The following is a 122222-nucleotide window of genomic DNA, read 5'->3' as shown; positions in this document are numbered from 1 at the left end:
AAAAAAAAGGAATTGAGGCAACATTTTCAGGTTTGGATGAGGGCATTTTCAATGGCATGTTCACAACAATATTTGTTTCTTTCAATTACCTTCTTTCATCTTTTATCAATGACAACAAGAATCTACACATTCTTTCATCTATTACCCCCAATTATTTCTCATTTCTTTATTACTCTAGTTTCTTTACCCCTCTTTCTCTTTCATTAAAATCGCAACATTATAGTGTGTAATTTTTTCCTCGTTGAAGCAACATATAAGGATCAAGATTAAGGTCCATCTCATTTCTCTCTTTCATCCGTTATGATTGGTTTGCTTCTGTCAAATAGATGGTTAAGCATTGGATGAAATTGCTTCTGTCAAATGGTGGTTAAGCGTCAGTATTGTTTCACGTTCATATTTCAAGACTGGGAGACGAAGATTCGCTCACCAGCAAGAGGAGGTATTAGAGTATATCATCGTATTCAACACAATTATTTCAAGTTTGGAATGTTTGATACATTCCAGCTTGCGGGGGAATGTTAAAATAGTTGAGCCTTTGTTAGTCGGTTAGTTAATTTGGTTTGGTTAGGGTAGTTAGTGTTTTTCTTCCCTTTATATAGATGATTCAATATAACTTTGGAATTTAATTCAATTCAATAATATTTTCTCATTCCTTCTTGTTCATCAAGAATCTCTCTTATCCATGCCTACTACCATTTTAACAACGTTGAGTATCTATAGAGAGAAAAATGGTGAAATATTGGCTAGGGCATATAATATTACATTCAATATAGGATTATTCTCATACCTTTATATTTGACAAATAAACAATTAGTAAAAAAAATATGAGAGTAATATATATAAACTTATATTGTAAATATTTATACCCAATTAATGTATCATCTACCATTAATTTATTTTATTTTTGTTTGAAAATTAATAATGATTAAAAATGAACGGTAATGATACAGTGAGTATAAAAAACCTTTATACATTTTGTGTATACATATTTTGTCTCAAAATGTATACGGTATGATTTTTCTGTATACAAGCATGAAGGATAGACTGTCCTAAGATCTCATGTTTTTGTCTGTTTCAAAGTCAAGCAAAATTGCGTTCACGGGTTATACTGCTATCATTATAAGAAATTATACGTTCATTAAGATCTTCAATCCAGAGAAACTATGATATACTGGATTAAAACGTAGTGACTATCATGTTCTATAGTCTACCATTTAGATGCCGAAACCATGTACTTCTCTGTCTATTTTTAACTAAATATATTTTTTAAACAATTGAGTGTTTGTCCGAATGGATAATCAATTGCTATTTAAATTCATTCCCATTAAATAATACTCCATTACCAAAGGTTTTTTATTCTGCTCTCGAATGTAAAGCGTGAATCTAAAAAGGGAGATTACCTCTCACACTTTTAGTGACCTACTTGTATCCAATTCAATCAAAAAATATCATTTAATTAAAAAGAAAATCATAAAAATAAAAATATTTTTTTATATAAAATATGATTGACTTTGGAATATAGTAACAATAGTTTTTTAAGATATATGATAGTTTAGTTGTTCGTGAATCATGCAGATTTTTTTAGGTGCTAAAGTGCTAAACAGAGGTCTCTTAGTTGGAATCATTGTGTCCGTTTCCTTCCATTGACAAGTTTTTTTAAGCAAACAAAATGATAGACTGGACTGAGAACCTGAGACAGATCCGTTTAGCCCAATTTTTTTCAGTGAACAGCCCATTAAGCATGTGTTTAATAATGTCTTCTCAAACAAATAGATAGTTTTTTTTATATATTTTCTATCTATGTCATAACTCCCTTTGTGCACCATTAACTATCTATGTCATATTTCAAAATATTGAGAAAATGATGTATACAACTGTGGTATCCAATATTTATTTTCAATATCATTACTCAGTATGCTATCAGTTGCCACTTTTGGAATGTAAATATTACGTTTGAGATTGAGGAAGTAAGAAAGCTTACGCGGTAGGGAGGCTGAAGGAGAAGATGAGATAGAAGAGGCGGCATAAGGATAGGAATACTTAAGGTCTTTGGATAGGAATAAAGATCGTATTTATTAATGAAGAGACAAATACATGTTTTTATACTTGTTTTTAGTGACAAAAGTGTAATTTCATTATATTCAAAAGGATAAAAGTGTCATTGAAAATTGTACTTCCCTTTGTTTTTTGAAGCATTTGCATCTTCATTAATTGAAAGGATCCTAATGGATAGAGCGTATAATTGGAAGAAGCATACAGTATCGTATACGATCAGTGTTGGTTGGATAATACAAAAATGGGTCCAAAGCAATTGGACTTCAAGTTCTAAGTTTTTTGGAGTCACTTGGGCCTGACCCACGCGTTTCGGAAAGCCTATGGAAAAGTTTGAACCCTCATGGTTGTGTGTTGTGACTTTAGCATAGATACCAAAGGCAAAATGGATGAATAATGGATGCTGGGTAGAAAATTTCATTATATTTTTTAAAAAACCAACGCTATCCTCTTATCCAGGCAGGCCCTTCACAAGTGCACAACACAAACACTATAATTAATTGGAGGTCTCAATATTTTGTTACCTACACAGATAATTTTATCTTCACCAAATATACATTTGCTTGCTTTTATTTTAAAAGTTTATTGTTTTAAAATTATTATTACTACTTTGCTGATTGTAGTGTATCAAACAAATTAAGCCAACATGAAGTTAAACAAGTTAACTTATTGGTCAAGCAATCTTCACCAAACACAGAACAACAAATTCAGCAAACTGTGGTAAGTTTTAATGTCAAAATCTCAACCATTTCTAACTCAACTTATGTTTGTTACAGCCTTAATCACAACAAAACAGAGGAGCATGAATGGAGCAAGCAATTGCATCTAGGCGCACAACAATGCACCAGAAGCTTGGATCAGAACAGAGTGAACAAAGTCGATAATCATGATAGGCAAGACAGCTTGGATCAGAACAGAATTGGTGATCATAATTGGCAAGACTACAATTCTCATTGCAGCTGTGTCCACATCCAGTGCACCTTGCTTGGACGAGCCTACCTCATGCCTTTGGGCACTTCCAGCCTATGGAACACTAATTGTCTAAGTCATAAGTCCAAAGGGCCTAAGATCATTATGTGTAATACTCATGGTTCAAAGGCTAGCTATCCTTTCTTATTGTTCAAGCATATTAAGCATGTGTTAAATATGCTTGTCAACTTAGTTGGTTAAGTTTGTTAGATAAGTTGTTATAGTTTTTCAGCCTTTGGCTTTAGGTAGTTTAGCTTTTCTGATTGTTATAAATAGTTCTGCCCTTTACATTGTAAAATCAAGTTTTTCACTTGCTCAGTAATAAAGCATTAAGGTGTATTCTTTTAATCTCTTCCATTTCTTCTTAGGGTTTTCATACCCTTCTTATTCCTTGTTAATCATCAAGGGAAGTTCTTATTTCTTTGATAGTGCTCATTTTTATATTATCATATAGTTTGTATAAAATTAAAATAAGGGTTTGATATGTAGTGCACAAAGTATAAGACCATTAAAGGTTTATTAAAAAACTGGACCAAAAAATATATTGTATTCAAGTCTCAGATAATGAACCATCATTGAACCAAAAATAAATACATTTTACTTTCTAATGATTTGTATTTGACTTTTTGCAAGAAAATATCGTATAAATATTACATAATTAACTAATGTACGGTGGTTTGTGGATTGATTTTATGGAGAATACATCCTCATAAGTTAGTGAGAAACAGTATAAATTTAAATAGTTTTAATTGTTTGAAGTAATCGATTATTAAGAAACTATGTTAATTAATTTTTTTATTCATTATGAATTAATCCTATGCAGCTGATATATAAAAAACATCTTTTTCTAATGCTTTATATAAAAGGCATTTAGTTAAATGGTAAAAAATAATTAGTATATAGGTCACTTGTGCCACATTGAATGTGTTAGAAAGTTAGTTATTCGAAATATTGAAATGAGTACAGGTCAAAATCTCATAGTTAAACGATGAAATATATGAGATATCAAGCAAAAGAGTGTGAAACAATCTATTGTCTAAATTTAGAAAAAAGGCAAGCAAACAATTGTAAGAAACATTGTATTTTGATTTGTGCTTCAGATTGATCTTTAATTCTTTATAGTTTAATCATGTATTATATGATAGTATAATGTATTATTATTATTTATTAAAACATGTCCATGATAATGCATGTTGGAGGTGAGAGTCCCACGGGAAAACTTGCGGCGTCATGCTAACGAAGCCCTATCCACTCCCACAGACTTGAATCCCGCCTCAATTACTCAAATGGGGTGCGCACATGATTTCTAATTTGGCGCTACACAATACACAGTACTCATTTTAAGTTAGAGGTCAAAAAGGGTTGAGAGACACCCACGAAAAATAAAAGCGGGATTGACATAAAATCCAAAAAGGAGAAAGTGGATCTAGACATGAACAGTGGTGAATTTATGACTTTAATTCTTTAAAGAATCAATATTGGATTATGAGTTTAATATTTATAAATTTTTATCGATTTATTTACAGTTAATATTTTATTTATCATTTATTTATATTTTTTAGAAGAATTAATAATAATTAAACATGAATGATATATGATATAATAACAATATTTAAAACAAAGTCATATATTGTAAGTGGTCTATATATATTCTCATGTGTTATTTTAAAAATAGTGATATTAAAAATAATTTAATAACTATATATTTTTAATGTAAATATTTAAATACAACTAATACATTATTTAATATTTATTTGTATTAATTATTTTTAAAGAGTAAATAATAACCAAGTATAATTGATAAATGATATTTTCATAATATATAAAAGTCATATATTTAGTGTATACAATTTTTTCCTCCATTTTATTTTTACTACAGTATTAATAGAGAAATTGGGTCAGCGAGCACTGCAGGCGATGGTCACGCCATGTGACAATGCTCCATGAACCACACCTCTTTTCTCTTTGCCTACTGGCGTGGTCTCTAATAAATATAAAATATATCGATTTATTAATAAAATAAGCATACCAAGACATTACCTTACAATATTTGATATAAACATGTTGTGTGCTTTGGGGTCTCTTGCACACTCAGCAACGCACACACTCGAAGCCGATAGAATCTGGAGAGAGCATTTTATGACGGTTTAGTCTAAAAGGCTTTGAGCAAAAAAAAGCCACAGTTTCTAATCTTCAATCATATTCTTATTCATAACAAGAAACGTTGTTTTCGGATACTCCTCCTAAAACCAGTTACCTATTCCGGTCCTAAACAGAGGCTTCCCCTTTTTGAAAAACCAAATAACCATGGATTGGCCTGCTTGTACGGATGAATATGAAAAGCTCATAATTCGGATGAGCACCCCCAGGTTTGTAATTTTCCACCTTCATTATTTTTCTTATTATGATTCTTTTCTTCACTTTTCTTGATTGTATAGGTTGTATGCTTCTGTGTGATGTTAAAATCTTGCTGTCTTTTTTTCCTTTTCAAATCCAACCCAATTTCATTATTTATTGTCCTTTTGAAATGTTTTAAGAACTTCTTCTTCACCCGATTCTTTGCCAAATTTTCCTAATTCTACAATCAAATGGACCCAGCCATGGCGTTTTAATTCAAAAAACATTTGCTATTTTTATTTTATGTATTATGTTTTTATTTACTCTTGCTCCACCTAGAGTTGATGCAGAAACACAAATGTGTTTGGTTTCTACTCCCTACTCCGACTTCTTCCTGATCCTGTCATAATTCAGTTTTCTAATAATTTCGAAATAGTGTTAAAACGTGAGCATCTTTCAAAATAAGAACAATTTTTTTTTTGAATTCCAACGACTTTTTCATTCGATTTGTTCACTACAATATTTATATAATTTTCTGACTTTTCTTTCCTTCTTATCCTGTGTATCCAACTCCCTTTTGCTTACGGTTCCTTGCACACAACATTTCTTTGTATTTTAATATTTGCCATTTGGGTCTTAAATCAAACACTGAAAAAGAAATCCCAAACAATGTTATCTGACTTTGACCTTTCTCCATGAAACAGGGTCGTCATTGACAATATCGTTTGCCCCACTGCGACTCTGGTCAAGGTAACTTATCACGAAAATGTTTCCCACACGGGATCAGTTCCTTCAAGAACAAGAATGTTTTGTTTTCATAATATTATGTAATTTTAAAATTAAAGATAACAACAATAACAATTTGGTGTGATGAAATTCACAGGTTGATAGTGCTAGAAGGCATAGTATTCTGTTGGATGCTGTACAAGTGCTTACTGACCTCAACCTCTTAATTAAGAAAGCCTATATTTCCTCTGATGGTAGATGGTTCATGGATGGTAAGCTCTAATCATATTCTTTACCCTTGATTCCGGGTACATATGCACATATAAGAATTTTTATACTGTCAACTCATCGTCTATCATTTATCTGCATTATTTAAGTGTCAATTATAGTTAACATGAACGATGGATGATTAAACTCTATTATATTTTCTATGAACTAATGAATTGTTACACATATTATACGTCTATTGAAAGACAGCAACACATATTATATCTCTAAAAATGCAACACAACTGTTACTACCTCAATCACTAACCTTTGGCTATTCAATGGACAGTTTTCCATGTTATTGATCAAAATGGAAACAAGCTAAAAGATGATAGCGTTTTGAAGTATATTGAACAGGTATTTAATTGTGGTTTTACCAAAGTATGTTAACTGTTTGAAATTTATTTATTGCCCATAAGGTGCATTTATTATTGTTAATCTGAGTTTTAATTGTTGCTTGTATGTTACTACAGTCACTTGGGAGCATTCACAATGGTAGAATCGATGGTTCCAATGGTCTGACTGCGCTAGAGTTAACCGGAACTGACAGAGTCGGTCTTTTATCGGAGGTGTTTGCTGTACTGGCAGATCTTCAATGCGATGTGGTCGAGGCTAAGGTTTGGACTCACAATGGACGCATTGCCTCTCTAATCTACGTGAGGGGCTGTAATTCTGGGTCGACTATTGAGGACTGTCAGAAAATTAATGGAATTGAAGTGCGTTTAAGAAATGTTTTGAAGGGAGACAATGACATCAGAAGTGCTAAAACTTCTGTCTCCATGGAAGTCATGCACACTGAAAGAAGGCTGCATCAAATGATGTTCACTGACCGTGATTTCGAAAGGACTCCTATTCTCAAGTTTAATTCTGATGCCCCAATAGTAACTATTCAGAATTGGGCTGAAAAGGGTTATTCGGTTGTCAATATTCAATGCAAGGATCGAATCAAACTATTATTTGATGTGGTTTGCAATTTGACAGACATGGAATATATTGTGTTTCATGCAACTATTAACACTAGGAGTGATCAAGCATACCTGGTAATTATTCAACTTCCTTCATTCAATGTATTATTATCATTTCTATTTGGTCGTTTGCTTGGTTTATGTGTTAATTAACATTGTTCAAATTGTAATATCAGGAATTTTACATAAGACATAAGGATGGTAATCCAATTAGTTCAGAACCAGAGCGTCAACGAGTAATACAATGCTTAAAGGCTGCAGTGGAGCGAAGGGCATCTGAGGTACAAGCTTCCTCTTTCATACACATATTTTCCAAATCTATTATTTGTGAAACCGTTATAATGTTTAGATATAATGTGCTTAAGATTAATTAGTTGTTGGTTGTTTGATTATTTGTTAAATGGATATGACCTTGTGATATGAAGTGGCTGTGACTAATAAAGTGTTAAAAAAAATTATCACAGGGCGTGCGACTTGAGTTATGCACGGAAGATAGGCGGGGGCTTCTAGCAGAAGTGACAAGAACTTTCCGAGAGAATGGGTTGAATGTGACAAGGGCTGAGGTATCCACCATGGGAAACATGGTTGCCAATGTGTTCTATGTAACAGACGCGATTGGAAACCCAGCTGATCCAAAAATCATTGAATCTGTAAGGCACAAAATTGGGTTAAGCAATTTAGAAGTGAAGGAGTTGCCATTGATATGTCATCGACAGAAGGCAGAGGGAGATGATCAAGCATTTGGAGTTGGTGGGGCAGTGTTGATTTCTATTTGTAACCTCTTGAGAAGGAATCTATACAACATGGGACTAATCAAATCCTGTTCTTAATCAGTACTGCTTTGTGCACACCTCTCGGATCCACATCATCATATATGTTGCGCATGTGGGAGGAAAACCGAGTTATGTCCATAATGATGTGTGAATAGTATTATTCCTTAAAGTAGTGGGGACAGTAGGAGACAGAGAATTTAGCAGTATGGATGTTGTGTGCAACTTTTATAGCATGATATTCCTTGCTTCAGGTTTGGGTTTTTGTGTACATAAAAAGTTATTGAATAGTAGTTGTTCTAGTTAGTTGGTTTGGGTTTGGTTGGTGGAAACGAATACCTATATATACAGCTGGAGGGGATCTGGTCCCTCCCACCATTTTAAATGCTTTGTGTGACGGAAGGAGGGATTTGAAGTAGGAGAGATTGGTGATTGCTGAATATAGAATTTGATTCTTGGTGGCATAGAAACAGGTTTAGGTAGAGAGTAGAGACAGAACAAGTTGGGTTCATTGTTAATAGTTAATAGTTAATTACAGGATGTTGTAATAATATCATAATAGTTGTATTATGACCTATATATTGTTGTGGGGATATAGTGGGTGCTTACTGCTTGTAATTGTAAAGCAGAAGAAACTCAAGACAGGGCCTTCGGTTGTTAAATTAATTTTCAAGTAAAAGGGTCGTTTAATAATCACGTGGAATGGACATGATTTATTTGTTGATATGGACGCTATGGGCTGGGTTATCACGTGGAATAGACATTGTAATCCATGCCAAGTTACCATCTAATTTCCCATAATTAACTAATTTAATCTCTAGAAACATATGGTAGGAAATTAATTATTAGAAATATATGAAAATTTAATAAGAGTGTTTTATTCAATTTTTATATTATCTATTAATTTCTTCGATTGTATGTATAACCTTAAAAATGTTTAATTCTTAGTGTATAATACATAACGACAAAAGGATCTCAGCTGATGGAGTACTATCCAATTCTCACGAAACTCATGACGGTAATTTTTCTTATAGCTAGATATTCATTCATATGGAAGACTTGTAAACATGAATTTACTTTGGAGGACCCAAACCTTATCTCACAAACACTGTTGAACTGCAAGTGCAAGGGTCACATCTGTACCAAAAGAGTATATCAATTCATCTGATTAGTTGGAAAATATATATTTAAGTTTAAAATTTAATAATAAAATATTTTTCTAACCAATTAGATAAAGTAACACATGAAATGACACACTTCTTAGGACAGAAGTTCCAAGTGCAAGTGGAGCTTACCAACTTGTGCAGAGTTCCCAAAAAACAGAACCACAACAGGCACAGAGACATCGGATAGAACTAGAGAAAAACCGAAAGTATAAGTTCAAAGAAACTCTGTTCAAGAGCCAGAAATACCACAAGCATTACTATAATGTCTCCAGCAAACACTCCCATGCAGAAGGACATGAATAACCAACAGGGTAGAAGAACTAAACAATTTTTGTGATATGGTGTAAATGATAGAAAACATTACAAGTATAATGGTAGTGGTTCATGTTTATGATCACATTAGTACACCAGAAAAAGAAGAAAAATAATGAGAAACCCCCACATAATTTTATTAAAATAAATGAACATGAATACATACAGGCTATATAAATCTGTCACCTGTTAGAACCCACCACAACATCCTCCTAATGCCTTTTAAAAATATGCATGAAGACATGAATTAAACAAGCATAAACATGCAGGCCTAAGCTGCTGCTGCTGCTTGCAGATGCAAACTTGCATTGCATTGACACAGGTATATCAGCTCAACAATCAAAACAAGCTTGTAACTCACCTCAACAAATGATAGTGCCGATTATGGTAAGGAATATACTGCTCTCGACAAAGGTCGGAGTTTGCTGCACTGGTTGTTTTCAGTAAGCCCTCCACAAAATTGGCAATCAAATCCAATTAATCATCCACTGAAGTATAGATCATCCTGCAGTAGAATAGACATTTTAGAACGAAATCTTCACGAAACCATAAAATTGACAGACAGTAAGGTCTTTTTAGAATCACTTACCAAAATACAGAGAAGAAAAGGGTAAAAATAAGATAGAAGAGTTTGACAAGCCGTTGCTTCTTTTCCCATGAGAGCAAGTTGAATATCTCAGTAACATCAATTAAATGCTTTCCTTGTCTATATCTGATTAAAAGAATAAAATAAGCAATTAGCAGGACTATATTATCCACATTCCATTACATTAAGATATCAAGCACTATTATGGCAAAAAAAATACAATTCATCTCCTTTGATCCTTTAACTATTAGGCAACAATCTACCAACCAAAGAAAAAATGGTGACAGACTAGAATGACCATTTATTAGCAGCTGCCAGAGATATAAACAATAGATTTTTGACTATGTTCAAGGAAACTAATCCTGAACTTTCCGAGTGGATCTTCTTGTTTCAAATAAGCACAATTATGTTGTTGTGTGTGTATATGAGTGCCCACATTTATATTGTTGATTTGACATGAAGCTCCAAACAGTTAGCCAAACCAGTTTTTTTTGTTTAATAAATTTAGAAAAGCAAACCCAGTCAAACAAAACGATTCAGCAGAGAAACTAAACAAAAGAATGCAAAGACCAGAGCTCAAATTCAAACTTGCTCCCCTCACCCAAAACTACCATGCCAAATATTTTTTCCTTAAAAGAGATTTTATAGAAACAGAATATTTATTAACTTGCATGAGAAATGTAGCTTGATTAGCAACTCCATGAATGCAAAAATCAAACATATGTTAGTAGCTTAGTGCCATCAAATTGACCAGACTGATGCATCATCAATGAGTTACTCATTTAATCATTTACTAGGTAGTCAATTATTACAATGCTTCACATGCAAAGACTGAAAACATTATAGAAACAACCTATCCAACCCAATTTCAAGGTAGTGTGAAACATATATTATTTCAACTTAAAGATTTCCTAAAATACGAAACAAATTGGCCAGTGTATTAGTTTCATAGAAAACTTACAATCGCACATTGAAGTAGAGGTAAGGAGCAGCGAACAGGCACATAATCCAATGCCCTGTAACAAGGTAGAAACAGCATAGGACACCATGTGTAATAAACTCAGGCAAAACCACCTTGTTTATTCGGGATGAAGACTCATAGGGATTTATATAATCGAATTCGAGGTCAGCCAAGCACATCAGCTAGAACAAATGGTGAACCAAATTAGCATATGTTAGACGATACTAATATAATGTAACCAAAGCAACCAAGTTCATCCTAAAAGTCCTTGAAAAGAAACCAAGGACAATGATTTAGAAGTGTTGCAAAGCACAAAGAATTAACATAATATAATCATAGGATAAACGAAACCCCGGAATTAGAAAATATGGGACACAACAATACGAAAACATAGGAATGTATAGCCAGAAGAAAACTGGGTAATCTCCATCAGTATTCACCATTTTTATTATATCTCATCACATCAGTATTTCCTTACCTTTCCACATTCCAGTAGATAGAACTCTTCCCAAAATCATGATAAATACCACTTCTTTAGGAAAAGTGATTATGATTTTGGCAAAAAACATTAATGTGAGAAGCTGAAATTCAACTTTTTTATTTTCTTTTCAGAAAAAAAAATAAACATTTTTAAGAAAGCTAAACTACACAAGCATATAAATGGCAAAAATAGTTTTTTTTTCTTTTAAAGAAAAGGTATTTAGAACTTTCAAGTTTTACAGCAAAATCGAAATGTACATCATGGATTGAGCAAGAGTTGCAATGATTATATTTTTGTTAGAGAGTGACATAGACATGTTCCACCCTGTAATTAATCATATGAACTTTTGCGTTTCTTATATGAATCAAATCCAAAATGAAACCATTGACTATTGTTTTAAATAAAGCATTAGAATTGGAATAGTTTTGAAATAGAAATAAATATAATATAAGAAATGGAATGGAAAAAAAGGAGAATAAATAACCTGATAAGTGACGAGGACGAGTAAGGCAATAAGGAGGAAGAAGGAGATGAGCCATGCAAAAATATCACCCATCTTCTTCTTCTTCCTTTTCTTTCTCTCTTCAATCTACTTCTTTCTCTTTTCAACTTTCTTCAACTTCAATATTTTTATTATCACCCTATTCCCACCACAACATGCACACCTTTGCACCTGTGCTAAGCACGTGGGGACGCATTCCTCTAGATATCTACGCCACACCCTACATCTACATCCATTCTAATACGTACATGTATAAATCTCTATATATATACACCATCAATTCACTCATCTCCCTCAAAATAATTACAAACAATAATAGCAAACTCAGATTAACTACATTCACATTATCCTCAGATTAACTCTTTTATCAACAAAAGTTTTCCTTTTTCATTTTGTACAACTCAAACCAAATAAGGTTTTTCAGAGGAGCATATCTTGCACCCATTAAATGGTGTTGTATTCCATATTAAACTTATTCCTTAAATATTTATTTTTCTAATCAATCATAATAAATAAGGTATAAAATGATACATATTTTAGAATAGAAGATATTTCAGTGGACCTTATAAAATCCAAGTCCTAATTAATGGGGGTTTCTTTCAATATATGTATAATCATAGGCACGTATGGCGAAACCTGGTGTATCTAATGTATTGTATTTAATTACGTTGTTGTTGTTATTTTTTAAAGTCATTATTTATTAAAGAAATATTTTACTTAATTCTTTACTTGATAAATGTATTATCAGATTTTGAGTATAAAAAGTTAGTCCAAAGGTGAGTGATAATGAATAAAGAGAAATGAGCGTAATTACTCTAGCAAACTAAAAGATAGATCAAATAGGTGGTATGATGAAGAAATTTTACATTCAAAATAAATAGATGAATTAAATAGATGAATGAACTTGTCACTTTTGTTTGTGAGTTGAGTTTTAAAAAGAATAAAAGAAAAAATGAAAGACTTATAAATCATGAAATACATTTTATTCCATTTCCCTTTCAAAACTCAATTTGCAAACAAAGTCTTATATGTTTTTTCATTTTTTGTTTCCTTTATTTAATTCATGAAAGAAAATGTTCCATTTTTAAGTCATACTCTCCAGTATATGTTGGAATACATTATATTGTAAATTTCACATTTTATAAATCTCTTATTAGGTGCAAGAGCCATAATCTCAATTGCAAGTGTAGTATTTCCTATGGTATTGAACAAAAGAGGGAGCACTAAATAATTTCTCATCATGCATATTTATCCAATTAACCCAGACCGGATATATTTATATATTAGCACGAAACATCCGAATGCAAAACATGTTCTTGAAATAATAATATAATGTTTGAGACTATAGGGATTACTTATTGTTTCCCATTTTAAATAATTAGATTGAAATGTTACTTTGTTTGGGTTATATATATGAAACATAGAATTATGTTTTGATTTTAAATAAATATATATCTAAAGTTAATAAGCTTGACACATTCCATTAGAAGGAATAAGATTTCGAAGTTGACTTCAATTAGTTTCAAATTTAAAGTTCAATAAAGTAGTGCACACTCTCCTAAATTATTGAATCAAGAGTTGACAACATCAACTTATATTTTAAGCAACAAATATAAAATCTGACTTTTTTACAATTTTAATGGCATAGGCTACAAAGCAATAAATAATATATACATGCATAGATACATCACACAGTTGAAATCTTGAAATGAAAGGGTTGAAACATATCTTGAAAAGCAATATGTGAGAAACAGATTTTTATTTTATTTTTTCATGTATTTATATTCCTGATATAAAACAACATATTCCTCATATAGCTTAGGGGTTTTTGTCTACCTGTGCATCATCTCACTGCGAACAAATAACAATGTTCCAAAGCCTTTGAGCTCTTCTTACAATTTTGTTAATCTTTCGGGCAATGAAAGAAGAAGGTAACAATGGAGGAGCTGCAATGCATGGACCACTTTCTGAATGAAATGAATTCAAAGAAGATAATGACCCATTCTTTCGCAGATAAAAACTTCTGCTACCGACATCTCCAATGACATCTGATTTGTCCAAACCTAGCATGCGTCAAAAAATTAAAGCATGCATAAGCTGATTAAATAATCCTGAACAAGACTTTCACAGATCCGCAAAAATAACAAATTAAGGACTAGCTCTTTGGAAAAATTAACTAATGTTTAGGAAAGTGTAGAATTTGATTTAGAAATGTGAGATATTAAGTTTTGACTTACTTTGGAGACTGAAATGGGAGTCATGCAATTGAAAGAAAGATGAGGGATTAGGATCGAGTTTAGGGCTCCTCCCTTCTTCTCTATATCTATCTATCACACGCTTTATTGTGTCCTCTACACTGGACCCCAATTTAACCATGGTTCTTATTGGCCCTGGACTTCCTTCAACGGTCACATTAACCACCACCTTCGCTTCCTTATTGTACCCCTGTGTCTAATAGACATGATCACCAACACACAACTTTAGAGGGCCGAAGCGTGATTCCGGACTCATTAGGTAAAAAACTAGTCCAAATACACAAGGCTCTTATATTATTTATCTGATTTGAATAATGATTTCTCTAAGGTTACAACACATATAATCTTATTGATAGATGTGATGTTCACCATCTTCCTAATTCATTAGGTGATATAGATATGTAATAATCAATCAGCTATCACTTATGTGGTTGATCAATAAGTTTATTAGTAATTGCAGTATTTATTAATTATTTATCAGGCATGCATGCTACGTCATTAAGCCTAATTAATATTGAGATCAATCTCACTCGTTTATGCTGTGTAATTTGGATGATAAAGCTTACATACCAAATTACCAATCCTACAATAATATCACGATTCTTAAAAATAAATTAAAAATCTGGAGTGAAGATTACTTTATATTTGTTTGATCTCACAGAATTGTTAGACAATTAAAAGTAAGGAGAATGTTTAATGTATCTAAACGAGGCATCAAATTAAATGATTTTTAAATTTAATTTTTTGAAATACATGCAAAAAAAAAATAAGGATAAGGGCATACAATATTAAATACAATCATATAGATAAGTAAATGACCAGTAAAGTACAATAAACAATTTTGCACACAATGGTTACCCCTGTTTCAATTCTTCACCTCATTAGTACAAAGCTTTTTAGAATCCTTTCTAGGGATCATGAAATAAGCTAGTTCAACTACGTATAATGGTGTGTTTGTTGGTTTACCACAAAAGAAAGAAACATACCATTGATAGAAGCAAGATAAGAAATCATAGTTACATGGGTTCTCAGTAGTTAATCCAGTCCTATCCCATTTTATAAGGTTTGTAGTTTACATTATTATTATTATTAGTAGAGAAAAATGTATATCAGGACTCTAAAAATATGACATGTCCTATTTTGTTTATTTGTTAAAATATTTTTATAGAAAATGATGCACATGTCACAATTTCATTGGCAGAATGAGATAACTTAATAACTTTTCTCATTATACGAGTAGATACTTTATTCCTTTATTACTATTATAAGATGAGAAAAAAAATGTAATTATACACAAGTTTATTATTCATCATTTATTTTTAATTAACATTTGAAAAGTAGTACAAATAAATGATAGATAATATATAGTGTGTATAAATCTTTATAACATAAATTCATAACATTTCTAACTAAACTAATACATATTTGAGTATAATATTTATACATTATCATATTATTTTTTAAAATTCAATTATAATTAATCATGAATAGTGGCAAATGATATAATTAGAATAAATAAAAGTAATAATGTGTGATACTTAGTATGATAAATCTGGTACGCAATACTTATGGTAAATAATAAAAAGTAATAAATAGTGTGGGGGTTGGTCGGCAAATAAAACAAAAATAGAAAATGAATGTTTAGTAAAGTTGACTCTGACTAACCTTAATCTGATTATTACTGTGACTGTATGGAGATGAAGGAAAGAGAGAAGGGGAAGATAGAAAGGCATCAAGGGATATTCGATGGTGGAAAATTGTTTCTCTACTTCTCCCAAAATGGTCATCAAAATCATCATCATAATCTCTAGCTCTGGAAAAGAGCAGAGGCGCCGATGAGCATCGCTTCAAAATCTTAGGCCTCGGACGAGGTGGTCTCCGGCCTCCGATTAGAAGCGATCGCCGCCGTGGATTCCTTTGAGACATGAATATAGTATTGGTTGGAGAGTGCATAATAGAGGAATGAGAAAGAGAGAAAAAGGAATTGAATAGAATGGTAGCTGAAGTGGTGTGGTTTGCGTGTGGGGAGAGTAGAAGCACCTGTCAACTTCACTGCTCATATTTATTTGCCCCTTAACTGCACCAACGGATTTGGGAGGGCCGTTGCTGGCTACGTGCCCCACAATGTTTTTTTTTAATAGTCTCATAAATAAATTACTTTACATTAAAAACTCTAAGCAATTTACTTTATTTATATATTTTTCTAAAGCTTAAAAAAACATTACCCATGAGCCAATTGGTTGTTCTGACATAATGAAATTACTATAGGTTTTTTATATATTTTATATTTTGTATGGGTAAATAATAATTACTTTATTGGTAATTGATTAACAAGTTTTTGAAAAAAAAAAGTTAAAAAATTATACTATAAATTTATGAATATGCTCTCACACCTTAACATCTTTATGTGCATTATCTGGCCCTTTTAAGTGGTCAGTGTGCAAGAGGTATATTATATAAGGGTATTAAAATAGAGATAAAAATATATATTTAATAATGTATGAGTTTTATATATTATCATTTTATTATTTATAATTTATGTTTAATTATTATTAACTTTTTAAAAAAGATACAAATAAAGCATGACTGATGTATTAATTATGTATAATTATTTACATTAATAGTATATAAATATTACACTCTAAAATAAATTAATAAGAGATATTACATATTTTTGTACATTATTTATCACTAGAAAATTACCAATATGAATGGAAAAAGCACATCTTCTATCCTAAAAATATCATGTGCCATTTTTTAATTAGTCAAGAATTTACTTTATTATTAAAATTTAAATATATGAGTAGACACTCTTTTGGGGTATAGGACATATTAACCCCTCAACCAAGCTGTGCTTCATACTTAACATAAGACACATTAAAAAACTCACTTTTTTTTTTACGAGTGTAATATTGATATACTGATAGTTCAAAGAATTATGCACAATCAGTATAGCATTCACTATTTATTTGGATTATTTTTGTAAAAATTCAAACATAATTAAAAATAAATGATAGATAATAGAGTGACAATGTAAAAAATTCATATTTTTCTTTTTGTTTATATATATTTTTTAACTTTACCTACTAGACTGAGTGTCACCAACAAAAGTCAATACGCATATGTGGCAATAAATAAACCAAAACCCAACTCTGTATTTCTACGTGTCCAGATCCGTGTCACAGTGTTTCCATATAATTTGAATCTTGAACCCGAATGACATTTGCCATTCTGTAATCCTGGATCAATCATATACGTTACTATAATATAAAATTAAAATTGTATATAGTTAAATCATATGTTAAGAAGCAAAGATTATAACTAAGGTGTTGCTGACGATTTTAAAAATTCACGAAAGGGTACAATGTTACCCCTCCATTTTAAAATTTTGCTCCTTAAAAACAAAATATATAAATTATTTATATATTTAACATACTTTATATATAGAAGCAAAACATTAAAAAATATGAAGATAATAATAAGACATGATATGTAATGTGAGTGATACAATATGGAAAATATTCCCGGTCGTAAATGAGATCAACTGTCTCAATTTTTATGTTTTATTGTATTTAAATTCAATTGAAAGTTGTCATCTACTTAATAATAAAAATAAAACAATTTAGTTACCAACAACATGTTAGTTAGTTTAATCGTGTAAGACCTTACTAGATCACTAGAATGACCAAAAAGTCAAGTGATCGATTACTGAGGGTGACACTTGTTGAGAGGAATAGTCACATACTCTGAGCAGTACCAAAAAATAAATTTATTTACCAATAAAATGGTGGCAGAGTTTTGATGTTTAACTATTTCTGTATTTTAATCCAAAGTAATAAGAATATATGGGTAGTGATCTACTTACGTACTCTTCATCCTAGTTATCAATTATATAGACATTTAATAGTTTAGATTTACTTATTAATTTAAACTATTGGATTTCCCTAGAGTTGATGGCTAGTAAGTGGATCTCTCCCCATTTTAAAATATATGGTTAAGTTCTAATGGTTTTTGAATTTTTAGAATTGTGAAGTGAACCAATCTTATAAACTTAGGAAGATAGGATGACTGAAATCATAAGGTGGTGATTATGAAGTGTGCACTGAACAATATTTCACAAGCCCGTCTAGCTCAGTTGGTAGAGCGCAAGGCTCTTAACCTTGTGGTCGTGGGTTCGAGCCCCACGGTGGGCGTGTTTTTATTTTTCTTGGTTCTTTTTTGAAAATTTCAAGGACCAATCGTTGTGGGCTACGTAACATTAGCCTAGAAAACAACTAAGGGCCACTAAGTATACAGTTTTGGTCATCTGAACTCTTCTACAACTAGACCAAACCGTTTAGCACATTAACACGTTTATACAAATATATGATTACAAATTTACAAGTACCAGAAGCTCATCATCTAGTTCCCAAGCAAATAACATCATATCTGGATATCATCTAATGTAAGTTCATGTGTCGTTAACATCTTCAATTTCTGCAAAAAGATAATATCCTACAAGAATAGACATGACAAATTGCAGTTCCTAGTTAAGGTACAAATTTGGCATTGAAAAGGGTAAAAACTGCAATAGTGCAATAAGTTGTGCAGGACTTGATTAGCCCAGAATAATTCTCCTATTCAGCTTACCAGTAAGCTTGTGAGAAACTCTAAGCTGAGGATTTAAACAACATATCAGATTAGAAAATCTGAAAAAAAATTGAGAGTAGTTACAATCTCATTTTATCAAGAGAATTATTCATACCTCTGATCTGGTCACTGATGAATACAAAAATTTGTTCCCCATCTTTTTGAAATCATTGGATGCATGCCTCAGGCACCAAATCACTATCTCATAAGCTTATCTTCATGCAAAGTCCAAAACTAACAAGGAATGGAGAAGAAAATTGTTCAACAGTAGCTTTGCCTATGCTATCCTCTAGATGAGATTTTCATAAGTAAATGCATGTTTTATGAGGGAAAATCATATTAACGTAATTTGTACCTCTAGTATGGGATAAAAACGTGCTAGCTACCATGTCTCTTGTTCACCAAATGGTCTTCCCTTGCTGCAAGCTTCTTCTAACAACTTAACAGAATAGTTTTCAGACATGATAGGATCATGGTCCTCCAAAAGAACCTCTTTTTTCTAATATGGACCACAGTCTTGCCAGGAACCTTTAAAATACAGTAGATTCATTTTATATATGAGAGTGGACACAAATTCATAGAAATCAATTACTAACAAAATAGAGCTAAGAAATCTGATCAATAGATCTCTCTAGAATGAGCAACTGGCAGGTCGTCTGGTGAAAATTGGGTATATAATTTTTATATTTCATAAGACAGTCCCAGACTACAGTAGCGAGCTTTGAGGAATAAGATCGCGGAAAGTAGTTACTGTGGTTGTATCACTTGTATGTAGGGCCCTGGCAGCACGAAAGCGAACAGAAGGAAATTCCTATTAAAAGAAATACATGCTTCAGAAGACTTCTCAATCACATGTTTGAACAATTATAGAACATTGGTAACAACTCGATTTCTTGTCACAACTCACAAGAAATGGTGACTACATAGTCTTAATGAAGCAAATACTGTAGCAATCCGCTTGGCCATCACATTCAAAGATTTTGATCGTCATGGATTCATGGTTATGTCTTAATGAGAAATGTCTCTTACAAATACATCTACATAAAATCATAACTATTTTGAGGTAAATTTTAAAAATTATGATTTCAGATGCAAATTTCATATTTTCTGATTCCATAAGCAGTGCCCTCATTATTGGCAGGACCCATAAATTAAAGTGCAAGTGAACAACCAATACCTGGCTGTCTATGGCAAAATACTCCAAATTCTACTGCATAGTGTTATCCAAATGAGTGGAAAATATCAATAAGCAATAGAAACTTTTTGGCCACAAATATGAATTTATGCACATTGTAGTTTCTAAAAGAAAAAGAAAATCACCCCTCTCAGTGCTCCTAATCGAGGCAACACCCTTGTATCTTTCTTAATGTCCATAACCAATTCTCTGGAAATAGTTGAACTGAATAAAACACATATCCTACAAGAACACATAAGACAATAGGCTTGAAAACAAATAAGTTGAAGCCAGGATAAATTGCACACAAGAGATATTATAAATTTAATTGCGTATTTTCCTGACATGTTTGACAAAAACATTACTGCACTGCCAACAGGGATGAAAAGAAAATCATTAATATCGACCGATCCTTAAAACTTGACAATTTTGGTTAAGTCAATTCTAAATCAAAGCTAAATGAAAATGTCTTACAGCCAAGATAACTCAGGTATATTTTTCATCCAACAATTTACATTATAAATGATTAATTGGCACTATAAGTAATAGTCTTCTTTCAAGACCAGCTCCTATACATGTTCCTCCTGGACCTTGCTTATTGCTCATAACATTATAGAAGAGACAGGATTCTAGATTGTAAACCAGTTGACATCCCATGGATCCTAACGTGAAGCTTCTACTGAATCAGGGGGAGCCCTATCCTGATCCGGGTAGATACCGGAGATTAGTGGAAAAACTAAATTATCTAACCAGGGCTAGACCTGCTATATCCTTCCCTATCAGTTTTGTTTGACAATTTATGAACTCCCCTTGTGATAGTCACTAGCATGCAGTTGTTCGGATCCTTAGTACATAAAAGGATAACCGGAAAGGGAATTAGTTATGCAGATCGAGGTCATGCTATTATTGTTGGGTACTCAGATAAGATTCAGCTAGAGATCTAGGTGATAGATAATCCACTACAAGTTATTGTGCTTTTAGGTGGAAATCTGATCTCTTGGAAGTTGTAGGAGTAAAAAAATAATGTTGTTGCCAGGTTAAGCATAGAAACTGAATATCAGGCTATGGCTTACACTATACATAAGCTCATGTGGCTGAAACATTTACTTCAGGAGTTACAATTGTGCAGAGTTGATTCCATGAGGCTAATGTCTGATAACTAGTCTGCTTTAAATCTCTATGAGAGAACAAGACATATTGAGAAAAAATATCATATCTGGTATCATGTAGAAGTCTCATGCTTGCTCTTGCGATCAACTGGCCGACATTTTCACCAAATCTTTGCAAGGTCCTAGGATAACATATATATCTGACAAGTGGGCTGCATATTATTGTGGTGTATCTTTATCTTTACTAGTTTCCCTAGATAGCTGATCCTAATACCTTAAGTTTATGGATTGATTAGTCTTAGCATGTATATAAAGATTGTACCCAATATTCATCAAATATCAAGTTATTCACTCACATTCAGATTAAATAGGAATTAGCAATTTACATAACGCATACAGAAGAAGGGTGAGTGCCTCTGCATACAGAAGAAGGGTGAGTGCCTCTGCATCCAGACTCCAAAGTTAAGTTAATGAATCGATGCAGAATTCATCAAGGCAACATTGTCGCATATCTTCCAAGTTGATTTAGAATCCCACGATTTGGTGAACTGAGCATCTCATTTAATAATCCTGCAAACAATTTCAGTACACGTAATTTAAATGAGTCCTGAACAGAAAAATAAGCAATTTAGTATGAAAAACTTAAAATGTTAACAGGAAAAGAAAACCATAGGAAGATAGGATGACTGAAATCATATGGTGATGATTATGACGTATGCACTGAACAATATTTCACAAGCCCGTCTAGCTCAGTTGGTAGAGCGCAAGGCTCTTAACCTTGTGGTCGTGGGTTCGAGCCCCACGGTGGGCGTTATTTATTTTTCTTGGTTCTTCTTGGAAAATTTCAAGGACCAACCGTTGTGGGCTAAGCTACGTAACCTCAGCCTAGAAATCAACAAAGGGCCACTAATTATACAGTTTTGGTCATCTGAACTCTCCTATTCCTATACCAAATGGTTTATCACATTGACTTTACACATTGTAACGTAAGGTACAAATATATGATCACAAATTTACAAGTACCAGAAGCTCATCTTCTAGTTCCCAAGCAAATAACATCATATCTGGATATCATCTAATGTAAGTTCATGTGTTGTTAGCATCTTCAATTTCTGCAAAAAGATAATATCCTACAAGAATAAACATGACAAATTGCAGTTCCTAGTTAAGGTACAAATTTGGCATTGAAAAGGGTAAAAACTACAATAGTGCAATAAGTTGTGCAGGACTTGATGAGCCCAGAATAATTCTCCTATTCAGCTTACCAGTAATAAGCTTGTGAGAAACTCTAAGCTGAGGATTTAAACAACATATCAGATTAGAAAATCTGAAAAAAATGAGAGTGAGTATTTATAATCTCATTTTTTCAAGAGAATTATTCATACCTCTGGTCTGGTCACTCCACCGACGATGAATACAAAAATTTGTTCCTCATATTTTTGAAATCATTGGATGCATGCCTCATGCAGCAAATCACTATATGCTAGCAGGAAAGATAAAAATTACATGCAAGAAAGTTGCAGCATAGTTGGTGATTCAAAAGAAACATGATAGTTCCCTAACTCTTATATAATAATCACAACCTTATGCATGTCTACACAGATAAAAAGTGAGAGGGAATAATAAGCAAGTGCCATCTGGGAACAACAAGGTCAATGGAGAAAGGAAGAAATATAAACTAATCTCATTAAGCAATCATCAGAGTAATGATGCCATAAGAAAATAAAACCTTGAATATCCATCATCAGAGCCTCATGGTTGAGCCCAAGTTGGTGTGCGCCTTCATCTTATTGAATGAGCAGGAGGATTTTGGTTTACATACCCAAAGAGAAAGGGGTACTGTGCAAACTTGGACTTCTGTCATTCAAACATGGATAGATTTTGGCAATTCAGTTTTTGCTAGTTGTTCAATGAGTTCCTGAATAATTATCTACTCATCACATGAGGCTATAAACATTGAAGCTAGATATGCAACCAACTGGATCGTCATAAATATAGTTGTAACATAATTTAAAATTGATAAACATAAGGGAAATCAGAGTTATTTTATTTATATCACAATGATATTTAGATAGAAGTAAATGGTGTGTGCATATTTATCATATCTAAAGCATAAAAATTTAGTTGTAATAGTCAAACATACAACTATATCATAAGCTCATCTTCATGCAAAGTCCAGAACTAACAAGGAATATTCAAGAAAATTGTTGAACAAAAACTTTGCCTATGCTATCCTCTGGATGAGATTTTCATAAGTAAATGCATGTTTTATTAGGGAAAATCATATTAACGTAATTTGTACCTCAACTATGGGATAAAACCGTGCTAGCTGTCATGTCTCTTCTTCACCAGAACATCCTTTCCTTGCTGCAAGCTTCTTCTGACAACTTAACAGAATAGTTTTCAGACATGATAGGATCCTAATGCTCCAAAAGAACCTCTTTTTCCTATGGACCACCAGTCTTGCCGTGAACCTTAAAAATACAGTAGTTTCATTTTATATGAGAGTGGATACAAATTAAAAGAGGGGGAGAGAGATTGTATGTTACTTCATTAACATATTTATTTCCCTCCATTTTCAACAAATCGTTACAAATGGCATCATATATCCGTTCATGTATCACTAGAGCAATCTACAAATCCAGAAAAATATCCTCCTTGTAAACAACATGACAGTATGTTAAAAGACTATTGTAAGTCAATGACCAACAAATAGAGCTAAGAAACCCGATCAATATATCTGTTAAAAATGAGCAAGTGGCAGGACTCTGTATGGGGAAAGTAGGGTATATTTTTATATATTTCATAAGACAATCTCAGACTACAGCAGCGAACTTTGTAGGAATAAGATCGTGGAAAGTAGTTGGTAGTTACCGTGGTTGTATGTAGGGACCTGACAGCAGGAAAACGGACAGAAAGAAATTCCTATTAAAAGAAATACATGCTGCAGAACATTCATAACAGTTTTTTCGTTTTCATGTTACTACTCACAATGAGTGCTGACTACATACTCTTAATGAAGCAAACACTGAAGCAATCCGCTTGGCCATCAAAGGATAATCGGAAAGGGAATTATTTATGCATATCGAGGTCATGCTCTTATTGTTGGGTATTCAGATAAGATTCAGCTGGAGATCTAGGTGATAGGTAATCCACTGCAAGTTACTGCACTTTCAGGTGGAAATCTGATCTCTTGGAAGTTGGAGGAGTAAAAAACGTAATATTGTTGCCAGGTCAAGAATAGAAACTGAATATCAGGCTATGGCTTACACTGTACATGAGTTCATGTGGCTGAAACATTCCATGAGGCTAATGTGTGATAACTAGTCTGCTTTGTATCTCTATGAGAGAACAACACATATTGAGGTTGATTATCATTCCAATGGAGAAAAAAAGATCATATCTGGCATCATGTAGAAGTCTCATGCTTGCTCTTGCGATCAACAAGCCGAAATTTTCACAAAATCTTTGCAAGGTCTTAGGATAACATATATATCTGACAAGTGGGCTGCATATTATTGTGGTGAATCTTTATCTTTACTAGTTTCCCTAGATAGCTGATCCTAATACCTTAAGTTTATGGATTGATTAGTCTTAGCATGTATATAAAGATTGTACCCAATATTCATCAAATATCAAGTTATTCACTCACATTCAGATTAAATAGGAACAAGATATTTACATAAAGCATACAGAAGAAGGGTGAGTGCCTCTGCATCCAGACTCCAGAGTTAAGTTAAATGAACCGATGCAGAATTCATCAAGGCAACATTGTCATATATCTTCCAAGTTGATTTAGAATCCCACGATTTGGGGACCTGAGCATATCATTTAATAATCCTGGAAACAATTTCAGCACACATAATTTAAATGAGTCCTGAACAGAAAAATAAGCAATTTAGTATGCAGTGCTAGTGAAATAGCATCTTTCCAAAAAAAACACTTTAATTATTCAAGTCTTATTTGAATCAGCCTATTCTGTCCATTAATGAGAAGGATAAAACAGTGATGCATTCAATGTAATCTTCCGTATTCTTTTTGGTCCCCTTATCTTGGACAAAAGAAGAAGAAATGGTACAACCTATTAGAGTGGAATATAAAATCAGAAGATATGTAACCCACTGAAAGGGGAAAAATGAAACACAATGTTAAGCATGCCACTCACACAGTACACACAACAGTCTAAGAAAACAAGAGACACAAAAACTAAGAAAGTTGCTGGTGTCTAAATGTTTGCTAGAAAGATTGCACCAAATTAGCTTTGATAAATGTGGTAGGCAGGACAAAACAGAAGACATGTTTATGTTGTATGTTTGACTTGTTTCATAAATAGAAAAGAAAGTGGGACATTTTGATTCACTTAAGATAACACAAAATGATAATCTGAAAATAGAAAGAAAGAAAGAAAATATTTTGAGAAAAAAGAAAGTCAAGAAATGGTGTAATATGGAAATAATGAGCAAACGGAACATTGATTATATAACTAAGCATGAATTGAAGAAATAAGATATAGAGGGGAATTACTTTCGCGGGTAAGTGGATGAGGGATCCGAATCCGACATGGACATGCAGTTGCTCTCTCACTTTGATTTATCACTCCTTCTTCAGTTAGAAATTATAGATGAGAAAGCACTGCCTGATCATCAATTAATTGTTCACCAGCACTTTGATGAGCCCAGAATAATTCCCCTCTTCAACTTACCAGTAGGCTTGTGAGAAACTCTAAGCTGATGATTAAAACACCATATCAGATTAGAAAAACTGAAAAAAATGACTGTATTTACAATCTCACTATATTAAAAGAATTAATCATACCTCTGATCTGGTCACTCCACCGATGGTGAATACAAAAATTTGTTCCCCATCTTCTTGAAATCATTGGATGCATGCCTCAGACACCGAATCACTATATGCAAGCAGGAAAGATATACAAGAAAGTTGCAGCATAGTTGTGGTGATTCCAAAAGAAACATGATAGTTCCCTGACTCTTATATAATACGCACAACCTTATGCAAGTCAGCAAGTCTACACAGATAAAAAGTGAGGGGGAATAATAAGCAAGTGCCATCAGGGAACAACAAGGTCAATGGAGAAATGAAGAAATATAAACTAATCTCATTAAGCAATCATCAGAGTAATGATGTCATAAGAAAATAAAACCTTGAATATCCATCATCAGAGCCTCATGGTTGAGCCCAAGTTGGTGTGCGCCTTCATCTTATTGAATGAGCAGGAGGATTTTAGTTTACATACCCAAAGCAAACTTGGACTTGGATCATTCAAACATGGACAGATTTTGGCAATTCTCATCATATGAGGCTATAAATATTGAAGCTAGATATACTAGATATACAACCAATTGGATCGTCATAAATATAGTTGTCACATAATTTAAAAATTGATAAATATAGGAAAATCAGATTTATTTTATTTTATTTATATCACAATGATATTTAGAGATAGAAGTAAATGTTGTGTGCCTATTTATCATATCTAAAGCATAAAAATTTAGTTGTAATAGTCAAACATACAACTACAACATAAGCTCATCTTCATGCAAAGTCCAAAACTAACAAGGAATAGACAAGAAAATTGTTCAACAGCAGCTTTTCCTACGCTATCCTCTGAATGAGATTTTCATTAGTAAATGCATGTTTTATGAGGGAAAATCGTATTAACATAATTTGTACCTCTACTATGGGATAAAACCGTGCTAGCTGCCATGTATCTTCTTCACCAGAACGAGCTTTAGTTGTTGCAAGCTTCTTCTGACAACTTCACAGAATAGTTTTCAGACATGATACGATCATGATCCTCCAAAAGAACCCCTTTTTCCTAGGATGGACCACCAGTCTTGCCGTGAACCTTTAAAATACAGTAGTTTCATTTTATATGAGAGTGGACACAAATTAAGAAAGGAGGGAGAGGGAATGTATGTTACTTCATGGACATATTACAAATGGCATCATATGTTCGTTCAAGTATCACTCCAGCAATCTACAAATCCAGAAAAATATTCTTCTTGTAAACAACATGACAGTCTGTTAAAAGACTATTGTGAGTCAATGACCAACAAATAGAGCTAAGAAACCCGATCAATATATCTGTTAAGAATGAGCAAGTGGCAGGTCTCTGTCTGGGGAAAGTAGGGTATATTTTTATATATTTCATAAGACAGTCCCAGACTACAATAGCGAGCTTTGTAGGAATAAGATCATGGAAAGTAGTTAGTCATTACCGTGGTTGTATGTAAGGACCTGGCAGCAGGAACGCGAACAGAAGGAAATTCCTATTAAAAGAAATACCTGCTTCAGAAGACTTCTCAATCACATCTTTGAACAATTATAGAACATTCATAATAGTTTTTTGTTTTCATGTCACAACTAACAAGGAATGCTGACTACATACTCTTAATGAAGCAAAAACTGAAGCAATCCGCTTGGCCATCAAAGGATAACCCGAAAAGGGAATTATTTATGCAGATTGAGGTAGGTCATGCTAGTATTGTTGGGTATTCATATACATATTCAGCAGGAGATCTAGGTGATAGATAATCCACTGCAAGTTACTGTGCATTTAGGTGGAAATCTGATCTTTTGGAAGTTGGTAGGGTAAAAAACCCAATGTTGTTGCCAGGTCATGCATAGAAACTGAATATCAGGCTATCGCTTACACTATAGATGAGCTCATGTGGCTGAAACATTTATCTCAGGAGTTACAATTGTGCAGAGTTGATTCCATCAGGCTAATGTGTGATAACTAGTCTGCTTTGTACCTCTATGACAGAACAAAACATATTAAGGTTGATTTTTATGCCAATAGAGAAAAAGATCATATATGGCATCATCAAGAAGTTTCTTGCTTGCTCCCATGATCAAATTATCAATATTTTCACCAAACCTTTGCAAGGTCCTAGGATAACATATATATCTGACAAGGGAGACACATGTTATTATGGTGTATCATTATCTTTACTAGTTTCCTTAGATAGCTGATCCTAACCCCTTAAGTTTATGGATTGATTAGTCTTAGCTTGTATGTAAATATTGTACCCAATATTCATCAAATACAAAGTTATTCTCTCACATTCAGATTAAACAGGAACTACCAATTTACATAAAACATACAGAAGAAGGGTGAGTTATTCTATATCCAGATTCCAGAGTTAAGTTAAATGAATTGATGCAGAATCCATAAAAGCACCATTGTCATTTACCTTCCAAGTTGATTCTAAACCCTGTGAATTTGGTGACCTGAGCATTTCATTTAAAAATCCTGGAGGCAATTTTATTACACATGATTTAAATGAGTTTATCTGAACAGAAAAATAAGCAATTTAGTATGAAAATTTTAATATGTTAAAAGAAAACCCTAAATGATGCAGTGCTAGTGAAATAGCATTTTTCCAACAAAAAAAGGCACTTCAACTATTCAAGACTTGTTTAAGGATAAAACCGTGATGCATTCAATGTAATCTTGCGTATTCTTTCTGTTCCCTTTACATGGAGAAAAGAAGAAATGGTACTGCCTATCGGAGAATAAAAGATGTGGAGTATAAAAATCAGAAGATATATAACCGACAAAAAGGGAGGAAAACGAAACACAATATAAAACATGTCACTCACACAGAACACACTACACACAAAAGTCCTAGAAAACAAGAGACACATAAACTAGGAAATTCGCTGGTGTCTACGTGTTTGGTAGAAAGATTGCACCAAATTAGCTTTGATAAATGTTGTAGAGCAGGACGAAACAGAAGACATGTTTATGTTGTATGTTTGGCTTGTTTCATAAATAGAAAAGAAAGTGGGACATTTTGATTCACCTATGATAACACAAAATGATAATCTAAAAATAGAAAGAAAGAAAATATATTGAGATAAAAGAAAGTCAAGAAACGGTGTAATATGGAAATAATGATCAATCAGAACGGTGATTATATAACTACGCGTGAATTGAAGGAATAGGATATAGAGGGAAATTACGTTCGCGGGTAAGAGGGCGAGGGATCCGAATCCGACATAGACATGCAATTGCTCTCTCACTTAGATTGATCACTTCTTCAGTTAGAAATTATAGATGAAGAATTATAGATTGATCACTTTGCGGAAAAGGTGTTTGTGCAGGAGGAAGAACAGCAACCCCAGAAAGTAGGAAAGAAAGAAAATGACTTAACTCGTTAACATTGAACGATTTGTCAATTTAAAGTGATTAATAGTTCAAGATTGGTTTTGGATGTAAAAAGATTGAACAGAAATATATCCAACTTGACGTGTTGAAATGCCTAACGATTTAAATACCTCCAAATGGGTAGCTGTGGGTCAGGCCAACCTGATGAACCACTCAATAAATTATTTGATCAGAAAAATAATTAATTATTGTCTATCACAATCAATAATATAGAGAATGATACATAATTACATATTATGGGCTGCAGATGTGCTTCCCACCACTAACGATAATCCTTTTGCTTTTTCATGTCTCTGGCTGGTAGGCTTCAAAAGACAAGAGTAAAGAACAAAAATAAATAGTAATTTTTTGGTTAAAAGATATTAAATAATCGTAGTTATTCATATAATTGATGGTTGGGTGATGAATAACGGTTAGAAAATATATTTAATTTACTAAAATAATAAATTTAATTTTTTATATTGGACACGTGTACAAATATTTTTATTATGTACTTAGTTTGTTTATTTATGTCTTTATAATAAACAGTTAAAGAATTATATATGCTACTTTTTTAAATAATATATTTGTTTAGACTTAAATGTTTTTAGTTAGGTGAAACATTAGGCTTTATTTTCATACTTATCTATATCTATATCTATACTATTAATAAAGGGACAATACAAAATAATCACTCATCATGGTGTAATTTGTGTTTTCCTATTTTGCCCTTAATATCTTTCTATTTCTACCAAAAAAACCATATAATATTATTTTCTTATTTTATCCTTATTATCTTCTTATTTTAAAAGTGTATTTAAAAAATTGAATATTAGACCAATTGAATAAATTCAACCGTAAATTTAGCGCAAAAAATTATATTTGAATTTACAAAATACAAACTATATATTATAAACGATAGGAACGCTAGTTATATATAAAACTAAAATTTGAAATAACTCTCCTCATGGTGTAATTTTCATTTCCTATTTTGCCCTTCACATTATTTAATTTTTACAAAAAAACTTTATAAACCTAAGCAACTACCATCAATACATTAATTAACCACATATCTCACATCAAAAAATATAATATAAAGTACATCAAACACAACAAACAAATTCTAATTCAAAAAATGAAATATATAAAAATTGAATATTCGCTGACAGGCACGAAGTGTCTGTACATGCTAGTAAATATAATAGACATATCATTTAAACATATTTATTATATTTCACTACTTTTGGTTGAGGTTTTAAAAATGGAAGGAAGGAAAGGGAAAAAATGAGGGAAATAAAATCATTGGTTGTAAGGAAAATAAAATATGGAAAGATATAAAAAATGGTAGGTCCTCATCTATTTGCTTTACGTGCTGACAGTGGAGTTGTGTTATAATTTTTATATTTTCTCTTCATTTTCTTTCACTTCTCCATCATATAAAACAACCAAGAATCTTTTTAAGTTCTTGCCAAGTAGAGCCTTTAGCTTCGGAAAATATATGTTATTAGCATTTACATGTTTTTTCGATCAAATTGGAACACCTATATGATATCTGAAACAAAAAATGCGTACAAGAGATAATATTAACTAACAAAAGAGACTCAAATTAAAATAAATGACTATATGAACTTTAACTAACATTTTTTGAGTGATAAGGTGATTAGTTGGCTGAGATTTCCTCCCATAAATAAACTAAAAATGTTAAAGTTCAATATAATTATTGATAAAAATACAAATTTAATCATTTATTGTATTGTTTGATTGAATGTATTATTTATGTGTCAGTCTAATAGTGTAAGACTCTCCTAAATTTAAAGAAATATCAAAAGATCAAAAATTTGATTATTATAAATGATATTTATTTAGAGAGATGGTCACACATATCGAAATAGATTAATTTTTGGCACATAGAATAAAGAAATAATCCTATTAATACAAAAAAAATGTAAAAATATATGTAGTCAATACATTTGTCATGTTGGTAAATAATATTACATTTGTTTAACACTCTTGTTTTTAAACACTTGTAATGTTCACACTTTTCATCAAGTTTGTTGCAATAATTATTTTGGTATATAATTTTTACTCAGCAATCAATGACTATTGTTAATAGATCAATGAATGATTTAATAATAATATAAAAATATAGACACAATTTTCTATTTTTTCCTTCATAAATTGGAATTTTTGGGGTTAATAGTATATTTTTTGAAAAATAATATACTCTCTTATAAAATCATCTTATCTATTACCTACAAAACAATTGAGTGACAGTCTTTAAATTTAGATATTACAAAAGATTTATAAAATCAGCCTAAAACCATGATAGCCTTTAGCTTGAGTATATTGTTAGAAATAGTGTTGTTAAAACAGTTTTATACGTGTTGGTTCAATTGATAAATCAGTTTCAATACTGATATAATATAATAATTATATTGATTATGCAATCATACCGGTCAAAATTGGTCATACCACTCACTTTTTAATTGAACCGTACCAGTAATACTGACTGATTTTTATTTAAAATTAACTTTTTAATGAAAATAAAAATATTGATTTTTTATTGATTTTTCAATATAAATGTTAATATATTATATATGTATATCTAATTTGATTACCATGTAATTTAATTAATGAACTAACAATTTAATCACTATACCAATACCTAACCAATTTAATGACTGATACGATATTAATAACATCATAAATAATTGAAACTTACTAATAGAGCGGAAAGAGTTCAACATCATTCATTATTTCAATTTAGATGGTCCAACATATTTCTTGCATCGGGAATAGCTGATGAGCTTTCACCGTGCACCACTCCCCACCACACTCATTATCCTTTTCTAAAATGTTTTTTTAAGAATGCTTTTCCGACTTAGAGAAGAGTTTGTATATTGTTCTCAACCCTTTTAAAAACTCAGGGCCCAAGAAAGTTTTGGCATGAGAATTTAAAAATGAATGACAAATTAAAAAAAGAAACACAATGCTAAGAAAACGACGACGTCAAACCTCGGGTTTGAATTAATTAACAGCGAAAACTGAAAAGACAACGCATACCATACCAGAGTTATTATCATCACTATAATCAACAGAGGAGGGAGATTATTCATTTATCGCAGAAAAGAAGAGAGAACGTCCAAACTCGATAACCCAAGAAAACAAAAATGGGAAAGGATCTGAGCGATGACCAAATTTCTTCAATGAAGGAAGCTTTCACTCTCTTCGACACCGACGGTGACGGTAAGATCGCTCCATCGGAGCTCGGAATCCTCATGCGCTCTCTCGGAGGCAACCCGACTCAGGCACAACTCAAAGCCATCGCAGCCGAAGAGAATCTCACCGCACCCTTCGATTTCCCGCGATTTCTAGATCTGATGGCGAAGCATATGAAACCTGAGCCCTTCGATCGACAGCTCCGTGATGCATTCAAGGTTCTTGATAAGGATTCTACAGGCTTCGTCTCCGTTACGGAGCTCCGGCACATCCTCACCAGCATCGGGGAGAAGCTCGAGCCTGCTGAGTTCGATGAGTGGATCAGGGAAGTCGATGTTGGCTCCGATGGCAAGATCCGTTACGAAGATTTCATCGCCCGAATGGTCGCTAAGTAAAATCAGATCCCTGCATCTGAATCGGTTTAAATGTGTTCATTCTGGTATTGCTTCTGTTTATTTCTGTAGTGTTTGTTTTTCTTCGGTAGTGGATCAATCAATTAACCGCTTTATGCTCAATTTTATTTATAACTGAACGTGTTTTGTCCTGTGTTGTTAACTGTGTATGGTTTTAGTCGACTGTGGCTATTCAATTTGCCCTATTTGTTTTCTTTTTGCATGTTCGGAGAAATAAATCTGGTCATGATTTGGAGAATATGTTTATAAATCACATGTACCTTTTTTTATTTTTGTTGAGCTTGTGTTTTAATTTGGATGGAATTGGAATGAATGAGTAAGTAAAGGAGGGTGGTGCAATCTTACTAGATAATAGACCTATACACCATGAAAATGTCCTCTTGCATGTGATGTGAGTGTGTGATTCCTCTCGCTGCGTTACTATGTGAACGATGCTCTAATTTCAAAACATCAAGAATCCTTTGTCAAGCATTTCCCCTTTTGCCACATGATGTTATGCATCTAACTTTTTTGTTGTTGAAGGATGAGAGGGATGCATATGATTCAATATAGAAATGTTACTTTGGTCCGGAAATGAATATGGTAAAGAATTTATTTAGGAAATATTGTCACTCTGAAATTGGTACTCGCGACAGTTGCATTTATTATTGATAGTTCAATAGAAGTTAAACCCTGATTGTAAAAGCTGTATAATATAGGGATGCAGGGGATTGAAATCCACCCCTCTTGCATTCGAAGTGAGCACTCTACGCTACACCTCTACCATCTAAGCTGCTTTTCAATATGAGGATTGGAAAGATAAATTTTGCTACAAGATGCATTTGATCTTCGTCATCTGTCTTTGCACTTATATAGTATCATGCATGTTCTTGTCGTGAAATTTTGGCATCGATTCCTTATATGATTCATGATCTCTGTCAATGTATTGTTTTTCCTGTCTATTTGGCTTCATGGAGAAGTATTTATATCCGGTTCAGGCGAGGATGCATAAGTCATTTTCTTGTAACAAGCTTTGCGGGAGATGATCTATGAATGGTTTAGTCTAATGTCAGGAAATTCACATATTTGTAGTGTTTATTGCAATTTTCAACCTTGCCTCTAAGTGGCATACACAATTTTCTGTCATTTAAAGACTAAGAGAAGAGTGCTATCAGCTAGACGTGGATCCAAAGAATAAAGATTATAATTCGTGTAGTGAGCAGTTGATAAGAAAAATGTGGCATGCCATAATATTATTGAGGGTTGATATATTCCATCAGGCAGTTTGGTCAGACTAAAATGCAATCTTTGTTATTGCACCCTTTGCATGTGGATTGTGTTACTGTATCATCTCTATTCTTTTGGTATGTTTGTCGAAATTAATATCACATTTTTAAGTGATGGAAATTAAATTCTGTGTTATAGTCTGTTTTTTTATAAATGCATCTAAAACATCAATCTTTAAGATCATAATATTGAACTGTTATCCATGTCAAGATAAACGTCAATATGATAGCTTTTGACTTGTAATGCCCGAATGTAAAATATTGAATGTCAAAATTAGATACATAAACCTAGCCTAGACACTTAAAGATTGATGTTTTAGATGACTCATTAGGTGTTATATAGAGTCTTGGCACTACATTGCTGGTGTTGCTGTGTCATGTTTTCAGTGTGTCTGCAGACACTGCTATTTGTAACTGTTTGTTTTGTTTAATCAGTTCAATCTTTACTCTAGCAAAGAGGGCCACTTCATTGTTATGCTGATTTGAATGACCCTATTATTTTACTTATGCTTGTTGCTTCGCACCCGCTGGATTACAAATTTGCGGTTTCATTTTCACTTTATTGTGGAGGGTGAGGTGGTGTCTCGGTTTGTTAAGGCCTATGTATATATGATTCAGTTTATGGTTTTCATTTGAAGTAATGTGTTGAAATTTTATTTTAGATTATCTTATCTTAACAAAATGATATTTAAGTAAACAGTCCTTGAACAAGTGTTCTAATGTTTCTAGAATAGAGAAAAATGTTTGAACCAACAATATATGACTTTGATATATTGCCTTTGTATAATCTGTCATTCATATTTAATCGTTAATAACAATAGAAAAATAGATTTTGTTCGTCTCTATATTAAGGAATTTGTAGCTCAATGTCGTTCTGTTTGGAATAAAGGTGAGATCGGTTATAAGAGACAATATTAATACTGCTAAGACTATGGCCAGGGAATGTGGGATTTTGACAGATGGTGACATATCCATTAAAGGTCCAGTGTGCATATATGAATCCTGCGTCAATGTGTCAGACCATAATTTGCGAGACATGTTCTGAAACCGGACGGGGTCGGGATGAAAGTATTGTTTTCAGATGCTAATCGCATTTCCAATTAATTGCCAGATAAAATGTGCACAATCTTTGAAATAAAAAAGAGAGGGTCCATCCACAACCCAGTTCAGAAATATCTACTTGGTCTTTCAGTACTCAATTGAAAAAACTGTACAATGGCTAAACCTAAAAAGGCATGCAATGAAAGCCTGAATTATGTCAAAGGGCAAACAAAAGCATATGTGAGAGCCAAATAGAGAGAACAGACAATGATTTTGCAGCAAAGAAAAGCTATTCAGTGCAAAACCAAATCATCAAACACTCTTCTTCTTAGAGGCAGAGTAAAAGTTCAGGTACCACTTCACAAATTTGCTGAGTCCACTCTTCAAATCAGTTGCAGGCATGTAACCAAGCTCCCTTTGCCATCTGCTAATATTGGCATGTGTAAACCTAACATCTCCGTTTCTCGGCATTGGCACTACCTTCCTCTTTGCCTTCACCTTCAGAAGCTTCTCCAATATCGTCACAAGCTCAGTCACTGGCACAGGTGAAGTATTCCCCAAATTATAAATCCTGAACTGTGCATTGCCCTTCTTCTTGCCACCACTACCAGTACTTTTCTTAGCAGTATCCAAAGCACTTAAACACCCTTTCACTATATCATCAATGTAGGTAAAATCCCTCGCCACGGTTCCATGATTAGCCGATTCAAAGATAGTAATCTGCTTCCCCTTGAGAATATTCTTAGTGAAAAAGAAATAAGCCATATCAGGTCTACCCCATGGGCCATACACTGTGAAAAAGCGCAAACCGGATATGGAAATTCCGTAGATATGATTATAAGTATGTGCAATTTCTTCACCGGCTTTTTTCGTAGCGGCATAAAGACTTGCTGGTTGATCAGTTCTATCCTTCTCAGAAAACGGTACCTTAGAATTGAGTCCATAAACAGAACTCGATGAAGCCCATACAACCGCGGGTTGAGGATTCGCCAATTTACACGCTTCTAGAAGGTTCACGAACCCGTTTACATTGCTATGAATGTAAGAGCTAGGGTTCTGCATCGCGTAGCGAACACCGGCTTGTGCAGCGAGGTGCATCACGTGCGTGAACGGGACAAGATCGAAGAGCTTGCGGAGGAGCTGAGAATCGTTGATGTCGCCTTCGACGACGAAAATCCCGGCGCGTGTTAGAAGCTTACGGCGAGCGCGTTTGAGGTTGGGGTCATAGTAACGGTTGAAGTTATCGAGACCGAGAACGCCGTCTCCGCGGTGTTTTAATGCGAGGGAGACGTGACAACCGACGAAGCCGGCGGCGCCTGTGACGAGGACGGTGAAGGAGGAAGCGGTGGTATTACGCGCTGATTTGGTGACGCGCTTTTCCCAATCGGTGTGTGTAGGGGAGGGAGAAGGGGAGAAAATGAAGAAGAAGAGAATGAAAATGAGGAAAATGGAAGACCATAGTGTGCGTTTGAAGAATCTGAAGCGATGGTGGTGAATGAAAGGAGGGTAGTACTTTTCTGGTTTCAACTTTTCTATGTTTGACACTGATACTGTTTTCATTACTGACATTTTTTTTTTCTTTCTAATTTCACAGAAACAAATAAAGAAATGGCAGGTTGTGTTTTTGGTAAAACCCTAATTAAATATCCCACCCTGCATATATGTTATGTGATTGTTATCCATTGGGTTGGGAGAATCAGGAAGGAATATTTCTTTTTTATTATGCTGGAATTGTGGAGCGGAACCAGCTCCAATATGAGAAGAGAATGAATACTTTTAATTTGTAATTCTTACTAAAAGATGTAAAATTATGATTGCTAAAACTTTTTTTTTTGCCACATGTTCCAATTTCTTATCAGACCTTCCCAGAGGGTTTGATTCTGATTATCTAACACACAAATTTTGCGGCGCTTAGAGGGTGATGGTGGATGGACATTCTCAGAATTTGCTGAGTGGTTTGATTTTTTTTTACTGCATTGACTCTTTCTCCATTGCATTATGCATGTGCTCCTTGCTTGTTCTTATTATGGGAATTACTTTGTGCCAATTCCTTATTATTTTTATTCTTTAATTTGTCAAGAAAATAAAATTATGTAATCAATAGTCAATACTCTTTGATGAACAATTGCAAGAATCTTCAAAAAGACAACTATTTTTTAATGAAAAGGAAGAATCTTCCAAAAGCTAATGCATCCAAATCTAAAGAATGGAGATCTATCCATTATTCGAGTGAAGTACTATAATAGGAAAAATAGTATGAGACAATACTTTTATGTTTTCATACATAATAAAATAATATTTTTATTATTAAAAATAAAAATAAAAATAAGAACAGCGAGCAAGAATCCTTACTCTTGCACCGATATGTTGATTATTGACACACATAAAAGAAAAGGAAATACTATTATTTTCAAATAATACCGTGCAAGTGTGCAACATAAACCACGAAATGAAAAGAATACCATTATTTTCAAAGTAAACATCTATATACAAAATACCAACATAAACCCACTAGCACCTTAGCATTTACCATTTGTTTTGTCCCTACCATACACAATATCACGGTATTTATAAGAATACAAATAATGTGGCATTTTGAGGATTTCTTAGCTATCACTTTCGCGTGAGGAGCATAATAAGTGAAAAGGTTTACCGTCCACCACTCCACCTACCAAGTATATTCTATGACATGCTAGACAAAATTCAACACCAAGAACCTTTATTTTAGTCCATGGTATTTTGTCACATTTGCAAACTTCGTACCTTACTCTGTTTCTTAATGACAACTCACTCCACTACATGTTCAGAAAAGTCTTGGCTAGGAACTTCATTCCACAGACACATACACTTAAATGACATATATAAAGGGTTTTTTTTATTTATAGATATGCCAATTTTGACATGAGTGCTTATGGTACGAAGTTCCTATCCAAAAATCACTTACTAATGTCCATTTTCCTCCACTCCCATAGTTTGATGCAGTGCATTTGACTCAATTTCGTTGAAGCAATTAATACCAAAATCATGAATACCGAAATCCTGACAGTCCAATAACCAAGCATAATTATCCTCCCAAGGTGGCAGGCCCTTGTCAGTGTTATTATAAACATTATCTGCTTTAGGTGCTATGTCCCATAATGCATCATCGAGTAGAGTTTCATCAAGCCATAAGCTATTGATTAATGATTCATCTCTGCAAATACTATCCAACAAAAGGGACTCTCCACAAGAAGTGTTTTCAGCTTGGGATGTGCTTGAATTTGAATTATCCTCTGAGTTGAGAACCACATCATTGCCAGCTTTTTCTTCAGGGGATGAAACGTGTTTATTAAGAGGTTCATGAGTAACGGGATCAATACCCATCTTAAGGAGCTTTTTCTTGATATGGGTGTTCCAGTGGTTTTTAATCTCGTTATCTGTCCTTCCTGGTAACCGTGCAGCAATCTTGGACCACCTGAGAGAGAGCAAGATATACACCAATCAATCATATATTAAAGAGAAATGTTTATTGTAAGGTCATGTCCCTTTGTATTTTTATGTATATTTGAAGAGTGTATAATAAGATGATAAAGAATAGAAGAGAATTGGATAAACAGATCATAAAGGTATATGATATCAAATAAGAAATTCAAAATTTAATGTCCTTCTATATAAAAACCCAAAACTGTAAGTTAAGTTGCAGAATTGTGGATAAGCTGTATGTGTGGTCATTTATTGGTCGCAAAGATAAGTACTGATATCAAAATCAATCCTATATGTAATTATTCTTCACCCAACGATCACCTCCAATATAATATAACATTTTGGCATTGTGAAAAGAGAACTGCAATTATGCAGGACCATAAAGTATCTTTAAAGTAATAATAGCACAATATATTTAATATGAATCAAATGAACATATTCTTATATGTATGGAAACTGTTTCTTAGTTTTATGCCTTTGTTTTGCTTTTGAAATAATCTCATATCCCACTTAATAAAACTCAAATAAACAACATATTCTTATACTCATGCCTAGTTATTGTTTTTTCTTATATACATGCCTATTTTTTCTATCTACTTTATAACTATTGATCAAAAGGACTTTTGTCTTTAAAACGAGGATCAGTAGATGAATGATGTCAACTACCATTTGGATGCACCATGCCTGACATCTGTATCATATATAAGTAAAAAATTAAGCTTCAAATTGCCTTGTTTAAAACATGATTTCAATTTCAAACACAGTACCTTCATCAACATGAAAATGGTATAAACAAAAGGCAATGCATGCATGCATGCATGATGGTGATGAGGTAGTGAAAATAATGAAAAACCTATTGCCAAGACGAGCATGAAGATCAATAACAAGTTGCTCTTCTGCTTCAGTGAGAAGGCCTCTCTTCAAGTCAGGCCTAAGATAATTAGTCCAACGAAGACGACAACTTTTGCCACAACGTTTCAACCCAGCAAGCTTAGGCACTGCTCTCCAACAACACTGTCCATTGCTTAGAATAAAGTTGATGAGTTTCTTGTCTTCCTCACCAGTCCATGGACCTTTCTTTACTCCAAGTTTATCACAGCATGGTTGTCTTCCCATAACCACTAATTAACACAACACCACACACTACCTAATGCAAAATACTCACCAATATTAGCTTTTAATAATGACCCAAAAGCCCAACACCACACCCACCTTTATATAATAATAAGGTCCTCTCCTTTTAGAGCATATTATTATATGAAATTATTATTTTGCATTTTAAACATACATCAACATCATTGTAATAAGGGGTAAAGAGAAACTGAAGAGGGAGGGTTATGGGTCCATGTACTAATGGATTGTGAAAGGTACATGGGAACTAACATAGGATTTCTGGTGTTTCTAGCTCCATAGAATGGTGCTACATGTAAGCATCCAAAAAGAAAACAAATTAAAATATATCGTGCGTAAATTTTTTGAATCTTTTTAAAATTTCCTTTACAAATCCTCTACCCTGATTGCACTCTTACTCAATCATTTCGTCATCACTACGTTTACGTGTCCATAGTAGCTGTAGATTATGATTGTTCCCTAGTCTTTGGCACTGAAAAAAAATACAAATCTTCTATATAACAATTTTTTATTAGTTGCAAAGATAATGACAGAAATGTAGAAGATTTTTATTCCTGCGGATGAGATAAATGATAAGTTCACATTGTTTTGGACCAGAAAAAAATAAAATAACAAATCAGTAAATAAAAAATAACATACAATGATTGTTATTTAAAAGAAATTATATTTAATTTGTGAATCTACCAAGGAAGATACTAATAGTCAGAATTGCAAAAATCAGTTCGTATCCAATACTTAAAACTGGTCATACTAACCAGTTCTCAATTGAACTGTACCTATTTTTATTTAAAATTATTCTTTTAATGAAAATAAAAAAAGTTATTGGTTTTTTACTAATAAAAATGCCTATATTTGTCGACGGCCAAAAAAATCTTCCAAAGTCATTATTAACGGGTTAGGATCCTCTTCCAAAGTTATTGGTTTTTTACTAATAGAAATACCTAAAAGCAATATAAAAAATTAAATAATAAAATATTTTTATCCTTAAAATATAAGAATATCACACTTTTACCTCTAAGTATAAATGAAAAACCAATAACTTATTTTTTCAATTAGTGGAGAGGATTCTTTTCCATTATTAACTATCGGTTACATTTACTAGTATTCGTCTATCTAAAATAAAGATGCGTGCATGTCTTAGTAAAATTAAACCACAAAATTTGTTTAATATCTTTAACACGGACTAGCACATGATATTAACACGAACCATACACGTGTATGTATAAAGCAGCGTAATATATTTTATACTTATATATATTAAAGCAGTCTATATATGCCGAACTATTTCTAGCCTGTTCCATTCTTCCTAGATCATCTAGCTTATTGGTTGAACTAAGCATTAAAATATGTTTTGTTTCAGTATAGAAAAAAGGTCTAGAGTGCTCTCTAACCATTTCCTTAACCATGAAAGAAAACGAATGACGTACAATATAAAAGAAAAAGTTGGCAAAGGTTATTGTAACGCTAATAATAACACCTAGTCACATATTATGTACCCCATGGAGACAGGGCCAAATACCTTCATTTCGTGGGAAGCAAGTCATATCCAAGTCAAATCTTTTATGAAACACTTTGACCTCTTGAGTACATAACCCTCTTATTATGAATATAATACAATGTGACTCTTACAGTTTATAACTTTATGTTGGGGTAGTTGCCGACCCTAATTTTTTGTCTTTGACTTCTATACCTTGTTGTTTTTAGGAATGGTTTCGTTTCTTAGTCCCGCTATCCAAGCTTAACATTCTATTACTTATTACATGTTATTAAACATACGTGTGGGAGATGGAGATTGATTTTAAAATGATTTTTTGTGGTGTTTTATTAGTCCTTTTGAAACATATATAGAGATTATCAAAGTTGGTTTTCTTTGTGCTAACTACTAAGTGTAAACGTGAGCTAAAATTAGCCCTTGATTATATATTAGTTAATAATTAGGGTATAGTATCCTTGTTAGCAGATTAACCATTAAAAACAAGTTACATCTTATTATCCAAAGTGCCACTTGTCGAAAATCGTATTCAAATGCTATTTTGACTTGAAAGGCACTATTGGTAAGATAGGTAGAAAGACGTAGAGTACTTGTAATATACTACAGAAATGAACTAATGATGTAGTGCAAGCTAATTAAGGGTTGTATTGCTTGCAAGTTGGACCTATCTGTCTCCATTACTGTAGCAGATGTGAGTTCCTTATTGGATTCACCGCCACAATTTTTTTTGCAAACATTCCGGTACACGCTTGAGCAGGGTTTTTATTTTTTGTTTTTTTCAGCACGCTGGAAAAAGCATATTCGATGATTATTAGGACAAAGAAGTTCGAATTTTCAACAGCTTAATATTTGTTGTGATGACGAGGGCAATTTCAAGAGATAACGTTGATGATAAATGGAATTTTGAAGCATATAAATGAGTTTAACATTATGATGAACTAAAACCTTTAAGTATTAGATTTATATGTTCTTCATCTACTTTTATATAATGTGTGACTTCTTCATTTATAATTGTAATATCCAACAATGAATTATCGACCCTAAAAATAGCTCGGATTAATTAAATTGTCAACATGGGACTTTATGTGGAAATGAATGCAGCATTCCATTTATTATTTTTTAGTACAATGTCGAAACCTAAGTTAAATAGAATGAATAATAATGGTTCCGACAGTCGTACGTCATAAAATGTAGTCATTTGCATAATTGCATTTCATTTTCTTTGGACAGGATGGACCGTGACTTTGCTGGTTAGAGTCATACACACAAATCGCATATTCATCCACCACTGAGTTTAGGAACTGATGTAAAAGGATTTGTCAAAAATAACATTATATTATTGACATGACATACCATAACTTTCAAATAAATAGTGGCACCAAAAGCAATCAACTGAAATTTCACAAAAACATGACTGGTCTCACTAATCCAAATGAAACAGATGTTTCAAAATTTGGAAAGAAAAGAAAACGAAAATACATTCAATTAAATAAAAGACAATCCAATGCGTTGAAATACATAAAGGAAAAGACATGATTAACTCCGATATAGGTTGGGCCGTGGGCTTCCAAATGTTACAAAATGCACCCATCCCAATTAAATAGTATAGCGGTCCAAAATAACAGTGCGAAGGAGAGCACAGTAATTTTAACTCTGCCTGCTCCTCCCTCATCAGCTCCACGAGTAGCTACAACAGATAAAAAATGCAGTTTAATAATGTACAGTATTCTAACATTTTTAATTCCTCGTGCGCTTTTTTTTGCAGTTTAGTTATCATACAATCATCTAATTTTGTTATATAAAACCTAACCATAGTTTTTTTTTATCATTGATGCATACATTTTTTATATATTATTAGCTATTTAAGTTTAAGGGCTAAATTCAATTTGATGGATATAATTGGAGAGTCTCGTAATTAAATGAGGACAAATTTTCTTTTAACTTTTTATTGACACTAACTTCAAAATATGATGATTGAGTTTTTTTGTCACATGTCACAATCCCTATCTAGTATTGTACTTGAAAAAATAACAAAGAATCCTTATATGATTCTTTTTTTGTTTCCTCATATTAATTCACACAAAAAGTTTAACTTTAATGATAACGGAAATATGATGCATCATGCAAGCTAAGCTATTGCAGATGAATGTTGTTAATGAAGGAAGAAATAAAATATGAGAAGCTTCTTCTTACCTTGCGGCTTAACTGAAGATGATGGGGTTGGAGCTGAAAGAGCAGCTGAAATTTTGTGGAAAGAAGGGTAAAATAATAATAATTAGTAACTGACATGACAATATATATATAGAGGATTTTGTTAAATCATGTCATTTGTGTAACTTTCAAAAGAACAAGGATCCCAAGATCCACACCATATTAGTAAAAGTTCATGACATATGATATTTATCAATTTATGTATGTATGTACCTTTGCATATGGTGTTACTAATTTCCACACCACATGAGTGGCCAAGTTTGAAAGCCTGAGTCTCAGTAACACCAAGACTTTCAAGAATACCAGGAGTGAACACAAATTGGCACAAACATGTTTTCTGGGTTGCATATATATTCTTAAGTGGATTGCAGCAAGTGTTGGATGGGGTAATAGTGGTGTTTATGTAGTCCAAACATTGTGATATCTGTTCTGCACAAGGGGGTAAAGCTTGCCCCTCTGCCAAGTTAACTACACTTATGCTCACCATTATGACCCAAGCCATCACCAATGATATACTCATGCTACAACGATCCATTTTGTTATTCCAGTGCTCTTATTGAATTGCTTTGGTTTTGTGGTTATGTTACTGCTTTATTTATAGCTAGCTCTCTGTCTCCCTCAAGAGGGTCATTTCAGATTTCATGTTGACTAATAAATATTTGAGATAAGCACGTCCTTATATAATACTGTTAGTAGTTGCCACTTGCTATTCTGCCTTTAGCTAAAAAGGGAAAGTCAATTAGGTTGGGTGCTGATCCTGATAAAGTTATTGGCTAGCAAAATAATCTTCAACAGCAATTATGACCTCAATATCATGGTTTTAATAGTCTTTCCAATGATACTGTAATTGCAATTGCAACTATGTTTTCTCACGAACACAGTTACAATTTAAAATCATGATAGAGATCTTCTAACTATTGTTATTCCCAATGTAACATTTTATTAATGATTATAAAATGTGTTAGAACATCAATTATAAATTAACCAAATTATAAAATGATTAAAGAATAGATCGAGTGGAGATTCACTTACTCTAAGAGTCTCCTCGTCCTAACCATCAGTTCTATATACATTTAATGGTTTAGATATACTTATTAATTCAAACTATTGAATTTTCATAAAATTAATGACTAAAATTTGTAGTAAATTTAAAAAATTTGCTATTAGAGTAAGGGGATCCATCCCTAAAGAATAAGATTTGTAGCTGCTCTGAGGTTGAAAAATGAAATGTTGATGATCTTCCAGACAAGGAATGAGATTGAAATGGTCAAGTAGTAGAGTCTTTATTCCCCGAACCTATACAATGTATTTGTTAGTTTCTAAAGTGATGGATTTTGTTTTTTTTAACCACATCACATGTATTATTTATGCATTCAATGGAGTCAATCATATTTAAGTGCGATATGATCACTACATATGGCAAAGGCATTCTTATGTAGATTTGAATTCGAGACAACTCAAAAACTAAAATAACCTACACCAATCAATCTGTGTTTGGTGATAAAATTTGAGAACTTAATTGGCTAATATGATTGTAGTAACCACCATTCAATTCTAATGGTTGGTCATGATCCCACATTGTAAAATGATCAGTGAAAAATCTAGATAGTTTTAGTTGGACGCTTATAGTATACCTGAAACAATTATAGTATAATTATGATATATTTTGCTTTCTGATATGCTGAGATATGCAATCTAATAATATATTTAAACTTGAGTATGCTGAGTTAGACTTGAATAATTTGTATATTGTTTATAAAACAATAATACCGATATTTACCTATTCTAAAAAGTTTTATTAGAGTATAGAAACATATAAAGATAATTTTGTCAGGTAAGAGTTAGACTGCAAATTAATTTATTAACGTTGTGTACACAAGTTACTAGATAAATATGTGAAAAAAACTTTTAATTATACATTATAATTAATAATACTTCAAGATAGACACATAATCATATAATTTTTATAAATATAATAGCTACTAACAAATCAGGAATAATAAAAACATCAATTATATGCAAATTTTAATTCAATAATATTAAAACACCCACATAGTAAAGATTCAGTAATCAGTAGAGACTCATGAGGCTTCAACACATCATCATCACATTATTATTCAACTTTTGACTTTTTATATCTTCTAACACAAATGGTTTCATAAGACTAACACATTTGCATCAATTTTTATTGCAATAGTATTAATAATATACTACATCTACTTTTTTGTAGATATTATTATATTTTCATGTGATTAATATTTGTCAAGCAAGTTAATTATATTCAAACATTAAAAAACAATTTAGATTGATTTCATTAAGCTAAGAGTGTTAATCTCCATCAGATTTTTAAGAATAACAAAGTCTCAAAAAGATTATTATCATTATTATGTCGAGACTCTCATAAAACTCTATTAGCGTTCACAGGGACATAATATTTTTTAAAATAATTGAGTTGTAATGAATAGATGTTTTTTAAATCGATATATTCGGGCACCAACAAGACACTGGTCTAGTGATATAAAGTCTTATTAGATCTTTAGGTTGATGGTTCGATTCCTAGGATAGACATTTGTTGGGAGGAGTAACACGAACCCGAAAAAGATTAGTTTCTTACTCAAAAAAGATAAAATAATACCTTGATAGTATAAAAAAAATCAATATATTGAGTAGAACGCAGACAGCTATAAGATCAAGCTGAAATATTCCCTCATTTGATTCCCAGTGATCCATTATCAATCCCAATTGTTGCTTAGTGAGTCTATAAATAAAATAGAGGTTGACCTTTAATCATCTCACAGAGGTGTCAAAACAAGGCTGGCAACATCGAAGCGATTATACAATGACCAGTTTTGACGTGGCCACCAAACAAGAAAATACTAGTTGTGTTTACTTTTATAATTTATAAAACAAACCAATCTATACTTGTTTGTCAGCCTCTATCATCTCTTATTAATTGTATAATAATGGAAATGAAGAAATTATAAATTTCAGGATGTAGTCTCTATGTCCAGTGCAAATCTAATTGAAAATGATATATATCATTTTACCAACAAAAAAAGAAGATATATGTCGGTTTTAAATGAATTGCACAACTGTCTTCTGGCATGCATGCATGTTCAATCTGTTATTAAGGCTGGCTTAATAATCATCCGATAGGAATATTTCATCATCAAGTATAATGAAGAAGGAAGAGTGAAAGAAGTTAAAGATTGGTTGAAACTTGAAAGGGAACTTGGGTGGAGGGTATCATTGTCACCAAGACTTAGCTATCACTTTCATACTGATACCATTTTTTACACGGTGTTCCACTATTTACGAGAGGGTATCAGTAGCATTTTGCGGTGGTTATACGCAGCTGAAATGCCAAAATAAATTCTTCAATCTAATATTTACATATTTATTCAAACACACTTACAAGTTTTTGGTAAATTTGGGCAAATTTCTACCGGGTCTTGGCTTGAAATTTTAAATTTTATTTATTTATTTTTTATTCAAAAATAATATAAAATCATAATCATTATGAGAGAAAAAATTGACACGTGTCATAATTCTACTTAGCACTGGACTCTCCAGACTTGAGAGGATCCCCTTCCATGTAGAGACCACTAGACCAGGTAGACCAGGCATCATTGCAATGAGCTTTTGAGACCAAACTCTCGTAAACTTTGAATTAAAAAACAAGACACCCAAGTCTAAAATTGGGAACGTCTTCCCCAAAATTAAATGGAGTTGTGCCAACCAGACACTTGCATTTCATGTCCCATGATTCTACTAATTGACAACAATTCAACTCCATGGAATTGTGACTTCTAACTATCAACCATATCCAAGAGCAAAATAAAATCAGCAACGCCACTAGGGAAAAATATTTATGAAATTTGATTCTGAGTTTTGCTATATCCTTCTAAAATATATTATTTGAAAAGTTCTACTTATTCTAAATAAAGTATCATGAAAACAAATTGTATTATCATTTTGAAAATATAAAATAGGGTAAAAATATTCAATTTCTAAGAAGAATTGAGGGAAATTAAAATTATTCTTCTCAAAATATTTTTGCGATGTTATCATGCTGTTTCTAGTTACTGGTTAATAGTTCATGCATTTGCAACTATGTGTACGTTATTTTTTATTTTTGGTCAGATCATTCACTGCGTACTGCATACTGATCATTCACTGCATACTTTCCCTGGGTTTCAATAGAAGGACTTTAGATCCAAGTTTTCTCTTTCCATTCATCTCAAAGAATAATCCGGTATATTATGACGAAACAGTAAAGTTAACAAAAAATAAAATGATAGCGCCAAATTCACATTTTTTTATTTGAAATCAAATTAAAACCTATAAGATAGAATATCAAAAAGCATTTTAACCTCAACGAGAATAGCTAAAAAAATCCAATATTCATGAGAATGCTGCAACATGAAAATGAGTTTTGATTCCTCTACCATGTCATAATAAAATGAGAAATAAAGAAAAACAGATTATTGATATGAAATAAATGAACCTTGTAATCAATCACAAATGGCATTCCCTATAACAAAATGTGTCCAAAGACAAATCAAAACATCCAATTTTCAATCCACGACTAAAATGCATCTAAATCAAAAAAGTTACTCAACTGCTAATGAATATTATTCCGTTTCCCATATTCATTCACGTAGCCTAATAATTGTCTATACCACCACTTCGTTCACGTCGTTTACATCTCATTATCACGTCACAAACCATTGAGTTCAAGCCAGTAAAGGATCTTAAAAACTAAATCACTAGAGACCAAAGTTTTCATTCTGAACACACAACCATAATAATACCCGATTTGTTAAGGTTTTAGAAATTTACTAAAACTAAATCACAACCAAAATTTTGACCACATTGGTCACAATTGCCCATAATTATCCGAAACAAGAAAAAAAATTGCTTTCAAAACAAAACCAAAATTGTGACCACATTGGTCACAGTCATCCATAATTATCCAAAAGAGAACAAATTGGTTTCCAAAAGACAACTACAACCACTGCTTAAAAGCTTACCAAGGAGCAATGAAGGACGAAAAATAGCCAGCGTTTGATTCTTCAAATCATTTATATAAACAAAAACGAAGGGAAAGTAAAAATAACTCAAAAATACCCAACTATTTCCTTTTCAATCCAATCTACTTTGAATATTAGAGTCACACCGGCAAATACAATAATCCAACCGTTCCTTTTGCATGAACAATCCCCTTGCATCAAATCAACTTATTTCATCTGGACAATTCCAGCACTGATAAGCTTTTGGATCTTATTCATCACCATTGGATTCTTCATATGATCCTGTGCAGACTTGGGATTTTCCTGGAAATCAACCAATACCTGCATACACACAAAACAAACATTATCACATCCACTCCTTATTACACCCGCAAAATACACATCAACATTCAATCAAGATGGGAACAAACCTGTCTCATAACAGGGTCTTGGAGAATGTTCTGTATCTCCGGGTCCTGCATTCCCTTGGCCTGCAAGAATACAAGATTTAGAAACTTATAGAACAAACATACAAAATAAATAAATACCTAACTGAAATGATGAGGGCAATGAAGACAAATCAAACAGTACGCCATTACCTGTCTCTCCTTCAATTCATCAGGAGTTAAATCCCCCCTGCTGGCCTTGTTAATTTGTTGTACACATCTGAAACGGGTATAAGGCGATTAGATACACACATTATAGCAGTGGGTAAGGAAAGTTGAAATATTAATCACAAATTACAGTAACATAGAACATTGGCATACCTTGAAATGCCATCAAGCATCTCTTGGTTGTTAGGGTCATGTTTCAACCCCTCTCGATATGTTTCCAGAGCCTTCTCATATTCTTTCATGAAAAACTGTACAGCACCTTTCCTGGTATAACCCTTCACGAAGGCAGGATCAAGCTCAATGCACTTCTCTGCATCCTTTAAACCTTCAGGCATTGCCCCCAGTTTAGTGTAGCATGCAGCTCTGTTGCTGTATGTCTGAAAGAAATGGAGTAGTCCGAGGGATTAGGACCCACATATGTCATCAAACACAATGATAATCACAGTAGTTTCAAAATAATATTATTACCCTAGGCTCATCTGGGTTTCTTCTTAAGGACTCTGTGTAATGCTTGATAGCCTCAGGATACTTCTGCTGCTTGAAGAATTCATTCCCTGGGCGTCAATGTTGTTAATTATATGAAGTTACTTTCACAGATCATAACACAGGATACATAGCTAACGTGGTTCTTTCATAATAGACTAATGCTTGCAACAAATGAACTGAGAAGAGCAGACAAAAAGAAATAATACCTTTTTCTCTTTCCTCGTCAGCCAACTTTGGATCAAAATACTCCTGCTGTTCTAGTTCTTTCTTGGCCTTTTCAGCTTCATTCAGTTTCTTCAGGGTGTCTGGGTTGCGGTGCTCTGTAAGTGCTTTTTGGTAAGTCTCAATGGCACGATCATAATCCTTTGAGGATTTTGCCAGTTTGACTAAGGCATTTCCTTTCCTTGTCAAAGCTCTTGCTATCATCTTGTAGTCTGATCTTAGTTCTCTTCCTCTTTCAGCGGCCTTGTCACAGTCTTTAATGCATTCCTCATACTGGAAAAACATTTAACCCAAAAAAGTTGTAAAAATGCAAAATACACGAAAAATAATCCCCTACCTAAGCAGAATGTTAATCCTTACTGTTGTTTCATACAATTTCATGGTCTGATATATCAAACAAATCCTATACAAATGAAACCTAATCCTGTGTGGAACTTCACAAACGTAAAAAAATTGACAAATTTGACCAAGTTCATTAACCATCAGACAACCTTCAGCAACAAACTACTGTGGTATTGATGGCATGTCCATAGCAAATATTGACATCAACTGTTATCCTTAATTATCCTAGAAATTCCTTCGACCAAACATAACCTAATGATGTGATGAGCTAAGTAGCATGGATACAAGTGCTTTTGCAATGAGTACTGACAGTACAAGTAGTGGTACTAGAAATGACAAATTTCAAACTAGGACGCAAGTAGAACATAATTCCATAACGATAAAAGAAACAAATCATGAGATAAACAAAATTTTCATAATGGTTTAACAACGAATTTTGTTAAAAAATCTATCAAGTATTTCAGGTAGTCCAAAATACATATTAAAGGAATAGGGATTGTGGTTAAAATAGAGTGAAATAAAAGTTTGTCTCAACTTATATGAAACCGAATAACTTCGCAACAAGACATAATATTTTGCATGAATTGATTACTTTTATTTAAGTGATATGGCGTGCCAAGTTATCATGTGTGTATTTTGATTAGAAACACATCTATAAGCACAGTTAGAAGCAAGCACTTAAGAGTTCATAGAATCCATACAGCAGCATAAGTTATGACCATTAATCCATTGATTTGCTTAATCTATAAGTAAAACAAGGTATACCTTTCCCATCTCCAGGTAAACAGCAGCACGGTTAGTGAGATATGAAATGTCCTCATCATCCAACTCCAAAGCCTTTGAGTAATGCTGAATCGCGGTATCAAAATCCTTCTTCTTATAGGCAGCATTACCTGCTTCCTTTTCCTTCTGAGCCTGAGCCTTCTTCTCTTTTGCCTCCTTCTCCTCATCCGGTATTTCCATAGGCTCCGGCTGAGGTTCCGGCTCAGGAACAGGCTCAGGTTCAGCAGCTCTCTTCCTCTCCGATTGCGAGGGAGAAGGCGAAGAAGCCTCGGCCTCCGCATCAGGAATATCAAAGTCCTCGTTAGCGGTTTGAATCTTGATATTGAGCAAAACACCAATAGCTCGCATGACTCTCTGATCCTTCAAGTACAAGTTCAAATTACTTGGATCTTTCTGAATATCCTGCATCATCTTCACAAAATCAGGTTGTTGAAGATAAACCCTAGTGGTCGCATCAGCGGTGAGCTTGGACCACATCTCAGGCCCGGTGAAAGCATCGCCGAAGGGGTTTGCTGATGGAGGGGGTGCCGAGCGCGACCTCGTAGCGGCGGCGGTGGCGGCCTGGGCATCTGCTAATCCAGATTTCAGGGCGTCGTTGTTAGGGTCGATTTCGAGTCCCTTCTTGTAAGCCGAAACGGCGTCGCTGTGTTGGCCAAGGCCGATATGAGCGGCGCCGAGGCGGCTGTAGCCCTTGGACCAATCGGCCTTGAGCTCGACGGTTTTCTTAGCGTCAGTCAAAGCTTCGGTGTAGTTTTGGATGGAAGCGTATGCGGCGGATCGGTTTGAATAGAGGACGTGGTTGGTGGGGGATAAAGCGATGGCGTCGGAGAAGTGACGGATTGCGGCGGCGTAATCGCCGGAAGAGAAAGCGGCGTTGCCTTTGGCTTTAGCTTCGTCTGCCATTGAGGGGATTGGAATTGGGGATCTTTTAGAAGAAGAAACGGAAAAATAAGAAAGAAGGATTTTATGTTAACGAAGGAGTGAAAGGGGGAAGTGCTTATAGGAAGTGTTGTAGAGTCTAGAGACTTCTAGGGCTTGGGTTTCTGGAATCTTCTGCCCGCATCTCCACTTGTGTTTGCAAAAAATAATATAATAAAAAGGAAAATATATCTTCTCTTTTAAAGGAAAATATACCCAATATTTTACATTATATAAAATGTGAAATGAAATATGTTTATAAAGTACAAGGATTTGTGCTACTAAGCGCATGTTCCATAATGAACTAAATTTAGTTTGGATTTAATATGTATAAACTGATAATATAAATGATTTTTATATTATCAATAAATTATCAATCACTAATTTGTTAATTATTGTTGACTTTCAAACAAAAGTAATACAAACCAATGGTAGATAATGTGTTGATAATGTAAATATCAATGCATACATTTTAAACTCATTTAATTTATCTTATCTTTTATTTTTTGTGTATATATTTCCTCACTTTTGTATACATCCCAACAAGTGTCTCTTTCAAGAATTAAATCATTAATTTTTTATATAAAATTTAAAATAATAATAAAACAATACAAAAATCTAAATATATGCAAAAAATAATAATAGGAGCTAAAAGCTAGAGAAACTTCACTTGAATACATTATTATAATATAATGTACAAAAACATGTTAGAGTACATAATGATTAAAAAGTTAAGGATTTAATTTCTAAGAATTATATTTGTTGGGATAAATATTTACGCATTTTGAAATATATTAATTTATTATCCAAATGATGATGAATATTCTTAGTAATATCAAAAATAATAATATAAAGAATATATAAAATGTAATACAAAAAATATAATGTAATAACCAAAAATGTTTTTTTAATTTGTGATAAGCTAGTTTATGTAATCTATCTAGTATAGGTATATATTGTTGTTATATTTATCGATTATTTTTAATATATCTAATTTTGTAATATTTGATGTTGAGTTTTAATGTTGTTTATCTGGTTGAGATATGAATTCTTATTTTTCCTTAACATGTAAAATAAATTATTTCAAGAGTAATTTAAAAAAACATTCTAAAATTGTAAAAACAAGTTTGGTTTATAGTAAATTGTAATTATAGATGACAAAAATATTCGATACATATCCATAAAAATATATGCAATATGTACTAATAAAAGTTGCTCGTAAATAAAGATGAATATCATGATATTAGCCTCATATATTATTTGCATTTTTTGTTAATTAAATATTATATATTTTTTATTGTTTTAAAATTGTGCATTATCCATTTTATTGTTATTACATAATAAATTTTAGTGATGAATTATGATGATACATTTAATATGTAATAGGTTATTATTTTTGTAATAATTATTTTATATATTGGTTGTTAGAAAAAATACAAACATATGCCAAAACTTAAAAATTTATTGGACATCCTACATCCATTCATTATCATTCCTAATTACAATATAACACAATTTTTTCACAACCAACAAGATGTTACCCAAACAACACTTTCTATCTTGACTAGAAGTTTTCCATGTAACCAATTAAGACCCAAGTCCTTGATTGATTAGAAATCTAGGAGATATGTCTGACTTAAAGAATAACTGTTAAGTGTCAAATTGTTAAGGAAATTTATATGCTTTTGGGGTACTTAGCACATATTTATACTGTCATTATGTACAATTCCCAATAATTTAGTTAATCTTGTATTGTTTAGGAAATTACCCATGTTTTATTGTTTTTAGGTTTAGGAATGATGAACAAAAGAGAAGAAAAAAAATAGAAGAATGAGTTTCTGAACAGCACAAGTCTCGCCCAAGTGAGGGAATAGCCGCTCAAGCCATAATTCAGAAGAAAATCACTAGAAAATACTGACACCCCTCACCCAAGCGAGGGACTGTCTCCCAAGCGCCAATTGAAGGTCAAAAACCTGATAGCTTCGGTTTCTCTCTCGCCCAAGCGAGGGAGCCTCACCCAAGCGAGGTGTTCAAGCGAGAAAGGGATTTTTTCTCTCGCTCAAGCGAGAATCCTTAGCTTGAGCGAGAGAGTGGCAGTTGGAACTTGATATAGGCAGTTATGGACAACAATGGGGTTATCGAAACACTTCTGAAGCATATTTGGCACGAAAATAGAGAGAAACACATGGAGATTATGATAGAAATCATGGAAACGATTCTAATTCACATTATTCCTTGTATAATTTCATGATTCGAGCGTTGTAATAACGAGAAGGAGTGATTAGATCTTGCTGTGGGATTCGAAATGTAATCTTATAACCTTTGTATTCCTGGATTCGATTCCATTGTAATTGTTATTTGATTTTGGGAAATCCATCTCGTTCTTAATGCATGAATTTACTCTGCTACTAATTTCTTGTTCTTGTGTTCAAGTTTAATTGGGAAGTTAAACTTGACACCGAACCTGGATCATCTTCCTTCATACAACATTGCTCTAGGAATGGATAATGATGCATTAATTGCTTTTACATGAAACTTAATGTTAGTTAATCGATCAAATATCCAATGAATTGCTTTTACACTCAATGAATTGATGTGAATGATTTGAATGATATGTGCATCTGAATAAGTAAATTCACAATTCACTTGGAATTGAATCCATGAATGTCATTGAGAAATAACGATGCATTTCGATCCAAGTTTATTTTACCTGTTTTTCTTCAATTTATGATTTTTCACAACCAAATACAAAATTTTATAAAAACATCATCATAAATATATACTCAATTCATTCTTGTAGGAATTATTGTAAATCTAGTTTACTCCCTGAGGACGATATCCCAATATTTTACCAGATTTTATTATTTGGACGATACGAGGCACTTCCCGTACTATAAAAATCTAACAATAACTTAGGGATATAATAAAAGATATTAGTTAATCCAAATTTTAAATATCTCAAACACAATCTTAAGTACGTTTATAAGTTGTTATAAAAGGGTAAACCAAAGATTTGGGGTAATAAAATATAATTGTAAGAAACTTTACTTTATATCCAAAGACAAACTCATAAAACCTTAGTATTTAGAATTAAGGGTTTGTCAGATAAAATCTCATGATATAAGAGTTGAAAATATAAGATCCAATAATATAAAATGAATTAAAACATTTTTCACAACAAGACTTTCCCAAAAATCAATATTTTTAATTATTATTTTTACCATTTTAAATTTATTCTTATGTTTATTACTTGTCATTTTGTTTTTTTTTGGATTGATTCCAAATGAATATCATCGAATAGGTAGATTTAATTTACTCTGAATTCGTATAAGCGTGGAGTGTTAATAATTTTCTTACTCTACTTCATCATTTCCATCAGCTCGTGAAACCAGCTTCACAACTGACCATCCTTGCTCTCCGTACAGACAAAGCATTGAGGTATTCTTTTTCGTCCCTAATTTTCGTCTTAATTCTAAATTTTGGAGTTTCAATTTAAAAAAAAACGGCAATTGAAGTTAATTTTGTTATTCCCCTCTAGTTGTTTATACCGAAACCATTCAATCCATAAAAAGTGCATTTTTTTGATATGAAACTAGGACCTGGTTTGGTTGCTGATACATTTTATTCTTCATTTTCCAATCTAGATCTGTATGTGCTGCTCATAAGCTGTTTGATAAAATATTCAAATCAATAAATCATATGTGCTTTTACATTCTATACTGAGTGTTATGTGTTTGATGAAAATGGCCACTTGAGTCGTTTTGTCTTTAAGTTCATAAGGTGGACAACTAGTAGTGTATTTTGCTCGCTCAAACAACAACAATCGAGCCTTGATGTTAGTAGGTGGGGTTGGGCGCTACATGATTAAACGACACCATAATACTTTATGATAAATCTTATTCACCAATAAAACATTGATGTGTAAATTTTACTTAGTCATTTCGCCTTTTTTTCTTGGCCTCTCTTATCTTTAGAAATTAGACTAACATCAAATTGATTTATTCTCCTTATTGAAATTTTGTAATGGCCTCATCCACACATGCCCAAAACATGTAAGGCGTGGTTTCTACAATAGGAGCTACCTCAATTTTCTCCTTAGTGCATTCATTCATAATCCTATCTTATCTAGTGTGTTTACTCATCCAACACAATAGTTTCATATTTGCTAGATTTAGTTTATTCTCTTATTGACATTTTGCTCACTGAACCCTGGAAAAAAAACTCCAGCTTCTCCTACCTTCTTATTTTGTGACAATATTCTTTCCACGAAACTTCTAAGATCATCTTTGTGAAAAAAGTAGTAATAATAATAATAAAAATGAACATGAAAAGGGAAAACAGGGGCAAGACAGGTTGGTTTATTGTCCACAATAGGTAATAAATATGCAGAATGTAAGTTGAATTGGAAGATCTGATGGAACCATAACTTCGATTTTGACCAGTTAAGCAAAATGGTCATGTGGTATCATAACTAACTTACATCAGAAATGCTACTTTAGATTGCCTGGAAAACAATAAAACTAGATTATGTAATGTTAAGAGCAAAGCACCATCTTAAGTTCTCTTAAATCATTTCTCCATACCAACATCTCTTCCTATAACTATTCAGCAAATGAATTTGGCCATCAATTCCATTAACACAGCCTTTTGTAATTCCATTTGAGAAGACTATCTAACCCATTTTCCACTGTAGAGTCATCTGTGCTTTTGAATTATGATTCTTTTAACGTGCATTGGAAAATTGCCGCATATTCATTTAGTTGCTATTCCACAACTATTTGCATGACTTGAGAAAGCCTAAAGAAGTGACATATAATAATAGTTTATCTCTTAGGCCACACATCTTTAGTTGTTGGAAAAGAAAGGCTACATAGAACCGCCCTAATATTGACTTTCACTGAATCCAGGATAATTACCATTCTCATCAAATTTAGAATGTCATCTCAGCCTACACAAATACTCTGAAGAGGAGAACAAAGAAGTTTAGAAATTTCAGCTTTCATTGACATACATGATTCATATACAAGCTACAGTGTGGTGGCACAGACATAAAAAAGCGTTACACTTTTCAACCTCAGATAAGCTTTTGTTTGCTGGGGTGACATCTTCCAACTTTCCAAGTACTCGGAATCAGTTAAAAAAATAGAATTCCAAACAAAACCTGACCTATTTCTTATACATCAATATCGCAAAATTTTCCATCCATTGTTTTAAACTGCTTTCACAGCAGCATCTCTAGAGGCAGTGAGAGACCTGCTTGCAGTGTTTACTACTTTACTGCTTTGTTCACCTGGTCATCCATGTCTTCATAGCATTCTCTAATTTTTTCCTAGCAGCCTGCAATCTTAACTCATCAAGAGTGCTCCTTTGCAGCATATTGTGTAGACTATGGACTGAAATTGCTATTATTGTTGAGGATGCAAATTTGATTATGTGTTGTTTTGGTGCTTACCATTGAATTAATAGTTCACCACCTTGACAAACACATTTTGACTGTGAACTGATAAACAAGCTTCAATGTTATTACTTGTTTTCAAAGCAGAAGTGTTAGTTTTACTGTAAGGAAAGTATGGTGATTGAGTAATCTGGTTTCTTTTTTAGGGTGGGGGGGTCTTTGTGGTTGAGACGTTGAGTATCATATTGATAATCCTAATAGGCGTGATTGTAATTGGCCACAAAAAACCAATGAAGCCTTTATACAATCCTAATGCATATTTATTGTTTATTCACACTCCAACCTTAAAACATTGACAATTGGAAAGATGGTTTAAAACTTTCAGCATCTTCATTCTGAAACCGTTTAAGTGGATCAATTGCAGAGTTACACAAATACTAATTAGCTGACACAAAATGTTTCTAGCAATAAAACAATGTGACAATTTCATTTGAAAAAGTCTTATTTGTTCTCATGTGCTTTGCCAATGTATGCTTCAAACCTTCCTATGTTAACATACTGCAATCTCTATGCAATGTTGCCAGAGCATTTGCCATAAGATGAGAATGCTCTTATAGACTTGTAGTTAATCACTGCAGTGATGACTTGTATATAATATTAACTATTTGCTTGAATGCTAGTAGTAAAAAAGGAACAGTAATTGTACCACATTCCCCTACTTCTCATAACGATTGTCACTGACCCTGATCAGAAATTGTTTGACATGTAGAAAAATGTACTTATTACATGTCATTGTTTGTCAGTATTCTCATCTGGATGATAAATTACGTAGGCATCACTGCATTGCCACATATTGTCCTTTTCCACTTTATCATATTATTTAGCTCGATCCAAATTAGTGACATAAGGTTTGGTGGTTGTTTTTGTCGCACATCTTTTGTTAATGGGTTTTTGTGAACAGGCTGGTTGCCCAGCGGCCAGTGCCTTATACATGTATAACAAATTGTCAAAACAAGGAAATATAACTTTTCAGTAAAAAAGGTGAAGATATGGGTTATGATTAGGCTTTTGATGTAGCCTGTAGAGAGGATTTCAGGTTAACTTTACAGATGATCATTCAGAAATTGTTTTGCTCATTAGCTTCACTTCAGGATATGCGTTCTTCATGTATCTGCAGAATTAGATTATCAGATACAGTTTTAAAGGGACAAAAACCGTTCCTCATGTAACGTTTAAGATGTATGGAGATATGCATGTGTTTTTATATAATAATTGTGCATCTATATACATATGCTTTCTTTGTTGTAACTTCTGTTTTAGCTTGTATAGTATTATGATTAGTGTAACTTTTCATCTCTAGGCACCCAAGTGAGGATTCAATGAATGGTGCTTCTTCATCAAGTAGCTTAAAGGCAGCTTTCTCTTATTGTGCTCAACAAGTGCGAAGATATGATTATCATCATTATCTTTGCCTTCTTGAACTGCCTCCATCTATGCGGAAGGCTGCATTTGCACTCCGTGCCTTGAATGTTGAAACAGCTAGAGCTATGGACGTTGCTTCAGATCCCAGGATTGGTCTTATGCGCCTTGTATGGTGGCAAGAAGCCATAGACAAAATATTCGCCAATACATTGATTGAACACCCAACAGCACAGGCCCTCTCATCTGTTATAGGCGAGAACAAAATTAGTAAGACATGGTTGAAACGATCAGTTGAAGCTCGGATCAATGATGCTAGAAGAGAGGATAATGACATGCCAGAAACTATGGGGGAGTTGGAGAAATATGCCGAGGACACAGTATCAACCTTGCTGTACTTGACACTTCAATCTGGTGGTATCATGTCTACTACAGCTGACCATGCAGCCTCGCATATTGGCAAGGCCAATGGTATTCTTTTGCTGCTTAAATCACTACCCTATCACGCTAGTCACGGCCGCCATTTTTCTTATATACCAACTGCAGTGGCATCAAAGCATGGGCTAATAGTTAAGCAGGGAGGTGGAGAAGGGTCAAGGGTGGACTCTCGTGAAGGCCTTTGTAATGCAGTTTTTGAAATGGCATCAGTAGCTAATGCACATTTAGAGAAGGCTAGGAAGTTAGCTAAAAGTGTGCCTCCCGAGGCTCTTCCGGTGCTGCTGCCAGCTGTTCCTGCTCAAGTTCTCTTAGATTCTCTGAGTAGGGTGAACTTTGATGTGTTTGATCCGAGGCTAACACGAGGTGTACTAGGAATACCGCCTTTGTGGTACCAGCTTAAACTGAAGTGGACTTCATGGAGAAGGAAATACTAACAACTTATCTAGCCTAACTACGAAGTTTGCCTGAGGAAAATTCTATGTATCGAGATTTTATTCATTTAAGTAATAAGTATGTTGGGATCGACATACTCATATTTTGTTGGCGGAGACTTTGCAAGTGTCTCTCTAAGTTCTAATAGAGTCATGAAGCCTCCCTTGATTTGGAAGTTTTAGGTAAAATGTGATATATGTGGTTAAGATTATTTGTAATGGTGTAAGCTCTTTCAAGGGTTATTCTAGCATAATTAGATGTGTCAAAGTTGAGTTATTTGGAATGCAGTTGCTTTTGGTGGGAAAGTTTTCTCACCGAAGCATCATACTAAACTCAAATGAATGGGATAATCTCTTGTTGGTGGAAGATATATGTGATTTAGACCAAAGAAAGTTCATTTAAACTTAAAGTTGGTTCAATAGGTTGTATGAATCGTAAATGGTGGGAAGAAAAATAGCGAGTGAAAGAATGAAGAGTCACGCGCCAGGACATCAACATTTAGATGTCACGTGTGCTTTTTAAGTGTAGATTTAATCTAAACAGTTAATTTTAATATAAATGTTACAATTAAGGGTTTCGGTTCTTATCATATTATTTTTACTTAAGTCAATTTTTGCATATAAAAATAATTAATTAAAATTAAACTTCAGACTTATATTAAAAATAATATGAATTTTATTTAACATCTCAAAAATATTATTAATTACATTATAATATTTATATACAGTGAATATAAAGTTTTTATATGATGAATGTATCATTTATCATTCATGTATATTTTTTAAAAATCAATGCTAATTAATATTAAAGTATAGAATAAAAATGGGTTGATATCATAAAAGTGTTATGATACTGTCTTACTTTGGTGTACATAAATATTAAACTCATGAAAAAAATAATTTAACAAAAATGTCTCTATTTATTTAGAATGAAAGTACATGGTGTATCCGGAGGGAGATGTGTCTCTTTCGAATTGTTTGAGGTCGGTTGGTGGGCCCTGCTCGTGGAAGCTTTAGGAACAGATTTAATAATGCAATACAGATATAAAATATAGCCTTTAAATATTGCGGACCAACTAACAAAGTCCGCGTGCGGTTGCAGCAACTGAAAAACAATTATTATCTTTCATAAAAACATTAAAATCATAGACATGTTGTCTTGTCTGTTACAAATTTATATTTGCACTTTTTGAAGACAAAGGGTAACTGCACCTGCAATGGACAACTCTGTTATTCTGTTTAATGTTTGATTTGGTAGGAAAGAAAGAAGGAAAGAGAATTTGGTCACAGTAATATATAGGGAGGAGAGAGGAAAAAGAGTACAGTTTATCTCAGCTACTAAAGGAAAAGAAAAATATTTTTCATCTTTTATTAAAAATTTAAAATCATAGTCATTAATACCTTTTGTTCCTTATGTGGGACAATCTTAATTGAGTATTAGAGAGGATCTCCTTTGGAAGAAAAATGTATAGGTCTTATGTAAAAAATTATCTTCTCCTAATTAGAAGAAAATGAGTATCAATTGTGTTGTTTTTTTTATCTTAACAAGTTTGCTCATAATTTTTTTTTATTTTGACATGTTTGCTCTCATTTATTTAATTAAATACTTTAATTTTAGTTTAACATTATTCATAAATAATTTAATTAAGTCTATGTATGAATTTGTTGATATAAAATTATATATTTACTCAAAAGTTCAGAGTTTGTTGATATAAAATTATATATTTATCGTATGATGTAGGAATATATTTGTCTCTTTCTTCTTACCTTCTTCTCCACAAGCAAAAAAAAGGCTCAATTGCTTTCTTGGATATGGAATATCTCACTTGTAGAAATTGCTTGCAGTTTTATGTAGCAAAACTGTTAACTTTATATAAACAAATTTGAAGCCCAATCAATCTAATTCTAGTCGCACAACATACGTTTTCAAATCGTGAATCAAACACTTGGATAAGCAACAGCTTTTGATATTGCAATAATAGTTCTCTTTTTTTGTTAAATGGGGAAGAAGAAAACAACAACTAAACTAACAGAAATAAATCCAAAATCAAGAAAAGATTGTGCTTCTTGAGAAGCTACATTCCAAACATCCAACTCAAATGATGAATGCATTCTGACTTAGCCAAGTAACCCTAAAGCATGTTAACTTTTCTCATAATAGTTCATATATGGAGAGGATCCATACTGGGTTATTTAATTCTATACATTATTCTACTTTTTCATCTGAGCTGAAAAATTATCTAAATAAAAAATGTTAAACTACTATAGATAATTAATTAACTTTAATAAAGGTGAGTGTGCTAGAAGTTTAGTTCACCTCTGATTAATTGATGATCCTTCCCGGTTACAATTTGATTGGTTATTTCTAATATTATAATCATGCATTGTTATTATAATCATCATATATAACAACTACAATAAATATATCAAATATGGATGTGTTCACCACGCTCAGCTATTAAACTGACGGAAACACCACTGCGACAGTAAATATATATTATTCTGATTAAAATAAACAATAAAAAATTGTTATTATAGATCAATTCATAAATAAGCAGTTTATTATTTTTATTGGGATTCAAATGAACAATTTATTGTATATAAAATATTTTAAAACTTGCTTTTCATAATTTTATATACAATACTTATTAAGTAGTTAATTCAAGGCCTATGAAGATAGTGTGTGAAAGAGATGGGACAATATGAAAATAGGGGAGAGTGTAACTTTTGGCTGGAGGAATGATGACCTACCATTGGGTCACCACCTAATGATAAAAGTAAAGTAAATCTCGATGGATTGCCATCATATCATTGTAAAACCTATGCATTCATATACGAAACTTGGTCTTTAATTTTCTTTATTTTAATTATTTTTATACACGAGGCTCCATGGGAGGTAAAACAAGTGGGAAGAAAATGAGAAAATGTCTAAAATCATAATTCCAAAGGTTTAAACATAATTACTATGTTCATTGTTTTTGTATTCCAATTAATTATAATGAAGACTTTATATAAAAGGAAGAAAAACTAAATAACTTAACAATCAAAACTAATTGTAACTATGAAAGGTAAGTAAATTTAAATTAATTACTAATACAATAAAATATTAATCCAAAATATATTTCAAGAATTCTTTCATAAGTTTGCTTCACTTTGGCACAATTGAACTTTTTGCCTGGTAGATTCATTCCATTTTAATTTCTATCACATTTTAATCTTTTGTAGTCTCATCCTTCTTATCTACCTCCTTCTATTGTGTATTTTCTCACTATTTTTTATTCAATTCACTTAAAAAAATCAAATAAAAATATCACATTATTTTCCTAGTATTTATATTTTGAACCTAATGACCCATACTTAATGCAATGAATTGAGGTCTAATTTCTGTTTTTAATATTGTTATAAGAATTGGCCATTCGTGCTGACCCTTTGATGTATGCTACATTCTCTCTTACTCTTTATCTCCCTTTGTCGGGTCCCACATATCAAACGTTAACACCACATCATTCTTTTCTGATCACCATCAGTGGCTGGTGGGTGGAATTAGAGGTTGACATCTTTCTCAGTTTTAGCGCCTTACTTTTATGAACTCAAGGCTTTTTTAGCAATCTTGCTCCAACTCAATAGCTAAGGAGAGAGAAACTTTTGAGAGAGATGGTTAATGGTTGTATTAGGGTTCTTGTATTTATGTGAACTTGTTTTCCCTTCCTCTTATGTTTTTCCTTCTTATATAACCCAACCTCAACTTCATTTTTTCATTCTTGAACCCTTCTTTTTCCTTTTCTTTATCCTTCTCTTTTTCATTAGTCCTCGGGATCTCACACTCGCTTTTTTTTAGACTGTACCTGAGTGCAAAAAACAAGTGAGAGAGGTGATTCAGTTCAAATCCCGAGGATCACTATTAATTGCTCCTTTTACTTTCTTTGTCTCCTTGTCCGCTCGTGTTTCCTTGTCTTTGTTTCAGTGCTTTATTTACTGTTTGTTCTTTCTAGTTTGATTTCAAGAACCCTGATAAAGATTGTTATTAAAGGAAGCTTTGAAAAGGTTGGTATCTAGCATCAAAGTGGATCATCAGATCTACACAAAAGCTCTTGTCTTATTAAAGAGCAATATATCAAGGTTGTTCTTTTACCACCAGCTTTTAAAGTGTTCTTCATAAAATCCTAGTTGAAATTTCCCTCGATCGATTTTATTATATCATATTTGGGGTTTGCATCCTGATTCATTTACTTTAGCATATGTTAGTATTAAGCGAGTGTCATGGTGGTTGATCTATTTTATATGAATCAGGTCAGCTAGCATAAGTCCAAAAAGGAAATAAAAGACAACTAAAGAATACAGAAATTCGGTCAAATTATGCTGAATGTCACTTGCATAAAATCTTTGACATGACTTTGATCTGTGTTTCGGTTAGAGTTTTTATATCTCAATTCACACCTACCACAAAAATCATGCTTATACTTTCCCCTTTTTCCAATTTTATTTTGCACCAGCTTGTGTATATATGTATATATAATCAGACCTGGAGAGACCATTCTTTTTTCTGCAACCGATGTTATTTTTCCTACATCGTCTGGTTGTCTGAAAAATTGACTCCTAAGTCATTTTACCTTATGTAATTAACATGTGTGGCCAAATTATGACGTAAGCCATAACGTGCAATTTGACTTAACTTCTTTGTTGAAATAGACTAAATGCTTGGTGCTACGCTATATCATACTAGATCATCGATGTAGTTACATGTTTGCATTGTCAAAGTGTGTCTCTCTACCGCGTGTCAGAACTTAGTTTAATTTGTCATTTTTACTTGAAAAGTGGGTTTATGATTCATCGGTGAAGTTATTAAGTAGATACCTTTATGTTTGTGTGATAAACTTGTACATCTACCATTTATGTTTTCAAATTCCGTTGTTTTTTTTTTATATTTTGGGTTATATACTTCAGTTAGATTTTATGATTATATTTGTGAGATGTCATCATATTCATGTTAGAACATTGGCGCATGATAAATCTAATGAAGTTGCATGAGGCAAATTATTATTTATATTAAGCTGCTTTTCTTTCTCCCGGTATATGTAGAATATCATTAGGAACCGATTGCTTCTAGCCCTAATGTTGTCTATATGTGTTGTTAAATGTTGTTATTTTCAAAATAGTGGTTGAAAATTGATGAAATTGATTAATAACTAATAAATATTTAACATCTGATCCTAACAAAATATTCGTGTCAATTATCAAAGTAACTAATCTCATTAGCTCTTATCTAGTATCAAGTTATGCTTTTATCCCCTCCTTTTCTTCACTGACTATTTTTATGGCACTTTCATGGTTCTTCACTTAGCCTTACTTAGTCCATTCATTAAATTTTTTATTGCTTTAGGTTTCCTAATTCCTAACATAGTTGGACCTCTTAATCTAAGAACTTCATTTAGCGCTTTTCCTTGTCAAGTTTCTTCTTTGTCCTGATCAACAACCCAGAATAGTGGTAGCTAGTTATAATCTTATAATTTTATGATACAAAATCTTCTAATTTAAGTGCTAGCACCTTTATTCCTTATATACTAAAAGAAAATTGTCAAATTTCATGTTCTATGTATTACAAGATAGGTGATTGGTTAATTTTTGCTCTTTTCAAATGAAGGATACCAATCTGAGAGTAAATATGAATACTTTTTCACATCTTCCTCCTGGCTTTCGGTTTCATCCCACTGATGAAGAACTTGTTGATTACTACCTTAAGAACAAGATAGCTTCCAAAAGGATTGAGCTAGATGTAATAAAAGATATCGATCTCTATAAAATTGAGCCATGGGATCTTCAAGGTATGAGCTAGCTTTCCTTAATCATAAAGCATTAAAGCCCTACTAGATTAGCCAAAAGCATTAAATACATAATAATATATCACAGTACCATAACTGCTCGCATTTTTTACTTTTCTAATGGACAGAATTATGCAAATTCGGAAGTGATGAACAAACTGAATGGTATTTCTTTAGTCATAAAGATAAGAAGTACCCAACTGGCACCCGCACCAATAGAGCTACAAAGGCAGGATTTTGGAAAGCTACGGGAAGAGACAAGGCAATATACTCGAAGCATTCACTGATTGGGATGAGAAAGACTCTTGTATTTTACCAAGGAAGAGCCCCAAATGGACAGAAATCGGATTGGATCATGCATGAATATCGGCTAGAAACTAATGAAAATGGAACTCCTCATCAGGTAATTGATGTACCTAGCTATTAGGAGATTCTTACATGCTCCTATAACAATGCTAATTGTGTAATATTCAGGGTACATCTTGCACCCTTTTATTAATATAGTTTGTTTGTTTGCTGATAAAAAAAGTTAGCATGTCCCAAGGATTGAACTAGTACTCAAGGACTGGGGTGATGGTCTTCAAAGTTGGTATGGGTCATTCTATAACACACATGTTAAGTATCAACGTCTCGAAGTCCCATTTCGGTTGAGATAAATTATGAGGTTTTCTTACTCTAGAAGAAAGTCCCATTTCCATTAACATTTTTCTCTTGAATTATTGGGTCCTTTGTCTCTTAAATCTTAATTATTGTAACCCTATTTGTGCTCTCTACGGCTCTCCCTTTGTTTCCTTTGTCAATTTACAAAACTCATGAAGACAACTGTTACATAAATAAAAGATCGTTTATATATTATATATAAGAATTCACTGGTAGCATTGGCGAACTTCTTATGATTTCTGTTTGCCTTATGCACATGCAGCCAATAATCTTATTTTCTGTAGTGCACTGTGCAGGAAGAAGGCTGGGTTGTATGTAAAGTGTTCAAGAAAAAAATGACAACAGTGATGAAAATGAGGGAATATGAATCACCATGCAGTTGGTATGATGATCAAGTCTCCGTCATGCAAGAGCTTGATGCTCTTTCTCGCCCCAATTATGCATCACAACACTATCAACACTACCCTTGCAAACAAGAGTTGGAATTAATGCAATACAATATGCCCCATGATGCTAATTTCCTCCAACTTCCACAACTTAACAGCAGCAAAGTTCCTCAATCTTATGGCTATGATATCAATAATAATAACAATGGAAGTGCTTTGCAGTCCTCGTCACTCACTCAAGAAGAACACACACTATATTGCCAGCAGCAACAAAGCGCGCACATACATCATAGTACTAGCAATGATCAAGTAGTGGAGCAAGTGATGGATTGGCGAGTACTCGACAAATTTGTTGCTTCTCAGCTTAGTCATAATGATCAAGATCATGTTTCCAAGGGAACAAATTATTCAAATGTGGCTGAACAAATTACTATCCAAGTAAAAGGATCGGAAAACCTGGAAATTGGACAGGAGCATGCTTCAACGTCCACCTCCAGCTGCCAGATTGACCTGTGGAAATGAAACTATATATAGTAACTATGGAAGATGCATACTAATTTTATAGGAACTACAGTATGATGCTTGAATAATAATAAAAATAAATGGTATTGCTCCAAGTTTCTCTGTACATGATAAACCCTAAAGTTTCAAATATCCTTATTACCTGTTAAACCTTTGTTGCCAGTGTATCCACCTGTAGCAAAAAACTTGTACTTCATGGTGTACTATCAGCTGCTAGATTTGCTGGAACTTGTTGTTGAAGTGGTTCTTCATTACAGCATAATTTGCATTTATTTCAAATTGCAAATTAATGATATACATATGGTATGTACTTGCTTAAATATATATTGTACCTGAAATCCGTTAATTGGTTGATTCTAATAATTTGTATCGCCATGTTTAGTATGGATTGTAAAGGCTTGAGGCTTGAGAATCTAAACCAAGTGCATTTGCAATTAAATAAGAATTTATGTATATTTTCTCTCCACTTTGGTGTCCTTATTTGTTTTCACTCTTCGCCATTTTTTATTTTTTATTCAACATGTCTGATTTTTTGTAGTGTACAATTTCTAAATAGATCTGAAATTTTCACACAAATGCTTTCCTATATGATTATTTTTTAGGCGCTTAGCGAACTTACTAAGTAAGAAGGGAACAACAGATTTGAGTTTGGTGCTCTGCGAAATTGACCTTTGCTAAGCGGCATGGACTTCTTGCTCTTGCACTCGCTAGTGATTTCTTGGCATGCAATTTCATGGCCCTCCCTCAGCGACGCTTTGTCTCACTGATCAAGAAGTTTAATTTTTCCAGCTTTCTTTGTAACTTTGTTTTGTTTGTTTAATCAATGAAAGTTGATATGCTTCTGCGCACACATCCAGTTAAAAAAAGTTTGAAATTGCTATTGTGACTACATGTTGCATTTATTGTACCTGCGTGTGGACTATGGCAGGAAAACGTATTCCGTATGGTTATAGTTGCAATGGCCATGTGGATGTGTTGACAGCCAAAATTATAACATAGCTAATCTATATCAGTGGTTCGGTTAAATATTGATTATTGGATTCACAAGAACTTTATACTACAGAAAATGACATAATTAAAATTCAAACTAAAAATCTACATAAGTTAACATGCTCTTGATGCTACTATTATTCCACTATGACAAAGATGAATTCTATTGTGATATTGGAGTAGTTTTCATTTTTGGGCGGCACAATGAAGTTAACTTTTTAAAACCTCAAACCAAGTGAAGTAATTCATAAACCAAAGGGACATCGATATAGTAATCCTGCTAATGCATGCAAGCATGTAACCTTATGAAGGTTCACCCTTTGAATACCCAATAAATTGCGGATGAATACCCATATATTGATCAGCAGGCCTTACTATGAATGGGACACAGATTACGTGTCCCCATTTCTGTCCCACTTTCCTGTCCCGGTCCAATAAAAAATTGACACTTCATTAAAAAAGAAAAATTTAAAAACTTAAAGTAACATATGTTTCTCAAATCACCATTAACTGTATTCTGGCCTTTTGTAGGAAATTCAAATAGGAACTCACTTGCCATTAAACTATGTTTCTGTAAAAGTTGTAAGTTGTAACTTTTGTAGTAAGTTGTAACCATTGCACTTTGTTTAATAATATTGTTGTCTTATTAAATAGCTCAATTGGTAGAGATATAGGAGACATAAAGTTGCTCACTTAGTTTTAAACCATGACATTTATACAATTTCGACTATCCCATTCTCCATAAAAAAACTGTCTCTAAATTTTTTAAAGGACTCTAATTGCTATGACAAAAAGTTTTAGCATAGAGCAGCAATACGTCATATATAAAATTAATCTGTATGGTACATAAGGCAGATTATTAAAACATCACAAAGGATAAATGAAAGGAAAGACTTGAATATTCTTTTATATATCAAACTAATTCTAGACGTTCTATTCCATTCTCACAACGCATACCTGTGTGTGAAGACGGCTTCTCCTTCTGAAATAGAGCCATATCTTTGAAAGTGTCACCCACTGAAGTATGTTCTCAAAAGCTAATGGTTTATATAGAAACATAGAAAATTAAATAAGTTGAATCACTAATCGTGGATGTAGTTTGAGGACAACAAAGTAGTTTTATGTATATGTGTCATTCAATGTTGACTACGGATGAAATTGTTGTGTCGGGGGTAAATTAAGAACCAAAACTTCCTTTCAAGCAATGGCACGACACAATCATTAGGCATGCTCCTATGATCCTATCAACTTAATCATAAAATTCAGGTGGTCTCAACTATAGTCAGAACTACTACCACTCATGACTTGCACAAAAAGAGAGGAAGTGTGAGAAACATTGGCATGCTTGCCACAATGATTTATCAAGTATGACTTTGAGTGGTACTCTATTGAGTCTATTCTCATTACTGTTTTTCTTCATAACATGAAAGAGATTAACTAATAGACTACTTGATGGGTTCGTCCTGCAAAGCCAAAACAACTGGGCCATGCATGAACATTGGAATAGAGATTGTGGTCCCAAATAATGTCTCAAATCTTATCTCATTTTAATCAAAACCTGATATATTAATTAAAAAAATTAAACAGTTATTATTGATTTTTTTTTTGTTTTATTATCACTGTTTTGCATATAAAGTTGTTACCTTGCCCTAAACTTTATGTGGCAATTTGGACTTCAGCACTCAAATAAAAAAAATTATGATAAAAAATTTCCAGCTATAAATTATAAACCCTTCCCAGTCCCAGAATCAAATTTGAAGGATCGATCATAGACGGTACAAAGTTCCTATGCTAAGTGTTCTGACTTGATTTTAGACGTATACTATTTTCCCACCATTAGTTTCCTATTAATTATATATGTGTTTGATGTGGACTTCACAATTTGTAGAAGGATTTGATTATCTCTTATAAACGTATATGCAAAAGGACCTAAAGGAACAAGGTAATACGTACATGTACATCAGATATCAATGTTACATGCATACGATATACCAATGATGATAGAAAAAGTTTGAGGTGACACAAGCACCACAATGTCCGAGGTAAAGTTCAGGTGGCCCGATCTCCAAACTAAAAAATATTGAAAATAAGAAACACAAAAGTCACAAAAGTTTATCATTCATGTTTGCTCTCTCTTCTTTATTTTTTTAATATATGAATCTGTTAATGAAATCTTTCTTAGGCATGGGGTGAAGAAAAAGAATGGAAGTGTGAAACAAAAGAAAAGTAAACTAAACACACCTACTTCCAAGCAACGTGATTAATTTCTTATGTGAGCTTAGATTTTGGCTTGTGGATGAGAGTCGTTGTGGGCTCCAATTGGAATATTATTTTTTTGCTAAGTTTGTAAAAATTACTTTTCCCTTAAGTTAACTTTAGCTTATAAGTCATTTCTTATTGAAATATATAGCATAAAAAACACAAACACTTATACTGTTAATATATATTAAATCGTATGTATAATATTTCTCTCTTAAAAATGGTAAGAGAATTGAATGAGATTTAATCAACTAATTCACTCAAAAATGTTGAAAATATATTCTATATAGAAATTAGAAAGTGTAATGGAGGAGACTTAATAGTTACTCTTTGCTAATACCAACGTTGCCGAAATCAATTATCCCCATTACTTGGATTCTGCATTGGCAACCTCAGTCATCCCTTTTTTTCTTCAATAAAAAATAATGGAATAGTATATATGTTGAACCGAACAAGAATAAATAAAGGGTACTCAATTGAGGATGATCCATGTTTAAGTTAACAAGACAACCGTAAATAATGGTTTAGAATGAAAATGCAGTACTCCCTCACCCTTAAATTTGAGGCTGATGTTTTAGTTTTTTCTAATATAACTTTACTTATTACTCGTCTTTTCATCCTTGTGAAACTTTAGAAAATTTGGAATCACGCGATAAAGTTAAAAGATACGGAAAGCGAGTACTTTGTCAATGAGGAGGGAGAAGTAAGTTGAGCATTTCGTCATGACATTGGAAGAAGATACGTGTTAAACAGTGAGACAAGTGTTCTTCTGGACAATTACACACCTCAAAAATGATTAATTTAGAGTATAAAATATATGTACTAACAGTATAAAGATTTATACACAGTCAGTATATCATCTAACATTTATTTGTAGTACTTTTATTTAAAAGTCAATGATAACTAAAAATCAATAATGTATAATATAGTGACAGTGTAAAAAACTTTTAAACTGTCCTTATATATATTTTTTCCAAAAAAACAATAGTAGTGAGAATTTTATGAAAGAATACGAGAAACATCACATCTCTTTTATTACAATATATTAGGTGTAACAATAAACTTAAAGGTGCCTAATCCGAACGGTACCAGATTACAACTAAATCTTCAATGAAAAGAATTAGACAAAAATGAGGGAGCAACGGGATTGCCCAAGGACAAAATAACCACAAAGTGATGTGGTTGTTGAAGAAGAGAAATTATTACATTCTTGTCACAACCAAACATTTACCAAATGAGGAGATGTGATTGTGATTATGGGTTTGATGAATTGAGAATATGAGGAGAATTAAGGATTTGCAATTATTTAATTTAAAAAATAAATAAAATTCCTTAAAAAATTATTTGTACCCTAATACTAGACCATCCGGTAATGGAGATGTTCAGGAATCTGGTTCCATATAAATGTAGCCACTAAATAGTTGTGTGGTCACACACTACTAACCCAATTTATTTTCTTTTGTACTTGTGAGCTTCTTATCTCCTTTTTAACTCTTCTGGTCTGATTGGAATGGGTGAATAAATGCAGAATTCATCTGCCAAACATTGACTGAGGCAGTCACAACAGCATCAGTAGCATTGTTGAACAAGAACAATCGAGCAGCTCCATAGATTGCCCTTGTTGGGTAAACCCGAGATGTCACACTTGTTCTTCCACCTTGAGCAAAACTTTCAACTATAGAATGATCCACCTAAATTATAATAAATAACACATTCCATGAAATATTAAGCTTCATCAGTTTCCCTGCTTCTTTTACCTAACATAACATACATATATATATATATATTCCTTTAAGCAAGAAAAATTGCAAGTACACACTTACCAATATTCTTACAGACAACTTTTCGTTTTTGAGCACTGGAACTATGCTTCCAAAGATTTGTTTATTAACATCATTTGCAAGAGAAGACCTACAACAACGATATAACAAATTCAACACTGTATTGCTCACAACATAATATAGAATACTTTTTTGTTTCTCTAATATAGTACCAATGAGAAATATCATTACTTCAAGTTCAAAACAAAAAATAGTACTATACCTTGATTGGTCAGAGCAGAAGGAAGCCTTGAGAATTCCATTGTTTCCTTTAACAACATAGAAGTAGACAGGAGTATATTCAGAAAGGTCATCATCTGCTAGAACTAGAAGGCCAAAAGGTCCTAAGGCGCTACGTTGAGATGCACCACCACTGATGCTGCATTCGTACTCCAAATTGGATTGGGATGTATTCTCCAAGGCTTCTTTATCTATCTCAAACTCAGCTTCAATGTCCAACTGTTGGGGTGGCAGGTACAATTTCATGTCATTAAATTATTTTGCATTAATTTAATTATATTAAGCTTGATGGTCTCTACTAATTTTGTCACTTGCAAATATTTGACAACATGAACACTAACCTGTGTGGCTGTTCCAATGTCTAGTGAGACTGTTGACCCTGCCTTCACCTTGAGGTTTTTGAACTCATTGCTTCTCAATCTCAAACTCTTCACTTCCTCAATAGGCCATTGAAGTAAGTTGCTACCGGTCTTCTTGTCAAGGGTCACTGTTCTTGGAATACTCTGCATACAGAGAAGATGTAACCGATTTAAAAAATGTACACAAGATAAATATTGTATTTATAAAGTACACAACATAAAAATGACAGCTATTTTTGTTGAAATAAATGTATATATAAAGTAGATGAAAGTAAATCATGATAGGTAAAGAAAGATAAATGCATTCAATATCAGATATTGTATTTACCTGAACTGATGCCCAACCTTTGGCTATATCAGCATATTCGCTGTCTAACTCTCCAATCCAACCCCACAACACTCGCCTTCCCTTACTATGATCAAAAAATGTCTTTGAAGCATAAAAAATGCCATAATCATACCTCAACCCAATACCAACATCGTTTTTGAAACTATCTGGTATAAACTTAACATTCTTCTCATCATAAGTCCCCAATGCATAGTAATCATGTCTGTCATCATCCAAGCTAACCTTCACTACATGCTTCACATCAGCACCAGTAATAGAAGTATCTAAACCATTATCAACCTTCCTAGACACAGGGTAAAAGTCTACACACTCCCACATGCCAGTGCCTGGCACAGCATGGAACAAACCATCTATCAGATCAAAGGTCTTAAAGTCTTTGGTTTCATACATCAAGGCTATGCCGGTTTTATTATGCTTAGACCCTATTGTAATGCGCCATTTTCCTTCGGAGGTGAGCCAAGCAGTGGTGGGGTCACGAAAATCCTTGCCACCAATGCCCGGTGGTGGGAACAGGACGGGGTTTCCAGGGTATTTGACCCAATCCACAAGAAGAGGATCTGAAGGGTCAGCAGGGTATGCAAGGTTCTGAACCTGCACGGACTCATTGGTCGAACCAGTGTATAACATGATTACTTGACCATCAGGTAAGATGGTTGCAGAACCAGTCCATACGCCGTTTTTGTCATACCATTGATCAGCAACCATTGCTAATGGAAGGTGAAGCCAATGGATCATGTCCCTTGAAACAGCATGTCCCCATACTATCATGTTACCCCAAATTGCGCCGCATGGATTGTATTGATAGAAGAAGTGGTACCATCCTTTGTAATACATGGGACCTGAAACACACAGATTGCAGCAAAACCATGTTAAAAAAGAAATAAAGAAAAAGAAATGCTTGCTGGAGTATTCTAAAATGAGAGAATTGAATTGTTGATGTGCAGTTTTAGGACATTTTTTAAAACTTATCTAAATAACTGTGGGTGTTTGAAGAGTGATTTTATTCTTGTGATAAACTTTTTTGTTTCAAATTAAAGATGGCCTTATCTTTTCTTCAAAAAACTAATGTTACATGATTTTAATTCTCCAGAAAAAATCTGAGACTTTCTGCAGAAAGGATCCACAACATGAGGCTAATGTTTGTATGATAATTAAGTGGGGTAAAAAGTATATAATAAATTCAGGAATTTGATCAAGTCAAAATGTTAACCAGCAAAAAATGGGGTTAGTTAATTAAAAAATAACATAAAAACAATGAGAATAAGAGAGGGTGCTCTTACCATTAGGATCTGAAACAGAGCAAACCAGATTCCGCCATCAGAATAAACCAAAGTCAGCCACCCAACAAAAAAGAAGAGAAAACTGACGTCATAAACATGCAACATTAATCACATTATCTTTATTTGATTTCAATTGAAATAATAATTTTGGGAACATTAATCACATTTATCCATAATCCTATACCGATTAGAATGCATTTCCAATAATTCTATACGTTAAGAAGATCATTTCATTCAAATAAAATCTCAAATATTTGATAGTTTCTGAAATCCAATATTGAACCAAAATATTTATAGATCATTTAGGATTAATTAAACATTTGAGAGAAATGCGTTTGATCTAATCTTTTTAGTTAATTTAAAAAAAGAAAATAAAACAGAAAACAAAATGAATTACCATTCATCCAATTCCTCTCAGGTTGGAAATGAAAAGCTGTTCTCTGCCATGAAAGCATGCTGTTATTCCAAGGATATGATTCTCCATTTTTTCCGGCGTGTAACTTGTTAGATTTCTCTGACACCCCTGCAGACACACCACGTGAAACAGGCTTCCATTTTTTCAAAGACATACCTTTTATTCTTGATTCTTCATTAGGTGTTAACAATGGACATGCCACATGTTCATTGTCAGGTTCAATTTGAGGTTCAGGTCCATTATGTGCATTTGAAGCCCTGTAACCAATAAATGCCACCAATGAAACAAGTACCAGAAACCCACAAATGGTCACAGCCACTATTTTCACGCGCCTACGAGGAGGCTCTAATATCGGAGATTCATCGGAGTGGGGTCCACCGGGGATAGGAACATAAGAAGAAGGGATAGGATCAGATGAAGGGGTCATTGTGGTGGTGATACAAGAGAGGTTGAAACAAAGGACAATGGGTTTAGAGGGTCAGAAACATTAACACTTTCTGTTGCTTTTTCCAGGTTTTACTCACCATTTATAGATATCTGTATTTTGGAAAGGTCAAATTAGTCATTGCATGTTATTAGGAACTAAAAATAAATAAATAAAAATGGGTCATCTTGTTTGGAATGAATTTCTAATCTAATCAAAAAGTGATAAGAAAATTTATAAAAATAGAAAATATTTTATTTAGTAAAATGTTATTGACTTTGGAAATAGAAATAGGAATTTGTAGGGACATTTAATCCTTCTTTGCCCCTTCTATTTTTAACTGATAACCCATTAATTATGTATAGTCATGGATTTGACTCACGTAATTACCTACGTCAAAAGTGATATATTGAATCACGCCTCCAAACTTCTTTTATTACACAGACCATTATATATCAAACATTTCATTTTTTAATAGATTTGACTCTCATAACTACCTACCTGAAATATGATATATTGATTCAACAATTCATAATGTATCAACAGTCCAATCTTTAATTTGTTTCCAAACAACATCTCATTCTTAAAACGTTGAATTAAATTAGAACAATTCATGTCTACACATTTATTTATTTAATAATAATATAACATATATTATTGTGAGGTGTTTTGTGTCATTTACTTGTATTATATTTTACCTCAACTAATAATTTATATTTATAACTTTCAAATTGAATATAAAAAAGATTGAAAATACTCACATATTAACAAGTGCCTAGATGAGCTAGTGGATAATTGTTCTAATTAACTTATAGGTTCTCATTGGTAGATGATATATGTGGTTAAGAAAATGATGTATTTTTTCTAATTAACTAATCTAAAAGTTTAGATGGTAAAAATAGGTCAAAATCAAGTATGAATTAGTTCACACAATTTATTATATAAACAAAAGTTATTATAAATGATATGATAATAAACTTAAATAATAACAAATATGTAAATATAAATCAAATTCAAATAAAATGGAATCAACTTAATCTTAAATAAGATAATATTCTACCAATTCAAAAATATCTAACACATTCTTTTGAGTTAAATCTTAATAAACTTTAAGCTTGTTATAAATAAATCATTTCAAAATGAAAATTAATTAAATAATTATATGAGTTGTATAACAATTCGCTTAAAATGTGTTGTAAGCATAAGTTAATCCAAACAATTTATTATATAAGTAAAAATGCTATAAATGATATGATAATAAATCAAATAATAACTAAATAAATAAACATAAATTAAATAAATACATGTAGAATGAAAATAACTTAATCTTAAATAAGATAAGGCTCTATCAATCCAAATATATCTAACATTAGTTCTATTGTTTGTTTGATATAGATAAAATTTGTAGATTTTGTTTATTATTTAGAATAAACTTATAATTATGGTTGGAAACTCACATGTATTTATTTAGGAATAAATAAGTAAAAGGTATATACTTTTTATGGTGGATTACTTATTCTGGATTGTTTATTTTTTCCAACCAACTTCACTTCCTACTTTAACCTTCAAATGTTAATGACGCTTTCATCTTTTTTTTGTCTGAACTCTCCTTGGATTACTTATTTTATCATTTGTCCACTATTTATTTTATGGATTGTCTAATTCAATTTTAATAACTTTTTATTTATTTGTATCATATTCCTTCAAAACATTGATCTTTCTATTTTAAAATAGGATAAAAGCAACCAAAATAATATAACAAAAATAAATAACTTTATACCATTTTTGTAATTTATTTTATAAAAAAATGATTTTTTTAGTTTACCCAAATAAAACAGATTGACTTATATATAGTCTTCATCTAAGGTATAGAAACATGAATATATTATAATATGAATAGATTATAATAATTATCATTTGGAAATTTTAACTTTTAAGAAATATTCATATAGTAATAATAGTAATTTGTCTTTAAAATTTACACACAAATCATTAAACATTTAATAACTTAAAATCCTAAATATATAAATAGAGGTTCTAAAGTTTTTAAGTTATATGAAAATAAATAATATGCTTTAGAAAATTACTTTGTGATATTTAAAGAATTTTTTTATAAAATAATAGCCTAGGTCTGTTTTGAAACACTTTTTTTTAAACACTCAATGGTATCTTTTCAATAAGAATAAATCATTAATATAGTTGGTTTTTTATTTCACTTACTTTTTAATCACATATGATAATGTTCTATTTTATTTATAAAATATATCAGGTAAGAGGGAGAAATTCGTTATACATAATCGCATTCTTGCTGAATTGAAGTTTTGCAAATGGTGGAGGCCTTGTATTAGTGAATAGCTGATCATTTGGAAGTATGTACTATGTATGTCAAATTCTAAACTTGTTTTGGGTTAACGTGTGATGTATGTTTATTTATCGTAGTTTTTATTTAACCCATTTGAGTGAGATATTTCTTTAGTTTTGAGCTCCTCAATCAAAGTAAATTAATGACTATATCATCGTCGATGATTCAATCAAATTTAATATTAATTTGGAGAAACCATGGTTATTTTTAGGTTTGGCCTCTAATTATTCCCTGTGAACACGTTAACAATACTTTGGTTAAATCTCGTTGATGATTACATGGTACTTAAACTAAGAGGTTCACCTTAAAGGAATAATGTTAGAAATGTAACTGAAAGTTTCACATTCATAAAATATCGAGTAATTTAAAAATCTGTAAGTGAATAAAAACTACAAACCCTCCCTCAAAACTTGTGTGAAGACAAATATATATAGAGACAACAATAAAATATTGATAATAAATTAAAAATTTAATTTTAATTAAAATTTAGTTATAAATAATAATATCAAAAAATATATATACATTTATCTCTAAGTATAACATATTATATATGTTTTCACATTTTTTCTCAAACCCACGTACTAAAATTTTAAAGGAATGACTCATTTATCATAATTATTCCTATCTTTTGACTTTGCAATCCAAATAACTCTAAGATACTCTCATTGTCCTTATTTATGAAGCAATAATGTTTAACTCACACATATTAAGAAAAAATATATAAAAGTAGCTACAACTTTTAAATTCGTCAAAAATTATGATAATGTTCAATATTATTCTTCCATTAATTTCTCTATGGAAACTTTATTGGTATATGTAAGGAGTAATATATATATAAATAAATAAAGTATAAATATAAATGAGTACATTTGATATAAAATAGTTAGTTCTACTATATATCATAAGCATAATTGATAATATATTTAGGATAATTTCTCTCCACTAAAATATTATAAATAGGTAGAGACAGTAACTTGTATATACTAAATGTTACAGAAATGTTTATGTACTGTACACCTTACCTAAATTCTCCGCAATTTCGCAACATTATTAGAGCATATAAAAGCAAGAAAGTACATAGAAATGATTAAACGAATAAGTCCTGGAAGCCATGTTCTTGTTTGGCAATGGCTCATTGGAGAGATGAAGATGCCACCATAGCAATTGAGTACTCTATATCCGAGAACATGTCCCAGAAATAATTGACATTATTTTATTTTACAATAATTAATGGTCATACAAACAATAATTCTCATAATTTTAAGCAAAACAATCATAATTATCAACATTTAAGTACTAAGTTACTACTTTTCTTATTGTCAAATATCAATTCATTTTAACATGGAATCCTAAAATATAATATATAAACATGAGTCAATTATATTCTCAATCAGTCCTTATATTTTATCGACATGATTTCAATCCAAAACCAACCATTATTCACGATGGCAATGAGTTTTCGTCCACATGATCGTTTTATACAAGTGTAACATATAGCTGAGTCAGATTGCCCATGTTCCTCTTTCTTGGCCGCAATCACATTTCAACTCCATACGTACAATATACAATATATGCAATAATGCAATTGACAACACGTATTGCTGTGTCTCTTGTTTTTACTAAACATGATTTGTTAGTTTAATGCCACATGTAAACAAATAAGTAGGCATAAACCCATTAACCTTCTTAATTAAAGGTGAATTGATGTATGTGTTCTTTATTCTTTTGCCACCCAGGTGTGAGGCTGGTATTGTTTTGGTCCCACCAATAATGTTCATTTAATTTCATTATATCGACAATGAAATAAAACTAATTAACCTTTCTGGAACATACCTGTACTAGATCTTAATAAGTTGCTTTTGCTGTAGTTTGAAAAGGGTAGTTTCAACTTTGATTATCCATAAGTTCCCTTTTGTTGGACTAGATTGCGATCGGAGAGTCTCCAACTATCAGGGAGATCATTATTACATGGATATATGAAGAATGAAGAATTACAAATGAGACATCACATCTTGAATCAATGTGGGACTTCACATTTGAATAAATCCAACACCTTTCTTATATATAAATCTCGGACGATTTAGGTGTGAACTTTTTTCATTCCACTTTCATTCATAACAATTTAACAGCATTGCAATATATGCACTTTTTTTGCACATCGTGTGAGCAAGTATTGACTAAGCAATTAGTCCACTTTGCTTACACAATCTTATTAATAACGCAGGGATCAATAGACAAGCTCTTTCAAATTTAAAAATCATAAATTAATATTTTAAACTTTGGTGTACATAGTTAAAAGTTTTTGCAGCCGTATTGTTTTTCTCATAGACTTCAAATATGTCAAGACCAACCTGCCTAGAATATGAGGGTTTATAAATAATTTTAAATACTAACTGCAAATGTCATTATTTTTTGTTTAACTTATCTAGGGATTACCTGTAATAATGTCTTGATCCTATATAGTTTTTTATGATATGATCAATGACTCATGTAGAGAGCACCAAATATAGACATTTTTTTGTCACCATGATAATTTTTGCCATGTGATCATAGTCTATTATGAAATAATGAGTGATGCAATAATGGCTAACCTGATACAATGAATCATCGGTTAGATATTAACATATTAGTGCCAATAGATTATAAAACTAACAAGTGAAAAGTGTGAATTGATATATTAATTCACAAGTCGGTAAAGGTATTTATCATTAATTAGACAGATGAGAATCATCAACTTTATAATATTTTAAGAGTTTAAAACATGTACCGTGAAGTTTTTTACCAGTCACCATTGATTTGTAATACTTTTATTTGAGAATTAATGGTGGTTAATAAATTAATGGTGGATAATTTGCTCACAATATTAAATAATAAATTAATGGTGGATAATTTGCTCACAATATTAAAAAAAATACTTACATTGTCAGTATTTTCATATTAAATCCATATTTTAATAACTACTCACGCGTTTTTAATAGAAAAATGATATATATTCTAAAAGTGTAAAAGTTTTTTACAATGTCATTGTATCATCCACGTTTATTTTTAATTATCATTGACTTTTCAAAAAATATAATCTAAATGACAATAGAATATACACCGAGTATATATATATATCTTTACACTATCCATATATAGATTTAATACTCTTTTTAATAATCCTTTTTATGGTTATGAGAGATGACATGCATCTTTACTCAAGGTCAAGGATATCTTTAGTTATTGAGAAATATATATTATACATATAACTCATTTTTATATTCTCTCGGGATAACTATGATATAAGAATGACAGTTTGTAAATCATTTAGATTTTTTATTTGAAAGTGAGATTTTTTCTTTAGCCTTCAACCCAGACTTTTTAACCCCAACTCGATTTTCACATTTTAATAACGTTCGGCTTATTGGTTGCTGATCACAATCCAATGCAATTGAGATGATGATAGTTGCGGAATGAAAACTAAGTTCAGGAATGCAAATAAATAAATCTACACCATGGATTAACATAAATGCAAAAAAAAAAAAACAGTAGTATTGACAATGAAACCTGCCATTGAGGAACTGAATTGTATGATTTAAGTGCTAGGAATTAGGACATTGCTTAAAGTTATTTTTGATATTATCTAAGGTATTTCCTTACTTTTTTTGATAAAAAAATAATTTATTTTAAGGTGTGTAATTGTTCATCGTAATAAGTGTTGTTCATAATAATCAAACTCTTATTTTTTTTATCTTTTGGGATCTAACATGACTTTACACATTATACAAACAACTTATTAGTAAAATTGTTTGAATGAAAATAAAAACTATTTATCTACACAATTCAATAAGACTAGAGTGTCCAATACAAGATAGAAAGCTAATGGGCTCATCAATATGGTTAAGCCGAAAATTTGTTTAGGCCCTCAATCAAACCGATCAACATTTAACTACTTAATTAATGGTGGATAGGTGAATTTCACATAGCACTGCATCAAATATTCGCTCAATTACGTCCATAACGTCTTCAATCTCACTCCCTCCCATCTTTTCTTTAGGGTAGCTTCCTGGATATTAAAATATATATCAAAACATCATTAATTTTTTTAATGATTATGTGTATTTCTCAAAACTGTTTTTCGACAAAAATTGTTTGAACAAATATAAATATTTTAATAACAAACTCATTTATTATACATGAAACTTTGAAAAAGGACTTAAATAAAAATCTCAAAATAATCTTATAAATAAGAATCTGCCTATTAATGTCTACAGCTTTATATTTAAATTTGTCCTCGGTGGTGTTTTTAGTTTGAGTCCTAAAAATATGATATATATCCTTATTTTTCATTTCATCAATTAAGTAATGATGTGCAAATATCATTATTTATTTATCACATTTGACTTGAATTAGTAATTGTTGAAGTGGTTAACATGTCATAGCTTGAGTAATAATAAAAAATAAAAGTTGTTTGACCTAAAACAGAGATCTCAAATCGAAATAGTTGGGAGTACACTTGTGTTAATAAATATTGGATTTAATATATATGTATTGATAGTGTAAGTGTTTTTTACACTGTCAATAAATTATTTACTATTGATTTGTTAACCATCATTGACTTTAAAACAAAAGTAATACAAATCAATGGTGGATAATAACAATGTAAAAAACTTTACACTGTCGACGCACATATTTTAAACTCATAAATATTACAATATGATTTATTCCAAAATAAATATTATACCATTAGTTGGAATATTCTTGTTTTTTATCCTTTGACATTTCCATTGAAATGGAGGATAAGTCTTGAGTCGCTGCTCACTACCTTAAAACTAAAACTCCAATATAAAAAAATGACGATTACTAATCTTATGTTAGAATAATAAGCAAAATTCTCCATATAATGTAAAATCATGCTATTCCTATGCTATGTTCTAAGAAAACTTGAAACAATTATTTACATTAGTTATATTTCTCTGCTCTACTTAATACATGATAACTTAATATTCATAATTTCATATACATGCACATACATTAATCAAATGTTATGTGAAAATATCATAAAATTTAAAACAAAAAATAACCTTTCTCATAATCTAACAGCTGCTGTGGTACCTTTCATAACTTATTTAAAGAATGTAAGTAGATCAAATGTGATAAACTATAATTGATATAAACAAAATGCTGAACCAAACCAATAAAATTTTGAAAACCAAACAACTCTTATGTCTTTCTTTCTCCTTGCCTCTTCCAGTTCACAAGTAGTTGGAGAAATTTCATGACCTGCATGTTTTATTTAGCAATAATATTTATTTGTTCTATCTATTCATGCAAAAAAGAATGCATAGAATATAAAGTCTAGTGGGATTTGCACCTCATTGGGGTCTTCGAGTGAGAAGAAGGCGTTGCTTTCTTTTTTCACTGACGAAACCAAAATCCCATAACCACGATTTTTCTCCCGCAACACCTGATGAGTATATGATAATAATTCATGGAGTCATCAAATTCATAGCAACAACTATAACAAGAATATAGTTTTTTATAATGTTATATATGTTGTGTGATTTCAACTTTCAATACCTTGAAAGCATCTTCATCAGTTTTATCATCTCCAATGTAAATGGAAAAAACATCATCTCGATCATTTAACCCTGCACAAGAAAAGAGATACATTTTTGTCCCTTCAATAATTACATTAACAAGGTATCATAATCCGAATAAGAGGAAAATTAGTTTAGTTTCGTAACTTTTAATATATAAGGTTATGTATACACACAATTTAAGAAGTGACTAAATAATATAACGATTCAATACGATTTGACAAAAAAATCACTATTAAGTTTCATACATATTCTACAACTAATTTCCCATCATAAATTTGATCTCATTGCAAACAACAGAAGAATTATTAAAGAGAGGATAGCACTTTGAAAAAAATGAAGAGAATAGTTTTATATCAATTTCACATGTGTATTGAAAAAAATAGTAAGAGAGAATAAAAATTAAAAAAGTAGAGAAAATTTGGAAGATAAATTAAGATTGATTATTAAATTAGATGGAGGAAATACTTAAACAAATAAGGTTAGGTTTCGAGAAAAATTCATATAATTTATCTTGAAATTATAAACATCAAGACATTTTTTTTGAAAAAAGTAGCCTGTATGAGATTCTTACCTAGAGATTCATGTAAAAATTCAACTGCTTTTCCTTTGTTCCAGTCAATCACAGGACGGATATCTAAAACCTGAAAACATAAACAAAATGAAATACATTATACATGATAGCACAAATGTTATTACTTATTTGCGATTTACATAAAACTTGATCGTAAATTGATAAATATTATGTAGATGAGTAAAAATGTGTGCAAAAAAAGATGTTAATATCGTAATATATTATTACCTTACGTCCATGAGTTGAACGTAAACGGGGATACTTTTTTACGGCGTCATGGACAATTTGTCCAATAGTTGTCCAATTCTGCAGTCAGGTTAAAGAATTCAAAATCAAAGCATATCATATTAAAACAAAAATACTGGTATTTCTATGCCCTTTTTAATGGACTATTATTATTTATTTTTTAATTAATAAAATAAGAAAAATACATTTTTCAATACACTCGCCTTTTCATATTTATTTTCCAAATAAATTGTGTGTAAAGACAAAAAAACATTTTTCAAAATTCAAAATTCAAAAAATATATATATATATATATATATATTCTTTTTGTGTAGGAAATGGTAGTTAATTCTTACATTTTCTTTTACATTACGATAATGTACAGAAACGCAAAATTTGTGATTTTCAACTTTCACACCCTCTATATCTTTAGTTATATCGACAAGGGTTCTAAAAACCTGCAAAGAAAAAATACACCCCAAAATTAATCTCTTTCAGTCATACAAATGTAAAAGTAGTTCATAAAATATTAGAGAGAATTTTGCACCTCGTCAATCAGAGGCAGAAATTCTATTGCAGGCTGAAAGAGAGTTATCTCATTTCCCTGCCCATTCAAATACAGAAAGAAAGAGGGTGAACTTTTGAATTCTTTAAACAACATAAATATTCTAACATCACCTTTTTTTTATTTCAATAGTATTGTATTAATTTATATATTTATATATATCAGAATGCAAAGAAGATGTTTCTGTTCGTTTGTTTGTTTTTATGGGATGCTTACACTCATAAGCAACAATTACTGAAATTTTGCAGGGATGCAAAGATAGTTTAAATAAGTAATGTTGCTTAGTTAAGAAACCCTGTTGATAATTGATTACGTTAGGTAGGAAACAAAAACAAAAGGTATAAAATATGCGTGGCCTACATTGCATTTAAGAGAATTTAAGAAGTCGTTGAAGAATACTGGGGTTTGGTGTGACACTACATTACATGGTGGTATGGAAAAAATATGAAAATCAAATAGAAAACACTAACGCAATTTCAATAGACTGTTAATGATAAAGATACTTTAATAGGTAGATACATAATTAATGATTAACTTGTTATTCATCCAATAAATATATATATATATAACAACTGAAGTATCTAGTATAGATGATACATATTCTTTACTTTTATCTCATATTCTAATATTGAACTCTCTCATTTTGATACCGAAGAGGATCCAAACTCATAAAGATGACAAAAATGAAGGATTTAAGGATTGAAGCACGGAAGGTTGTGAGTTTGAGTTCTAATATCAACAAAAAGTTTGAGTTATAAGGTGATGGTTTAATCGTTAGGGTGAAAGAAGTTGATGGTGAAATTTCATATACAACAAAATACTAACGTACTAACGATTACAAATAAAAAAACATCTTTCACATAAACTCACCTGATTGTCAGTAGATTTGACGCAACTCGGATGGTTATTGGACAGAGTCTGACTAAAAGGACAAATAATATCCATCCCATGACTACCAGCATAGTAGAGATCCTTTAGTTTAACTAAATCAAACACCTGAAAGAAAAAAATGCACTACATTAGTGACATAGATAATTAAACCAATAAATATTATAAAGTAAAATTGAATACTTTATTTAAAACTTGGAAGATTAAGGACAAATTAATATTCTGCATACCTTGCCACGGCTTCTCCCACTGATTATTGCCGTGGGAAAATAGCTTGCTACGCTTCTCACAGTGGCACGCATCTGAACATGTATGATTTTGAGGAATTAAGAAAAAGGGGTCAAACCCCAAAGAAGTATAGAATAATTAAGTTAATATATATTATCATCTATATATGACTAGTGAGTAAGTGTTGCTTAGCTTACATCTTCAGACATAAAGGCACAATCTGGGTTATCTACTATTGGCGAAAGAGTGCCATCATAATCTAGAAACACTGCAACCTTCTTATTCTTTGCACGGTCAATAATTTTATCAAAATAGTCTAGTGCTGAAGGATGATGAACCTGGTAAAAGAAGTTAATAAATGACAATCTAGCTTGGACGAAGAGGGTGTTTGATTCATATTCATTTTTCGGAAGATGTTTGGCAACAACAAAAGATAATATTTTTTAATATGAATCAAACACATTCTAAATGTGGTGCATTCAAATAAACCAAACATTAACATGAATAATGAAATATATGTATACCATGGATGAGCTATTGTCTTCATCAGTAAAGTCAAATGAAGCAAACTGAGCATTTGAACCTTTAAGTGGCTTTTTCTTCGGAGGAGAAGAGGCTATCATTGCGTCCAACCAACCATTGGATCGAACATCATCGAGACTCCCAGCACTTTTCCTTGAACTCGTTCTTGAGTACTTCCCAGGGGAAAGTGGTAAATCTTGCTGGGAATAAGTTAGCAAACTAGATTGCATTCCTAGTCTTGACTTGTTGGGTATTACAGGGTCAGCAGGAACAGAAGAAACATGAGAGGACTTCAGGTCCATCTAGCCTATATATAAGTATATATATCAAGAAAGTCAAGAACTGATCTTAAAATGTTATTGTTGTTTCTTATGAGTTGTGACTTGTGAGTCTTTGTAAGAAACAAATGTTTGATTGATTTCTCTCTAATCAGTCTACATATCCAAGATTTTTATTTAGCTACCCAAATCTTTCGTCTGTGAAAACCCACCTCTTTTATGTACTTCTACTCAGTTGCTGATCTTGTAGGTTTAATTAAACTTTACTATCAAAATTCAACAAATAAGAATAAAATGCAAAGAAAAATACATAATTGTATCAACATTTTAAGATAAGATGGCTTACTCAACCAAGCAAGTAAAATGTATTAGTCTCCCTATTTTGCCAAAGCTTCACACAACTTCAAAGATTATTAAGATGTTCTTCAAATCTGAATGATTAGCTGCATCAAAAATAAAATGTTTAAGTTGATATCTTAAACTAATCTTGCGCAAGGAAATTCATAGAACTTTTTCACAAGAGCATCACTGTTCCCTGCAACTTTGATTGAGAGACACCACAATGAGTTTTTGAAAGAAAAATGTTACTATCAAAATAGGGACATCCTACCATGTTCACTTTTTTTTGTATTTTTGAAATGTATGCAAATAAGAAACGAACTTGAGATTAATTCAATAAGACTCATTAGGGAATGAAATGCAAGGAAAATGAAAGCACAAAAAAATACCTTCTCATGTGTACACTTGCAAGAAGAGCCTTAATTTTAATGGACTACCGACTACCTGTTCTTGAAGAAAGTGATGCTTTGTGCTTCTGCAGAAAATCAATAACAAATTTATGTCTAGAGTGTTTGTTAGTTTATCTTTCAAAGCTTGTATAAATCACACTCTGATCTGTATATACTTTATGTTGAATTGAATGAAACCTTTGCTGATATAAAACTCTTTTTATAGATGTGATAAAATGGTGGTAAACTTTTTATGCATAAAATAATGAACATGAACATAAGTTAGAACAAAAGATTATTATAAAAGATCAATAAACAATTAGGCATGATGTCCACTTGAATTACCGGACCATACAGTTAGAGAGTAATTAAGTTAGTAACTCCAACGAAATTTATGTTGTATTGAGACAATCCAGTCTGGTACTTGCAATAGTTTCTGATTCTATTATTTTAAATATTGGGTCATAACTCAAATAGCATGTGTTACTCCAATAGAATAAACATATGGAAACTCTCACAGAATCTGGGACTTGCACTTTCAGGAAAAAAATGAAATCAGATAGAACCTGGAACTTTTTGCATTTAATAAAACAAGTAAAAGCACAAGGTTCTATCTACTTGCCCCAAAGAGTTTTAAATATATAGAATAAAAAAGGAAATAATCTGATAAGTTGTTTTTTGCCCTGTTTTTACCTTTCATTCGGGTGAAGGAAGATAAGATTATATACTTCTACTAATCATGTTACCCATAAGAAAGTAACACATATCATTTATAAATTAATCATTAATAAATAAACTATGACCTTGTGACAATATGTGATTTCCAAATCATAAAACTGAGTGAAACTTGATTCCATGTGCTGATTTAACTAATCGGTCTAATGAACAACGAGCATATATACAAGTATGCAAAATTTGCTGAAGTGCTTATAATGTTGTTGTGCATACTGTGGTGAATGTATCTACCAACTCTTTAAGGCTAAACTTAAATATCTTCAAACTATATCCAGGTATATATCGTACCCTTGTACTTAGATATACGGGGGCGCTGGGTCCATTTACATTATTTGAGCAGAGCTGTTTCAGATAACACAATAGTTGATAAATACATTATAGTTTACTTACCTTTCCACTTATTCGACCTTATCTACAATACTGCAATTACAGAACGATCTACTATTTAAGCATTTGATGCTGATTAATAACAAATGGCTATAAGGGGAAATTATAGTATCATTAATTAATTGTTACAACAATAAGCATCCAATACAGAAATGAAAACATAAAATACTGACAGTTGCACAAATATTGAGTTAAAAATGCAGTTATGTCTGTAGTTGAACCACTTGCAACTCTGGTGAGTGATGATGGACCCACCCGAGTTTATATATATATATAAATAAAGTAGTTGCAGAAGCTTATCACTAGGTACAGCTTACAAGGCCTTAAAATTGCAATAAGTAAATTATTAAGCATTATAAATTATAAAAAAACAATTATGGTAATCATTACTCGAGCTGATGTATTTAATAAATAAAAATAGATGCAATCATTCTCTAAAGTCAACTCAATTATAGAATTATAAGATAAAAAATGAACACTCAAATTCAAGCTCTCAGATATACAGTTTCACTCTTTTTCCATTCTCTGTCTCCCCTTTCCCTTTTTTGGTATTCCTACTACAAATCTCTCCTTAAAAAGAATGATGCAGTGGACTTTATAATAAAAACTTTCCAATTTTAGTTTCTTATTTAGTAGCATGAGGGCAATATTTACTAACTGTAACAAAAGTACTACTTAAATACTTAAATGGTACTATATATATCATTTATATACAATATCTAAAAACATGCCATGATACTCACATGATGCATGTTTCGAAAAAACATTTTTTAATTGTAAAATTTCTTCCATTGACAGCAAATTGGAAACGATAAATAAATCTTTATCCTATTAAACATGGTCAATTACAAGGATCAAATGAAATCATAAATCATGTAGATCAACACAATATTAATTTATGAGTCTTTCTTAATCATTTCTCCAATAATTTTTTTAATCTCCCACTTCTTGTAAAAGTTGGATCAACCTCCACTTGTTCTTCTAAAAAAACTAAAATATCCTACCCCCAAATAACAAAATAATAACACGGGCATGGTTTGAAAAATTGTAGAAAACTTGTTTTAAGTTGCCATTGAAATTGCTTTTAAAAGATAGGGTTTGAAAGATACTGCATTGAATGCCAACTTAGCTTCTCCAAGGTCAGGGTCAAATTTTACAGAGTTCTAAGGACGAGGAGATGTAACAACAAATGTATGTATAATTTTTAACCTGAATCAGGCATTAATCCTTCAATTTCATCGATTTTTATACCATGCAAAAAAAACGGATAAAACATTTATGACCCTCCCTTTTGAAGAAGAAAACTGATAAAGCATGGATTTTGTCAAGTTTTACAATTTTAAGAATAAAGTCCAATGACCAATTTCTGCACTAAGTTGATTGTATTATTAGAACATAAATTTGACACATTAAAGAAAGATAGGAAAAAAATAGTTGTCAAATAGTCATGATGAAAGTGAACTTCACAACTCCAAAACAATCATTACCTATGATATCCGAGGCTTAGGTTGTTAACCAAAGTCCATCCAAGGTTTAATCATACAATCATGTTAAATAAATAATTGATCAAAACACACAAAAAATGTAAACTACATAAGGCTCACATACACACTATTGATAAATCGAATACTTTAATCTGTGATTAAAAATGGAAATATACTTTAAAATCAAATATGATATATATAGGTATATATTAGGTATAATGTTAAACAAAACAAGAATCTAAAAGATCATCTTCATCAACTCATTCTTATTGAAATGAAAACATTATTTTTATTTTATTTATTGTTGTACGATTCTTATTTCTTAATATTAAAATTATTGTTATTTCACTTTTGTTTTCACTTTGTACATTCCAGGCAAGGGATACAGGTTCCGATAGAAAAGAATGTTAAGGAAAAAAATGATTAGAACATATGGAAGATTGCCGATAATAGTAACTAAAAATTCAATAGTTTTAAGGGTCAATTATCATAATATATATATATATTGATTTAGAAATTAACATTTATACACACTCTAGGGTTTTATACGTGATGATTACTTTGAACATGTTCTATAAAACGATGAGATTGAAAAAAAAATCGATTTCTTGAAGAATCGGGAGGGACAGAGAAAATAAGAACACACCTGTAAGAAAGGATGCCTCTTTGAACGGCGCGGTGAAAACGTTAAGAAGCCTGAAATAAAATCAAAAGATCAAGCAAAAGGATGAGAAGATGGAATTATGTATGCAACCATACGTAGAGAGAGAAAAAGGGAAAATGAAAAACAACCTTAAAAAAGAAAAGGAGGAAAAGAACTAAATGGGTATTTATATGTTGAGTGTGTAAAGGAACGTGCCTACCAATAACGACAGAGAATAGGGTAAGCCATAATGGGTGGCCTGGTGGACCCATCTATCCTAATAAAAAATATGTTTTAGGATTTTAATTCAGAACTCCAAGTCATAAGTTAGACAATTTTAGTATTGGAGAAAATTTTGTATAGACTATATTTATATTTATATTTATATTTATATTTATATTTATATTTATAGATAAGTGTACTTTATATTTTTTGTTATTATGAAGATTTTATTAATTGTATTTACGTACACATACATATATTTTTATACAAGTTTTTATCTTAATATTGAATTAATGGATTAGTCTCCCAAAATAAGCATAATACTTGTAAAATTAAAGGAGTTTGGTTTATTATACGTAGTTAGTTATTCTTATCATTTGTATTATTTATATTTGAAAATGGTGATTAAATATAAATGATAAAATTGCAATAACAATCTAAAAATGGTATATATTTGATTCAAGTGGTACATGTTTGATTCCCCTTGAGCAAGGTTTAGAGTTTGAGGATGGAAAAAATGTCCGCCAGAAGAGTTAGTCTCATGTACCCGTGGATGTTCCCGGCTCGGACAGGATTACCTCCAGTACGAAGATACATGTGATCTTTTATATTGTACATTTTTCATCTATGCTTATGTGCTACATTTTGACTTGGAGAAGTGATATGTTTTTGTTAATTTTTAGTCTAGAGATCCCCTCTTACTAGTTTACAAGTTTCTTAGGTTTTAAAGATGATAAATACATCTTCTTTTTCATCCAATATTACTTTATTTGATATTCAGGATTTTTAGGCTAAGCATTAGAAAGATCTAATATTGCCCTTAATAAGGTAGTAGGTAATTTATTTTGTTATCGGGTTTTATTATAACGCAATATCTAAAAAAAGTAGCCATGCTGGTTCTATTACATAGAACTAAAATAATAATGCTAATAGAGTTCTAAAGTCATAAACAAATTTAAGTTCTTTCTGTGATTGAAAAACTCTGCAATTGGTGTTGGAGCTAAAAAGTTATCTTTAATATTCAGAATAAAATATTAATATTGATCTCATATTTGAGAAAATCTGCAACATCGAAATAAGAAGTAACATACTAACGTATGACAAGAATTAAGAAAGGGGTGACATATGAGAACCTAGATGATGATGTGGTGATGTGTCAGATTGGGGCCCACAACAAGGACGAAAGATCTTGGGCTAAACTCGGTGACAAAATATTTCTGTTTTGTAAAAAGAAAATATTTCGTCACATTGCAGGAAGTGAGATGGATCCACGTGGCTAAGGATAGAAAAGAAACACAAGCAGAGGACAAATTCGTAATATTTGAATTTTAACTCGGGGCATTTATTCCAAGGTATATTACTTTTGTTTCCAAAATTGACATTCTTAATTATTAGTGTCCAAGATTCTCGCCGTCTTAATTGTCTGTTTGGCCTGAAAGTTTATTTTGATAGGGTTGAGTTTTAGAAATTAGTTTTGATGTACTTTGGGACAAGTTCAAATTATATTTTAGGTTGATTAATTAATGTGGCAACGTGTGTCTTAGTCCTTCAACAACGTGTGTCCTTCAATCACAATTTAGATATCCCAAGTCCCAACAACTAGCCACGTTTTTTTGTTTGCAGAGGTTTTTTATAGTCTGATTATTACATAAATATGTTTTGGACTTATTAACTGTTAGCTTTGGGTGAAAAGTGAAAATCCAGAGTAGAACCTCAGTTAAATATTCAGTAAATTACTCTGGTGCTTTAATATTCTATCCAAGTTATTTAAATGGATGATGAGCAAGGGACCACAATGGGAACATATGGTCAATTGGAACGAGCTTTGGATATGGACCACAATCTGGGAGAAACACACAAATTTTGGGAGATGTAAATTGGGACTGATTTGCATTCAGTTCCTTGGCAGTTGTGTCATCTCCTAATATCAATTATATTATTTAAAAACATGCTGGAAGATCTTGTTAGAGTAAGCTTTCTATTATTATGTTCTTATATATTATTTCTGGTTGGTGCTACTAAGTACATAAATATAAGTGTTGAATGTGCTTCAACTAATGGTACATCATGTAACACTATATGCACATTCTTTCTTAATAGTGAATAAAGAAATTTTGGTTTTTGATAGATTTCATTCCAATGGTGTCAATTCATCCGTTGTTGTTAATCCTACCTCACTTAGTATTACTTTACAGCAAAAGTAGTTTTGAATCTTTTGGTTATGCTATATTCAGAATGATATATGATTATTCAGTAGCTGCAGCTGATGGGAGATTTAGATTAGATATACAAAAATATTATTTGCAGTGACCCTTTAAACTTAGTTAGCCCTCATTTTCCCCCAGCCTTCTAATTAGCAAAACCTCTTCATCAAAATCAAATTGTAACAATTGAGAAGTATAATAGCTATTACAGAAGCAATGAATTCTAGTCCTAACCATATTGAACTTGATCAATTTTACACGATAACAAAATCAATTTTTGGCAGGGTATTTTTCCATTGGCTATGACTGAGGTGGTATTGGTTGGTGGCTCAATCAACTCCTGAAACTATGAACATCCTCACACTAAGATGCACTCCAAGTCTCCAACAATGAAGGACTTTTGCCCACACTCCAGAATGCATCTTGTAGTTTCTGGAGCTAATTTATTTATTTTGGGTGGAAAATCCCAAAATGGGCATATATGAGGTGTCAACAAGGTCAAGAATTAAAGTATAAACAAGTTAGTCTTTACTACAGTTGATATAAGGTAGGAAAATGGACACATGTGACCTATTATCAGAACGTACTACTATCAGAGCCTCCTAACAACACTTTTGGGCTGTAAAAGGTGGCAATAGTATAAGTGTTTGTAATTTAAGCAGTTTGCACCCTTCTCCCCCATGAAAATGGAAAACTAGATGGAAAATAAACAGAAGAATTGAGTAAATTGGTATGCATCTCATGCTCTCAAGCCACATATACTATTTGAGAATGCAATATACATCAAATTAAGGGTAAATACAGAGTACATTTGCGTTATAAAAATCACTCATATCAAAAGTACTCTACTACATGTCAACAACTTGGGAACAATTTTGATCTTTAGGATACAAAGTACTCCTTAAAAGTAAATTTACTCATACACCTATGCACTTCATAAACATGCTCATAAAATAAATGTAATGGCATGTCATCATATGCTTATTAATGGATGAAAAATAGAAGTACTCTGAGCATACTATTAAATTATTACTTCTACATACGAAAATAATATTTTTCATGGAAACTGCATAGCAAACATAGCTTAGAACCTGTCACATGAGGTCAGATATAATTGGCAAAATCCTGCTGAGCTTGCAGAACCAAGTCATTATCCTCCCACTTGTCACGATAAGACTCAGGTTGTGCACGCTTGTTCTTAGATGTGGCCTTGTACATTTGCACTCTCCATTCTTCAATAGCAGGAAACCCACATTGATCCGCAATCCAGTTATCGTAGTCCCACTGCAATATGACACAATCCCAAACATAACTATCAGGTGTCTGTGGGGACATATCTTTGAGTAGACATGTTTGAACGGATGATGACATGGTCCATTTATTAACTAGAACATACAAATATTAGACTAAAAAATGGGACATTTTAGTTCAATTCTTTCCACCCGCCATACACAGTTTAGAATTTAAACTGACAGACATAGAACTAAAAGGAGAGAGAGAGAGAGAGAGAGAAAACACCTGAACATCGCCCATTCTATGAGTGTAATGCTTAGGTGTGCCAGAAGCTTCTTGTGAGGAGTAAAATTCTTCAATGTCTTCAGTCATCTCTTCTTTTGAAGGAAGTGCAATGCGGTTAGACAAAGTTCCAGCTATCCAATTGCTCTGCAGTTCGAACATGGGAAAGGGCAAAACCTGCCACAAATTTCATGCATGTAACCACTTTATTAAATGGACAAATTCTCTATTTTTGTTTAAGGTAAGGATGATGAAGACCTATGACACCGGGAACAACCTTCCAAGGCAATCCAACAAATGAAAGCCATGGGGCCAATGCTGGTGGGAAAACATGCTTGTAAAGTGGTCCTACACGGTTGTCATCCACAATCACTGCCGCGTTGGTTTCAAGGAAAGGGAAATCAAACTTATACCTGTAAAAGGAACAAACACATATCAAGATTGATTCACCTCCTTTTTACATCATGAGTTTTTTTTATCTCAATTGCAGGTTATTCAACAAAAAGAAATCGGAGACTTCAATTGAAACCAAATACAAAAATAATGGACAATCCTCAGAATACCCTGTGCAATGTACAATGAAATCAGCATCAACTGTCTTTCCATCTTGGAAAACCACTGTACTTCCATGAACGCTGTCAATCTGCATTGTTTAACAAAGACTAATGCTTCATACCTACCAGTCTTAGCAACAGTTATCAAACCGATTGATGGATACTCAAGATTGCCATCCAATTATCGCCATATATGATAAGTTTTACCATAGAATGAAGCCACATGTTATCATGGCCAAACACTTTTCCAAGCTTATCTTCTTCAATTGACCTATCAGCAACGTGGACTTCTTTAGCAACTGTGGCGATGTCTCGAGAGATATCAACAGCGCTAGCAGCACCACCTATTAGAACTACGACCTGTCCAAAGTGAAAAGGGAAAAAATAAATAGTATCATATCAAAATGAAGGCAAAGTCATCATTCCCAATGACATAGTTTTCATTTAAATAATTGCACTTAGTTCTGATCGATTGCCAAACAGTATTGACAAAGAGGCTCATTTCATTAAATTTTATTTCAGGCTTCCCGATTCCTGACCTCACCCATCATATTAGTTGTCAATTTGTCATAATTACAATATGGAGAATGTTAGAGTCATCTCTGCTTATGTGACAAAATCAAGAGTCAAGATGAGATGGATCAAGATTTGATGAAATGGTGAAAAAGGTAAAGATGTGAGGTAACAGTGTTGATCCCTTTCTTAAGAATTTCTGACCAAAAAAATGACATTTTAATAGGGCTAGAAAGCATTAACAGGAAAGCAGAGATAAAATCTGATTTAGCGGATATTCCACAGCAATACATATTACATAGAATAGAAGATGAAGGAACCTAGCACATACTTGATCTTGAAAGGGCTCAGGTGTCCTATAATTATGGCTATGCATCTGTTTCCCTGGCCATGAATCAATGCCTGGAAAAAGACTAAACTGTAACAGGGAACCAAACAAGAACATGCAGGTACAACTATCATAATACCTGGTATTCTACAAACTTAACATTTCGTTAAGGTTTTCATAGAGAATGATTAATGGAGAAGTTCATATCAAAATATAAGTTTTAATGCTATATAGAATTGTTTTTAAATATAAAATTACTAAAAAATATATGCAAGCGAGTTTAAAATATTAGAAAAATGCTAACAAATACCCTTAAAGTAAAGAATAAAAATACAAATCTTGTATTAAAAAATAATGTATTGAAATATATTAAAAACTGTAATTTTCACTGAAGTGTTTCTATCTTCTGATTCCTTAACAAGTGTTAGCCAAACTGAAAATATTATTTGAATCTTTATCCAAACTTGTGTTTCCTCCAAAGTCAATGACGTGGACATGAATGATGATTAACATGGAAAAACGCATAATTTAATAGAAAGCGCAATGGGGAATATATATATATAAATAATAAGAAGGGGAAAGAAAATAACCAGGGATATGAGCAATGCGCGGTTGAACGTAATGGCCGTTGCAAATGACGACGGCGTCGTAAATCTCATCCACACATTCAGTAATCGCTTTCAATGGTCGAGATTTCACCTTCCATTTCCCACCTTCTCCCAACCCAGCAAAAACAACCTCCGTCTCTAACCTCACCAATTCACCGATCTCAAAATCATTAGCGAAATCTTGTAAATACATCAAAACCTCTTTATGACTCGGGAACCTTCTAGAATCTCTCCCTTTCCCCTCTCGCTTCCTGAATGGGTAATCACGAAACCCCATACACTCCCGAGGCAGATTGGTTCGAAGTGAATCGTACAGGCTCGAGTGGACCACGCTCCGGTTTGGGTCCAATCCAAGCGGGTCTGATTCCACGTCTGGAGTGTAAACCCATGATCCACCGACTTGGTTCCCTCGTTCGAATATTACGACACGGTGGCCTTCTCGACGGAGCTCGCGTGCGGTGACTAGACCGGCAGCTCCGGCGCCAATGACGGCGACCTGGCGCGGTGTGATTGCGGATGACATGAATGGGGGTAGACAGCGTGTGGCTGATTTGATTGGCATGCGATGGGCCGTGGGTGATTCAGCTTTTTTCCTGCTTAATTTTTTATTTATCCAGTCCAAACTTATGAATGATATTTGACAAAATATTCAATATATATTAGTCGCTGATTTACTGATTTATCACCTCTTAATTATTGCTGAATTTTAAATAAATAAAAGTAACATATATATTAATGGTGTGTATCAATAAAACAAAATCCATCTTTACATGAATAAAAAAGTTAAGAAGATATATTCGGTAATAACAAAAAAATTAATATTACAGTCTCAATTAATTAGTATAAATTTTTACTATATGTATAGATATTACACTTATAGTTATTTACTTATAACTCTTAAGGACACATGTCAACACATTATGTAATGTTTTTTTTCTAGGAATATATGTCAATACCTCATGCAGTTTCTTGATTCATTAAATAAATAATAAAAGAGAGACAAAATGTTGTGCATTTTTTCTCATAATTGTTTCGGTTGCATTTTCCTTACGTGTTTCTTCCTTTCTCAACACATCTATCATCTTCAACTCTCAAACTCACTTACAACTATGATTTTCTATTCTTCTTCTCACGTGTATGATGTTGTATTCTTTTAATTTATGTTTTTGTTGATAGATATACTTTATACTATTTCTCAAATTGTGTTTAACAAATTTGTCATCTTCAACTTTTAAAATCAACTCACAAGTATGGTTTTATTTTTATATTCTTTCATTTTTTTTTCTTCATTTGTGGTAAATATAATTTATTCACCATATAAATTTCACATATTTTATTTAACAAATCTATCATCTTCTAATTTCAAACTCACTCACATGTATGATTTTATATTCTTTTAATCAATGTCTTTGTTGATAGATATGTTAGAGATTGCAATTACTATGTGAGTGTGCAAAAATTATTGTTTGATCGTGTTATTTGTTTCAGCATTTGTAGAAGAAAACCTCATCTCCTAGAATATAATGATCAGATGTTACCATTATCATATGAGTGAGTGTAGAAAATTAATGTCTTTTTTTATTATGAGTTTGTTGTAATTCATTTTAATGTAAAATTGTTGTGGATTTCTGACATTTTCATACATAGACAAAAATGATGTCATAATTTTTTGTATTTATAATTCGTTTCAATTATTTGCAATTTCCCAATTTTATACAATTCTATTATGAGATAAATCTGCAGAATTATTACTAATAATTGTTAATCATGAATACTTAGTGATTTTATTTATAACTAATGAAAATAATAATATAATCAATCATTATAACAGTTTTTGAATATATATTAGTTACTAGAATAATTTATTATCTATTAAATGACACTAAAGAATTCATCCTTAAATAATACAACAAACGAGATCTTTATTTTTGAATATATATTACTCAATATTGTTGTCTTATTTAAATATACAAAGCAATCATATTTAAAAATAAGAAATCAATTATGAGTATGTTCTTATATAGATTAATAATGACTGAAAAATCTGTTGGAAAAGTGGAAACTATTACGTCCATTATAACTAGGGCAATAAATGTGAATTTAATGGGTGAGCAAAAAATGACAAGTATTTTGTTAAAGTATAATTTTAGGTTTACGGAAATTGGTTGATTGTTACTAGAAAAAAGAAGATTTCTAAAAAACAATATGTCAATATTAATGAAAATAAATTGAGAGATGTTATTTCTTTTTACTCATTGGCCAACAACCAAGAAAATAATTCATTTTCAACTTTAATGCCTAATTTTAAGGTGACCCACAAAATTAAAAATCTATGCAATCAAAAACATGTTACCAATAAGTATATTATTAACATTAATAGCGATAACTAGAATTCTCATAATAATTCTATTATCAATTCTCGTGGGAGCAGAAGTATGTCATTAATGACACAATGATTGAAGGAAATGTTCACTCTTATTTCATCAAGACTATTTCAAATAACAAATTTCATTAAGGCTATTTCATATTTTGAAATTAAAAAATAATGTATTATTAGTATTAATAACAATAATTTTAATTATCATAATAATTCTATTATCAATTCTCGTCGGAACCGGAAATATGACATAAATGACATCATGGTTGAAAGAAATGTTCATTCTTCTTTCATTGATGCTATTTCATGTAACAAATCATGACAAAATAATGAGCCATAATATCAAATTAATATAATAATAGTCTTATTTTTATTAAAATTACTTAAAAAAAAATATGTCATCCATTTGATTTTATTATAATTATGTAATTGATTCTTCTACGTCTATTTTATTAAAAGCAATAGCAAGATATACAAAGTTGTGTGCATTATAATGCATACTTGATTTATATATTTTTTAAATTACTTTTTTATTCTTTAATTTTAGGCAACACTCATTATAAATATATTTTGTTCAGGGTTTATTGCTTTCTTCTACTATTGCAATGTTACTTTTACAATATTAAAATAGTAATAATAAGATTTATAACATAAATACAATATTAAAGATATTATATCAAGAAGATTAAAAATCATAACATTTTCTGAATATATATTAGTTTAACATATGAGAATATAGCAAATGAGAATTTGCAAAATATTTAATTATATTATTTAATTAAAATATAAAAATGTAAATATATCCGGATACAATATTAGTACTTTTATTAGGAATATATAAAAATAATAAATCAATTATTAGAATTTTATTATTATTTTGATTAAAATTACCTTAAAAAAACATTCAAAACATTCCGTCAAATCCTAACTTAATATGTTTTTCACGGAATGTTTTTCAAATAGATTAGGAAAAATATCACATCCTAATAGTTCATTAAATCATTTTGTATAAAAAATAAAATAAAACAATAGTAGTAAAATTGATACATAAGGATTTGAAACATTGCTAGTACATTTCAAACTACAAATTAACACAAGTACACATAAGATCAATCATAAAATCAAGAAATTATACATAAATAGAATATTAAATATACTTGACTAAGAAGATTAAAAATCATAACAGTTTTTGAATATATATTAGTATAACATATGAGAATTTTCAAAATATTTAATCACTATCATTATATTATTTAATTAAAAGATAACAACGGTAGATATATTCACGAAAAATATACATTTTTTAATTATGAAATATATAAGAATAGCAAATCAATTATTAGACTCTTTGTATTATTTTAATTAAAATTATCAGAAAAAAATATCCCGTCAAATCCGAACTTAATGTGTTTTTCAAATAGATTAGAAAAATTATCCCATCCTAATAGCTCATCATATCATTCGGTATAAAAAATAAGATAAAACAATAGTAGTAAAATTAATATACAAAGTTTTGAAACATTATTAGTATATTTGAAACTACAAATTAAGGTAAACAATAACGCATTGTTAATATATTGAGTTATCCACAACATGTGAAATTAATAATGCATAAGGATAAACTTAATTCAAAAAATAAAAATATTAATTCAAATATGTATATTATAAAAGTGACAGATTTAGTAGGAAAATATGTATAGTAAAATATTACAGTTATACAGAAAAAGACATCTTCCAAATAGTAGAAGTGAATCTTTAATTTATGAGTTATTTTCATACAATGATTATTAGCTAAAACATAATCAAATAAATAACATTTAATTATACTATATTTGGATGCTAAAAATATATTCAAATATTTATACACAATGAATATTAATCTAAAATAAAACATGAGCATTCAAGAGATATGCTAAAAAAAATTTATGACTTTATATGATACTTATACACGTAATCACACAAAATATGATGCAAAAAGAAGTCCTTATATTTATAATTTTATATAGAGAATATAGAGGTGAGATATTATCCAATATAATTTGAATTTTATTTATTGAGTTAATTTAGAATCAAATATGTTCTATAATCATACTTTCAACAAATTAATGCTTATACAAATGTATGTTTAAATGTTAATATCTAAATACACCCTGCTAATATTGCAACTGTGTGAATATAAAAAAATATAATAGTTAATACATGATTTATTAACGTTATAAAACATATGTACATTATTTGTGCATTATGCATAAACAAATAAGTAACCCGTAATTCTACTAGTCTGTGTTAATGCATGTATCAAGATATAGGATTAGTCAAAAAATATTTAATACTTATAATTTTAGCTTAAATAATTTTTTTTTTCAACTAATGAGAGTTGATGACAACAATATATACCCAATTTAGTGTAGAAGTATATAAGAATGGAATACTTTATTAGGTATTATTTGTTTAAACCATACTTTTTAGCCCGAATTAACTTTTTAAAATTGGATTCTGGGCTGTCCGTTTAATTATTTTTTTTTTGTTTTAAAAAAGCTTCCATTAATAATACCACTACCAATGGCTCCTCTACCGTTGTTCAGTTTTTATTTGACTTTTTATTTGTTTATTTTCCATTTGATTTATTATTTACAATGTTTTATTTATTTAGTTCAATGCTTATTTGAATGTGGAGGGGTGCACAATAATGGTTGATTTTATTATGATGGTATTTACATGACTTTTTATTTTTTAACAATTCTAATTTACATAACAAGGCTAAGGCCTAAGGGATTATATGTTTTACTCTTGTGTTTCCAATTTAATTTACCTTTAGTTTTTGTTTTTAGCGGAATGTCACTCGAATAAGAGATGGAGATATGGATATAGTGGCAATTGTGGGTTCAACTATGATAATAATTACAATGAAGAGAACTCATTCCCTGCCTCTCTTAGACCAGGTGGCGTTGAAGAAAACACCCAGAATATTGTCCATGCATCTATCATGAATGTAAAACAGCTAAATGATTATAGAGGATCTAAAAAATCAAATTTGAAAATAGTTTTCTTTAAAGAATGTTATGTAGTGATGTACATAAATTATAAATGAGTTTTTTTAGCCAACCTTATCTAGCCCAAATCCTATGCAAAGTAGATCTAATATGTTATAGCAGCCTCTTTTAACATGCCTAATTGTCATTGCATGACTAGAATAACACATCTTTCCTAACATTGCTTCTATCACTCTTTCACATGATTATCAGTACTACCACCATGTTAGGTTGTACTCCTTCAATTTTAAAATGTTGTATGTTTTGTTTTTTTTAATCTTATTCCTATCTCTTATGTTGTATGACTAGAATAACACATTTTTCAAGTCTAAAATGTTTGATGTTATGGTTTTTTAATCATATTAGGTTCCACTCCTTCAATAATAACTGAATATAAATAATATAATGACAATATAAAAAATTCTTTAATTAAGATTACATTTTTCTGAATAATCATAACTGTACCATTTTTTTTAGGACAATATGTGCTTCCCTTGTGTTCAATATGTTTTTCCGTACTGTTAATAAAAACATATTCTTCTCATCTTTTAAATGATACCTATTTTGTGTGTAGAGAATCTGTGCATGACCTGTAGAAAAGACAAAGCAAGAGATTTGATCTGTCTGTCTATACTGTACTGCAGTATTTTGGTGCGTATCTAGTTTCCTGTGATTTACTCTTGCCGTGACAGAAAATCTATTATGGAATCCATCACTTAAATTCTGCCCCAGTGAATATGATCGACCTCATAGCATTGCATCCAACCCAGTTATAAAATATTTAAATATAAACACCTTCCAAAAAAAATATAGACACCAAATCATCAATAAATTAAAATGGGTTTGTTTCAGAAGACGGAAAAAAAGGACACTGAAAGTACAAAATTCACTGATCCAAGTGTGCATATCTGTTTCACACACATATATATACATATTATGAAGTAATAGAATCAATCCTATACTCCTAATTGACCTTAAAAAAAGAGCTTATTAGATAACAGTTAGTTGTAACTCTAATCTCACGCAAACTACAAATATTTTAAACTTTATTAAAAGCTACAATCATGTAGAACGAGTAAATATAATTCTCTTCCTTCCACTTTTCTCCTTAAATTGCGGAGTTGAATTTAGTTATATTGCTAATTGCTTCCTGTTGTTAGTGGTCACTTGTTCAGCTTCATCATCTTTATTCAAAATTTCAGCGACGCTTTGTTATTAATTTTATCTAAAAATCTATTTCATAGGAAGAACTGAAGAACGATTTAAAAACTCTCAAAGTCATATCATTATGGCATATATATTAAGAAAATATGCGACCAAACATAGTATTATAGTATGGAACTATATAATACAAATATTTGCTGATCGACAATAATAGACCGTATATAACACAACCCATTATTTAGGTACAGAGAAATGGTAAACAATTTACAAAACAATCATGTAAGTAACTAAAGTATGTTCTCCCACATTTAGATGCATATGCAAGCAAACTCATGGAGAAGCGAAGGGTCCACTCCAAACCCCTTTGAATTTGATTAGAGGCCAGATTCCTTATACCTTTCCCTACTTTTAATGACACGTGCTAGCCCCCAGCATCTTACAAATTAAAGGCTCTTTTTGAGCACTTCTTTTTTTACTCTTACTAAATAAACCTTTGTTTACTTTTACACATGATGCAAGTGATTATATAATATGTGATTATGCATAGATTATTATAATTTGAATTTGTTTGCATAACCAATAACCGAGGTAGTCTTTCCTCCTGTCACAGTCTTCAATTTAAGGAATGCAACACAAAAGGTTGCAGTGAATATATATGTAGATAGATATATTTATCATTACTCATTTATTCACAACTTTATGGGTTGTTGTAATTTGGCGGATGGCATTAATAAATGAAATGTTGAAAGAGCAAAGAGAAAGGGATATTTGGGTTAATGTGAAAGGGATGAGATATTGGCTATCGCCACAGAATATTACTATGCAGATTTGAAAGCAACCCCTGATACATAAAGATTGAGATGGGGTAGTCGTATTGTGTATATAGTAAGGTATAAAATCATCTGTCTCACAATGTGTGTCATTCAATACGCCATAAACTATTAGTTAAAAAACATGTATTTAAATTAAAGTTTAATTATTAAATATTTTTTAATTAATTGTAACTCAATCATTGGATGTGCTTTACTACAATATAGATATGTGCAAATAACATAGTTGATTTTGGGTATCTCTTTTGTCACAACTCACAAGTGCACTGGTGGTGAAATAGATGGATAAGGCACCATTGCCAGTCAAAATATTTGTAATTTAGTAGCCACACAATCACAAACTATGAAGTTTAATACATGTATGATGGTTTACATTATACAAAAATCAATGTAAACCTATTTTTAATAAGATTCTAAATCAGCTATTCTGCTTGTGTCTGTGTGTAATTGCGTGTTCTATCAAGTGATTTAGATATAAGGAAATTACACTTGCTACATCTGATTTGTTTGTCATGAAATTACTTTTACATACTTCAATGTAAATTTCAATCATTAAAATAATTTGAACATTAAATTAATTCAACAAAATTTAAAATGAGAGTTTTTATTTTAATTTTGTTTGTTAAAATAATAGTAATATATTAATACAACATTATAAGGAATGCAAAATTGTAAACCTAAATTAAAAAAGGTTGAGCCAATATTATAAATATCTCATAGTTGATCAAACAAATAAGAGTATTGGATAGTAGTTAAGTAAGTATTATAATAATTAATTCCTATACTGGTTAAATAAAACACAATCATATTTATATATGTATACATGTAGTATATATTTGATTTCAAATATATATAAATACTCAAATTTATAATTGATGTTCTACTCAAAATTTTAAATTCTAAAAAATAAATAATAGGTAAATAAATTCATTTACTAAAAACTTAACTTTGGAGTTCCCGAAAAGAAACCAATCTAAAAAGACTAAAGAGTATAATCAACAATGCCTACCACTCAAAACATGTAAAGCACTTACATTAGAAATAAACTAAAACTTGGGGGATAGGTAAGTTATTTTGCCCAATTCAACTTCTCAACATTAAAAAAATGTTTTGATTGAAAAGTATATTTCCCTCAAACCTACTTCTCGATGTATAAAGAAAAAAGAAAAAAAAACATTGAGCATCTACCCTAAAAAGTATGTAGCGGATTTTAGGAAATAAATTTCAGACTAATTTCTATTTTTTAAATTAACAACATCATTGGATAAATTTCCAAATAGCATTTAATTTATTTTGTGTATTTTGTTTGGATGAGAAAGCAACGAGTTCAGGTACGCACATAATCTCTATATAAATATGAGACACTCACTATTACTCTCACACCTCACCTTTTCTTCTTCCTCTCAGCACCTAACTCACTTCAACGTTTTTCACAATGTCGTCTCACACGGACCAAGATCCTCGTCTTCATGCAATCAAAACTAACATTCGTGTCGTCCCCAATTTTCCCAAACCCGGTTTCTTCTTCTTCTTCTTCCACTCTTTTTCTATTATTACCTTTTTATTTTTATTCCACTCCTCTCTTTATTTCTTTCTCTCTTTATACACCCCAACCAAAAAAAAAGACTTCTTTCTCTTTCGCTAAAAAAGATTAAGAAACCATACCAAGAATTCATTTTTATTTATTTTTTTCAAGTTTGTTTTCGAAGTTATGATCTTTTTAAGGAGAGTTTCTTTGCAATGGCAGGTATCATGTTCCAAGATATTACTACTCTATTGCTCGATCCCAAAGCCTTTAAGGATACAATTGATTTGTTCGTTGAGCGCTACAAGGCCAAAAATATTTCAGTTGTTGCAGGTAAAAATAGGAATCATAAATGTTGCTTTTTTTTTTCAACACAGAAATGGATGTACCTTTTGATTTAATGCTACCTTTTCTTTTTGGAGTTATCTCTCACTTATGAGTGTATAGGTTGAAGGTGGTGGTGGTGGTGGGGTCCATGCATTAGTAATGCTATATATTGAATAAGGTTTTGTGGTTGGTTGCATTTTTGAATAATGCTTTTAAGGGATATTATGGAATGGAAATCACTGTGGGTTTTAGGCAGAGTGATTTTTTGTTTGACTATGAAACCTTGCCTTAGTGGGTTATGCCATTGATTGCTTTCTCAAATTTTCTTCACTGGCCCCTCCTTTTCATTCTCTCCTTGTGGAGTGACATGTGCAGCTTAGATCCAAATTGCATGGAGCACCATTGGTGATAAATTTCAACTTGTGCAAAGTGGACCCCAACAACTTGGTAGAGATGGTTGGTGTTATTAAGCATAGATAGAGAGGTTTGATTTTGAAAAAGAAAAAAATCTTAATTGAAAGAGTTTATGACTATTCCGGGCAGTGATCTCTCTGCATTGATCGGGGATTAATGCTCGGACATCGGCTACCAGACACTATTGATATAGAAAAAAGGGTGGACCACCAGTTTCAATTGCCCCTTCATTTGTTTTGGCTAGACTAGATTATAATTCGTGGGTTCCTCCATTTCACTGTTGGGTGACTTAGATCTATAGTACCTCATTTTAACCTTTTTTGATCATCGCCGTGGCCCTTTCTTGCTTCAAATTTGAAATCCATTGTAAAACTTGAATATTATATCAGCAAATGACCAAGTATTAGGACTATACTATGTGTACGTGTGTTGTCTTTTTTTCTCTCTTTTTTTTCTTCCATTTAAACCCTTTCCCCTGTGTGTGCTGGAAAGTGGAAACTTTGGTATGATATTGTAGAGGATTGATATGGCATGGAAGTCATGAAACTAGAGGTGTAAAATTTTGATTTCATGTCAATCTTGGTAGCTTTTATGTTGATGTAATGTATGCAGTGTTTTTATATTGCTGTCCAGAAAGCAAACATTAGAGACCCCATTTTACCCTGTCCCGCTTCTGCACAATTTAAGGGCAAACTTTCACCAAAATTGCTGGTAGGGCCTAAGTTTTATATGTATCATGTATGATTAGAAAATCAACTAGGCCCCTATTGGATTGGGTGTGATTTGTCTTTTTGCGTGTATATTAGGAATCATCTATGTCCATGTGTGTGCTTTTTTGTTTTATATATTGTTTTTGAAACATTGCCATCTCTTCAATTAGAGTCAAGTATGAGATGTAGTATGATTTGTTTACATATATTATCAATTGACATTTATTTACCATTGTTTGTTGGTCTGAGTGCAAGGAGTTCAGTTTCTCTTAAAGCAATGTCTTAGATTAGTTTTGTGAATGAAGAGGAAAAAGGGCACTGGCAGAGCTTTGCCCTCTTAAATGGATTTTCCTGGCTCAATTTGAATTATCCGGGTTCTACAGTTTCTGGATACGCATGACCTTTTCCTTTTTTGGGGGTGGGGGCGGTATTTTGAATTTGGCTTGAATTGCATTCTTTTTACTAGACATGACAATAGTTACTTCAATCAGAGGCAACTATGGTCCCTCTATTTTCAATATATTACCGTCCTTCTATATAACTTTTATGTCTAGCTTGTATTCCACTTAACTTAAAAATATGCTTCATTTGGTGACCGATTCACATATATTATATCAGAAAAGGCAGCTCAATGATAGATCATTGGCAACATGGCTTGCTGCCTTGGTTATTGCTAATTTTCAATCTATGTCTGCCTCCTCCATTGCTCTCATTTAACTTTTATTTGGTATATCCTTAGTAGTTTTGTAGGATTTACATTGGACTTTTTGGTAATTTTTTGCTTTAGTGGTAGTTGCAATATGTATGTATCATTTGTACAAATGTACCGTGCATTGATGACGAATTTTGAAGATGCTGACACTAATGTTTAGGATCCCATTTACCAAGTTGTTGTAATTTATTTTTACCTTCTAAAATCATTGATGGCCAACAATTACCACTTAAAAGAACTTGTTGGATGCAATTACAAAAAAATAATGGTAAAATTGTTAATCTTGTTTGATCCTTGCCACTCATGTTTCAGAAGTGGTACCACACAAGCACTGATAGACAATTTATTGATGGTTTCAATTAGATGTAGTCTACAATAGCAAATGTGTTATTTGACAATAATATTGTTTCTGAAGAAAGAATTATTCTCGGTTGTAGGAATTGAAGCTCGGGGTTTTATCTTTGGTCCCCCCATTGCATTGGCAATAGGAGCAAAGTTTGTACCATTGAGGAAACCAAAGAAGTTACCTGGTATATTTTGACCCTTGATTTTAATCTTGTTTTTCCTTTCATTTTTACTATTCCACTTAAACATAAACGGGCTTTTGCTGTTCTTGTTTTCCTTTCATTATTACAATGCTGATTTCCAATGTTCATGATAGGAGCTTGCCTTTGCCTTTGCTTCTTTTCTTGTTTTACCAATAAATACTTAAATGTTTTATCCATTGCCGTTGCTCAAATTTTATGAACATTCTTCAGTTGAATCATCATCATTTAACCCACCTGCCTAGTCCATGCAAATGTGCAGTGGACCGACTAGGGTGGTTCTTCAGGTTGTTCCTTGTATTTGTATTTCGATTTTGCAAGGGTAGGGATCAAAGTTCATATTCATCCAGTTTCTGAATTCTTATAGTTAAATCTGTGGCACTAACGTGCTTATATACAAAAAATCATTGCGGTAACTTCCCTGTATGGACTATGGAGTGCAGTCTACATAGCATTGATAACTTATGTAATTGCAGTCTACAAATACAATCACTTCCTGGACCTGTGATTAGACCATCTAACCCTTAAGTAACCTTTTTCATTCTGTGTTATTTTTCTTTGTTTATTGCCTAACTTTTCATCTAATGGTAATCTTCTCTTTTGTTTCATCAATTAATTTGAGGGTGTACTGTTGGCCTCATTTTCATATCAGTGTGTATGTTTATTTACTGCACAATGAAATCGTGAACTAAATTGGATTAATTCTGAAGGATTGCTTCTATAAATTAGCTTTGAAATGGCACTTTCAAAGTTTACACTTCAATTTAGATTGTTATTGTAACATACTTGATCACATTTTCTGTTTACAAAAGCCTGGTTTGATGCTAGGCAAAGTTATTTCTCAAGAGTATACTCTGGAATATGGAAGGGACTGTCTCGAGATGCATGTTGGAGCTGTTGAACCTGGAGAGCGTGCTTTAGTGGTTGATGATTTGATTGCAACTGGTGGAACACTCTGTGCTGCTATGGATTTATTAGGTAAGTACTTGTGTCAAAATTCTAACATAAACGGATATTTTTACATGAAGTTGATCTATTCATTTGTTCAACTTTGTTATTGAAAGGGTAGCTCAATTGGGCGGGGCCCGAGATCCTTCCCTCTGGTTCATTTGTTATAATTAAGCTCCTTTCAACAGGGTTTTGCTCCAGTAATCTGCTAATTCTTTTTGTTTACCAATGTACAAATATTGTCCATAGATAACTAGATAGGTGATGTTCTTTTATTGAAAGAGTTACTTTTGAATATAAGGGTGCTATTGCACTCCAATAGGTTTTATCTTCAGAATATGTTTGCAAATGCATTAGCTCTAATATGCTCTGCATTTTTTCAAGAACTTATGATAAAGTACCATAGTTTTGGTATCTTTATTTCCCCCTGTTAATGTAGTCTTTGACTCTTTGTATTTGATTATATTGATGGTTTTGTTGTCTTTTAGAACGTGTAGGAGCAGAGGTTGTGGAGTGTGCATGTGTAATTGAATTACCAGAATTGAAGGTATGTATGGTTTGTATTTCTAAGTACTTTTATATTTTTCATAGACGCTTGTTGTCTTAAGCTGCAAGTCTAGTTTGGGTTGCAATAGATTTGATTTCCTTTTATGTGATTCTTCAGTTTGCATGTTTAGATATATCAAAATATATAATGCACTTTATTTAGTGTTTTAATCTTCTACCGTTTACATGGTGGTTTTAGGATATGTCGTAGAGTAAGAGTAGTACCTGAGTTTTATACCTATTCAAAGAGGCTAAAATTTTGGAAATAGCTTATAATCAAAAAAATTATATAAGACAGGACATTTACTGAATCTGTTTATGCTTGTTGATGATTTTGGTGAATACCTGACAGGGTCGTGACCGGTTGAATGGGAAGCCCTTGTATGTGTTGGTGGAGTATTTAGAGATGTGAGGTGCCCATAAAATATGGTTCATTGATTCAGCAATGAAGATTTAGAGTTGGGAAATGTATTTTCCAATTTGGATTCCAATCCTAGCTTGTAGTAGAAACAATGAAATCAAATTAATGAAGTTGTATGACCCACTCTTTGGGTCTCCCCTATCCTAGCTTGTAGTTGAGGCAATGAAATCAAATTAATGAATTTGTATGACCCACCCTTTAGGTCTCTCCTCTCTTTGTCTGCTTCCTACTTTTTTATAAATAAAATCATAACTTTGGCTAAATGGTATTAACATGCTTACATCTCATACATGTGATTAATTATAGTGGATCCTATTTCATTTATGCATATCAATACTTTCACTATACCTCCACCTCAATAAATATTTAAGAGGTGTAATGTTAAAAAGGGTGCCTAAGAAACATAATTCAAACGAAAAATAGAGTCCCATACACCCTAAGATTTTTTCGCTTATAAAAACGATTGGTGTATTTTATCCCAAACCAATTAAAAGTTATCACTTAAAAAATTATGAAAAAAAGAATAATTTTTTATATTATTTGATTGAACTGGGACATGAATTTTTAGGACATAGTATCAATGTTCACATTTCAGAACTAAAACTGTTGATATTGGATAACTAATGCGTCACTTTAATGGCCATTCCCTTTAAAAAGAGTGTACGATAGCCAATTATAGAGAACCTTGCTCCTGAACTAATAAATTTGGGAGATTTTTACGACGTCACAGGAGTAAAATATTAACCAATGTTATGGTTGATTACTAAACCTAATTAATGAACACAGGTTGATATTGAATTGACAGGTGATGAAATATAACAAGGTATCTATTGAATAATCAATCCTAATAGTTGATATGAAGGAAACCCTTTTTTTTCCGGGTTACAGGAGTAAAATGTAGAAAACAAAACATGCTATCGATAAATTCATTTTTCTCCCAAATAAAGAGTCTAAGTACCAGTTTTACTTCTTCCAAATCTGCCAAGGTTGATTGATACAAAGTTTCCTTCTAAGATTAATCTACTTAACCTTAGATAGGAACTATACTAGAGCTTAAATAGTGGATGTTTAAAAGAATATTGTCTACTAATTCAAATCAACTGCACAAATTTATATATTATATGCATCTAACTAATTTAGTTAGAGATTTGTATTGATAAAAGAAGTCATGTTATATAACACTTAATTTAAAGATATCAAGACTAAGCCCATATTGCAGTTAAATATTGCAGACCTCCATAATCCATTAGTTGATTCCTCATTGCTTAATTTACGTGTGATATTTAGATTAGTTAATACGGAAATTATATTGTCAAAGTTAACTGCTTATTTAAACACCTATCGTAAGCAAGCAATAATATGAACAACCATATGATTATAATATATGCACATGCATAGAAAATGGTTACAAGCTTAAATGTGATCGGTAACCACATGTAAGTATTTTCAAACATGAAATGTTTGATTATCATATAAGTACATGCAGCAGGATCTTTAAATAGGAGAAAAATTCTATGCATGGAAAGTAGCATCTGGCTGCTCTTCCAATTCTATGCCTTCTTCAGCAAGCCTTGTTTCCTTATACACATACCACTTAGCACAAACAAAGTATATCATCACATTTATAGCACTCAAAATAGCCAAAACCCAGTAAAAGTCATAGAGCTTCCCTTGGTTAAGATTGTCTGCAAGCCATGGCTTTTCATGACCAGTCAAATTGTTAACTATAGTCACCAAGATTGAGCTAAAGAAAAACCCTAAGGACAGTGTACTCAAGAATAAACCAGTGCTAATAGTTTTCATCCCTTTTGGACATTCTCTAAGGAAGAAGTCTAGTTGTCCCATATACATGAAGGCTTCCCCAAACCCCACAAAGAAGAATTGTGGGGCCAACCAGAACACTGTCATAGGGATCTTTGCTTCTGGATTATTAACCAAACCATGTGTTTGTGCGAATCTCAAGCGCTTTATTTCAACGAGAGCTGCTACTACCATAGATAAGACTGAGAAAACTAAACCAACACCAACACGTTGCAAAGGTCTTAGGCCTTGTGGGTTCTTAAGCACTTTCCTTGCAACTGGAACAATGAACCTATCGTAAAAGGGGACAGTTAGGAGAATACTTCCGATTAAGAAGACGGTCATTGATGCTGCTGGGATTTGGAATGATTTTCCAATGTGGCGGTCCATGGTGGTTGCTTGTGAAACTGAGAAAGTGGTCATTTGAGCATGAATTGTCCAAAACATGATGGTGGTGGCCCATATTGGTAACATTCTTATTACCAGTTTTACTTCTTCAACATCTGTTAAGGTTGTTAGATACCATTTCCTCGTATCTGTGATTCCACCAGATTCTTTAATTGCAGCCTTATCCAAGAAGCTGCTCGATCAATAAAAAATTATACATTAATTTAATCTTTGAACTAATACATAAAAAAAAGTCAGAAGCAGCTAGTGGGCCATTTTGTATGAACTAAGCTTTTTTATTAGCATGTTGTGACAACACGTGTCTTCACCCAACATTTTAAACTTTTGAGACAAATGATAAATGAGATTTGGAAATATTTATCTTATAAAAAAGCATAATTACAAAAGAGAAAGAAGAATGAATGAAAAAAATGAGAAAACTTAAAATACTGTTTTCAAGTATTTGTGGTGTTGTTTAATTACTGAAGTAACTAGAAAGCACCACCCAAGTTTTTTGTCCATGAAAACAATAGGTGATAAAATTTTACCGGAATTGTTTGCTATGAGGTAGCCTCTGCTTCTTGGTCATGTGTGTTTCATTTGAGATGTATTCCTCATTAAACAGCAATGAGGAATCAGAGGGCAGTTCCAAGTGCCTCTTCCTCCAAGCAGCAACAAAAACCACCGCAAACTGAGTCAATGGGCTTCCCAATAGTGTTCTGAATCTGTACGTGCTTGTACCTGACAAGAACACAACAAGTGCAAACACAATGGCACATGCACATATGCCATATCCCCATTCTCTTCCTTGATTATCTTGAATGTATACAAGAATAGTTGTTGCTGCCAGAGATCCTATGCTTACAAAGAAATAGAACCAGTTGAAGAATTTAATCATTTGTTTTTTCTCTCCTTTGTTTGTATCATCAAACTGGTCTGATCCAAAGCCAGAAACACTGGATTTCACACCACCAGTGCCAAGGGCAGTGATATAAAGCGCTAAATAGAGCACCATTAGTTGCATGCTGCTTGCTCGTTCGCATGGTTGAGCACTTTCTATGTTGCATTTTGGAGGATGTAGGCTCTTGATTATGGTTGATATCGTCAAAATTGTTACACCCTAATGTATATGTTATACAACATGAGAGAAATTATTAAACTTAATTACATCATAGAATTATTCACTAATAGCAAACTAAAAGAAACCAAAATGAAATTTTAAGGTTGGGTCGTATATATCTTACAGTTGCTTGAACCGTTGCAAAAATGGCGATAGTAAGATATCTGTCAAGGAGGAATTAGAAAATGTAATGAATAATCATAACCCACGAGGCATGCATAAAGAGGAAGCTGATGACAAATTTTTGATAAAATTGTTAATGTGAATTGAATAAACAAATTTGTAATCTCACTTCAATTTTATTACACTCTTACTCCATACCAATTGATGACAAAATTTTAATAAAATGACTGAATTACCCTGAGCATTTGTATTGTGTAACATGCATGTGAAAATTAGTGAAGTTGTGTGGTTAAAATTTGAATGTTAGACAGTAGTATAATTGAATCTGCTAGATGCCATTTTCAATCATAAATAAAATAGTAGGGAGTCATAAGGTGGTCTGATAATGAAGAGGATGGTCGTAAGGAATGGACTGTATGAGTTTGTGGGTTCGAGTCCAACCATAAAAAAAAAAGGAAGTTATAAGGTGGTTTGATGGTAGGATGAAGGAGGTTGAGGGTGGAGTGTCACCCACAACAAAATACTAACAACAATATACCTTCCAAGAAAAGTGTCTGCTAGGAAGCCACCCAGCAAACAGAGCATAAAGGAGGTTCCCACGAAGTTGGTAACTACATTGGCAGAGGTAGCATTTCCCAAATGCATGGTCCCTGTCAAATATGTCACTAAATTCACGGCGATGCCTAGTGTTGTCAACCTCTCCATTATTTCGCCTCCTAGTATATACAAATATATTACACATAAAAGAAACAAACATGTTAAATTTCAATCTGATATTATAGAAGACTATATATATGTGTGTTTTGCAAGTGAATGATTGAGATTTGAGTATAAAAGAAAGAGTAGTATAGAAGAGAGGAACTGGTTTGTGTGACCTAAAATCATGGCAGATGCTGACCAACCACCGGTTTTGGAGCTCTGTGCTGGGTGACCCTTGTAGTCAGTGGCGTCTGGGACCGTTTTGTGGTGAGTTGTAGGGAGAGTGCTCATTGTATAGGGTGAGATATGAATGAATGGTTGCAAAGAAAGAAGGGTCAATGAGGTAGTTTGGCATGGAGGCTCTGAAAGTTGTCGCACTTATATAGTGCAAACAAAGGGTTGGTATTAAAAAAGAAAAAAACAAATGTATATACTAATAGTATTTTACATTAGAGTTTAAAATTTGTGCGTTAACAATGTAAAGTTTTTATACTGAGCACATCATCCATCGTTGAGAGTCCATAATTGTTAACAAATTAATGGTGATTAACAAATCAATAATAGTTAACATTGCATCATCTACCATTTACGCTATGCATGCATAGATATTACATTAATTAAAAATATTTATTATAGATTATATTATCTTTATCTGAAATCATGTTTATTATGTTTGTACTACTAACTAATGCTAAAGTAAAATCTGAAGAAAAAATTAATGCTTAAATTTTTTAATTAATATAACATAATTTTATTGATGGTGCAAGAAGATAACTATCTTTATTGATTATATGGGTTCTTTTCTTCTGGACTACCCTGTAGAAATGATGGCAAGTGGTAAAAGTAAATTTTTAAGGGTCTAAATTTTTACTTGTTTTTGAATTAAAAAATTACAAAATATTATTGCCCTTCACATTCTATCAGGGAGTATTCAATACCCTAGAGAAATCCATTAGGAGTGCATAATATTATACAAATTAACGTCCTATTCAATATATAGGAATTTACTCACTAAGATTGATTTAGTTTAAAACAAGAATTAAAATTAAAAACTGGAGAATGCTAAACATGTCAGTATCCTTAATTAATAGTACCTGTGAAAGAAAGGGGAAATGGTTTAAGGAAAAATAATGATGTGAAAATGTTGTAAAATGATTAAATAAAATTGTAGTTTCTCAAGACAAATTGCAGGTAAGACATTGCTTCGATTGTTCATTAATTTTTTAGAAGAGTGTTATTTGTACACCTAATAGATATTTAATTTTTAGAACATGACTCATTTTAATTTCTCAATGTGAAAAATGTCCATTCTAAATGTTCACTTTAGATGTATAAATAGGATTTTTGAAAAATGTGTGTTTAACTTAACTTTAATTTATGACATATTTGAGGTAAACTCAACATTTTAATCTTATATAGATAATCACATATATATTTTAATAGAGAAAAAAATGTATACATTGACAGTGTAAGAATTTTTTACGCTATCATTATATCATCACTATTCATTTTCAATAATCATTGATTTTTAAAAAAAATAATTTAAATAAATAGTAGATAATGCATTGACAGTGTACATATATTTACATCACCGGTGCATAGATTTAATCCTCATTTTAATAATAAATATTTTCTGTTCGAAGAAGAAAACAATATACTGCTAGATGTTATATAATATAATTTTAATCATTTATAATTTTTGAAAAAAATAGATGTTATTGACTCAATGTTTAAAGTTTAAACATGGCTATCCGAGTTATAGTTATTTTTCATTTTAATTACGTTTATTTAATATTACAAACATTCATCGATATAAAAGAAGACATTTAAATATAAAATAAATTTTTTTTGAATTGCTTCCTTTGTTTTCTCTAGGCACGTGAAAACGATATGATAAGCCATTAAATTCTTGACAAATAGATGTTGATGGTTGGCGTTAATTTCCACCACAATTTATTGTTACAACTCTAGTGGATGGCTTCTACTATTCAACTATTTTATTATATAAAAAAAACTATTTTTTATGTTGTGATGGTAATCATTTTATTTCTTTTTGTTTTTTGTTTTTTTTATTTTATCTATGAGTCAATATACGATTGACTTGAGGAAAAAATGAGTTACCATTGGAAACAAGTGACTCTCATCCGAAGATAATAAGATGAATACAGCAAAATAGAGCTTAATGGAATAATTATATAAACATGAAATCTATATACAATTAAGCGCACTTGAATCCTTGTGGGATGCTCTTTCCACAGTAGTTGAGTAACAAGTTCAAGCTGATTGGAATATTGAGGTTAATGCCCAACACATTAGCCTTAAGAGCTGTGCAAAGACACACAGCAGCTTCAATATCAGCAAGACCCTGAACTAGTGAACAACATGGGGTCTTTGGTGGGAGAAAACTTGAATTATGGGGAAGATGTTGCATCACTTAAACAAAAAAATAGTTGAGAATATGTATGTAGAAATCTCCAAAGCGTGTATTACCACACTAATTTTGATTCACTCCCACCAATTTAAGTATATTGTATGCAAATGAGATTACAGAGCGAATCGTCTTTAGGATCAACACACCAAGCCTATCATAGTAGTTTACAAATTTATGTTTCCTACACTTCTCTCATGCATTAGAGAAATGGAGTATGATTTCTTAAATGAGAAATTTCAGATGTATCTTATTATGTCTTCAAGTGTCTCTATTTATAAAGAAATAAATGTCACTTGATGAAAAAAAACACTTTTCCAAAACCCCACGGGGAACTTTAAAAAATAGAATATGGAAGCCTCTAAAAACTTCTCATCTCCTTAATCCAACTCCCTAATAAGGAGAAGACTTTTCAAAGGCATCCCTTTCCTTCCTTTCCCCTCAAATCCCATTTCCAAACAGGGCCAGAAAGAACAAAAAAAAGAGAATAAAATACTTGTTGATGATGCAATATAAACATTATAACCCCAGTGATTTTTAAATAGGAGAATCAAGTTCTGATAAGAGGGTACTTTTAGAAAATTTCAGATACCCAACTGATTCTGCAACTCGAGAATGGTATTGGCAGAGTTCCTGACCCTGATTTTATGCCTCTTCTTCTGTCAATTTCACACTGTGTATGTTCTTCACCATTTCAAGTGTAGCCTTTCAAACTGATGACTTCATAACACTTTGTGTATGTTCTCCACCATTTCTTTCTCGTATGCTATTTCATGTTTCTCCATCTAAGCCTACCATTCCAAAATCACACAACTTACGAATGCATAAATCAAAACTATTGTTATAATACCAACTTGTCACAGAACTTGTCATTTACTTTTAAATGGGTTCTTGGAGATGCATATGGAGATAAAAGATGAAAAATAAGGAAGAGATAAAAATAATTTGATTTCTTTTAGGATATGTTGTACTTGGATTGTTCAAATAGCACGGTTAAGTATTCATTAGTTAGGCACTCTATAATATGTCATATATACATAAGATTACCCTTCAGACCATGATAAATTGATAATTAAACATCTATCGTCATTGTCTAGATTATTTATATGTTAACCTTGCAGTGGTTCAGTATCTTTATAGAGTGAATAATTATGGGATTTCAACAGTCACAGAATTCACTTATCCCCGATATACCGCAAACTGGTTTGTGCTACTCAGATCGTGGTACTTCTGCGAACAGGTTTGTACAACTCAGATCGTGTAACTTCTGCGAACAGGTTTGTACAACTCAGATCGTGTAACTTCTGCGAACAGGTTTGTACAACTCAGATCGTGTAACTTCTGCGAACAGGTTTGTACAACTCAGATCGTGTAACTTCTGCGAACTGGTTTGTACAACTCAAATTGTGGAAGTTCTGCGAATTGGTTCACTCCACTTTCCAATGGAAATTGTCAAAAAAATAGGGGTGTATTTGCTGTTGGATTATATTATGGGCTTAACATTACAATAATTCACTTCATTTACTCAAGAATGGATATATAGTTGTTCACCTTAAGCACAAACTCACTTTGTGAAATGTTGACAAGTCTTACAGTAGCATTCCACTTTTTAAATAAATTTATTGCCTTCTTTTTACTTGACTCAATTTTGGATGGACAAAGAAAACAGGTTACCTCTAACATTTCAACAAGGCAATAAGCATTGCATGTGCCTTGATATCTTATGACCCAGGCTGCATATTTTGACGAAAAATTATACTAACATTAATAACTCATATATTGCCATACATGGCCAAAAAGTACTTCACATAGGGATCATTCTTTGATTCATAGTAACATTTTTTGTAACTTGTAAAATAATACATGCTTCAGTCATGGTTTTTCATTGTGAATAGGTGGTTTCCTATGGGGTTGAGCATAATCCATCTCAACAATGTCCTGTGTAGTATCATTTGGGTTTGTAATAACTGTTTCTTCAATATGGTGCTTAGTAGGTCCCAGTATTGACCGGGCATGCTTCCTCTGCTCCTACATCAGCATATGTCTAATCACTTTCTATCATTCAAATCAGAATTCTCAAACTACAACAGATGATGTATCACACCATATTAATTACACTACTCTATATACTATACAAATCAGTCATGGCCCCTCTCCCCAATGTACATTATGCATACACTTATTTTACAAAAGGAGTAAAGGACAAAACTTAGTGTTGTTTTCTAGACACTTGTGATGCTGTTTCTCATTAAGAATCCTTGGTTGTTAATGAAAATATAACATGTGAATACATGCTGGCACAAGCACTCAACAAACATAATCTCTAGTATTGTCATTTTCTAATTAGGATGAATGTGAAGGGGCTGAAAGAAACTATCTCTTGAGTCAGTTTGGTCATTTTTATTTTTCAATATTACAAGTAAATAATTCCATACAACAAAAATATATATGATTTGTTTGTAGTTAATTTTAAAGATATACTAAAGTACTGAACTAATCCTTAAACTGAAAAAAAGGCAGTTGATTCTATCAAAATCATCCAAAAGAGAAAAGACTTTTGTATCATATATTACCTACCTTTGTTGCAAGAAAGGATGGTGAATCCATTTCAAAAGATGTTGAAAGCTCAATCCCTGCATATATAACAACCACCGTTACCTATTATTACTGTTATTACTGCAAAGATAAATTACAGTGTACATAATCATAAGGACACTGCACTACTGGAAATATCATAAAATTTGTAAAGAAGTTACAGATATATATATATATACAGAAAGAATTAAGGCCTAAAACTGCTTGACCGTGTATAAAAAACAACATGATCTTCAAATAAAGTTAACTGCGCGTCATTATTGGCTAGACTGAAAAAAGAAATGCAAAGGACAGAATTATTAGTTATAGGAGTACATTGACCTCAATTCTCAATAATCCATAGATGATAATTATAACAAATAAAGGAGGTTTTTAGTGAGTGTATGCTTAAAGTAGAGATTCTACAAAAGTTAAGAACCTGTAGTTCCTCCAACGATCATTTCCTTCAAAGTTGATGTACTGCTACAACTCTCACAAATGTGCAACAATTTTACCTTGTCTAGTTCCTGCAGACAACCACAAATTTTATTTTAGTCTCTAATGATATTTTCATATGCTGAGCAATAATACATACGATTTTGTTTTTAGTAATTCTAGGAAAAGAAGCAAGTTACTGAAGAAGTTAAGTTGTAGCATACATAAATAGAACGATTGTAATGAAATATGAATACAAAAATAGTGGTTTTTACCCACTTGTGAGGGATGTTTTACAAGTTATATATCTTAATCTATTTAATCATACTTCTATTTATGCTTTCAAAAAATTATGAACACAACCTTATCAAAATGGTACTTTGCATCTTTTTTATAACGTATAAAGGGACGGGCGGTGCATGCATGCAGAGAAACTAAGAGGACGAGGAGCAGAAGAAGAGGAAGAGAAGACATGTTGAGATGAACAAGTTAGAGAGAAAGAATGTGGTTAAATTGTGTGAGACTTGTCTAGGGTCAAATTTCACGTATATGTGATGGTAGAAATGTAGAATAGCAAGTGCATTAAATGCAGGTTTTGTTTGGGATGAAGGACGTTCTTAAAGAGAACATGCATGTGTTTGAGTAATGAATCTTCAAAACATAAATTGAAGGATATGAAGGGTCCACATTTGTCCCCCAACCCTTCTTCCCTAATATAATAGATACTAAAGAGTATAAGGTATTAGGCCAGAAGTTAATAAGCAATAACAATATAATTGTTATACCAAGTATTGGTCATACATACGGTAATGTTATGGTGAAATATGACAGGTTTTCTGGTTTCTATATCACAACTGCTGAAGACAAAATGAAAACAATGTTCTGGAAATTGGGTCCATTTCTGCTTAAGATGAAACAATGCGAGTTCCGTCAAAAGAAAATGAGACCATGGTAGTTTTTGCTAGTTCTACTACCAAGACTGCAAAGCTATATAAGTATTATAGTAAGTAATCCACCATATGGTTGACTATTATAAGTGGATAAAGATCACTCATCCTAAATGGTATTTTACTTCATGTCCCAAGTCAATCAAAATGTTACTTTTTATTACTTTTTTTAAATATTCTTTTATTCACGTGTCAATATGTGATTGGTTTGAGACAGAGAATAAGACACCGTTGGGAACAAATGATCTTCATCCTTATAAGTGATCCCAGCTCTTCTATGACAACAGAGGAAATTGACTGATCCAAGTTCTATTTTTGTTCCTTAATTGAATTCATAGTTGAATTAGACATTAGAATCGTGTGTATGGGTAGAGAAACATTTAACCCATGAAACTACGTGATTGTCATATGAAAACTGCAACATATAGAACCTACTGAGGTGTGGGAAGTGGGGACTATGGTTTTTGTGGACAACGGAGCATGGCCAAACCGTCACACTTCCAAACCAATCCACACATGGCATGTAAAGTATGTGATCTCGTGAGATAGCTTTGTTTTAGTTCATTGAAAAAAAAGTAGTTTTTACATTTAACCAAAATATTAATCATGGGTTATTACTTATTAGTAAATTATAGTAAGTTATTTTGGTTAATCTTATACACCACCCAATAAATCCTTACAAAGAAATATGTCTTATACTTTTTTTTCAGTTTGTCAAGTACCTCTTAGTTCTTTCAACAATAAATCATTTTTTTGAGTTATTGTTATCTCTTCCAACTAATATCGATTATTAGAATTGAATCATGACGATCTTGTATGTAAGATCTAGCTTTGTCTCACCACTCTATTACTTCCCCTCATATTCTTCTTAGAAACTATTTTCAAATGCTTTTCCATAATTTTCAAAAGATGCAAGATTCATTTTCCAAAGCTATTAGAGTTCTTCACCAAATAGCAGCCTTAAACTAACAAGTTCATTATGCCAGATAAGATACAATCACGTTATGGCGAATACTACTATTGAATTCATCCACCCCACGGGTGCAACTTCAAACCAGGCTTTGGAAGATTCAATCATTAGTGTGTTTTGGCACTTGGAAACATAAGAACTCCTCTAGACGTCAACAGTAATTCCTCAAACAATGCTAACATAACCCTCATAATTGGTAACACAGTATCCATCAGTAAGATCCGACGACGATTCAGGTTAGACACCTTCAGCTGTTTCTAACATGAGAAGAATTAGAGTAGTCACTACTCACAAGTATGAAGTGGCAACATCCTTAAAGGTCTTACAGGTGAAGCAACAAGCTCATTTAACCAACATTTTAATCACGGGTAAAAAAGTAATCACATAAATTATAATTTGATAAATCATAAACCATTTGAGTAACTTATGAGTTATGACAAAGGCTTATAAATCCTTTTATACAATCTACACTTTTCAATTCAATCAGGTAACTTAGTTTTCAGCTCTCGACTTTTCAATCTTTAGCTAATTTTTAGCCTTCAAGTAGTTGTACATTATGCCGAACATTGTAAAACTTTTTAGCAAATACTTGCATTCAATTCATTCTGCCAATTTAGTTCAGTTCTTCACTTTTAAATCTTTAGCCAATTTTCCGACCTCAACTAGTTGTAAATTATACAGAACATAGTAGAACTAGACAAAAGAAGCGAGTAATATTAACTAAATAGCAATATTCTTCACATGAACAATTTTAAAATAATCCGACACAATGAAGACGTGTTACCAGTGGTCATCG

At 32.0% G+C, this 122222-nt stretch overlaps 17 protein-coding genes, 2 non-coding genes and 1 pseudogene across 25 annotated transcripts in view; 7 read left to right on the top strand and 13 right to left on the bottom strand.

Moving 5' to 3' along the window:
- Window positions 5098-8728, top strand: LOC109348921 (ACT domain-containing protein ACR8-like). The gene is made up of 7 exons (XM_019589533.1): window positions 5098-5390; window positions 6063-6108; window positions 6242-6356; window positions 6640-6707; window positions 6824-7390; window positions 7492-7596; window positions 7780-8728. The coding sequence occupies exons 1-7, from the start codon at window positions 5329-5331 to the stop codon at window positions 8143-8145; spliced, it is 1329 nt and encodes a 442-aa protein (XP_019445078.1). The 5' UTR covers window positions 5098-5328; the 3' UTR covers window positions 8146-8728.
- On the bottom strand, window positions 9682-12493 carry LOC109348928 (protein cornichon homolog 4-like). 2 transcript variants are annotated; one of them, XR_002107812.1, is made up of 5 exons: window positions 12076-12493; window positions 11111-11292; window positions 10153-10275; window positions 9949-10068; window positions 9682-9837 (listed from the first exon to the last, which is right to left on the bottom strand). XR_002107812.1 is itself a non-coding variant. In XM_019589541.1 (4 exons), exons 1-4 carry the CDS (start codon window positions 12145-12147, stop codon window positions 10041-10043), a joined length of 405 nt encoding a protein of 134 aa, XP_019445086.1. In that variant the 5' UTR covers window positions 12148-12493; the 3' UTR covers window positions 9682-10040. The 2 variants fall into 2 exon arrangements, 1 of the variants encoding a protein (XP_019445086.1); XM_019589541.1 differs by having other exon boundaries at window positions 9682-10068.
- LOC109348926 (uncharacterized protein At4g22758) lies at window positions 13755-16447 on the bottom strand. 2 transcript variants are annotated; one of them, XM_019589538.1, is made up of 3 exons: window positions 16014-16447; window positions 14331-14538; window positions 13755-14156 (listed from the first exon to the last, which is right to left on the bottom strand). In XM_019589538.1, exons 1-3 carry the CDS (start codon window positions 16299-16301, stop codon window positions 13942-13944), a joined length of 711 nt encoding a protein of 236 aa, XP_019445083.1. In that variant the 5' UTR covers window positions 16302-16447; the 3' UTR covers window positions 13755-13941. The 2 variants fall into 2 exon arrangements, with proteins under 2 accessions (XP_019445083.1, XP_019445082.1); XM_019589537.1 differs by having other exon boundaries at window positions 14331-14544; window positions 16014-16446.
- Window positions 18469-18541, top strand: TRNAK-CUU. Its single transcript has one exon. It is a non-coding gene; the product is annotated as a tRNA-Lys (tRNA).
- On the top strand, window positions 21999-22071 carry TRNAK-CUU. The gene has a single exon. It is a non-coding gene; the product is annotated as a tRNA-Lys (tRNA).
- Window positions 32519-33311, top strand: LOC109348927 (probable calcium-binding protein CML13). Its single transcript, XM_019589539.1, has one exon. The coding sequence runs from the start codon at window positions 32604-32606 to the stop codon at window positions 33045-33047; it is 444 nt and encodes a 147-aa protein (XP_019445084.1). The 5' UTR covers window positions 32519-32603; the 3' UTR covers window positions 33048-33311.
- LOC109348922 (UDP-glucuronate 4-epimerase 5-like) lies at window positions 35207-36974 on the bottom strand. The gene has a single exon (XM_019589534.1). It carries the CDS (start codon window positions 36938-36940, stop codon window positions 35684-35686), a length of 1257 nt encoding a protein of 418 aa, XP_019445079.1. The 5' UTR covers window positions 36941-36974; the 3' UTR covers window positions 35207-35683.
- LOC109348925 (protein ODORANT1-like) lies at window positions 37825-40217 on the bottom strand. The gene is made up of 2 exons (XM_019589536.1): window positions 39687-40217; window positions 37825-38825 (listed from the first exon to the last, which is right to left on the bottom strand). The coding sequence occupies exons 1-2, from the start codon at window positions 39947-39949 to the stop codon at window positions 38315-38317; spliced, it is 774 nt and encodes a 257-aa protein (XP_019445081.1). The 5' UTR covers window positions 39950-40217; the 3' UTR covers window positions 37825-38314.
- On the bottom strand, window positions 43024-44317 carry LOC109350870 (lipid transfer-like protein VAS). The gene is made up of 3 exons (XM_019592182.1): window positions 43881-44317; window positions 43650-43694; window positions 43024-43143 (listed from the first exon to the last, which is right to left on the bottom strand). The coding sequence occupies exons 1-3, from the start codon at window positions 44200-44202 to the stop codon at window positions 43031-43033; spliced, it is 480 nt and encodes a 159-aa protein (XP_019447727.1). The 5' UTR covers window positions 44203-44317; the 3' UTR covers window positions 43024-43030.
- Window positions 48711-52184, bottom strand: LOC109348919 (hsp70-Hsp90 organizing protein 1-like). Its single transcript, XM_019589531.1, has 7 exons — window positions 51109-52184; window positions 49986-50274; window positions 49762-49847; window positions 49447-49670; window positions 49279-49345; window positions 49111-49170; window positions 48711-49021 (listed from the first exon to the last, which is right to left on the bottom strand). Exons 1-7 carry the CDS (start codon window positions 52027-52029, stop codon window positions 48908-48910), a joined length of 1761 nt encoding a protein of 586 aa, XP_019445076.1. The 5' UTR covers window positions 52030-52184; the 3' UTR covers window positions 48711-48907.
- On the top strand, window positions 55308-59844 carry LOC109348918 (NADH dehydrogenase (ubiquinone) complex I, assembly factor 6-like). The gene is made up of 2 exons (XM_019589530.1): window positions 55308-55482; window positions 58800-59844. The coding sequence occupies exon 2, from the start codon at window positions 58819-58821 to the stop codon at window positions 59728-59730; it is 912 nt and encodes a 303-aa protein (XP_019445075.1). The 5' UTR covers window positions 55308-55482; window positions 58800-58818; the 3' UTR covers window positions 59731-59844.
- On the top strand, window positions 63811-67386 carry LOC109348917 (annotated as a pseudogene).
- On the bottom strand, window positions 71847-75313 carry LOC109348914 (acid beta-fructofuranosidase-like). Its single transcript, XM_019589524.1, has 7 exons — window positions 74809-75313; window positions 74412-74420; window positions 73111-73970; window positions 72765-72926; window positions 72407-72642; window positions 72187-72274; window positions 71847-72054 (listed from the first exon to the last, which is right to left on the bottom strand). Exons 1-7 carry the CDS (start codon window positions 75251-75253, stop codon window positions 71851-71853), a joined length of 2004 nt encoding a protein of 667 aa, XP_019445069.1. The 5' UTR covers window positions 75254-75313; the 3' UTR covers window positions 71847-71850.
- On the bottom strand, window positions 82584-90599 carry LOC109348916 (probable trehalose-phosphate phosphatase F). 4 transcript variants are annotated; one of them, XM_019589525.1, is made up of 15 exons: window positions 90452-90598; window positions 88325-88354; window positions 87200-87285; window positions 86818-86914; window positions 86196-86500; window positions 85869-86009; window positions 85674-85745; window positions 85426-85551; window positions 84538-84594; window positions 84347-84448; window positions 83994-84071; window positions 83766-83835; window positions 83172-83242; window positions 82966-83058; window positions 82586-82874 (listed from the first exon to the last, which is right to left on the bottom strand). In XM_019589525.1, the coding sequence occupies exons 5-15, from the start codon at window positions 86493-86495 to the stop codon at window positions 82815-82817; spliced, it is 1170 nt and encodes a 389-aa protein (XP_019445070.1). In that variant the 5' UTR covers window positions 86496-86500; window positions 86818-86914; window positions 87200-87285; window positions 88325-88354; window positions 90452-90598; the 3' UTR covers window positions 82586-82814. The 4 variants fall into 4 exon arrangements, with proteins under 4 accessions (XP_019445073.1, XP_019445070.1, XP_019445072.1 ...); XM_019589528.1 differs by lacking the exon at window positions 84347-84448 and having other exon boundaries at window positions 82584-82874; window positions 90452-90599; XM_019589527.1 differs by lacking the exon at window positions 88325-88354.
- LOC109348913 (flavin-containing monooxygenase FMO GS-OX-like 5) lies at window positions 93808-97013 on the bottom strand. The gene is made up of 7 exons (XM_019589523.1): window positions 96375-97013; window positions 95788-95858; window positions 95151-95303; window positions 94953-95032; window positions 94667-94802; window positions 94393-94566; window positions 93808-94158 (listed from the first exon to the last, which is right to left on the bottom strand). Exons 1-7 carry the CDS (start codon window positions 96952-96954, stop codon window positions 93979-93981), a joined length of 1374 nt encoding a protein of 457 aa, XP_019445068.1. The 5' UTR covers window positions 96955-97013; the 3' UTR covers window positions 93808-93978.
- Window positions 105157-110201, top strand: LOC109348912 (adenine phosphoribosyltransferase 4-like). The gene is made up of 6 exons (XM_019589522.1): window positions 105157-105312; window positions 105543-105653; window positions 107921-108013; window positions 108857-109006; window positions 109465-109523; window positions 109875-110201. Exons 1-6 carry the CDS (start codon window positions 105231-105233, stop codon window positions 109932-109934), a joined length of 555 nt encoding a protein of 184 aa, XP_019445067.1. The 5' UTR covers window positions 105157-105230; the 3' UTR covers window positions 109935-110201.
- On the bottom strand, window positions 111456-111938 carry LOC109350389 (protein NRT1/ PTR FAMILY 6.3-like). Its single transcript, XM_019591630.1, has one exon. The coding sequence runs from the start codon at window positions 111936-111938 to the stop codon at window positions 111456-111458; it is 483 nt and encodes a 160-aa protein (XP_019447175.1).
- On the bottom strand, window positions 111953-114419 carry LOC109348911 (protein NRT1/ PTR FAMILY 6.3-like). The gene is made up of 6 exons (XM_019589521.1): window positions 114249-114419; window positions 113912-114089; window positions 113375-113414; window positions 112679-113250; window positions 112098-112323; window positions 111953-112035 (listed from the first exon to the last, which is right to left on the bottom strand). The coding sequence occupies exons 1-6, from the start codon at window positions 114361-114363 to the stop codon at window positions 112003-112005; spliced, it is 1164 nt and encodes a 387-aa protein (XP_019445066.1). The 5' UTR covers window positions 114364-114419; the 3' UTR covers window positions 111953-112002.
- Window positions 118031-120173, bottom strand: LOC109348910. The gene is made up of 4 exons (XM_019589520.1): window positions 119873-120173; window positions 119514-119601; window positions 119078-119133; window positions 118031-118528 (listed from the first exon to the last, which is right to left on the bottom strand). The coding sequence occupies exons 1-4, from the start codon at window positions 119981-119983 to the stop codon at window positions 118373-118375; spliced, it is 411 nt and encodes a 136-aa protein (XP_019445065.1). The 5' UTR covers window positions 119984-120173; the 3' UTR covers window positions 118031-118372.
- The window catches only part of LOC109348909 (vesicle-associated protein 1-2-like), a 3896-nt gene continuing 3794 nt past the window's right edge, over window positions 122121-122222 (bottom strand). For both annotated transcript variants that reach the window (XM_019589518.1, XM_019589519.1), the window contains exon 8: window positions 122121-122222. This exon is cut by the window's right edge and continues 438 nt beyond it. The gene's annotated coding sequence lies outside the window, so the exon portion shown is untranslated.

Source organism: Lupinus angustifolius, chromosome LG06 (assembly GCF_001865875.1).
Source record: "Lupinus angustifolius cultivar Tanjil chromosome LG06, LupAngTanjil_v1.0, whole genome shotgun sequence".
NCBI lineage: Eukaryota > Viridiplantae > Streptophyta > Magnoliopsida > Fabales > Fabaceae > Lupinus > Lupinus angustifolius.
This window is presented reverse-complemented; position numbering and strand designations above follow the sequence as displayed.

Coding starts and splice junctions, on each gene's coding strand:
- LOC109348919 (XM_019589531.1), bottom strand. CDS start 52,029: ATGGCAGACGAAGCTAAAGCCAAAGGCAACGCCGCTTTCTCTTCCGGC. Junction 49,848..49,985: donor TGACGAGGAAAGAGAAAAAG/GTATTATTTCTT, acceptor ATTGACGCCCAG/GGAATGAATTCTTCAAGCAG. Junction 49,671..49,761: donor GAAACCCAGATGAGCCTAGG/GTAATAATATTA, acceptor CATTTCTTTCAG/ACATACAGCAACAGAGCTGC.
- LOC109348912 (XM_019589522.1), top strand. CDS start 105,231: ATGTCGTCTCACACGGACCAAGATCCTCGTCTTCATGCAATCAAAACT. Junction 109,007..109,464: donor TGCTGCTATGGATTTATTAG/GTAAGTACTTGT, acceptor GTTGTCTTTTAG/AACGTGTAGGAGCAGAGGTT. Junction 109,524..109,874: donor TTGAATTACCAGAATTGAAG/GTATGTATGGTT, acceptor AATACCTGACAG/GGTCGTGACCGGTTGAATGG.
- LOC109348910 (XM_019589520.1), bottom strand. CDS start 119,983: ATGTCTTCTCTTCCTCTTCTTCTGCTCCTCGTCCTCTTAGTTTCTCTG. Junction 119,602..119,872: donor CAAAGTACCATTTTGATAAG/GTTGTGTTCATA, acceptor GGTTGTCTGCAG/GAACTAGACAAGGTAAAATT. Junction 119,134..119,513: donor GATCGTTGGAGGAACTACAG/GTTCTTAACTTT, acceptor TTATATATGCAG/GGATTGAGCTTTCAACATCT.
- LOC109348914 (XM_019589524.1), bottom strand. CDS start 75,253: ATGACCCCTTCATCTGATCCTATCCCTTCTTCTTATGTTCCTATCCCC. Junction 72,927..73,110: donor AAGGTTGGGCATCAGTTCAG/GTAAATACAATA, acceptor CTCTGTATGCAG/AGTATTCCAAGAACAGTGAC. Junction 72,275..72,406: donor TTCTGCTCTGACCAATCAAG/GTATAGTACTAT, acceptor TCGTTGTTGTAG/GTCTTCTCTTGCAAATGATG.
- LOC109348926 (XM_019589537.1), bottom strand. CDS start 16,301: ATGCACTCTCCAACCAATACTATATTCATGTCTCAAAGGAATCCACGG. Junction 14,545..16,013: donor ACAGTAATAATCAGATTAAG/GTTAGTCAGAGT, acceptor CATGTCTATTAG/ACACAGGGGTACAATAAGGA. Junction 14,157..14,330: donor CTCCCATTTCAGTCTCCAAA/GTAAGTCAAAAC, acceptor GACGCATGCTAG/GTTTGGACAAATCAGATGTC.
- LOC109348911 (XM_019589521.1), bottom strand. CDS start 114,363: ATGAGCACTCTCCCTACAACTCACCACAAAACGGTCCCAGACGCCACT. Junction 113,415..113,911: donor GCAGACACTTTTCTTGGAAG/GTATATTGTTGT, acceptor CCTCCTTGACAG/ATATCTTACTATCGCCATTT. Junction 112,036..112,097: donor GAAAATCATTCCAAATCCCA/GCAGCATCAATG, acceptor CTTTTACGATAG/GTTCATTGTTCCAGTTGCAA.
- LOC109350389 (XM_019591630.1), bottom strand. CDS start 111,938: ATGGTAGTAGCAGCTCTCGTTGAAATAAAGCGCTTGAGATTCGCACAA.
- LOC109348916 (XM_019589525.1), bottom strand. CDS start 86,495: ATGGACCTGAAGTCCTCTCATGTTTCTTCTGTTCCTGCTGACCCTGTA. Junction 84,072..84,346: donor ATCGTAATGTAAAAGAAAAT/GTAAGAATTAAC, acceptor ACCTGACTGCAG/AATTGGACAACTATTGGACA. Junction 82,875..82,965: donor CACTCGAAGACCCCAATGAG/GTGCAAATCCCA, acceptor TAAAACATGCAG/GTCATGAAATTTCTCCAACT.
- LOC109350870 (XM_019592182.1), bottom strand. CDS start 44,202: ATGGATCGTTGTAGCATGAGTATATCATTGGTGATGGCTTGGGTCATA. Junction 43,695..43,880: donor TAGTAACACCATATGCAAAG/GTACATACATAC, acceptor ACAAAATTTCAG/CTGCTCTTTCAGCTCCAACC. Junction 43,144..43,649: donor ATCTTCAGTTAAGCCGCAAG/GTAAGAAGAAGC, acceptor TATCTGTTGTAG/CTACTCGTGGAGCTGATGAG.
- LOC109348918 (XM_019589530.1), top strand. CDS start 58,819: ATGAATGGTGCTTCTTCATCAAGTAGCTTAAAGGCAGCTTTCTCTTAT.
- LOC109348913 (XM_019589523.1), bottom strand. CDS start 96,954: ATGCCAATCAAATCAGCCACACGCTGTCTACCCCCATTCATGTCATCC. Junction 95,033..95,150: donor ACATGTGGCTTCATTCTATG/GTAAAACTTATC, acceptor TAAACAATGCAG/ATTGACAGCGTTCATGGAAG. Junction 94,803..94,952: donor TTCATTGTACATTGCACAGG/GTATTCTGAGGA, acceptor TTCCTTTTACAG/GTATAAGTTTGATTTCCCTT.
- LOC109348922 (XM_019589534.1), bottom strand. CDS start 36,940: ATGTCAGTAATGAAAACAGTATCAGTGTCAAACATAGAAAAGTTGAAA.
- LOC109348925 (XM_019589536.1), bottom strand. CDS start 39,949: ATGGGAAGACAACCATGCTGTGATAAACTTGGAGTAAAGAAAGGTCCA. Junction 38,826..39,686: donor CATGCTCGTCTTGGCAATAG/GTTTTTCATTAT, acceptor GCTCTCTCTCAG/GTGGTCCAAGATTGCTGCAC.
- LOC109348927 (XM_019589539.1), top strand. CDS start 32,604: ATGGGAAAGGATCTGAGCGATGACCAAATTTCTTCAATGAAGGAAGCT.
- LOC109348921 (XM_019589533.1), top strand. CDS start 5,329: ATGGATTGGCCTGCTTGTACGGATGAATATGAAAAGCTCATAATTCGG. Junction 5,391..6,062: donor ATTCGGATGAGCACCCCCAG/GTTTGTAATTTT, acceptor TCCATGAAACAG/GGTCGTCATTGACAATATCG. Junction 7,391..7,491: donor GGAGTGATCAAGCATACCTG/GTAATTATTCAA, acceptor TTGTAATATCAG/GAATTTTACATAAGACATAA.
- LOC109348928 (XM_019589541.1), bottom strand. CDS start 12,147: ATGGGTGATATTTTTGCATGGCTCATCTCCTTCTTCCTCCTTATTGCC. Junction 11,293..12,075: donor TCGTCCTCGTCACTTATCAG/GTTATTTATTCT, acceptor CATTTGTTCTAG/CTGATGTGCTTGGCTGACCT. Junction 10,276..11,110: donor CTCTACTTCAATGTGCGATT/GTAAGTTTTCTA, acceptor TCTTTTAATCAG/ATATAGACAAGGAAAGCATT.